Genomic DNA, 125,292 nt, shown 5'->3' with positions numbered 1-125,292 from the left:
GGTGGGAGAGGGGAGGGCCGCTTCAAGGCCCCGCCCGCCCGGCCTCCTAGTCAGAGGAAGACGCGCCCAGGATGCGCGCTTCCGGCCTTGCGTGGAGGGGGGTGGGGCCATGCGTAGGGCGGGGCAGGGCGGGGCCTTGAGTAGGGCAGGCCCATTGCTCCTTGCGCTGACGGTGCGCGCGCACCTCTTTCCTTCTATTTGTGAGTCCTGCGTTGCGCTGCGTCCCAGCGCTGATACCCAGGCTAGGCGCGAGGCGACCGCGGGAGGTCGGCGGTGGCCGGTTCGGTGTCCACACTGCCGACACCTGGGGCCGAATTCCGCGCGCAGAGAGCTGACCGGATCCTCGGGGACCGCGAGAGCTAGGCCGGGTTCCCTACACGGTCACCAAGATGCTGACATCGAAGATTTCAAAGCTAAAAAGAAGGAGCTAGAAGAAATTGTTCAGCCAGTTATTAGCGAACTATGGAAATGCAGGCCCTCCCCAAACTGGGGATGAAGAACCAGCAGACAAAGATGAGTTGTAGACATTGCTCTGCTAGTGCTGTCATATTGTAAATAACTGGACTCAGGAACTTTCCTTAGGAGAAAATTGAGAGAAAAGTCTCGAATGTGATTGGAATCTTCACCTTGGAGTGGAGTTGAAAATGCTGTCGCCCAAGTAGCTGTTTACTGCTTTTCATTAGCAGTTGCTCACGTGTCTTGGGGTGGGGGGCGAGGAGGAATTGGCTGTCATCAAAAGTAGGTAAAAAATCTGGGTTAGGATATGTGTTCACCTTGAAAATGTTCTGTTTAACAATTGGGTCATGTGCATCTGGTGTAGGAACTCGTTTTCTACCGTAAGTGATACCAATAAATGTTTGTTATTTACACTGGTCTTAGAAAAAGAAAAGAAAACCCTCCAGTTCTGGGGTTGGGCACCGTCACCGCATGTCCCTATAGCCTGGAAGCCACCTACGCCTCTGTGGGACCCACCACGGTTCCCGGTGCCCGGGACTGACGAGGCACTGTCCTGAGCTAGTCTGTTCCAAGCAAGCCCTGAGTGTTCTCCTGGTTCTGACAGGTGTGCAGACTCCAAATGCTGTTAACCCTCTACTCCTACAGGCTGTGGCTCTGGGATTTGGAGGAAATAAAGGAAGCACCCACACCTCTCCTCTCTGACACTTGTCTGGTCAATCGTGTTGGCCCCACCGTTCCTCAGGGACGTAGGTTCGAGCTCCTCTGCGTTCGTATCATGCTCTGGTCCACAGAACCAAGGGCCACGATGGCCCCCCAGTCCTTGCTTGTACTCATTTTACGAGGCAGTGGGGTGCGGGGGGGGTGGCTTCCGCTTTACAGAAACCTCAATTCCAGTGAGGACTCACCAGCACGTTTAATTTAGTGTCAATTGCAAACGCCTGTCAAGTTTCCTCCACTGGACTGTCTTTTCAGGGAGGGTTGTATTCTCAGTGCCACCGGCCCCTACCCCCAGATGCCAGCAGTGCCTCCCCATCATGACAACTGCATGATGCTGCCCTTCCCCTTCCCCACCCCCGCTCCTCTCTGGAGCAGGTCCTCCCCGCTGAAGAAGAACCCTGTGTTTTGGAGACAGGAGAGGGATGGAGGCACAGGCCTGGGCAGGAAGCAAAGGGAGGCCAAGCACACCACGCTTGCTTGGGGACAGGCTGGCCATCTCCCCCACGTCACTAGGATCACGGGGAATGGCCTGAGTGGCATCCAGAAATAGTGAGGGACCAGCAGCTCTGCGTGGCACTCTGGGGCTCGGGACTGAATTCTGACCCCAGCGTTGCTCGTAGGACAATTCACATACTCTCCTGGGCTGATGGTTTCTTTTCCCTTTCTTCCTTTTTGAAAAATAGCTTCTACTGATTTTTTTTTCTGGTTTCAAAAGTAATATGCTTATTGTAGTAACTTTAAGAAATATAGGTAAACAAAAAGGAAAAGAAAAATCACTATACTGTTAATATTGTTAATATTCTTAATCACCATATTGTTAATATTTGGCCTCTATCTTTCATTTTTCTATGTAATATATAAATTTTTTTGCAGAAAATAAACCATTATACATGTTTTATAACATTTTCTCCCCACCTACAAAATATTTTATGGCTCTTTCTCTCTACCATTTCATATTCTTCCATAGCCCCACGATTCCACGGGTAGCTGCACCATGAAGTACCTGCTTGCCCCGTGTGGCTGGACATGGCTTTATTTTGGCATCCCCCAGTATTGATGGAGCATCTGTGTTGGGTACTGCCCTAGGTCCTGAGGCTCAGAGGGCAGCAAGCGCCCTCCCTTCATGGGCATTTACAATTGGGGGCTGGGTGAAGTATACCTATGTACAAATAAGACTATTTCAGACAAGAAGATGAGGAAAATAAAACAGGGTGATGGTTGCGAGGCAGGGAGGGCCTCTGGGATGGGGGATGAGAAGGATAGTGGTCTGTGGAGAATGGGGTCAGGCTTGGGCCCGGGGTAGGAAGCAGTGGATGGAGAGAATTCATGAGTGAGAGGGAAAGCCAATGATGCAGGGTGAGGGTTCTGGGCATGCTGGTGGCCCTTCAGAGGTTGTGACCAGTCTCCAGGTGGTCACAGCCTGGGAGGCATGCACACCCTACAGGTGGTTAGCATTTCACCAGAAGGACTGCCTAGGGGTGGGATGTGAGGGTAGGTTGTCTTGGTCCTTGGTGCTGACCAGACCCTGACTCTTTGCTAGAATGACGCAGAAAACAGTTTTCTGGTTTTCATCTGCATTGCTTCGATTGCCAGCGAGGGTGATATATCCCTTCTTAGGTTTACTGTGCCCTCAGTTTACCATTTTCTAATTGACAGAGAACGTCTAATGCCCTGGCTCTTTCCTGATTCCAAAATCCCAGGCCAAGGCAAGAATGTTAAGAAATAATTCAGCAGTTGTACCCTCGTCCATATGATTGCCTGCAAGGACAAAGAGTTTCCAACACCTCCCTCCTCGTCCCCCCTCTTGGCCTCACAGGGAGCCTGTTGCTGCACTGGGTGCCTGTTCTTTCCCGATGTAGGTGTTCTCAGGAGTAGCTCTCTCTTCCAGGGAACTTATTCAACCCTCACATTTCCTGAGAATGACTAATTTATTACCCCCTTTTACTCCTTAATCCCCACTTAGTCAAGTGAACCTTGCAGAGGCCACTTTGCCTGGAGCCCTGTCTTTGCCCTGCCCATGTGGGCCTAGGCTGTTGAATGCTTGTCCTCTGCTCTTTGCTCTATTAGCTTCCCTAGCACAGACTGGGCCACAGATGACCCGAGGACCTGTAGACAGGGCCAAAGTAGCTCTGCACTAGATGCTTCACCCTGTGCTATGGGCTGGACTGTATCCCCTCCACTTTCATATTTTGGAGCCCTGACCTCAGTCCTTCAGAGTAGGACCTTATTTGGAAATAGGGTTATTGCAGATGTAATTAGGTAGGTTAGGATGAGGTCCTGCTGGAGTGGGGTGGGCCCTAACCCAACAAATCTGGTGTCGCTATAAAAAGGGGAAATTTCGACACAGAAACAGATACACACAAAGGAACAAAATGGCCATGTGAAGACTGGACTGATGCTACCACAAGCCAAGAAGCTACCAGAAGCTGGAGAGAAGCCTGGAGCAGACCCTTCCTGGGGCCTTCAGAGGGGGCATGGCCTTGCTGGCACCTTCATCTTAGACTTCTGGCCTCTGGAACCCTGAGATGACACATTTCTGTGGTCCTAAGTCACCCAGTGTGGTACCTTGACATGGCAGCCGCAGGAAGCTGATACGCTCTGCGTGCTGCCGTCCTGTTAAGTGCAGACTGTACTCTGCCCAGGGGTCTCTGAAACCATGGGGGGTGGGCACCACCACCCCAGACCCTTAGCTGGGTGTGACTTAGCTCTGGCTGCATGTGTTTCTTTTTTCTTGACACCCAGAACAGTGACTGGAAATGGCCCAGGCAGACCTGAATGTGAACGGTTCTACCTGGAATGAACCTGCCTGGTAGCAAGAACTATGGCCCTGCCTCTCAGACAGATGGAGGCTGATTTCAGGCTGAGGGTCTCGTCCTCACTTGGTATCAACCCAGCGACCATGTTGGGTCCTATACACGTGCTCCCAAACTCATGCATCTGGGAAGAAAGATCTTAGGTCTTCCCTGCTTAGAGAGATCCCTGGATCTCCATCGGTCCTTTTGTCCACCTGTTGGTCATCTGGGCCCACTGGGGCTGGCGTTGTGCTTGTTGCTGAGGACTCAGCCATGAGCAGAATAGAGACCTCTCTGTGCTGTGTCACGTCACCTGAGTGGACAGTCATGTGGAAATGCAACGAGAAAAAATAAACCCATGTGAAAATGCAACAGCAATGATAATATGCTCTATGAAGGAAAATGCAGAGGAAAAGAGGAACTTACTATGGTGGAGGAAGGTGTCAGGGAATCCTCTGATGAATGACCTGGAAGCCAGGTGGGAATTACCCAGGCAGAGTTTGAGCTGCATCAGGGTGGGTACCCTGGTTGGCCTTAGCCTGCTGTGTCTGGCAGGCACTGGCACCCATAGCAGACCTAGCCAGACCACATCGCGCCACACCCCCTCGTGGCATTTGTGCATGTCCATCCCTGCAGACCTGAGTGACCCCAGTGTGGGCTATAGGAGGGCCACCCTGGTCCCAGTTGGACCAGAATAGCCTTGTTTGCCTCTGTTCTGGTGTTTTATTAATAGCACCCTTTTGGATAATAAATTATATGGCCATCCAGCTGAGTGAGTTTGGTCTACAAACTCACTGCTTCCAAACATCACAGGACCATCCTAGAGATGGACAACAAGAAGGGCACACTTTCGTACCCATCAGAAAAACCCAGAAGGCTTTCAAAGTTCCTGTGGCTTACTGTTCATTTCAACTGGTTCTGCTTCTGATCACCATGGTCCAAGTAGCCCAAGAAGCTCTTGGAATTTTCTTTGCATTCATCAGATGGATTCATCTGATACAAAAGCACACATCCAACCTTGAATTCGTATGTCCTTTCTGACATCTCCCCGCAAGACAGTTATTAGTTTTCTGTCTCCTGCTCTGGCATATGAGCTCCTTGGAGGTAGGAATGGTGTATGCCTTGTTCACTACTATAACATCTGCAGTAGTTGTGTGCCAACACATTGGATAACTAGATTAAATGAACAAATTCTTGGAAACATACAACTTACCAAAACTGAATCATGAAGATATAGAACATCTCAATAGATCTATAACTATTTAGAAGATTGAATCAATAATCAAAAACCAAGAAAAGCCCAGGACCAGATAGCTGCACTGAATTCTACCACACATTTAAAGAAAAATTAACACCAATCCTTCTTAAACTCTTCCCAAAAACTGAAGAGGAGGGAATACTTCCTAATCCTTTCTATGAAGCCAGCATTACCCTGACAAAAGCCAGACAAAGATTCTACAAGAACAGAAAACTACAAAACAATATCCCTTATAAACATTGACGCAAAATCCTCAACAAAATACTAGGAAACCAAATTCAACAGCATATTAAAAGGATCATACACCCTAACCAAATGGGATTTATTTCTGGGATGCGAGGATAGTTCAACATCCTTAAAATCAAGAAAAAAAAAACAATCAATGTAATACAGACCACATTAACAGAATAAAGGGGAAAAATAATCATCTCAATTGATGCAGAAAAAGCATTTGACAAAATTCAACACTCTTTCATGATAAACAAACAAACAAAAAACTCTACAAACTAGGATAGAAAGAAACTTCTTCAGTGTAGTAAAGGCCATATATGAAAAGCCCAAACCAAACATCATATTCAATGGTGAAAGACTAAAAAAAGCTTTCCCCTTAAGATCAGGAACAAGAGAAAGATGCCCATTTCACCACTTCTATTCAGCGTGCTATTGGATGCTCTAGCCAGAGTAATTGGGCAAGAAAAATAAATTTAAAAAGCATTCAAATTAGAAAGGAAGAAGTAAAATTATTTCTGTTCATAGATAACATGATCTTATGTCATGTAAAATCATCAAGATTTGGGAACTCTAAAGATTCTACAAATAACTGTTAGAACTAAAAAACAAATTCAGCAAACGTGCAAGATACTGAATCAACATACAAAAATCAGTTTTGTTTCCATACACTAAGAGTGAACAATCCAAAAAGGAAATTAGGAACATAATTCCACATACAATAGCATCAAACAAACAAAATACCTAAGAATAAACTTAGCCAAGGAGACAAAATATCTGTACACTGAAAACTTATATAAAACATTGCTGAAAGCTATTAAAGAAGATACAAATAAATAGGAAGACATCCCATGTTAATGGATCAGAAGGCTTACTGTTGTTAAGATATCAATATTACCCAAAGTGATCTACGGATTCAACACAATCCTTGTCAAAATTCCAATAGCTCTTTGTGCAGAAACGGAGAGGCCAATCCTCAGATTAACATGGAATTGTAAGGGGCCCAGAAGAGCAAAAACAATCTTGGAAAAGAAGAGCCAAGTTGGAGGTCTCACACTTCCTAATTTCAAAACTTACCACAAAGCTACAGTAATCAAAATAGCGTGGTGCTGGCATAAAGATACACAAACAAACCAATGAAATACAATAGAGACCCCAGAAATAAACCCTTGGCCCATATGGTCAAATGATTTCTGACAAGGGTGCAATGACCATTCAGTGGGGAAAGGAGTGTCCTTTCAACAAATGGTGCTGGGAAAACTAGATAACCACCTACAAAAGAATTAATTTGGACCCTTACTTCACACCCTATACAAAAATTAATTGAAAATGGATCAAAGTCTTAAACTTAAGAACTAAAACTACAAAACTCTTAAATGAAAACATACAGTGGAAAGCTTCATGACACTGGATTTAGCAATGGTTTCTTAGATATGACATCAAATACACAGGCAACAAAAGGAAAAAACAGATGAATTGGGCTTTACCAACTCAAATAAAAAATGAGGAAAAGATGCAAAGACATTTCTCCAAAGAAGGTATATAAATAACCAATAAGCACGTAAAAAGATGCTCAACATCACTAATCATTAGGGAAATGCAAATCAAGACCACAATGATCATGGAGTTTCAGTAGAACCAAATTGTTGCCATTAAAAACTATTATATTGGGCTTTCCTGGTGGCGCAGTGGTTGAGAGTCTGCCTGCCGATGCAGGGGATACGGGTTCGTGCCCCGGTCCGGGAAGATCCCACATGCCGTGAAGCGGCTGGGCCCGTGAGCCATGGCCGCTGAGCCTGCGCGTCCGGAGCCTGTGCTCCGCAACGGGAGAGGCCACAACAGTGAGGCCCGCGTACCGCAAAAAACAAAACAAAAAACTATTATATTGCACTATACATTGAGAAATCAATCAAAATAAAAATATTTACTTCAAAAAAACCCCACAATGAGATACCACTTCCCACACATTAGGATGGCTTTAAAAAAAATTAAAAAAAAACAAACAAAAAACAAATCCCAAACCAGAAAACAACGTGTTGATGAAGATGTGGAGAAATTAGGACTCTTGTGCACTGTTGTTGGAAATGTAAAATGCTGTAGCTACTGTGGAAAACAGTATGGTGGTTCCTCAAAAAGTTAAAAATAGGATTACCATATGATTCAGCAATTTCACTTCTGGGTATACACACAAAAGAAGTGAAAGCAGGGACTTGAACAGACATTTGTATACCCATACTCATGGCCAAATGGTGGGGACAACCCAAGTGTCCATCAACAGTAAGCAGATAAACCAAATGTGGCATAGCCATATAATGAAGTATCATTCGTTCTTAAAAAGGAAGGAAATTCTGACACATACTATACCATGGATGAACCTTGAGGACATTCTGCTAAGTGAAATAAGCATCACAAAAGGACAAATACTGTATGATGCCACTTATGTGAGGTCTCTAGAGTAGTCAAATTCATAAAGACAAAAAGTAGAATGGTGGTTACCAGGAGCTGGAGGTAAGGGGTAATGGGGAGTTAGGGTCAGAATTTCGGTTTGGAAAGATGAAAATAGTTGTAGAGATGGATGATGGTGATGGCTGCACAATATTGTAAATGTACTTAATGCTACAGAGCTGTACACCGAATAACGGTTAAAATGGTAAATTTTATGCTGTGTATGTTACCACAATTTAAAAAAAAACCCAAAAGCCCTGTACCTGCAATTCAGTACACTTTGTTGAGTAGTAGGTGAGTGAATAAATACATACTGGAAGATGCTGCTTTTCCACTGGGTAATAAGGTGAATAAAACACGTCTTGTCCTCAGATGCTCACTGCAGGGTATGCGGCACTGCAGTCATACTTCACCAGAGTGCCAGGGCGGAGGGGCAGCACATGGCCTTGTAGTTTGGAAGCCCAACCACCTTACCCCTACAGCATGCCAGGCTTCTTGGGGTGGGTGGTGAGGTCCTGATGCTGGCACAGACACATGGGTGCTGTGCCCTGGAGAATGAGGCAAACTTGGGGGACGGATGCTGAGGTAATGGGCAGACCACATGGAGGGGCCACTGAGCTTAGCGTGGCAGAGTGCTAAGGCCACCCCTATTCCTTTCTGGGTCCTTGCAAGTAATTTCCCTTCGCTCTCCTTCCTCAACTCACCCCTTCCAGGCCTCTGCTTCCAGGTCACCTCAGGAGCTCTCCGCCTCTGCCCAGCCCCCAACCTGTGCCAGTTTCCCCAGGGCACTGTGGTACCCAGCCCACTATATGTGTTGCTGTCTCCCTTTACTGCCATATGAGCTCCACAACACTTGGGGCTGCTGAGTGCTCCATGGCTACAACACTGCTCAGCACACAGCAGATGTTCAATATATGTTGACGTAAATGAATGAGAAAGAGGGAGGACATAGAGATAAGGCAGGCTTTCTGATGGGGGATAAGAGGGAACTCATTGGGAGAAACCAAAGAGAGGAAGAGTCTGGGACCCATACTGAGTCTTATTTTAGTCTGTAGCTGGCAGGCAGCCTTGGAAGAGCTTTGAGTAACAGGAAAGTATTTCAGTGGACACTTCCAGATGCAAGTGGACACAGCTGTAGACAGGGGAGTCCTGGAGGGCAAGGAGTAGAGGTGGGTGGTGCAGGGTGACCAGAGCCATCCCAGAGGTCAGCAGTGAAGGACTTGGGGGTCAAGGATGGGCTCCCATGCCTAGTGTATGTGCTCAGGGTGCCCTGGGAGGTGAAAGAGGGGCGGCAGTGCAGGCTTAGGCCCTGGAGAAGTCTGGGTTCCTGGCTTGCTCCTTCCTCTCACTAGCCAGCTGACCTCCTCCATGAGGCAGTCAACTGCTTTGGGCCTCAGTTTTCACTTCTGAAAAATGGCACCAGTACTATACCTCTCTCTGATACCTGTTTATATACCTATCTCTAAAGTGGCAGCAGTAACACCTAAGGTGTCAATGTGAGTGCTGCGTATGTAATAATCACTACCCAGGGGGTATGCTGAGTGCTTTATAAGCAGCTGGGTGAGTTCTGGTCCATGTCTGAAGAACTAAGCACAGTGCACTGTACCTGGTAAACATTTGACAAATGCTGGGTACCTACTATCATTATTTGTAAACTAGGAAATGGAAGTGGCAGAGATGAGGACTGCCCACAGTCAAGTTGGTCTCCAGAAGTTTCTGGCTTCGATGGATGATAAGTGGGGGGATGTGGACACTGCTAGTTTAAGTGCTTCTGTACTGCCATGGGGGAAGGTAACTCAGCAGTGCCCAGGCCAGGCTCTTCGGGGCCTCCTTGCAGACTTTGATCTACAGGCTGAGTACTGTTTATCCGCACCAATTCACATTAGGGTGTTAATTGTGGACAATGCTTAATAGTCACTCCCTAAGACTCTGGAGGGGAGCATGGCGGCTAGAATTCAGGTTGGAAGACCTTGTGCTCCAGATCCTGGGCAGCTCACCAATGTGTGAGAGGGTGAGGGAGGGAGATCATCCCTTTCTCCCCATTTCCCCCTTCAAAATCTTCTTTTTCCCACTCTCACATTGTCCCTGAAGCTGAACCACTGAAGCTGCGGTTGAGGGGTCACCTGTAGAGGGAAGGTGGCTGACAATGTGAAGGCAGATTTTGACTCAACAGGAGGGAGAGCTGCCTACAAGTGGAGCAAGTTGCCCTTAGCAGCTGTAGGTCTCGGCTGGGTACCTGTCAGGGATGCTTCTGTGAGGTGAGCTGGGCCAGGTTTCCTGCCCCAAGCCTGGAATTCTGTGCTTGTGGTGGCCAGCATCTCCTAGCACCATGCATATTTTGCTTAGGGAGGGTGGGGAAGACCGACAGAGTGAGGGAGCACAGACAGGTTCCTTACTCTGAATTAGGAGCCAGCTCTATTCTAGCATCCTGAAATGATCACAGATGCCCAAAGGATGCAGCAGCTGGGTAGGGGGCAGGGGAGAGCCTGCTACAGAATGCCTTGGGAAAAGATCCCTCAGAGCCAGGCCCCCTCCCCATCTCACACTCAACAAAGAGCCTGACCACCACAGGTGAGGAGGGAGGACCACTTTAGGGCAAAGGATGCTGGGCCCAGAGCAACAATGCAGCACCTCTCGGTTCCCCCCTCCTCCTATATCCTTGTTGCCACCAGCAGAACTCAGCAATTTGGGACACAGACAGGAGGCCTGGGACCTGCTGTCCTCCCTGCACCTTAGGTCTCCCAGGCCTGGGGGCTCCCTCCAGGGCTCCTGGGCAGCTCAAATTCCAGGTAACTCCTTTCTCTTTACAGAGCTGACCCGTCCCAGCATGCTCCCGGGTCCCCTGAATTCTGTCCTCCACTGAGGACTGAGCATCAAGGGAAGTCCATAGATCGTGTGAGGGAGGGTGGGCTGTCTCCAGCCAGGAGTAAGGGCGAAAGGGAAGTTGTATTCCAGCCAGAAACTCAGTCGGTAAGGTAGGAAGGAGGAGGGAACAGGAGGAACCCCCCACCCCTGGCTGCCCCCTGCTCCGCTGCTTATCAGATGAAACTTAGAGCCAAGTAGTTGCTCCTCGGCCTTCTTAACCAGGAAGGACGTCGTCCTCCTCCTCGGGGTCCCACCTCACACCCAGAGGGTCTCTCAGACCTGCCTTCCCCCTGTACCCCCAGTCCACATTCTCCCCGGGGAATCCCCCTACCCACCTTCTTCCAGGTGACAGTCTCCTAGCCCACCTTCTCCCCTGGAGGGGTGTCCCAGTCCACCTTCTCTCCCTGCAGGTCCCCCGACCCACCTTCTCCTGGCAGGTCCCCCGGTCCCTCTTCTCCCTCAGCAGTGTTCCCCCGGCCCACCGTCTCCCCCGGCGGTGTACCCCGGCCCGCCTTCCCCGCGGTCCCCGGCCCGCCTTCCCGCGGCGGGAGCGGCGGCCCAGGCTGGCGGGCGGAGGCGGCGCCACCCGGGGCGCTGACGTAGAGGCCGCTCGGCGGCCGGGGGTCCCTTCGGTGGGGCCGCGGCTCTCCGCCCGCCGCCCCCGCGCGTCCATTCCCTTTTGTGTCCCGCGCGCGGCCCGTCCCCCGCGCACACTCGCGCCCTGCGCCCCGCGGGCCGGCGGGCGGCTCCCGGCGCGGCCCTGCACCGCGCGCCCCGCTTTGTGTGGACGCGCCAGCCGGGTGCGCGCGGGCTGTAGTGCGCCCCCGGCCCCGGCCCCGGCCCCGGCCCCGGCCCCGGCCCCCGCCCGGCCCGGCCCGCCCGGCCCGACCCGGGAGCGCAGCGCGGGCCGAGGGGCGGGCGGGCGGCGCGGCGAACATGGCGACGGTGCCCGTGTACTGCGTCTGCCGGCTCCCCTACGATGTTACCCGCTTCATGATCGAGTGCGACGCCTGCAAGGACTGGTTCCACGGCAGGTGAGCGCGCAGCCGCCCGGCCCCGGCCCCGGCCCCCGGCCCCCGGCCCCGGCCCGGCCCGGTGAGCGCCCCGCAGGCCCCCGCCCGCCGCCTCCCGCCGGCCGCGCGCCCTTTTGTGCCCGGGGCGGGGGCCGGGGCTGGGCGGGCGCCCCTCGCCGCCGCCGCTCACAAAGCGGGCCCGCGGGGGGCCGCGGGTGGGGGCCGGGCCGGGAAGTTGGGGCGCCCGGCCGGCCGGGCCGCCTGACAGCGGGGCCGCGGAGGCCGGGCTCCCGAGGCCCAGGCCCCGCGCCCGCCGCCTCCCCCGCGAAGTTGCAGGAACTTTCCCCGCGCGGGCCCCGGTGAGGCGCGAGTGGCGGGTTCGGACGCCGGCGGGGCTGGGACGGACGTGGGGCCCGGCCAGGTGGCGGCCGACGCGCCCACCCTCCGCCGCGGCCCGGAGCTCCGGCACCTCGTCCGGGCGGGCGGGACCCCTGCCCGGCCCCAGCAGGGCTCCTGGACCCGGCCGGCCTGCATGTCCCCGGGCGGGAGTGCGGGTGACAGAATGGTGTCTCTGTGTGGGTGGGGGTGTTGTGACTTTGCCGCCTCCTCCTTGGCCATCACATTTCCCCATTCCCCTCCTCTCTGTTTTCAGACACAGGCCCACCCTGGTTTTCACTTGACCTTATGCTCTCAGAGGAAGATGGGGTGGGGGGAGGTAAAGCTTGGCCTTTGCCTGTGACCATGACCTGGCCCTGTGCCGAGTTTTCAAAAGCCCGAGGCCCCTTCCCACCCGAGGCCCCTTCCCACCCAGAAGTAAGTGGAGGAGGAGGAAGAGGAGGTGATACTGGTGCCCAAACTGCTCCAACAGGTTCTCATGTGTTTGGGCCTCAGCGGGACCGCCAGAGGCTGGCCGGGGTAGTGTACTCTCCTATGCTCCAGTCTTAAACCCAGCAGGAGCAGGGCTGGGGGCAGGAGATGGGTGTGTGGTGGTAGGTGGTCCCTCAACCCCCAGAGAGGAGAGCCTCCCCCTGGCTTTAACTGTGGATGGGCCGGTGGCCCTTAAACATGGACTGTGGTGTCTAGTCCTGCCAGTTTACATGTGGGGAGCCAGGCAGCCAGATGTGACAGGGCTCGCTCAGGCTGATCAGCACAGGCCTGATTCCCAGCTCAGCGCCTGTGACGGTGACCCCAGTGAGGATGGGTGGGACTCCATGGGACAGGGACTCCCACTGAAATCTCCTGGGCTTCCTGGGCTGCCTTCCCGTGGATGTCCAGGGTTGCAGAGACCCCACAGAGCAGAGGAGCCCAGAACACTGCTACTATGCACACCCACCAGTTGGCATCCTCTCAGAGTTCGTGGCTGGATCAAGGGTGAGAGCTGCCATGTGATCCTTCATGGCTCCTCAATTCCAGAGATACTGAGAAGCGGGCCCTGAGTGCCCTGAAAGTGGTAGGGCCTCTCCCTCCTCCCCACCCCCACTGGGGGCCTGCAGAACTCCCTAGGTGCCCAGGCTGGGGGAGTGTGAGCGCCTGGGAGGACCCTTGTCTGGCTGCCCAGGGGCCCTTTCCTCTGGGTGGGGAAGGCAAGACCAGTTCTGAGCTAGACTTCGAGAAGGGAGGTAGTGGGTGGGAGGAGTGGAGGAGGTAGGGAGAGACCCAAGAATGCGGGGCAGGCAGGGGAAGGGGGCTGAGGGCTGGCCTGAGGGGCTGGTGGCATTTGCTCGATTGGCTTAGGCAGAGGCAGGGAGAAGGATGCGTGCTGACACCTTAAAGGGGATGTTTTTGGGAGGTCTTATTTCTTATTTTTCATGTGAGGTCTTTGATTTGATCTGATATACGCACAGATCATTTTGATCAGCACAGATTCATTTCCACTTATGTGGGGTCGCCCTAGGGTCTGAAGGGGGCTGTGCTTTCCCCCTGCCGTGGGGCACATCTTCTCTGCATCTAATCAAGGGTCCCTTAAGGAAGTGAGTGAGCCCTGAGGCCAGAACACCTCCTGTAGTCCTTAGTCCCCTGGGTGGCTCAGGGGAGGTGCTGTGATGCGGGAACACAGGGTCAGGGGTTGGGACCTTTGTGGGCAAGGCTGCATGCGGCCCTCACAGCCCTGGGCAAACCCCCCACCTCTCTTGGTGTGGCCCTTCTCCACTGTGACAGGAAGGTGTGTGACAGGACCCACATGTTTCCAAATCTGATATTCTGGATGGATGGCCCTCCACTCTTTCCAGATCCGTGTATCATTTGTACTGTTGTTTACTTCATATTCAACAGCTCAACTCACTTTTTAAAAGTTTGAATACTTTGTAACTTCTTATTTTGAGAGAATTTTAGACCTAAAGAAGAGTTAACAAAAAAGGTACAGTTTCCTTCTATCCCACACCCTGCCTCCCCTGAAGTTAACATCTTATCAGATTATGCTGGAAGCATGGAAACTATGCTGAGGCAGAAACACTAGGACAGTACTGCTAACCAAACTCCAGGCCTCGGGCAGATTTATTTAGTTCTAGGACCCCATTTCAGTCTTGTGTCTCCTTACTCTCCTGAATCTTTCTTTTCCAAGGAAACTTCATATCATTCCCTGAAATAGAACATTAGTATAACTTGCCATAGACAGTACTTGTAAAAATAAACATAACTGTGAAAGTAACAGGCTCCCTCTTGTTCCGCCTGTGACCCCTCACATCCCTACAATGCACCCCATTTTGGATGGATTGGAAGGGGGTCTCTGAGGTTACTTTCACTCACAGTGGCCAACTCTTTGCTGCTAGGACTCTAGCAGCATCTCTGGCTGAGATCATGGTCGGGACAGTCCCCTTCTAGGGGAAGAACCTGCTCCCAGGATGTGTCCACCTCGGCAGGAATCTTTGAGCAGCCTGACCACCCCTCCTGGCATTCTTTGGGGAGGTCTCTCCGCTGGACTGTGCTGGTACTCATTCAGCCAGGAAGTCAGGAGCTCGTGTTCCACCCCATCTTGACCATGGCTAGTCACTCCTGGGGCTGGGATACCCTGTCAGCCTAGTCTGCCTTCACTGGCACCTGCTGTAGTATCGCCTGGGAATCGGCTTTGACTGGGAGGGGATGGATTTTGCGGCTGGTTGTCTTCAAAGCTGTCTTATCTGTGTGTTTGATAGGGAAGCACAGCACTACTCAGGCATTGGGACACTTCTTCCCCAATTAAGGTGCCACAAAGCCACTTAGGGACAAGAACTGGGGGGCTTCTCATGACTGTGTCTTCTGTCAGACCCCGTGTGTCCTTCCACCCCTGCCTTCGGCAAGGCATCTGACCACGGACCAGTCACTCTAGGGAGTGACCTGGGCCTCTCACCTTGTCACCATCTTGATGTGAAGAGTCTCTGTCTGTGGGAAATAGGAATGATTCTGTTAAAGTATCAGATATCCTGAAGCTTCCTGGCCCTCTTTAAGTTCCTGTTGTATTAAACTTGAAGGGTTTTTGGAAGCATAATCAGTAAAGTTGATTTTAAAGAGTTTGAAAGCTGAAGGTGCTGTACAAGTCCTTCAGTGGCAGAAGTTTCATTTATCCCTCAGTAAGTACTATGGGGTGCATGTTCTGTGTGGGGTGCAGTGCTGGCCCTGTGGGTTCCTGGGGTAACAAGGCAGCTCCCTTGCCTCTTACAGGGTGTTTTCTATGGGAGTCAGACTTGTGGATCAGGAGTTCCATGCCAGCCTGGGGAGCTGTTTCAGAGCCCTGAGGAAGCACTGTTTGGGGCAAGGAAGCTGCATCAGGGACGGCCTGCAGGTGTGGCTAGGAGGCAGGAGCCACAGTGGGGGCTCTGAGCAGAGCAGCAGTGGGAGGGGACTGAGGATTTGACAGGGTCCTTCTGGCTGCTGTGGGCACAGTTGGGGAAGAGGGTAGGGAGGGACAGGAGCCTTTGTCCAGGTGAGAGGTGACAGGCAGGACCTGGGGGTGGGGACTGGGGTGTGCAGAAGGGGTCGAATTCTGCAAGTACTCAGAAAGGTGGGCTGACTAGACTTGCCTCGTGCAGATCCCCTCTGATTCCTGTGTGTTTGTCCTTCCACCTGGGGTCTGCCTGCCCTCCTCTCCAGGGCCCTATCTCTGTGCCCGTCATCCCCAGGACTGGTTGGCCTTTGTGGGCTCTCGCTGTGTCTTTCACTCCACCCAGCCTTAAGCTTCCTGGGGCAAAGCCTCTTCCTGAGTCCTCAGCCCTCATGGCTGCTCAGTACCACAGAGTGAGACTGTTGGCTGGCCCTGTTGGCCAGCAAAGTGTGCGCACTTGGAGGGAAAGGAGGGCCTGCCAGGGGGTCAGGCCTCAACGTCGCAGTCTAGGTGATCAGAGCTGACAATTCAGCCTTCCAACCTGAGATCCCTTAATACTGGGGGAAGTACCGTTCACATGGCAATGGAGTTGTGACGTGTTTGACGTGGTTAGGAATAACGGTTCATCATTTTTAAATGAGGAATTCTCACTGTGTGAGTTTAAGAAGTTCCAGAGGAGGTTGGGGGAATGTTCTGCCAACTTACAGAGGGCAGAGCAGATGTCCCCTGTCCATTGATCCTTTCCAAATGAGATGAATCTCAAAGGAAGCGACTTGGAGCTCGTGGTAATCACCAGAATGTTTGCTTTTATTGAAAATATTGGCCCAGAAACATGCTTGGTGTGAGCCTCTGTACTGCAGCCCACATTTGTTTGGGGCTGCTTTGGCTCAGGTGCGGCTGCAGTTGGCCTGAGATCGGGCAAAGATTTGAGGTACTTCATGTGGACCCTGCCACTGCTGGGTACCCAATCCTCTGGGGCCATCGCCTCGCCTCTGTGCTCGTGGCACCTGGCCATGTGGCAGGGCCTTTTTCAAAAAGAATGAGCAGATTTGCTGTTGGGAGGGAGCATTGGCCAGAAAATAATGTTCCATGACAAAGTGTGCTAGAAGAATCTAACTCCTAAGATTCCGGTGTGGGTAAGGCAGAGCCGTCAATTGACTTCTAAATGACTGATGTGACTAATAGCGCTGCGGGGCTCACACTCAGGCTGGCCTTTATGGCATCAGGATTAGTTCACAGTTATCCTCTTTATTGGTTCTCACAGCTACCTGGGTGGTGGGCCAGGTGGGCCACCTTGTCCTCCCACTTCAAGCAGATGAGGGGGGCGTCTCGTCTCCTCACCTGCAGCAGGTGTACGTACCTCTGCCAGGTGCAGGGACAGAAGTGGCGTTTGGCATATTCTTGGCGGAGGGTGCTGAAAACCCCATTACTGTCCACGGTTTTGAAATGCTATGTGGATGGAAACATCTTCTCAGCAGGAAGGCCACATCCGGTGCCAAGTAGGGAAGCTGGGCCCTCTGCAGCACCCTCTGTGTCTCAGGTGTGCCCAGTGTCCCGCTGGCTTCCCATTGAGAGTTGTGCCTCCATCCCTGCACCTCTCCTTCTCTGTCTCACTCCATTTCCATTCCCCTACTGCTGCCTGTCTTGGTTCTCAACTTTTTGGTTTGGTGGGAAGTGAGCCTAACCGTGCTCTTTGGAATGGGGCTTGGCCCTCTGCTTCAGGGTGCAGGGTCTCTTCACTTCCACCCAAAGTGCTGGGTCATCCGTGGAAAAACATCTGTGGAAAAACATAGTTAGAATTCCAGCCAGTGACTGGCTTTGACCTCAGAGCATAAGAACTGAAGGTCTTGTGGTTTGTCCAGCAAATGGTGAAACCCACCTTTCATCCTTTTTTAAAAATTTAGGGTGAAATTCATATACCATGAAATTAACCATTTTAAAGTGCACAGTTAATAGCATTTAGTGCATTCAGAATGACTTGCAGCCATTATCTCTATCTAGTTCCTAAACATTTTGGTCACCTCAAAAGAAAACCCATTAAACAACTTCCCTGTCCCTCCCCCTCTCAGCCCTGGACAACCACCCATCTGTTGTCTGTCCCTGTGGATTTATCTATTCTGGACATTTCATATAAATGGAATCAAACTATATGTAACAGTTTGTGTCTGTCTTCTTTCACTTAGCATAATGTTTTTTAGGATCAACCATGTTGTGGCATGTATCAGAACTTCACTGATTTTTTTATGGCTGAATAATACTCCATTGTAAGGATATATCACAGTTTGTATATACATTCCTTTGTTTATGGATACTTGGGCTTTTTCCACCTATAGTTATTGTCAGTAGTGATGCTGTGAACATTTGTGTAAAATATTTGTTTGAAGACCTGTTTTCAATTGTTTACGGAATTGCTGGGTCATATAATTATTCTATGTTTAACTTTTTGAGTAACCAACAAACTTTTCCACAGCAGCTGCACCGTTTTACATTCTTACTACCAATGCAGGAGCAATCCGATTTCTCCTCATCCTTATCAACACTTGTTGTTTTCTATTTTAAAAATTATGGGCATCCTAGTGGGTGAGAGGTGGTATCTCATTATGATTTTGTTTTGCATCTCTGTAATGGCTGATGATGTTGAGTATGTTTCCATGTGCTTGTTGTCCATTTGCATATCTTCTTTGGAGAAACGTCTGTTGCAACAGTTTGCCCATTTTAAAATGGGGTTCTTTTTTTTATTTTTGAATTTTAAGAGTTCTTTATATATTCTGGACACTAGACCCTTATCAGATACAAAATTTGCACGTATTTTTCCATTTTGTGGGTTGTCTTTTCACTTCTGTGGTCATGCCCATTGATGCACAAACATTTTAATTTTGATGAAGTCCAATTTGTCTTTTTCTACTGTTGCTTATGCTTTTGGTGTTATATCTAAGAATCCATTGCCAAATCTGAGGTCATGAAGATTTACCCCTTTGGTTTCTTCTAAGAGTTTTATAGTTTTAGCTCTTGTATTTAGTTTTTGACTCATTTTCAGTTAATTTTTATATAAGATTTGAAGTAGGGATCCAACTTCATTTGTTTGCATGTGGGTATCCAGTTGTTCCAGAACCATTTGTTGAAAAGACTATTCTTTCCCTATCGAAAGTCTTGGTAGCCTTGTTGAAAAATATTTGACCATATACATGAGGATTTAATTCTGGACACTATTCCATTCCATTGGTCTGTATGTCTTTTCTTATGCCAGTACCATACTGTTTTGATTACTGTAGCTTTGTAGTAAGTTTTTTTTTTTTTAATTTTTTTATTGCGGTACGCGGGCCTCTCACTGTTGTGGTCTCTCCCGTTGCGGAGCACAGGCTCCGGACGCGCAGGCTCGGCAGCCATGGCTCACGGGCCCAGCCGCTCCACGGCATGTGGGATCTTCTTGGACCGGGGCACGAACCCGTGTCCCCTGCATCGACAGGCAGACTCTCAACCACTGCGCCACCAGGGAAGCCCTGTAGTAAGTTTTGAAATCAGGAAGTATGAGACTTCCAACCTTGTTCTTTTAAAAAAATTATGTTGACTTTTTGGGGCTCCTCGCAATTCCATATGAATTTGAGGATTGGCTTCTCCATTTCTGCAAAAAGAGCTGTTGGAATTTCGACAGGGATTGCATTGAATCTGTAGATCGCTTTGGGTAGTATTGACATCTTAGTATTACGTCTTCTGATTCATGAGCATGAGATGTCTTTCCATTTATTTAGATTTAGGTATCCCCTGATTTCTTTCAGCAATGTTTTGTAGTTTTCAGTGTACAAGTTTTAAATTCTTGATTTAGTTTATTCCTAGGTACTTAATTCCCTTGGATGCAATTGTAAGTGGGATTGTTTTTGTAATTTCCTTTTTGTATTGTTCACTGCCGGTGCTTTTACCCTTTTTATTAAAAAAAATCACCCTTTAACATGTGGCAGCTGACTTTCCAGAACCAGACATGTGTGGGGTGTGGGTGTTCATGCATGTGCTGGGGTGTGCACACACTCAGCTGGGTGCCTGTGGATGTCCTGTGTCCAGAGTGTGTCTGCATGCCCTGGGGGGGGGTGCTGCTTTCCTTTTTAATCTTAAGTGTTTGTTGAGCCTTGCCTATGTCACATCCTGGGCTAGGCATTTTTCATACACAAGTGTTGGGGGGCTCCTTCTTGTATTGTGTGGGGGTCGCCATGCAGGTCTTTATCTCCTTTACCCTGACTGTTGAGGAAGCTGCCACTGAGTAGATCAGGGCCCACTGCTGGGCATGTACTGCACATGGCCTTGCTGAACTTCCCACTGCCCCTGAGGGCTTGGTGGTGGTGGGCTGCTCTGATTGGGAGGCAAGCAAACTGAGGCTGGAGAGATCAGCTCCCTGAGGTTAACACTACAACATGATAGGCTGGGACAGCAGCAGTGTGTGTGTCCTGGAGCTCCCCCTGCCAGCGCCCCTTCATTGATGTTAATGACAGGGGACAGTGCCCAGGACCCCAGAAGGCAGGAGGTCCCAGTGAATGCAGACCTGTAGCATGGGTCGGCACTGCTCCTTGGGTTGAGCACGACATGAGGGCAGTGAACAAGCCCCTGGGATGGTAGCCCAAGCTGCTGACTAAACCGTGAGCCTTATGCTGGGGTGGGCCAAGTGCCTAGGAAGCTTTGGGCACAGTCTCTGGCCTGGGTCCTTCAAGTGTGGTGCCGTTTTCTGCTTCACACAGAAGTGCAGAGTGGAACTCATTTCTTCTTGTGCCCTACACACCGTGGACTGGGCACAGGTCCCATGGTGCCGGTTAAGTGTGAATGGCTGGATGGGCTTTGGAGAGTGCCCTGGGGCCAGGTCTGAGCTCACAGATACCTACCCTTGGGACAGCCAGACTTGGGCTGGCAATCCCAGACTGATGTACAACCAGCCCAGCTACACGAACTCTGATACTTGAAAATCATCTTGTAACTTTGTGAATTTGCCTCTCATTTTATCCATCCCCTTAGAACTACCTCCCGAGTCAGAGTCTGAATGTGAATTTCAGGGAAGTTGGGCTAAGTGGGAAGGGCAGTGAGAAAGTGCTTCTTGGGGACATGAGCGTGTCCCAGTGAGGCACAGGACCCTTCCCTGCCCAGACCCCATCTCACCACCCTCCTGGGTTGACTTGCCATCAGCTGGAGAGATGACACAGATTTAGGGGTTCAGCTCCCATTTCCTGCAGAGGAGACTGAGGCCTGGTGCAGCATGACTTTTGGCACCCTGGAATAATCAAGAAACTGCAGCCTGATCCAGTGTGCCTCCCAGATGAACAACGCCCAGGGAGGTGTGCAGCGAGCTCCCCAGGAGAGCTCCCCAAACCCTGAGGGGAGGGGGATCCCTCAGCACTGCATGAGGCAACACAGTGGGTGTGCATCAGAGCTCGGGGTGGGTTCTCACTAAACATCCTTCTGCTGACATTTGCAAAACTCCAGGATTATTTGCCATTGGTGCTTGTAGAGTTTCTTTCCTGGAAAGTCTGACATAACTATGGCTAATCTCCCAGCTGTTTTGGAGCTATAGCTCGTAAAAAAAGGGGCACCTGGGACGGTGAGGGGTGTTTCTTGCCTCTTGTTTGCTCCCAGCAACAGATACTTTCTGTCAACACCTTGTCCTTTCAGCAGCTCCCCAAGGGCACTAGACTTGGGTCTGCTTAGGAGACTCTGGCTCGGAGAGGGCCAGCAGCCAGCCTGGGTCACTGGCTGATAAGTGGCACATGCGGCTTTGCCACTCTGACTTCCCCTTGGCAAGTTCGAAGTCTGCCAGGCACTGCTCTTTCCCCATACTTCACCCATGCTGTTGGAAGGTGGAAGTCTTAGCTGCTGTTCAGCCTCCTGGTTCTCATGGTACTGTGTTGTTATGGTGACCTTTCGATCCCAGTCTGGGTGCTTGTGTAGCCGGCCCCCATCTGATCCTGGTACTGCCCCTGGGACTCTCCAGCATCCCCCTCAGCAACCTGGACCCCTGGCTGCCAAGGCGCCTGCCACCTGCCCACTGTACAAGCATCAGGCATTTGCATTTCAGCCCTTGGCTCCAGATGTGGAGGTGGACAGGTAAACCTGGGGGTGGCTCACTAAGTGAGGGTGGGGCATCTTTGTGAGTCTAGGGGCCGGTCATATCAGCCCCCCGTTCACTGAGCCACAGCTAGGTGTGGGACTAGGGCTCTGAGGACCTTTTACCTGGGTTCTGCCCCAAAAGACAGGTACAAATGCTTTTCCCGTGTTCTCAGCCCAGTTCTGCCCAATGTGTGCTGTGTGGCCCTCTCCTGGCCTTGAGATGTCCCCTCCCAAGTCCCACAGCCACTCCCCCCACCCCGACTCTCTAAAATCCCTATGGGGCCCGAAGGTAATGCTGGGCAGAAGTGAGGGAGAGACCCTGGAGCAGGGAGCCATGAAGCCACTTTCCCAGGCCCCCCATGCCGTGTCCCAGTCCTGCCCATCCCATGCCCTTCTCCAGCTCCACAGGGCACGTGGTTCCTTTCCTTTCATCCACAGATGATGTGACCCTCTGGTATAGAAGGTGGGTGTTGGTGGGACCAGAGAGCACCACATGGCTCTGCTCATCCTTGCGCTCAGCGGCTGAGCTCCGGAGGTGCAGCCCTGCGTGATCCTTCCTTCTGCAGAGCAGCCGTCCCAGCCTCGGGACTGTGAAAAAACCAAGTGCTGGATTGAAGCTTGGAGAATGAGGCAGGCAGATTTGCATTCAATTTGAGAAACAACTTTTTAATAATTGAAACTGACCCCAGACTGGACACGTCTGGGGAAATAGTGTGTACGTTAGAGTAGGGTTTCTCAGCCTGGGCTCTGTGGACATTGGACCCAGAAAATTCTTTGCTGTACAGGATGTGGAGCAGCATCCCTGGCCTCTGCCTACTAATCCAGTAGCACCCGCCCCCCCAGCTGTGACAGCAAAAGTGCCTCCAGGCATGGCCGATGTCCCTTGAGGGACACAGTTGCCGCCAGTTGAGGGCAAGGGGCGACTGAACTTCTGCAGAAACATATTCACCTTTATTGGGTAGAAAATGGAGCTTCTGACCCCTTTTCTTTTCTTATGTTTATTGTGATAAGGAATAACTGCATTTATTCACTTCAAAATAGTTAATTGAAAAATTTGCAAACGGAACACTAGGACATGGGTTTTTAAAAAGGAGTATGAAAGAATATGTAGTGAAAAGCTGTCTTCTCACCAGAACCAACTCGATGGCAGCCCCTTAGGAAAAACCGCAGAGAGATTTCTGTCTAGACAACGTTTGTGTCAGGCAACCACCCCCCTCTCTCTTTTCTCAGGCACATAGGCACACAGACACACGTTGCGGGCATGGCTCTGCCTGGGACATGGTTCTCAGACAGGGCTCTGTTGTGTGGGCTGCGCTCAGGGATGCGTTTTCCCTGTCTCCTCTGGCCTGGTTGGCGTTAAGCTTGTTTCTCATCTGGAGCAACTGCAGTTTTGCCCAGGGAGCATCCTGGTACATACGGTTACGTGTGCATATGGGCAAATTTATCTGTTGGATAAATTCCATGACATAAAGGTGCTGAGTTGAAGGGAAGCGTTTCAGGTTTTAAAATCGCCAGATAGGTTGTAGAGATTTCTCTACGCACTGGCAGCACATTTTCTGAACTTTTTGATCTTTTGTCAGTTCAGTCTGGAAGGTGAAAAATTGTATCTCACTATGGTTTTGTTGTGCAGTTTTTATATTATATATTATTATATTATCATTTCAGTTTGTAGTTGTCTAATTATTAAGCTCACTCACTTTTAAATCCTTTTCTCCCTACAATTGTAGGATTTTGTAAGTGGCCCAGATGCTTTCTAATAAAGACAAAAAGAGCAGGTTGAATCTGAGAAGTGAAATGAGAGGCAGCCTTCCTCTGGTGGGTCTGGGCAGCGGGGGGCACTCCCGTCCTCTCCCTCCTCCTGCTGCAGCAGTGCTCTGAGCCCCTGCGAACCTCCGGGGCTGGCAGAGGGTGAAAGCTCACTTGTTTGCCAAATATCCCCTCTCCCTTCCTTTTGAGTCTTACTGTGAAGTCAGCCTCATTTGCTTTTATTTTCTTCATAAACTTTTATTTTAGACTTGTTTTAGGTTTATAGAAAAGTGGCAGCCATGGTAGAGTTTGTGCATGCCCCGGCTCAGTTTACCTGATTGTTAGCATTTCACATCACTTGGGTACCCTGGTCACAGCCCTGGAGTCCATGTCGCTCCATTGCCATGCACTTCCTACCCCTAGTCCTCCCCACAGAGCCAGGTTTACTGGAGGCCTTGCACACCCATCTGCTCCAGTTGTGGTGGCTTCTTGGACCCCTTTGTCCTCTGATCCTGACCCTGAAGATCCTTCAACGTTTGTGTACCTTTGAGGAGCCATGTCTCCAGCTCGTGAGGCCTCCCCCCAGGCGCCTTCACACATCCCTGAACCTAGGACCCCAGCCCCAGTGAGGGCACCCTGACAGCTCGCGGGGCTACCTGTGACCCCGTGAGGGAGCTGAGTGTCACCCAGCAGCCCTGCGGTGGTCCCTGCAACACGGACATGGGGCGCTCTCCACGTGGTCCTGATCACAAGGGCTACCATTTAGGACCATGGTGCTGGTCCCCTTTCACAGTTTCTTCTAGATCTCAGACTTGTATTGTTTTATTAGATTTCAAACTACTCTTTGGAAAAGAAAGATGTAATTAGAGTGCTTTTTGCACTGCCTCTCTGAAAAGCTAAGAGAGCAGTTCCCCGCCCCCACCCCCCGCCCCCACTCTTACGCTCTGCCTTAGGGGCCAACATTACCACCATCCACTTGAATGGCTCCCGCCCTCCAGACACACTACTGGAATAGCATGTGCAAGTTGGGCCTCCCAGGGAGGACTTGGTCCAAGCCCCTCTTTCACAAACGAGAAACAGAGGCTGCCCAGCAGTCTGTGTCCTTTCTCAGCCTGGTGCTCTTTCCAGACCCTGGGGTGTTCCCCACAGATGGGCTGGAACCCTCTTGGTTGGTTCTGCCCTTGGGGAAGCCCCCCTGCCCCCAGTCCTGAGCAGCACACGTTTGAGTGCGGGAAGCCCTGTGCCTCTGTGATTCGGTGAGTGACGACTGTCGGCCCCCATTCCAGAACACCTCGCTGTGTGGCTGGGCTGCCTGTCTGCAGTGGGAGGCTGTGACCAGCTGGCCTTGAGGTTCTGGGGTCAGGAGGAGGTGGCCTGATGTCTGTCCTGGTAGAGGCCTGCCCCGCTCTGGGGTCATCCTGCTGGGGCCCCCCTTCCCTGCCTGCCCATTTGCCTTTTCCGCAGGACCTCTGTGTCACCCGGGCGGCCTGGCCAGCTCTCCAAGGTCCCTTGTTGGAACCAAGGATCAGGATCCAGCCCATCTTCAGCCGCCCTCAGAGCTGGCCACTGGAGACCTGAGGGGTGGCAGAGCTGGGCCTGGTTGTCTCCTTGCCATTTCCCTCCCAACACTCCGGGGTTCCAGGATTCAGATTCATTTTAAACTCTTGGGGGAATCCCTGCGCAGACGGTCCCTGTGATGAGGCCGCTGGTCTGGATGACGGCACGTGGTCACAGAGCCTTGTTGTACCAGCGTGTCCCCTCTGGGAGCGCGCAGTCACCTCCCGGCACCGGCCTGTTCACCGTGATCTGCACACACTGTCAGTTAGTGAAGGAAAAGGCTTTTGGCGAGGTCACCCAGCAACACTTGGCAGCCTGCCATTCTTACCCGTCGCTTGGCAAGAGAATCCTTCAAGGCCTTCCCGGAAGTGTCCTGTCTGTCGGGGGGAACTATGGACAAGGCCTAATGCTGTGCTTGCGGGTATCTGTCAGTGTGAGTGTCCCTGGGATGGACGGAGGGCTCTGGTGCCCTCTGCACAGTGAGGTCCAAGGTATGTGTGTGCCTCATCTTGTCCTCAGGACCCGCTCCATGAGCCAGGCGAGGTCCCTGATTTAGGGATGGCAACATTGATGCTCAGTGTTCCCAACACACCCCTAGGTTGGAGGTGATCAAGCACAGCCAGTGTCCTTTCACCACACTCCCTGCCCACTGGTCATGCTGGCTGCTGTTGAAGTGTGCCTTGAGGCCCAGCTTGTACCAAACTAACCTCATGGCCCCCGTCTCCTCTGGGATAGGGTCCATCAAAAGGCCCTCACCTCAGGGGGCCACAGTACATGTCTGCTCCAGGCCCTACACCTTGCATTTGTGCCTCCTGGGAGTCTGGGGCAAGGGCCCGCTGGAGCCCATCCAGGTTTCAATATCCTGATCTTTGCTTTTCTTGTCCTTTATGGTTAAAAAAGGAAAAAAAGATAAAGAACAGATATTAGAATGTTCCAGCAGGATAGGACCTTGGAGCACACCAGTTGCTCCTCCCTCCAGATATAGCAGCAATCGGGACCACAGCCTTCCCTTCATTCTGGGTTGCCCCCTGTAGGGTCACAGCACAGTTTGTTCCCAGGCCCCACCTCTAAACACCCTCCAAGTTGTTGCCCTCAGGGGTGTGGTAGGGGCTGAGGACAGGGGCCTCACCTCTCTTAGTCTAGAGTGGTATTTCTGTTAACATGACCTTGGATTGCATTTGCTCTCAGGTGAAATTTGTCTTCCCAGCCACCTTGTGAGTCTCTGAGGGTTTTATCCAGATGGAAGGCTGTAATTCCCAGAGCTTCCTGACAGAGGTATTTGCTCTATAGCTGCATACAGTTGGTTTCCCTAGAAACTGCTGGAATAAATACTCCAAAACCTGCTTCTGATTTTTAAAGAGACCATGCCATTTATCTGGAATATCTATTAAAAATCCAGTGGAACAGGTTCAAAAATACATGAAGAGATATTTTGAATATTCATTTAATATATCAAGGATTCTAGACTCTTAGATGATAGAATTGAGGGGAGGATTAAGTAAATTATAATGTACTCACAATAGGACATTATTCCGTCATCAACAGTGATGTTTACGACAAGATTTCAATGATACGGGAAAATGTTTATGCTATAATGTTAAATGGGAAAAACCCCCAAGATTCTACGTTGTCTATATAGGATGTTAGTTGGTTTGAATCAGTTAGAAGACATGCTGGAAGCAAATGTTAGAGGGTTGAGACTGGTTTTTTTCCTGTTGCTTTCATACTTATCTCCACTTTCCAACTTGTTTTCCAGGAGCATAATATCACTTTTATAATCAGAAATAAAATAAGCATGAAAATGAGATTTCAGAGTACAGAGGTCATCCTGCCCTGCCTCTCATTTCACAGGTTTAGTGGACTACAGGTTTTATAGACACTTGGGCTTGAGTGTCTCCCACTGCACAGCCGCCTGGAGGCAAGGGTGAGGGATGCTTTCTTTAGGACCCTTGACTCTAAAGGCCCTTCTGGCAACCCCTCTTCAGATGTCACCCCCCCACCCCAATAATGCACGCTAGCCTAGCCTGTGGCCTGTCTGCTGAGGACGGGCTCCGTCAGCCACCCAACAGCCCCATCTGCCCCAAGCATCTTTCTGCAAGTGGAGCTTTAAGTCCCATAGGACCCTGTCCAGTCAGAGGCCCCCTTTGGGGTCATCCCAGGGATGAGGCCTCAGGCTAATGGGTTGAGGTTGGGCCCCCCCACCACTACCACCTAACTAGGAGCAGTGACTGAGGCCCCATGACCACTTCCCAGAGCAGCAGGACCATCCTGTTACCAGCTACACTCACGCCGGAGTGTCCCACCCTAGGTGGGGACCAAAGCATATGGCCAGCTTTGGAGGACAGAGCCTGTAAGCCAAGCTCCTTCAGGTCTGTCCTCACATTTCTCTCCTGCAGACTGGCAGCTAAGCCCCTAGTTACTGCATTCCACATGAGAGAAGAAAAGTGAGGCCTCAGTGCCACAAAATGTGTGGTTTGCAAGGCTGATGGGGGTGTGACACAAGAGGGGGCCCTTGGGGAGATCCCAGCAGACACCAGCCTTACAAGACATGCTGAAGGCACAGGCCAGCATAGATTAGTTCCAGTCTGAGAAGCTAAACACTGCTCTATGAACGGGGAGTCCTCCTTCACAGAGCTTTAAACCATTACTTACAGATACTAAATGATTACTCAAATACACTTGGATACTTACAGATACTAAATTATTATTTACAGATGCTCCTCCTAAAGATAAAGAGTAGAGTAACCTAAGGCCAAAAATATGGGGAGCCACTTCCAATCGGATCTTCTTTAGGAATGACAGCAAAGAATTCTGAAAATACAATGTAAGCCTTGAGAGATTTAGGATTTGATGTTACAGAAAATATTTCCTGGCCACATTCATTGTGTGACCATTCATTTTCAAAATGCTCATTCTGGTGACGCTGGGTCAGAGGATGGAGAGAACTATTAAGAACACTGTAATTTCTTCTTGAGTCAGACCTGCCATGTGGCTGACAGGGTTTTGGTGCTCCGGGCGGGTGTCAGGCCTGAGCCTCTGAGGTGGGAGAGCCAAGTTCAGGACATTGGTCCACCAGAGACCTCTCGGCCCCACGTAATATCAAACAGCGAAAGCTCTCCCAGGGATCTCCATCTCAACGCTAAGACAGAGCTCCACTCAATGACCAGCAAGCTACAGTGCTGAACACCCCATGCCAAACAACTAGCAAGACAGCAATACAACCACACCCATTAGCAGAGAGGCTGACTGAAATCATAATAAGTTCACAAATACCCCAAAACATACCACCAGACGCGGTCCTGCCCACCAGAGAGACAAGATCCAGCCTCATCCACCAGAACACAGGCACCAGTCCCCTCCACCAGGAAGCCTGCACAACCCAGTGAACCAACCTTAGCCACTGGGGACAGACACCAAAAACAGTGAGAACTACAAACCGGCAGCCTGCGAAAAGGAGACCCCAAACACAGTAAGTTAAGCAAAATGAGAAGACAGAGAAACACACAGCAGATGAAGGAGCAAGATAAAAACGCACCAGACCTAACAAATGAAGAGGAAATAGGCAGTCTACCTGAAAAAGAATTCAGAATAATGATAGTAAAGATGATCCAAAATCTTGGAAATAGAATGGAGAATATACAGGAAACGTTTAACAAGGATCTAGAAGAACTAAAGAGCAAACCAACAGTAATGACCAACACAAGAAATGAAATTAAAAATTCTCTAGAAGGAATCAATAGCAGAATAACTGAGGCAGAAGAACGGATAAATGACCTGGAAGATAAAATAGTGGAAATAACTACCGCAGAGCAGAATAAAGAAAAAAGAATGGAGGACAGTTTCAGAGACCTCTGGGACAACATTAAATATACCAACATTTGAATTATAGGGGTACCAGAAGAAGAGGAGAAAAAGAACAGGTCTGAGAATATATTTGAAGAGATTATAGTTGAAAACTCCCCTAATATGGGAAAGGAAATAGTCAATCAAGTCCAGGAAGCGGAAAGAGTCCCATACAGGATAAATCCAAGGAGAAACATGCCTAGACACATATTAATCAAACTATCAAAAATTAAATACAAAGAAAAAATATTAAAAGCAGCAAGGGAAAAGCAACAAATAACATTACAAGTGAATCCCTGTAAAGTTAACAGCTGATCTTTCAGCAGAAACTCTGCAAGCCAGAAGGGAGTGGCAGGACATATTTAAAGTGATGAAAGGGAAGAACCTACAACCAAGACTACTCTGCCCAGCAAGGATCTCATTCAGATTTGATGGAGAAATTAAAACCTTTACAGACAAGCAAAAGCTAAGAGAATTCAGCACCACCAAACCAGCTTTACAACAAATGCTAAAGGAACTTCTCTAGGCAGGAAACACAAGAGAAGGAAAAGACCTACAATAAAAAACCCCAAACAATTAAGAAAATGGTAATAGGAACATACATATCGAGAATTACCTTAAATGTAAATGGATTAAATGCTCCAACCAAAAGACATAGACTGACAGAATGGGCACAAAAACAAGACCCGTATATATGCTGTCTACAAGAGACCCACTTCAGACCTAGGGACACATACAAACTGAAAGTGAGGGGATGGAAAAAGATATTCCATGCAAATGGAAATCAAAAGAAAGCTGGAGTAGGAATTCTCATATCAGAAAAAATAGACTTTAAAATAAAGACTATTACAAGAGACAAAGAAGGACACTACATAATGATCAAGGGATCAATCCAAGAAGAAGATATAACAATTGTAAATATTTATGCACCCAAGATAGGAGCACCTCAATACATAAGGCAAATGCTAACAGCCATAAAAGGGCAAATCGACAGTAACACAATCATAGTAGGGGACTTTAACACCCCACTTTCACCAATGGACAGATGATCCAAAATGAAAATAAATAAGCAAACATAAGCTTTAAATGATACATTAAACAAGATGGACTTAATTGATATTTATAGGACATTCCATCCAAAACCAAAAGAATACACTTCCTTCTCAAATGCTCATGGAACAGTCTCCAGGATAAATCATATCTTGGGTCACAAATCAAGCCTTGGTAAATTTAAGGAAATTGAAATGTTATCAAGTATCTTTTCCAACCACAGTGCTATAAGATTAGATATCAGTTACAGGGAAAAAAATGTAAAAAATCCAAACACATGGAGTCTAAACAATATGCTACTAAATAACCAAGACATCACTGAAGAAATCAAAGAGGAAATCAAAAACTACCTAGAAACAAATGACAATGAATACACAACGACCCAAAACCTATGGGATGCAGCAAAAGCAGTTCTAAGAGGGAAGCTTATAACAATACAATCCTACCTCAAGAAACAAGAAACATCTCAAATAAACAACCTAACCTTACACCTAAAGCAATTAGAGAAAGAAGAACAAAAAAACCCAAAAGTTAGCAGAAGGAAAGAAATCAAAAAGATCAAGATAAGAAATAAATGAAAAAAAATGAAGGAAACAATAGCCAGGATCAATAAAACTTTAAGCTTGTTCTTTGAGAAGGTAAACAAAATTGATAAACAATTAGCCAGACTCTTCAAGAAAACAAGGGCGAAGACTGAAATCAACAGAGTTAGAAATGAAAAAGGAGAAATAACTGATACTGCAGAAATACAAAGGATCATGAGAGATTACTACAAGCAACTCTATGCCAATAAAATGGACAACTTGGAAGAAATGGGCAAATTCTTAGAAAAGCACAACCTTCCAAGACTGAACCAGGAAGAAATAGAAAATATAAACAGACCAAGCACAAGCACTGAAATTGAGACTGTGATTAAAACTCTTCCAACAAGCAAAAGCCCAGGACCAGATGGCTTCACAGGCGAATTCTATCAAACACTTAGAGAAGAGCTAACACCTATCCTTCTCAAACTCTTTCAAAATATAGCAGAGGGAGGAACACTCCCAAACTCATTTACAAGGCCACCATCACCCTGATACCAAAACTAGACAAAGATGTCACACACAAAAAAAAACTACAGGGACTTCCCTGGTGGCACAGTGGTTGAGAGTCCGCCTGCCGATGCAGGGGACATGGGTTCGTGCTCCTGTCTGGGAAGATCCCACATACCGTGGAACGGCTAGACCTGTGAGCCATGGCTGCTGGGCCTGTGTGTTTGGAGCCTGTGCTACGCAACGGGAGAGGCCACAATAATGAAAGGCCCGCGTACCACAAACAAAAAAAAAAGAAAGAAAACTACAGGCCAACATCACTGATGAACATAGAAGCGAAAATCCTCAACAAAATAGTAGCAAACAGAATCCACCAGCACATTAAAAGGATCATATACCATGATCAAGTGGGGTTTAGCCCAGCAATGCAAGGATTCTTCAATAGGCGCAAATCAATCAGTGTCGTACACCATATTAACAAATTGAAGGATAAAAACCATATGATAATCTCAATAGATGCAGAAAAAGCTTTTGACAAAATTCAACACCCATTTGTGATAAAAACTCTCCAGAAAGTAGGCATAGTAGACATAGGAACCTATCTCAACATAATAGAGGCCATATATGACAAACCCACAGCCAACATCATTCTCAATGGTGAAAAACTGAAAGCATTTCCTCTAAGATGAGGAACAAGACAAGGATGTCCACTCTCGCCACTTTTATTCAATATAGTTTTGGAAGTTTTAGCCACAGCAGTTGGAGACGAAAAGGAAATAAAAGGAATCTAAATTGGAAAAGACGGAGTAAAACTGTCACTGTTTGCAGATGACATGATACTATACATAGAGAATCCCAAAGATGCTACAAGAAAACTACTAGAGCTAATCAATGAATTTGGTAAAGTAGCAGGATACAAAATTAATGCACAGAAATCTCTTGCATTCCTATACACTAATGATGAAAAATCTGAAAGAGAAATTAAGGAAACGCTCCCATTTACCACTGCAACAGAAAGAATAAAATACCTAGAAATAAACCTATCTAAGGAGACAAAAGACCTGTATGCAGAAAACTATAAGGCACTGATGAAAGAAATTAAAGATGATAAAACAAATGGAGAGATATACCACGGTCTTGGATTGGAAGAATCAATATTGTGAAAATGACTCTACTACCCAAAGCAATCTACAGATTCAATGCAATCCCTATCAAACTACCAGTGGCATTTTTCAAAGAAGTAGAACAAAAAATTTCACAAGTTGTATGGAAACACAAAAGACCCTGAATAGCCAAAGCAATCTTGAGAAAGAAAAATGGAGCTGGAGGAATCAGGCTCCTGGACTTTAGACTATGTTACAAAGCTACAGTATTCTAGACAGTATGGGACTGGCACAAAAGCAGAAATGTAGATCAGTGGAACAGAATAGATAGCCCAGAGATAAACCTGTACACATATGGTCACCTTATCTTTGATAAAGGAGGCAAGAATATACAATGGAGAAAAGGCAGCCTCTTCAATAAGTGGTGCTGGGAAAATTGGACAGCTACATGTAAAATAATGAAATTAGAACACTCCCTCACACCATACACAAAAATAAACTCAAAATAGATTAAAGACCTAAATGTGAGGCCAGACATTATAAAACTCTTAGAGGAAAACGTAGGCAGAACACTCTATGACATAAATCACAGCAAGATCTTTTTAACCCACCTCTTAGAGAAATGGAAGTAAAAACAAAAATAAACAAATGGGACCTAATGAAACTTAAAAGCTTTTGCACAGCAAAGGAAACCATAAACAAGATAAAAAGACAACCCTCAGAATGGGAGAAAATATTTGCAAACGAAGCAAGTGACAAAGGATTAATCTCCAAAATATATAAGCAGCTTATGCAGCTCAATATCAAAAACCAAACAACCCAATCCAAAAATGGGCAGAAGACCTAAACAGACATTTCTCCAAGGAAGATATACAGATTGCCAATAAACACATGAAAGGATGCTCAACGTCACTAATCATTAGAGAAATGCAAATCAAAACTACAATGAGGTATCACCTCACAGTGGTCAGAATGGCCATCATCAACAAATCTGCAAACAATAAATGCTGGAGAGGGTGTGGAGAAAAGTGAACCCTCTTGTACTGTTGGTGGGAATGTAAATTGATACAGCCACTGTGGAGAACAGTATGGAGGTTCCTTAAAAAGCTAAAAGTAGAACTACCATATGACCCAGCAATCCCACTACTGGGCATATACCCTGAGAAAACCATAATTCAAAAAGTGTCATGTGGGCTTCCTTGGTGGTGCAGTGGTTGGGAGTCTGCCTGCCGATGCGGGGGACGTGGGTTCATGCCCCGGTCCGGGAGGATCCCGCGTGCCGTGGAGCGGCTGGGCCTGTGAGCTGTGGCTGCTGGGCCTGCACGTCCGGAGCCTGTGCTCCGCAACGGGAGAGGCCGCAACAGTGAGAGGCCAGTGTACCACAAAAAAAAAAAAAAAAAAAGCGCAAAAACCAAAACCAAAAACAAAAGAGTCATGTACCACAATGTTCACTGCTGCTGTATTTACAATAGCCAGGACATGGAAGCATCCTAAGTGTCCATTGACAGATGAACGGATAAAGAAGATGTGGCACATATATACAATGGAATATTACTCAGCCATAGAAAAAAATGAAATTGAGTTATTTGTAGTGAGGTGTGTGGACCCAGAGACTGTCATACAGAATGAAGTAAGTCATAAAGAGAAAAACAAATACCATATGCTAACACATATATATGGAAACTAAAAAAAAAAAGAAAACCGTTCTTAAGAACCTAATGGCAGGACGGTAATAAAGACGCAGACATAGAGAATGGACTTGAGGACACGGGCAGGGGGAAGGTAAGCTGGGACGAAGTGAGAGAGTGGCATGGACATATATACACTACTAAATGTAAAATAGATAGCTAGTGGGAAGCAGCCGCTAAGCACAGGGAGACCAGCTCGGTCCTTTGTGTCCACCTAGAGGGGTGGGATAAGAGGGTGGGAGGGAGACGCAAGAGGGAGGGGATATCGGGATATATGTATACATATAGCTGATTCACTTCGTTATACAGCAGCAACTAACACAATATTGTAAAGCAATTATACTCTAGTAAAGATGTTAAAAAATAAATATATAAATATAAAACTTTTATAAAAGTAAAAAAAAAGAAAAGCCTATTCAGAAATGCCCTGAGAACACGTGTATCTGTATGCCGGTGCACACACCCTTTCTGAGTGTGCTAGGTGCACTTTGCAATGCACGAGGATGAGCATTCCTACAGACGCACCCACTGGACACACGTCGTTTACAAATATGTGTGTCCACATGGCTGGTGTGCACCAAATATGTGCATATTCAAAGATGCCCTATTCTTTTTTTCTTATACATTTTACAAAATTCAGTTTTATTCTTTCCAGCTTTATTGAGTTGTAATTGACAAAATTGTAATATATTTAAAGTGCACAATGTGATGATTTAATATATGTATACATTGTGGAAAGATTCCTGCAATTGAGTCAATTAACACATCCATCATCTCACATAGTTTTCTTTTTCTTTTGGTTAGAACACTAAAGTTTTACTCTGTTGGCAAATTTCAATTATATAATACAGTGTTATGAACTCTAGTCACTGTGTTATACATTAGATCCTCAGACCTTATTAATCTTACTGCTGAGAGTTTGTGCCCTTTTACCAGCCTCTCCCCACCCCCCGCTCCCCCAAAGATGCCTTCCTTGTTCTTGGAGGGATGGTAGACCTGGAATTCCTAAGACGATTGCATCAAACAGAAAGTCAATATCCCTAAGTTGACCACTTCCTTTACTTCACCAAGCTTCTTATTATTGTTAGTTTTGCTCCTGTACTGTGTCAGATTTGGTAACTGGTTTCTGTTTGAATTGTTGTGTCCACGGCAGCCAGCAGGAGTGGACATTTTCCCAGCTCCTCATTTACCGACCATCCATCCTCTTGGGTGAGCTGCCCCCAGCCGTTCCTGACTTTTCTTTTGAGCCGGGCTCCCTCCTGTCCTGTTTTCTGGTTGTGGGATCTGTGCTGAGACATCTACAGGGTGCTTGAAGCAGAAGAGGCAGAACCAGGTTGAATGGGTGGCTGTCCTGGGGGGTAACTTTGAACAACCGTGGGCGAGGAGAAGCCAAGGAGGTTTGCTTGTTTCTGTCAGGACCCAGTGCCAAGAGCGGGAGGGAGGGAAGCTCCAGGTAGTGCTGGGACAGCAACCCAAAGGGGTCTGGAGGTGCCCCCTGAGAACCAGGGCAGAGACTATTCTATAGAGACTGGTAGCCTTGTTGGGCCACGACTTCTTCACTTAGCTCAACCCAGTTCTGCACCTGGCAGGTTCTGGGCCTCTGGGAATGATGAGCAGTGTGGGCTCACGGGCTGCCAGGTGTGTCCGAGACCTCTGTAGGAGGAGACAGGTGATGTCAAGTACTTTCCCAGCCCTAAAATCCCACACTTCTTGAATCTGATTGTTTTCTGTGGTGGGTTGGGTCTATCCTGGTGAGAGTGAGGGCTCCTGGTGGTCCCAGCCGGCCCCACAGCTTTGAGGAGATGGCAGGCAGGGCAGACGGGTGGGGTTGTTCTCCCTTCCTGGGGCTTCCCTCCCAGGATGATGCTGATACAGACAACTGAAGGTGTGTCCCTGGGCAGAGTTAGGGAAATCATGCCTGAGAGTCTCAGAATTTCTGCCACGTCTTAAAAAAATAAAAAGTACCTGGCTTTGAGGTTCTGGAAGACGTGCAACAGGAGTGACAGGCGTTCTGGGACTTTCGTCCTGGTTCCTCTTGGTTCCCGGACCCCCGCCTGCTGGCTGTGGGAAAAGCAGAGACAGAGCCCTGGAGGGAGGAGCTGTGAAGGGGCGGGGGAAGGAGAGCAGAGGCTGCCAAACCTCAGTTTCCCTACCTGCAGAGCTGGAAGCAGCTGTTTGCTGGGTGCACGGGGCTGGTGGACGTGCAGTGCCCATGGAGGGGTGTGGCTTTAACAGCCCTGCCTATGCTGGGATGCAGGAGATCTGCTGGGGAAGGGCCCCTGTTGTCTCTAGGAGGAGCCTGGCACATGCTCTCAGGGGGGCTGGGACCTATCCTGTAGGTGACATTTCAGTCCCCCTGCTGCTGAAGCCCTTTCATTCATCTCCTGCATTTGTGGGTTCTTTCAGCCTCCCTTTCTATACAGTGTGGGAAATACCCATACAGCCACGAGTAGGGGGTTTTAAAGAACTCCTCTCTTCTTGGCTCTCTGCTTCTCTGATTTTCCACCCCCTTCCCTCCCCAGGACAGCACCTCGGCCTGGCATCCTCCTCCTCTAGGCACCCAGAAGGGGGGTGTGCTAATGTGTGCAGTGGTCCTCAGGAGCACCCTCTCCCAAATTCAGCACTTCCTGTAGCTCAGCTGTTAGGCCTCTGCACTTCGTCTTTCCAGAGGGCTCGCTGGTCTGCCCCTGCAGCCTGCGGCTGCTCAGCCTTGGGGGGAGGCCTGCTGCATGTCTGATGACCACCAAACCGGGGTGGGGAGGCGCAAGAGTCCAGATGCCCCTAAGAGAAGACAGGAAAGCCTGGCCCGTTCAGGCACGCAGCCCACCGTGAACCCTGATTATTCTGACAGGTGAGAACCAGGCTGACTGACTGATAACGGTGGCACCAACTCCCTATGAATGTGGCTGTGCTTTGTGGGAGCCTTGCCGACTTCCTCATTGCCAGAACTTTGAGACTTGGCTCCTATCCCACCAGAAAGGCCATGGAGAGGGACACTGGGATGGGCAAGGGATGGGCAGCCATCAGGGTCCCTGTGGGCTGGATCAAACTTCCACAAGTGATGATGATGAGCAGGGAAAGCCACCAATCTCCATCAGAAGCGCCGTGCCCATGCTGGTCCTGGCCCTTGCAGCTGTCGCCTCTGGAGGAGGGCGTAGCCCCGCATCCTGGTACCTCCTGGGAGGCCCCACTCACCTTTCATGCTGTGAGAAGGCCCAACAGGGGCCGGGTCCCCTTTGCTGGGAAGATGGACAGAAGAGGAGCTTCCATAGGCCTTCCGGGCCAGGCTGGCTCCACAGCTGGAAGTTTCGGCTGCCATGTGCTCAGTTCTCATCATTGTTTCATGTCCCCAAGAATGGCATCCTTAATGCTGGCCCATGTGGGCCTGGGTCTCTCTGTCCCAGGACTGGCTGTGGTTGGTCCAGGGAAGAGCCTAGTAGGGTGTCCTATTGGCCCTGAGCCCCAGAAAGTACAGTTGTCCTCCAGAGGATTCTGCCACAGGCATGTGCGGTGAGTGTGTTTTGGTGGACCAGCTACCTCTGACCCCACGAGAGGGTCCAGCACAGAGGTCCCCGTGCAGGGGACTTATGAGCACCTCCAGGAGGGCATTTCCCTAAGAAGCTGCATCCCGTGCCATCCTGTTGGCCTCACTCTGTCCCCACACTGCTGGGGGTCCAACATGAGCCCCCACCTTTCCACATGTTTGCTTCTTGCCTGCACCCTCAGAAACTGTTTTTATTGTGCATGTTCTTCATAAGTGATTTCATTTGTACCAGTTGTTCTTTAGCCCCTTCTTCCCTTCAATGCAGGCCTCAGTGAGCCAACCCAGTTGGATACCCTCAGCTGTTCCAGAGCCCCCAGGGTCTGCTGACCATGCCCCTCACGGAGGTGGAGCAGCTCAGACACCTGTCCCTATGGACCCTGCAGAGGCTCCCGATGGCAGTTTCGGAGTGGCTTGTGGGGCTGGGGCTATTCTCAGGGTTAGTTTTTATGTCCAGCACATTCACTTCCCTATGGCAGTGACAGGCAGAGATCAGGCGCCACTGGCATGGCCTGAAAGCATACACGTACCCGCCGGAGCAGGCTCACGGCACACAGTGACGCTGCTGCCCTTCCGTGACCTCCGGGTCAGCCTTTCTGTTCTGTAAGTCCAAGAAGTGAATTTTTAGAGGGATCAAGGAGGGGGTTTCAGACAAATTCCAAGTGAGTTATGGTCAAGGTCGTGCAAGGAGGTGGGGTTGGAAAACCAAGTAAAGGAGCGTGCTGCATACATCATTTGAATGCCAGTGTTTCAAAATGAGATCCCGTGCCAGTAAACAGCTCATGGGGGAGCTAGTCTACCACCTGGAGTGTTTGATGATCACCCCTGCATTTCACCTTTCCTGGTCTGCACTAAAGCACGAAATGTCTCAGCTGGGACAGACAGGGTCCAACTCTCATTTCGCACATTGTGGGATTCAGAGTCGGAACTTAGAAATGCAGGTAGGGGTACCAGATAAAAACTCGTTTGAATTTCTTTTTATTGGAAATTCATATTTGACTGGGTGTCGTGTATTTTTATTTGCTAACTCTGGCTACCCTAGGTGTAGCCCAGCCCTGTATCTTTGTCAGTGAGGATGTTGCAGCCAGGAAGGGTAGGACTTCCTCCATCCCAGCACTTCTCAGGGAGGGAATCTGGCTATTGGGATGCCTTGTGCCCCCCCAGCTTGGTCCAGCCTGCTTTACCAGTGAGAGGAGAACCCTGCAGTGGGGTGTGTGTGTGTGTGGGGGGGGGGGGTACATGTGGGGTGTGTCGTGTGCGTGTGTAGAGTGTGTGTATGTGTGTAGTGTGTGACATGTGGGGTATGTGCGTATGTGTTGTGCATGTGTGTGGTGTGTCTGTGAGCATGTGTTTGCATGTATGTGTGTATGGTGTGTGTGTGTGTTATGTGTGGTGTGTGGGGGGGTTATATGTGTGTGTATGTTTGTGTGGCAGCCACAGGGCGGTGGAGTAGGATATGGCTGCCTGTGTTCAGCACCCTGAGAATTTGGGGGGAGGCCCTCATAAACCCTCAAGGCCATGGATTCCGCACATGCTTTCTCTTGAAGGGAAAGCAGATGCACTAGGAGGAGAGTCTAGGAATTTTCCAGAGCATCGCCTGTGTGAATCTCTTAGTCTGAAATCTGTCCTCACTGTGGGAGCCGGGGCCACTGCTCCACTGATGTGAGGCTGCCTGGCCTTCCTACAGTGTGGGATGGCTTTGCAACCTCAGATCTGTGCGGCCACCTTCAGCACATGGCCTGAGTGAGCACCTCACCTGGTACAGTTTCTCACCTGTAAAGTGAAAGTGACAGGGCCACTTTGCATGTTGTCATGCAGATTGAGTCCCAGGCCAACAGCCACTCTTTGATCACATCCTGAGGCCTGTCAAACTCAGCAGGCCAGTGTGGATGGCGTCTCAGCCCCACAGCCTGGAGGCACTTGGCCGGAGCCCCATTGGCTCAGCACGGGAAGTTCTAAGTAGCATCACGTCATAAAAGAGTTAAGTTTTGCTCAAGCCTGAGAGAGGGAAAGACTATCATGAAACCACAGTCAGGCTCTGACTGGTGGAAAACACACAAAGGGTGTCTAATCCTTTTTTCTATGTGTTTATTTGGTAAAGAATAGAGGATAAATTGGGCAACTATGGACTTTAAAATTCGGTGTTTTGGATTACTTGGCATTTCAGGAGGGGTAATTGTGTGCTAGCAGGAGGATTGGCACCCCGACCCCGTGCACTGTTGCCAGGAGGGTCTCTGTGGACCTAGGAGGACCTAGGAGGTAGATCAGTGCCCAGTGAGAACCCCAGTGCCTAATGGGCACACCAGAAAGGCTCTCAGGAGGGTGGGAGCAAAGCCCAAACGTTGTTTCTGGGGGATGAGGGGACTGTTTTTTCCAGGACACTCCAGGTGGCGAAGCAGCTGCTGTCCCCACTCCCCCACACCTCCCCGCCCCAAACCTGATGGCAGTGATGGGAAGAGATTCTTGGAGAAGGGGAAGCAGGGCCCTGACTAATGCAAGTGGCAGCAAGGTGGACGTTATGCTTCTCCAACTACTTACAGTCCATCCTGCCATGGCTTTGCTTCCTAGAGCTGAGCTAAGCCTTTCTTCAATTCCATACAGCCCTCAGCCTCCATCTCTTGGCCTCTCTTCCATTCTCTCCTCACCTCCTGAAGCTGTTTTTTCTTGTGTTGGGCCTTCTCATTCTCTTTCATGACCCTTTACTTTGCTTTCACATTTTCCCATATCTTTTTCTTTCTGTGTTTCATTCTTGGTGACTCCAGTTCACCAATTCTCTGAATTCCATGGGCACATTAAACAAATGTGTCTAATTTGTTGCTTACACTGTTCATGGAGTTTTAAATTTTAATATCATTTTTCATTTCTAGAAGTTCTAGTTTTTCAGATTTGTCTGATCATTTTATTTTTCCAGCATGTGTGAGTGTGCGTTTAATGCTTTTGAATCTTTTTTTTCCTACGATCATTTAAAATTGTTTTATATCTTCTATTAGATGACTCTGTTATTGTATAATGTACTTGGGGGTTTAGTCCTACTTTCCCTCAGGGTAGGTCATCTCCTTGTGTTTGGAAATCTGTCCTCCTGAGGCCCCAGGGAACTGCTGTCCTCCCCCAGGTCTGTGGGGCACAGCCGGCACCTGCCCCACGGTGTGGTTTCTAGGGGGTGTTGGAGCATCTGAGATGGCCCCCTAAAGTGTGCCCCCTCTTCTCTGCTCCGTGGGCTCTGGAAACCCCACCCCTGTGCAGAGGCTTTCAGCCAGCTTCTGTCTGATATCCTGTGGGCCTGGGCTGGTCTTGCGTTGATTTGCCTCTCTGACAAGGCCTTTCAGGGATTGGTGCCATGACTGAGCAGTGCAGAACTGTGAGAAGAGTTATTGGTCAGTAAAAACACCTGCAGTGTCATGAGGAGAAATGAGGCCCGGCAGCAGACCCACCCATAGTCTACCATGGACTGCAGCCCTGCTTCTGTTCCCCTGTTTCCACACGGCTGGAGACACATCCTGATGTTGTAAACGTTTTCCTGTGTTTTTCCACGGCCTCAGATTTCTCAGGGTGTGGCTCACTGTGAGTCCCTTGGTTAGTGGCATCCCTGCGTCAGGCCTTCCTCTGTGGAGCACCCGGAACATCAAAAACATCCTCTTACGTTCTTTGGAATCACATCTTTGGGGCACAGTCCCAGCAGTGAATTTATTTGGTCAAAGGACCTGAGGCTGGTTGTATAGCTCATTTGTTGCGATATTGCCCCTTAGGGCACTCAGGGGTGGCTCTAGTGCTGTGACAGACCTTCTAATTCTTCCAGAGCCTGGGGCTGGGGGCCCTGCCTAGGAGTCTTTCCAGCAGGGAAGGGTGATGGACCCCTCCCTAAGAGGGAGGACCCCTGAGTCTCCTGGACCAGTGGAGGCACAGATGTGGGAAGGAAGCTGAGAAATGAAGATGGACTCCCAGGTCTGTGGCTTCCCTTCCCAGGGACCCAAGGCTGCAGAGGCAGCTAGCCCAGATGATGGCACTGGTGCTGGGAACCTCATATTGGTGCCCTGGGCCACAGTGCACGGGCAGGACAAGGCCCAATCTAGATACTGGGTCCCCTCCCCTAGGGCCCTGTCACCACTTGGTGGGAGCGGCCAGGTCGGGAAAGGGATGGGTGGCTCCTGGCTGGGCCTGGTGTTTCCAGCACAGAGCACAGGGCGTTCACAGGCCTTGGATACAGTTTGCCCTTTGGTTGACTTTGAGGTGCCGTGGACCCCCCCAAAGTACTACTGGTGCTGGACTCCCCCTGCCCACACAGCTGGGGTCACAGCCCCTCCCCCTTCCCCAGGCTAGCCCTCACCTCAGGGCCTTTACAGATGGTTTCTGTCTGCAGCCTCTTCGTTCAAGCCCGGCTATACCTGCTGCCTGAACATTCTCTCCACTAGGGTCGACCACATGGAAACCTGGACGCCCCCATTGTCTGCAGATTCAAATGGCAATCCGCAGCCTGGGTCGGGACATGCTGGGTGCACCCTGAGTCCCTGCCAGCTTGTCTTGAGCCAGGATCACACAGGCTCCTCGGTGTACACTGCACCTTTGCCCAGCGGCACCCCTTACTGCAAACCTGCTTGTGGAAGGAAGCCTTATTCTCCCTTCAGGATGGCTTGTTCCAGATGCTGCCGGAACTCCTATCTGATGGCATCCGCATGGGGTTGTGTGGCCTGGCACAGTGCACTTACCTTCAGTGCTCACCTTGTTATTGCCCCATTAGTCAACACCTGGAGGCTACCCAGTGGCTGCTTCTGGATCCCCAGCCCACAGCCAGTTCTGGTCCAGATGGGCTCAGGGTCTGGGGTGGGCCAGTCTGCACCCACTGGACACTGCTAGTGTGTCTGTGGTCGTCTCAGAAGACTGCTGGCCAAGGGGGCATTTCTGCTGTTTGGGGGGACACCCTGACCTTGACTTGTGAGCATATGAGGAAGCACCGAGAGTGTGGAGGAGAAGACCCTGAGATAAGGAGGCCCCTGCAAGATGGGAGAAGACAGATGGTGCTCCAGACATCAGACTAAGAGGCAGATGGTGGGTGGTGGGTGCACTCACCAGGTGGGTGGTGGGTGCACTCACCAGGTGGGGGCTGAGGGTCAGGCACAGTGGAGGCCTCAGCCTGGAGCCCTGAGCTCTGCTCCTGGCATCAGGGAATCAGGGAGAAGAGTGGGCTTAGAGGGGGTGAACAGGAGGCCTAGGCCTTGCTTTTAAATTTAGAGAGATGATTTACATTAGCGTAGGATTCCAAAATTAAATAGCAGCATGTTTCCCCATCTCATTACCCAATAAGTCAGTATTTCTAATATCCTAGTCCTTGTCCGTTTGCTTGCTCATTTTAGGTTATTTTAAGTAATATCTGAGGTAGATATTATTTCTATAGGTTTTTATCAGTATTTCCTTCGTAAGATTTTCACGTAAGGTTTTGGCAGCATTTCTCCAGCATTCTCACCAGATGGCTCCGCATGTCTCTCTAGGATCTTTCAGTTAGTGAGCATGTGGACACACGTGGAACTTTTCCTATCTGATTGGAAAATGACTTTTTTAAAGAGTACTTTTAGATTTACAGAAAGATTGAGTGGAAAGTGCAGGGTCCCCATGTACCCCTTCATACCTGCCCCCAGCCTCCCCTATTATTAACATCTTGCATTAGTGTGACGTATTTGTTATAATTCATGAGCCAATATTGATACATTATTACTAACTAAAGTCCATAGTTTACATTAGGGCTCACTCTTGGTGTTGTACACTCTGTGTTTTTGGACACACGTATAATGACACGTACCTGCCATTATATCAATGTATAATACAGAGTATTTTCACTGCCTTAAAAATCCTCTGTGATCCCTCCCCCTATCCCCCCTGGCAACCACTGATCTTTTTACTGTCTCTGTAGTTATGGGTTTTCCAGAATGTCATATAGTTGGAATCATACGTATGTAGTCTTTTCAGACTGGCTTCTTTCTCTTAGTGATAGGCATTTAAGTTTCCTCCATGTCTTTCATGGCTTGATAGCTCATTTCTTTTTAGTGCTGAATAACATTCATCATCTGGATATGCAGCAGCTTATTTATCTATTCAACTACTGCAGGCATCTTCGATGCTTCTGAGTTTTGGAAATTATGAATAAAGCTGCTATAAACATCCATGTGCAGGTATTTGTGTGGACATAAGTTTTCAGTTCATTTGAGTAAAAACCAAGGAATGCCATTTCTGGATCGAATGGTAAGAGTACACGTAGCTTTGTAAGAAACTGACAAACTGTCTTCCAAAGTGGCTACACCATTTGCATTCCCACCAACAATGAATGAGAGTTCCTGTTGTTCCACATGTTCACCAGCATTTGATGTTGTCAGTGTCTCAGGTTTTGGTCATTCTAATAGGTGTGTAGTTGTATCTCATTGTTTTGTTTTAATTTTACTTATTTTTGGCTGCATTGGGTCTTCGCTGCTGCGTGGGCTTTCTTTAGTTGCGGCGAGTGGGGGCTACTCTTCATTGCGGTGCATGGGCTTCTCATTGCGGTGGCTTCTCTTGTTGCAGAGCACAGGCTCTAGGCGCGTGGGCTTCAGTAGTTGCAGCACGTGGGCTCAGTAGTTGCGGCTCGCGGGCTCTAGAGTGCAGGCTCAGTAGTTGTGGTGCACGGGCTCAGTTACTCTGTGGCATGTGGGATCTTCCCGGACCAGGGATTAAACCCCTGTCCCCCACACTGGCAGGCGGGCTCATAACCACTGCACCACCAGGGAAGTCCCGATACCATGCTATCTTGATTACTGTAGCTTTATAGTAAGTCTTGAAGTTGGATAGTGTTAGTCCTCCAACTTCTTTCTTCTTCTTCAACGTTGGCTATTCTGTCTCTTTACTTTCCATTTAAACTTTAGAATCAGTTTGTCAATGTCCACAAAATAACTTGCTTTCCTTTTCATTGGGATTGCATTAGATCTATAGATCAAGTTGTGAAGAACTGACATCTTGACAGTATTGATTCTTCCTATCCATGAATATGGAGTATTTCTCCACTTATTTAGTTCTTTGATTACATTCATCAAAGTTTTATAGTTTTCCTTATATGGATCTTGTACATATTTTGTTAGATTGATACCTCAGTATTTCATTTTTGGGGGTGCTAATGTAAATTGTATTGCATTTTTAATTTCAATTTATAATTGTTCATTGTGGTATGTAAGAAAGCAATTTACCTTTGTATATTAACATTGGTATCCCACAACCTTGCCCTAATCACTTACAGTTCCAGAAGGTTTTTGTTGATTGCTTAGGACTTTTTATGTAGACAATCATGTCATCTTCAAACAAAGACAGTTTTATTTCTTCCTTCCCAATCTGTATATTTTTTATTTCCTTTTCTTGTCTTATTTTATTAGCTAGGACTTCCAGTACCATGCCGAATAAGAGTGGTGGTATTGAATATCCTTGCCTGGTTCCTGATCTTAGGGGAAAAACATCTAGTTTTTCATATTACATATGATGTTAGCTGTAGTTTTGTGTGTGTGTGTTTGTTTATTGTTTTTTTAGAACTTTGTAACCAAGTAGAGGAAATTCCCCTCTATTCCTAGTTTCTTGTGAATTTTTACACAAAGGAGTGTTGGACTTTGTCAAATACTTTTCCCCCATCTATTGGTAGTGATTATATAATTTTTCTTCTTTAGCCTGTTTATGTGGTGGACTATGTTAATTGATTTTCTTTCTTAAAAATTATTTATTTATTTATTTTTGGCTGTGTTGGGTCCTTGTTGCTGCACACAGGCTTTCTCTAGTTGTGGCGAGTGGGGGCTACTCTTCGTTGTGGTGCACAGGCTTCTCATTGTGGTGGCTTTTCTTGTTGTGGAGCACGGGCTCTAGCCGCGGGGGCTTCAGTAGTTGCAGCACGTGGGCTCAGTAGTTCTGGCGCGTGGGCCCAGTAGTTGTGGCTTGCAGGCTCTAGAGCGCAGGCTCAGTAGTTGTGGTGCACGGGCTTAGTTGCTCCGTGGCATGTGGGATCTTCCTGGACCAGGGATCGAACCCATGTCCCCTGCATTGGCAGGCGGATTCTTAACCATTGCACCATCAGGGAAGTCCCAATTGATTTTCAAATACCGAAGCAACCTTGCTTAGGTGAAATAAATCCCTCTTGGTCTTTTTAACATATTGTTGAATTTGACTTGCTAATGTTTTGTAGAAGATTTTTGCATCTGTGTTCATGAAAGATATTGGTCTATAGTTTTCCTTTCTTGTCTTTGTATGGTTTTCCTTTCTTTGTCCTTGTCTGGTTTTGGTATTAAGATAATGCTGGCCTCATAGAAAGAGATAGGAAGTATTTCCTCTGCTTCTAATTTCTGGAAGAGATTGTAGAGAATTGGTATAATATTGTCCTTAAATGTTTGCTAGAATTAATCAGAGAACCCATCTGGGCCTGGTGCTTTCTATTTTGGAAGGTTTTTAAATATTGATTCAATTTCTTTAATAGATACAGTCATAAGCAGATTATTTCTCCTTGTGTGAGTTTTGGTAGATTGAACCTTTCAAAGAATTGGTTTATTTAATCTAGGTTATCAAATTTGTGGGCTTAGAGTTGTTCATAATATTCCTTCATTAACCGTTCAATGTCCATGGGATCTGTAGTGATGGCCCCTCTTTCATTTCTGACATTAGTAATTTGTGTCTTCTCTCTCTCTTTTTCTTTGTTAACTTGGCTAGAGGCTGATTAATTGATTGATCTTTTCAAAGAACCATATTTTGCTTTCTTTGATTTTTTTTCTATTTGCTGTTTTCATTTTCATTAATTTCTGCTCTAATTTTTTTTTAATTTATTTCCTTCTGCTTACTTTGGAGTTAGTTTTCTTTTCTTTTTCTAGTTTCCTCAGGTAGAAGCAGAGATAACTGATTTTAGATCTTCTTTTGTAATGTTTGCATTCAATGCTGTAAATTTCCCTTTAAGCACTACTTTCACTGCATCCCATACATTTTCTTAAGTTGTGTTTCATTTTCATTTAGTTAGAAATATTTTTAAATTTCTCCTTAGACTTTGTCTAGGTGTTATTTAGAAGTGAGTTATTTAATCTCCTAGTATTTGGGGGGTTTTCTAGATATCTTTTTGTTATTGGTTTCTAGTGTAATTCCATTGTGGTATGTGAGCATCCTTTGTATGACTTCTAGTCTTTTAAATTTGTTAGCATGTGTTTTATTGCCCAGAATGTGATCTCTCTTGGTGAATGTCCTGTGTGAGCTTGAGAGGAATGTTTATTCTGCCTTTGTTGGTTGATGTATTCTATAAATGTCAATTAGATCAAGTTGGTTGGTGGTGTTGTTCAGTTCAACTATATCCTTACTGAGTTTTTGGTCTGTTGGATATGTCAATTATTAATAGAGGGTGTGGAAATCTCTAATATAATAATGGATTTGTCTATTTCTCCTTGAAGCCTATCAGTTTTTGCCTCTGGTATTTTGATGTGCTGTTATTAGGCACAGACACGTTCAGGATTGTTATATCTTCTTGGAAAATGAAACCATTTATCATTATGTAATGCCCCTCTTTATCCTGATGATTTTTCTTACTCTGAAGTTTACATTAAACTCTGAAATTACTTTAGCTATTCTGGCTTTCTTTTGACTAGCATAAGCAATGATATATCTTTCTTCATCCCTTTACTTTTTCTCCTCCACCTAAATTTTTATTATTTTCTAACAGACTTTTATTTTTTAGAGCAGTTTTAGATTCAAACTGAGCAGAAAGCACAGAGTTCCCATACCCTCCCTGCCCCTACATTGTCCTCTACTTTTTAAAATTAATTAATTTTTGTCTGCGTTGGGTCTTCGTTGCTGCGCACAGGCTTTCTCTAGTTGCAGTGAGCGGGGGCTACTCTTCGTTGCGGTGCACAGGCTTCTCATTGTGGTGGCTTCTCTTGTTGCAGAGCACGGGCTCTAGGCGTGCAGGCTTCAGTAGTTGTGGCACGCGGGCTCAGTAGTTGTGGCTCGTGGGCTCTGGAGCGCAGGATCAGTAGTTGTGGTGCATGGGTTTAGTTGCTCCGCGGCATGTGGGATTTTCCCAGACCAGGGATCAAACCCGTGTCCCCTGAATTGGCAGGCAGATTCTTAACCACTGCACCACCAGGGAAGTCCTGTCCCTTTACTTTTAATCTATCTCTTTATTATTTAAAATGAGTTTCTGATAGAAAACATGTGGTTTTGTTTTTTCCCCCCCCGACTCTTACAGTCTCTGTCTTTTAATTTGTGTATTTAGACCATTGATTTTTAAAGTGATTATTGAAAATGTTGGATTAATATCTATTATATTTGTTTTCATTTTCTATTTGTTGCCCTTGTTGTTTGTTTAGGTTTTTGTCTTCCACTCTTTTTCTGCCTTCTCAGGTTTTAATTGAGCATTTTACATGATTTTATTTTTTCTCCTCTCTTAGTACATGTACTTCTTTTTAAACCTTTTCTTTTAGTGGTGGCTCTTGAGTTTGCAATATATGTATTTATGGCTAAGCCAAGTCCACTTTCAAACAATATACCACTTATGGATAGTGCAAGTTCCTTATAACAGAGTATCCCCTATTCCTCCCTCCCATCTCCTATGACGTGGCCATCATTCATTTCACTTATCCATAAGCTGTAATCAAGTTCATTGTTGCTATTATTATTCTGAACAAATTATCATCTGCTAGATCAATTGAGAATAAGAAAATAAAAGATTTCATGTTCCCTTAATTTATGCCTTTTCTAATGCTCTTCTTTTCTTTATGTAGATCCAAATTTCTGACTTATGTTCTTTTCCTTCTCTCTGAAGATATTCTTTTAACTTTTCTTGCAAGGTGGGTCTACTGGTGACAGATTCCCTCAAATTTTGCTTGTCTGGTAAAGTCTTCATTTCTCTTTCACTTTTGAAGGATAATTTTGCAGGATACAAAATTCTAGGTTGGTGTTTTTTCTTTCAGCATTTTAAATGTTTTACTCTGCTTTCTTCATATTTGAATGATTTCTAAAGAGAAGCCCATATAATTCTTATCCTTGCTCTTCTATGAATAAAATGGTTTACCCCTATGGCTTTTGTTTCAGGGTTTTCTCTTTTTCTTTTTTCTGTTACAGTGTTTTTAATTTCTAGCACTTCCTTTTGTTCCTGTCTTAGGATTTCCATCTCTGTGCTTACATTGCCCATCTGTTGTCACATGTTGTCCACTTTTTCCATTAAAACCCTTAACATAGTAATCATAGTTATTTTATTTCCTTATCTGATAATTCCAACATCTCTGCTGTATCTGAGAAAGCATATCTCATGCTTTCTCTGTTTCTTCAGACTGTGGGTTTTTTTTTTTTGTCTTTTAGTATGCTTATTTTTTGTGCACAAAAGCTATTTTAAAGACAAGAAAACTGTCCCCCATCCAGAGGTGCTCACTTGTTACTGCTGTACACCACAGTCTCCCTCCCATCTCTTTTCTGTGTGGATGTTGGGATGACTCAGTGTGCTGTTTCCTGTACTGCAGCATAAGCGTGTCCCTGTCAGTACAAACCTTTGGGTGCATAACGATCTGTTAGGTGGAAACCGACTTAACAGCTCTCCTGTTGCTGGATACTTTAGTTTGTGAGTTTTTTAGTCTCTCGTGACCTGGGGAGGCTGAAAAGCAGGTTTTCTTGCTGTAGTATATGGACAAGGAGGCTGAGAGAGGCGCCCAGAGGGGCAGCACCCAGGCCAGCCTCCTCCCTCCTGCTTACCCTGATGCTCCTGCAGGCCTGGGCTGGACCAGGACTCCTGGCATTTCAGCATGCTGGCCTCCCAGCATCCTATGACCACATACCAGCTATGCTGTTAGTTCTGCAGGTCAGTGTCCCAGAGCAGCTCCAGGCCTAGCGTCTCCTAGGACAGATGCAGTCCCCTTGCTGCTGGACTGCCTTTCGGTCAGGATGTGTGCAGACCCTGTGTTGGTGGGGGAGGAGGGGTTGCTACCCCAGACATCATCACTGAGGTCTGGCCAAGGAGGGAGCACTGGAAGGCCTCAGAGGCCAGTGGGACCTCTCACTACCCTGGCACCGGGCAGTGGAGGAGGGCCTCAGGTGGGCTCAGCCGCCTAGAGCAAGGGAGTATATTCTGACCTGGTGATGGGGGCAGAGGCAGAGGTTGCAAACTGCCTGCTGGGCCACAGGTGTGTGCTGGGCCCATGATGTTGGTCAACACAGGGTTTTCAAAAACAGTTCCATTAGCTGCAACATATTAAAATCAAGAAATTTCACATAAAGATGTGCATTCCCACATTTTCTTGAAAAATCGGGAGATTTGACAGAGCTCTGTGCACATCCACAAGGTGCCCCCATGGGCCTGCTTGGCATTGGGCTGTGGTGTTCCCGTCTCTGCTGCTCACTGAGCTGAGTGGGGGTTGCACCTCTGCCCCCTCACACCTGCCCGCTCCTACCTGTGGGCATGCAGCATCCCCTGTGCACAGTCAGGGCCCATTTGATGGGTTGTTCTAGATGACCTTCAGATCCCTGCCATGTAGAAATGTGATGGGTCTCGGAGACCCGTGAGTGCTAGGGCTTCTGTCCTTTCCTTAGAGCTGTGTCAGGGAAGGCTGTCCCTGTGCATTGGGCTGACTGCTTCCTGCCATGTCCCAGAACAACATTAAACTGATTTGTTGAAGGAATTAGAGCAGGGTGGGTAGGCCCACTGCCTACGCTTGGCCTTAGTGTCCTCGTCTCACAAATGAGAGTGCTGGGAAGGATGGATTTTTGCTGAGAGTCCCTTCATTTTTTTTTTTTTTTTTTTTTTTTTGTGGTACGTGGGCCTCTCACTGTTGTGGCCTCTCCCGTTGCGGAGCACAGGCTCCGGATGTGCAGGCTCAGCGGCCATGGCTCACGGGCCCAGCCGCTCCGCGGCATGTGAGATCCTCCCAGACCGGGGCACGAACCCGCGTCCCCTGCATTGGCAGGCGGACTCTCAACCACTGCGCCGCCAGGGAAGCCCTCCCTTCACTTTTGATGCTGCAAGAGCCTTTGATTCTTACCTGCTTGAACCTGCTCTCAGAAAGTTTTGAGTACGTACCATAAGCACACGCCAGCACTTGCTTATGACCTACATTCTATGCAGATATATTTTCGAGAGTCAGAAGAGTATATCTTTAAAAGTCTATTTTCATCCTTTAAAAAATTCAAATAGCTCTAATATGAATCTAATCAGTTTATTGAGATTACAGTTGTTCTTTATAATGTTTAAAGGGAGATAGCAATATGCACACACAGGAAAAAATTCAACAGTCAGGAATTTGTCTTCGGTGGCAGCTCTGTCTCCTCCCTGCTAACCACCAGTCTTCTCCAAAGGTGGCCACTTGGGTTAGGTTTCTGAGTCTTTGCAGAACATTCTGATTACAGAGGAGCATGTGTATGCATTTCTTTCAATGCCCCACAAAAAATGGGTGTATGCCCTGGCCCCTTCTGTAACTTGTGCTCTTTGCTGCACAATAAATCCTGGAGATTGTTCCAGATAGAAAGTGTAGAGTTTGTACTTCTTGGCATTCCAGACATTTACCTAAGTCTCCCCTGGATGGGCACCTGGTTGTTGCTGCACTAAACACCCTGTACACCCCTGCGCCAGTGTACCTGTGCATTCCTGGAAGAGGGCCACAGACAAGGGTACACGCGTTCTCAGTATCAGCAGCTCCCATCCTAGAGGCTGTGCCAATGTGTGTTTCTGCTGAGGACATAGAATGCTTGTCTGTCTGCAGCATTGACACACCAGGCGCTCTCCAGTCTCTTAGGGCTGTGCCAGCCGATAGGTGGAAAACCTTGCAGTTTTAGTTTGCGTGTCTTACTGAAAGTGCTGTTGTATCTCTTTCCATACGTTGAAAAACCACTATGTCCTTTTCTGTAAATTGTTTACTAAAAGCCACGATTTCAATCACTGGTCAGGCAGTTTCACTATGTTTTTTTCTCCTACAAAAAGTCTTTTTACTGTTTGCTCCATTCTTGACATGTGATCCAGACCTAAACTGAGGTCTCGCAGAGGCACGTAAGACTCCATGGAAAGCAATCATTGATTTGGGTACTTGGTATTTTTCACTCCTGGTGCTGCTGTTCATTGTTTGGAATTGTTTGGGTTTAGTGTCCCTGAGGCCAGCAGCAGGGCACCCTGGCAGGGCTATGGGGAGGGGTCCCCCTCAGCTGTGTCTCTGTGAGGTGTGGGAAAGGCCAGGTTTCCCTCCCTGACATGGCCTTGGTTAATTAGTGCCATGAGCCTCTGTGTCCTGCTTACTTCTCTCCAGCAAACACTTACCTACACTAAACCTGCAGATGTGGTTTGTACTTTTAAATGCTTCAGGAGTAAGATTTTAAGAAGGCACCCCTTAGGAGGGTTGTTTCAGCTAAGTCCACAGGAGCGTCGTGGACCCTTGAGTGCTGACCTCCCTCTGGTTCCATCCTGTTCTTGTTTGCTTATGGGTGGCGGTGGGGGGTGGGGGTGGCGGCGTCTGCTCAGTTGTGATCTCTACTGGAGTCTCCATGCCGACTGGAAATCAAGGACTTCCCTGCTTCCTCTGGGACGGAGCTGCCTATGGATTTCTAGGTCATGGAGCTTTAGTGTTCTTGGGACTTTGAAGATGCGCCGGCAAAGAAGTTTCCTTAGGGCCGAGTAACAGGACTCGTGGAGGAAAAGTGACTTCTGTCCCAGGGGACTGTGCTGCATCTGTGGTTTCCACCAGTCACTCCTGGGGTTTTCCGTCAGCAAATATAGTCCAGAAATGAGGTTGAGCAGTGAATTCCTAGGCAAAGCTGGCACCTGGGCACAGACTGTGGCTGAGGGCCAAGGTTGCTAATCAGGAGCGAGCCTGGGACTCATGCTGTGCATGTGGGCTGCTTTTCTGGAAGGGGTTGTGTGTCCCCCTAAGAAGGAAGTTATAGCCCCTATGGCTCATGGAAACCCCAGGTGAGAGCTGAGAGGAGCATAGGTCCGGCCCCACCTGGCTTCCTAAAATAGGCACTGTTGTAGCAGCTCCCAGACCCCAGCTTGTCTTTGGAAATGGGCCTAATCCAATAAGTTAGGTGGGGCTTGGGGTCCAGATCTTCAGAACCTTCCCAAAGGCTCTACCATCTTGTCTGGACATATTGCCAAGACAATATAATTGCTAGGACATATTGGTAAGTGGAAACCCCAGGGCAATGACTGGATCAGCCCTGGACGCTGAGGCCGCAGGTCCGACGTTGTGGGGACAACAGAGTGACCCCTCACAAAGTCGCTTCTTCATCACCTGATAGTGGACTTGCCCTGGCCAAGAGACTCCAGGGTGCATGCCCATGGGGGCACAGCCTGACCCGAGTCTGTGACCTGCACCAGCACCACCCATGGGGCACTCGTGTCAGGTGTGCTTGGGCAGGAACACCAGATAGTCCAGAACTCAGTGTCTGTAGGAGATCACTGGCTTGGAGCTTGCAAAAGGCGATAGCGCCAAAGACAAATAGCATCCCTCACCCCCATTTAAGGAGCCCAGAGGCTGGGCAGCTGGTGCCATGTGTGATTCTGGGTCAAATATACAAACAGCTGTGAGGAATGTTGTCAAGACAACCGGGAAAATGTGACTATGTAGACATGTGCATTAGGATACATCTTACGGTGTTAACTTTGATGTTGTGGTTATGGTGGCGACAGCTTGGTTCTTAGGAGACTGCAGGCTGATGAATTAGGGGGCCGGTCCTCATGTCTATAACATATTTTCAAGTGTTTCAGAAAAAAACTACAGAGATATAAAGCAAATAAGGGGGAATTGTTAACCATTGGAGAACCTGAGTGAAGGGAACATGGGCATCCATTGTAATTTTTCTATAGGGTTTAAAATTTCAAAATGGGAAGTGGGTCGGGAGAGCCCTCTCAGGTGATGGTGACATTGAGCAGGCAGAGACCTGTCACCTACCTCCTCTGCCTGAGTCCCTCACCTGTGCCAGGGGAGGGCCTGGGTCCTGTCCATCTCATAGTGGCACCTGTTTGTAGACTCCCCAGGGCTGTACTCCGCCCAGCTTGGGACCCTTCCCGGGGCCTCGTGCTTGCTACCCGCTGCCCTGCTCCTCTCTATCCTGTCAATCCTCTCACCGCCCCTCATACTGCCTTTGGTGCCTTTACCAGGTGAAGGAGACTAGGGACGTGAGTCACTTGCTCCAAGGTGGCTGGCAAGAGAGGTGTGTGGACATTGGAGACCTTGACCTCCACCTGCACCCACTGGAGTGGGTTTTATAAACATCAGTTTATAGGGTCATGACTCACCTTGTTTAAACCTTTGAACTAAGAGAGAGGAGAAACCCCACATGTCCTACAAGGTACATCTATGAATGTTTGCTTCCACTGTAAGTATGGACGCAAGTGTTTCTTTTAGAGATTGTGATAAATTGGGAAGTTAAAGAAGTGAAGGCTCTTTGGGCTCTGCTTTCCTCCCCTGCAGTGGTGCTTCCTCCAGATTCCTGTGAGTGGTGCTCTCTGGGTTGGCCTGGAGGATGACGGAGACTCCTCTCCAGTGTGTCTGCCTGTGGCTTCCATCCCCCCATGGCTTTCCTCCCCTCCGTGGCTTTGTCCCCCCGATGGCTGCTGTTCCCCCATGGCTTCCAACCCCCCATATCTTCCATCCCCCGGAGGCTCCTGTTTCCCCTGGGTGCCCCATCCTGCTGAGGAAAGTGTGGAGAAGCACAAACAAAGGTATTACGGCCAGGAAGGAAAAACTTTGGGCAAGATGGGGTGGGGCTCAGCTGGTCAGAGGCCACTGGCCCCTTATTCTCTCCTTGGAGATAGGGAGGGGCTGGGCTGGAGTCCATTCACCTCAGAGTCCTGGAGGAGTGGATGTGACACATCTGGGAAGAAGAATAGATGTTGACATTCTTTCCATATGGATTCTGTGTTTCCCTCTGGAGTTCTGCTCTCAGCCACTTGCTGACAGATATGAGAGCATGTGTCATGATCCATCAGACCAGCAGGAGAAAATGCTGCTGCTGATGATAATGATGATGATGATGGTGATGGTGATGGTAGTGATGATACTGGTGATGATGGTGATGACTGTACTGATGATGATGGTGATGGTGACGATGACTACAACGAGCAGTAAACTGTCTGCAGGCTCCTGCTTGTGCCAGGCATGGCGCTGGGCACTGTACATACGATCCTTTTTGAGCTTACCTGCCCCACTGGCAGGGGCTGGGAGGACAATTGTTCTTCACATTCTGGAACCTGTTTTCATTTCTTCTGAGTACGCAGTCCCTCCCCATAGTCCTGGTTATCTGTGGCTGTGTAATAGTCACCGCAAAACATAGTGGTTTCTGACAACAACTGTGTGGATTTTCCCCACAAGTCTGCATCTGAGCTCAGCAGACAGACCTACCCCCCCCAAATCTCTGTCATTGCTCTGTGGCTGGGTCCCCACGAGGTCCAGGTGGAAGCCACATGGTCTGTGTGACTCTTGGGGGTCCTGATATACTGATTCCCCGGGCTGACTGCCCTCCAGGGTTGGTAGTGAGACCCTCCTCTGTGGCGCAGTGTCACCTACCGCCCTCCAGGCCATGGCAGACACCCTGTCATCCCGTGCACACAGGCGCCCCTCTCCCTGGGGGCCAGACTTTTCCAGCTGGGTCAGGTCTGGCTGTTTTCTCTTTCCCCTTTCCTGCTCCTCTTTATGAACTTGTCCTATGAGGGCTCAGGTGCCTCAGGGGTCCAGTCCTTACTGCACCCTCCACCTCCTCCTGTGGCAAAGTGTTTGCTACCTACTCCTGCACAGCAGGCCCTTGGCTGACTGGAAACTGTGAAGGCTCTTGAGCCTGGTGTACGAGCTGTGGGGTGCAAACAGACTTGGCTGCCCCCACCTGCTCTTGCCACCTTTTCGCGTGGTCCTGGCAAATGCGGACCTCTCAGAGAGGCCCTTGCACAACATGCCTGAGGCTCTTAGGGTGAAACCACAAAACCCATGGACAGCTGTTGCCTGGGGGCATCCCGAGGTGGGACCCAGACACACTGCCTTGAGCCCATGTGTGGCTCTGAGGGTGTCAGTTCCCTTCTCCCACTGTGATTTCTCCCCTGTCGTGTGGAGAAAGTTGTGTGGCTCCTGGACTAGTGGCTGGGCATTCAGTGATTTAGTGGTGGTTACACGATTAGGGCCTAAAGGACCACCTTAAGTTTGACATGTGGCTGATGACCATCTTGAAGCCGAGTGGTGACCGAGTTGTGGTCCCCATGGCTGCATCGTGTGGAATTGTGTCAGTGACCAGTTTCTGGATATCCTTTGGAGACTGCAGGCTGGAATGGGGGAGGATGAGGGAGGAAGGGGATGGCCGTGAAGTGGGGCTGGCTTGACATAGGATGAAGTCATCATGAGGGGAATCACTGAGCACCCCCATGCCTTCTAGGGCTCCTTGGCCAGCCCAGGCTTCCATGCAGGTGTCCGCCTGCCCTGCCTCTCCCTGTTGTCTCCAACGTGGCATCTCCCCTCCATTGGGCTCCCTGGGGGAGACCCAGGGGCCCTGAGATGGCTGTCCCAGCCTTGCTGCAGGGTAGACAGCTCAGGAGCCCTTCTCAGTGGGGCACCAGGACCCAAGAAATGTGGGAGGAGGTGAGCTGGGAAGGGGCACCGTTCTGACTTTCCAAATAAAGCAGGAATTTTGCTGCTTGTTATAAAAAGAATACACACTCATTTTCAGTGATTTAGGAAAGTACAGAAAAGTGTAAAGAGAAAACAAGCATGCCACTGCCCGGCACCAGTGTGGAGCCCTTCTGTATCACTGTGTGCCAGGGCTGTAGTTTTAGTGTCTGCAGATCTTAAACATGTAAACTCAAAAATAAAACCTGAGTTTTGATGACTGCATAATATTCTGCTGTGTGAGCATAGCATGACCTGGGTATCTGACCTCCTGGCTGGAAAAGTTTACTGCTCCTAATTTTTCGCTGTTTTAAATAATCTTGAGGTGGACCATCTTGCATGTGACTCTTGTATGCATTTCTACTTTCTGCCTTATAACAGGTTTGTAGTTGTGGAATTACTGGCCTGAAGGATAAAATCCTTCTTAAAGCTCTTGGCACACACGACCATATTTGGGGAGACTGCTTCCCATGTTCATTCCTCCATGGGCAGGATGAGTGCCTGGTCCCAGTGGCCCCACCCGCATCATGACCATTATTGACACATCAACCGTGCCACCTCTGAGCTCCGCCGTGCTTTACATTGCAGGGGCTGGCGTGTGAGGCGAGGTTTGCCCGTCCCCCTCCCCTCAGGAATTGACAGGGGCCACTTCCTTTTTTGAGGCTCCTCCCCTGACTTAAAAAAAAGTCAAAACAGTGTTACAGAAGTTTTGGGTTATGTTAAATCAACGTTCTTGACAACACAATAGAAAAAAACCACAATGCAATCTAATTGTGGATTCATGAGAAAATTCCAGCCTTGATTCTCAAAAGCTGAGCAGAGGAGTGTGGTGGGGTGCCCAGGCTGGGCCAGGAGCCTGTGCCCTCGGGAGCTCCTCTGGCAAGGCTCTCACCATGAGGTCATACCCTGCATGCTTGGGGCTGGGATTCTAGAAAGTCCTGCTGGAAGTCGCCCTATTGGATGGCAGAGCAGGGATTACTGTGGGACGACCTCAGAAGAGCCGCTTCCTCTCTCGGTCCCCCTGGCCCTTGGTGTCACAAGGGTCTCACAACCAGAGCATCTCCAAGAGGCAGATTCAGATTTTGCACAAAGAGCAGGGAACCCAGGCTTCCTTGGGAGCAGGACTTCCCAAGGGTGGCTGGCCACTTTGGCAATTCTGACGATTTTGCCACCTTTGCAAGTATCTGAAATCTGCAGCCTCCCACCCCTCAGTTCCCTTTTTCTTGGTCATTTTCTTTGGTGTCTTATCCCCCAGTCACCTCTGCCTTTGAAAATTCTGTTGTCTTTCTACTCACTGGGCTCTGGGTACCAAATTACCTTTAATATTTGTTTGGGGTTGACTTTCTGGCATGCTGGGGTTGCTCGTGGCTCAGATCAAACCAGTTCCCGGCCCCACTGGGTCGTGAGCCCCTGAAAATGCAGCTGCATCTCTCCTTGTTTCTCACCGCCTGCCCGCTCAGTGTCAAGGTGAGTGCGGTGGACTGAATGAGCACATAGACAGGAACACATGGGCCCACACACACACTTGCACACACATGTATGCACATATGTGCAACTTACATATGTATGCACACATACATACAGTGCACATACACTCACGCACACACACACACACACACACACACACACACACATTCACACACCCCATAATTTTGTTCTGGGTTTTCCACCAAGAGAAATTATACCATACACATTCTCCTATTACCTACGATTTTTCAGTTTACAATTACTGTGGATATCTTTCCATGTCAGGATGTAAAAATCTACCTCATTCTTTTTATCTTTAAATTAGTTTAGCAGTATCCTGCCCGCCCAGAGCATTCTGCATTACCGTCTGCGTTTGCTGGGCAGGTGGTTTCCAGGTTCCCTTTATGCTGTGAGGCCTGGGTCCAACCTCCGTCTGTGTCCCAGCCTCTCCCTCAGCTGTCACATGGGCAGAGCCATCCCTGGGCCCCTGGGAGGTCTACAGGTTGGTGGAAACATCACTCATTCATTTGAGTCTTCTCCTAGGCACCTGGAGTCCTGGGTGCCAGTGACCTGGGTTCTCTCCAAGGGAGGGAAAGCGGGGTCAGCAGGATCCGTGTTGATGTCTTAGGTGGCCCTGGCAGCCTGTGCTTCTGCCTGCTGCCCACCCCCTGGGTGGGCCACGGCTTTCCATCCTGGGCACTGGGGCTGGGCAGGCTGGATTTGGCCCCTGAAGCTTCTGTCCTTTAGGAGGCCATGTGGCCTATGGGGTGCTTGGGGGACTGCTGCTCTCACCAGAGTTAAAAAGGACAAACGCCACAATTATCTGGCTGAATGCGTCTTTTCTCCAAGGTGTCAGGGCTGTCGCAGTTGGAGCTCTGTTTCAGAACTGATGTCCTGGGTGATTCTGTCCCCATCTAGCCTTGAGGTTTGTGTAGGGCTCCCCTGCCTTGGCCCCACAACACCTCTCCCAGCTGCTGGTCTTTTCCCCTGTGCCCTGAGTTACCTCCCCCACTCTCTCTCCCTGCCTCTGCCCCTCTCCCTCTTACCCTTATGCCCTCCCCCAGTCACCACAGTGTGCTCACCTGGCCAGCCCAGCCCAAGGCCTGGCTGACCCTCCCAGGCTGCAGCTGGGGCTACCTTGTGCAGTTGTGATGATCTTGGGGACACGGATGCAGCTGGGCCCAGACATGTCCAGGGCCCAGCTTGCAGGTGATGCCCCTCATCCTCCTTTCTCCCTTGGACCATTTGCAGGTAACTTCGAGCCCCTGCTTGGGCCTGGAGTGTATGGCAGGCTCTAGTGCCTGCTTCCCAGGAGAGTGATGCCCACCTTCCACCAAGAAGCTCATTGTATCCTCATAGAGCTTTCGTCTGTTGCAGTCCTACAAGGGGCAGGGGGCAGGGGACAGGTGAGGCTCTTGGGTGCCTTGCTGTAGACACAGGAGGACTAGCAGGCTGGGTGTGCTGAGCCCCCCACGTCCATCAGGGCAGTCCTTGGGTGCCCAGCTCTTGTTGTGAGCCAGCAGTGGTCTCCATGGGGTGGGTGGCCTGTCTGCCCCTCCTAGGTGAGGGGTAGCTCTAAGGTGTTCCCAGCAGAACAGAACCCACCTTCCCTGCTTCTCACTTTCTCTTTCAGTCCCGGGGCCTTCCTGCACAACATAGCAAACAGCCAGACCCATCCTGGCCCAGGTGAGACCTGAGCCCACCAGGTGGTGGTGTTCTAAAGACCCCCAGGGGTGGAGTTGGGGTGTCATGCACAGTGCACATGGTCGTGACTCCCGTGTCTCAGCTTCCACACCTGTCACAGGGGCCCCTGCCGTGGGCTTTCCAGAGCATGATGAGGCTTCAGGGATGTGTGGGACCAGCAGGTGGTGTTTGGGGGAGCCAGTCCCAGTAACTAGGCCTGAGGAACGCCAAGTGGGGTTTTGTATTTTAAGGCACATTGGTTTCCTTCCTTTTGATTGACCTGGAGCCTCCATCAGAGAAGCCCCTTGGACCTTCCAAGGTGCACCTGACTCCCGACCTCCTGCAAGGGCCCTAAGTCTGTGTCATCTGACCTCAGACATCCTGCCCACCTGTAGGGTCAGTGCCGGCACATAGAGGCCTTGCAGCAGAACCTGCTGCAGCCTCCTTGTTTGTCCCTGGGGCCCCTGGGACCTGGGCAGGCAGGGGTTCACACCGGGCCATGGGACAGAGGCAGACCCATCAGGGGAGGTCGGCCATCCTCAGTGTTTGTGAGCTCCAGGGGCTGCCAGTGAGAAGATAGCCTGGAGCCCCTGTCCAGTGTGGACGTGCAGTATGCGCTGTTGACCTAAAATCATAACACAGCCAGCTGTTTTACCAGCAAAATGGGTTTATTCAGGCACCGCAAAGAACTGCAATTTGGGACATGCAATCTCTGGCAAGCCACAGGAAAGTCCAGGGAACAAAGGAGAGTAACATTCTTTTATAGAGGAGAAGGGAGAGTTGGGAGGAGCTGTTGTAAAACAAGAGTCCATTGGAGGAAACTGGGAGTTCGAAATATAGTGGCTTTCATTGGCTAAGTGTGACAGCCTTTGGTTGGCTGGGCTGTTGCCAGGCAAGGAGAAATTCTTCCTCCTTCTGGGTAGTAAAGTAGTAACATTCTTCCTGTTGGAGATACAAAGGTGTAGACTCTTCCTCTGGGTCTATAACTGACACTGAGTGATAGGGTGTAAGAGCTCTCCCTTATGGCCTCCTGACTCCATTTTAAATGAGGGTCTGTTTATTAATTTTCACAGGACTCCAGGTGTGGACGTGGGGTGTAACTTCTGGGTCTAGTCTCTGGACCTGGCCAATCCTGAGCAGTTGCAGGGCTCTGCCTTTGTCTCAGTCCATGGCTCCTGGTGGGTATGGGTGATGGGGGCTCACTGTGTGCCCAGTTCTACAGTTGCTGGGTTTGAGCCATCTTCACCCTGGTGTGATCGCTGGTATCATGAGCCCACTTTATGGATGAGCAAACTGAGGACAGCCAGCTCGGGCCTGCCATGCAGAGGCGACCCAAGGCACAGGACCCTTCTGTAGCCTGACTCTGGAAGGCAGGGGCTTGGAGAAGACTGGTAGGGAAGGAGCAGAGGGTCAGGCCTGGTGGGCTAGCCCTGGGTAGGGGGTGGGGGTTCAGGTGAGCCAGCTCTTCCTCCTCCTGGGTGGAGAGAAGCTGTCCTCTGCTGCCCCAGCCTCCAGGCAGTGCCCCATGCCTGGGGGCTGGGAAGATCTGGCTGTGTTTACTGTCCTCACTGTGCCTTTGCCAATGTGGCATGCTACCAGTTTAATGTGTTCGGTTTTGGTTAATTTGTCAGTTGAAAATGATATGTATTGTGATTTTAGCTTGCCTTTCATGGGTGGTTAGTGAGGTTGGGTATCCTTCTCACACAGCTGTAGCATGTGCCTATTCTGTTCCTGGCTCTGCCCTGTTCTGTTGGGAGATCCCCACAGTATATATAGTTCATGGAGGAAGAGTAGAAAAACTTTGCTATATTTGCTGTACATACTTTTCATAGCACTTTGAAGTTTGTTTTCATGATTTGGAGCACTGTTTCAATCCATCAGTGTCCTCTCCGTTTTCCTTTCCATTTTCTTTTTTGTTTGTTTGTTTAGAAAGTCACTTTGCGTCATGAGAGCAAATGTGCCCTCATGTTCTGATTTTGATGGCTTTGTCTTTTACATCTGACTCTAGATTTCTTTCACTTTATTACCGTTTACGTTCTGAAGTGAAGACCGAACTTTATGTTTTCAAAAAACACTTGCCAAGGTCTTTCTGGGCTTCAGGCTCTGTTCCCAGGGCTGTCGGACTGCGGCAGCTGTGGCAGGCAGTGTCCTGCCCAGGGACCCTGGGGCGTTGGTGGCCTGCAGAGGGTCTTGTCTGCTGAGTGCTCCTCCTGGGCCAGTGGCTGAGGGTGGGGGGAGAACTGTCCCTCTGAACGGTGAGGAGACCTTTGGGTGTGGGCAGACAGCTAACCTCTCGTGCCTCAGTTTCCTCATTGTACAATAGGGCTAATGATAATTATCCCGATTACCGCAAGGTTGTTGCAAAAAAATGAATGTAGAGTTCTTGATGCTACCAGATGCAGAGTCAGCACTCAGCCAGCCTTAGTGATGATGGGTGGTGTCACTCTCACAGGGCCACCAGGTTCTTTTCTCTTTCTTTTTTGAGATAAAATTCACATAACATAAAATTAACCATTTTAAAGCGAACAGTTTGGTGGCATTTAATACATTCACAGTGTTGTGCAACCATCACCTCTATCTAGTTCCAGAACATTTTCACACCAAAAGGAAACTCTGTGTGCACTAAACAGTCACTCCCCATTCCCCTCTGCCCCCACCCTCTGGTGCTGCCAGTCGGCCTCTGTCTCTCTGCATTTACCTATTCTGGGCATGATCATGTAAATGGAATCACAATATGTGGCCTTCTGTGTCTGGTTTCCTTCACTCAGCACAATGCTTTTGAGGCTCATCCTTGTTGTAGTGTGCATCAGCACTTCATTCCTTTTTAAGGCTGAATACTACTCCATTGTATGGCGGCACTGCAATTTGTTCAGCCATTCATCAGTTGACAGACATTTGGGTTGCTTCCATCTTTTGGCTATTGTGACTAATGCTGCTGTTAACATTTGTATACAAGGATTTGTTTGAGAAACTCTTCTTAGTTCTTTGTGGGTCTATACCTTGGAGTGGAATTGCCAGGTCATATTATAATTTTCTGTTTAACTTTTTGAGGAACCACCATACTGTTTTGCATAGAAAATGTACCATTTTATGTTCCCACCATGAACGTGAGAGGGTTCTAATTTCTCCACATCTTCACCAGCACTTGCTAGTTTCCTGTTTGTTTTTTTCTTTTTAAAATTATAGCCATCCGAGTGAGTGTATAGTGGTATCTCATGGTTTTGATTTGCATTTCAGTGGCATCCAGATGACTTAAGGGTGTTGAGCTTCTCTTCATGAGCTTCTTGGCCATTTGTATTTCTTCTTTGGAGAAATGTCTGTTCAGATCCTTTGACCATTTTTAAATTGATTTGTCTTTTTGTTGTTTTGTAAAGTTCTTTATGCATTCTGCATGATAGACCCTTATCAGGTAATATGATTTGCAAATATTTTCTCCCATTCTGCATAGTGCCTTTTCACTTTCTTGATAGTGTCCTTTAATGCAGAAAAGTTTTAAAGTTTGATGATGTCTAATTTATGTCTTTTTCCTTTTGTTTCTTGTGCTTTTGGTGTCATTTCTAGGAATCCATGCCCAAATCCATGGTCATGAAGATTCACTCCTGTGTTTTCTTCTAAGGGTGTTACAGTTTTAGCTCTTATATTTAGATTGTTAATCCATCTTCAGTTAATTTTTTGTATATGGTGTGAGGTAGGGGTTCAACTTCACCGTTTTGATATCCAGTTGTTCCAGCACCATGGTACAGCTCCCTGGGGAAGGTGACTTAAAGCCGTCCCCTTCACGGGGTCTGGAGGGGCCCTGCCTATGGCTGCAAACTGCCTATGGTGAAATGGTGGGGGTGCCCTGGCTCTGAGACACGCCCCCCCACCCCCCACCCCCCGGCCTCAACCTCCCTGGGCTCTGTGGGGACAGGGCAGTAACGGCCCTCATGGAGGCAGGCCCAAAGGATGGCTGGTTCCCTCTGGCTTTCCCAGTCACATATGGTGAGGTCTTCCTTGACCCTCCCTCTCCACTTCGAGTCTCCCATCCCATCCATGTGGGCCACTGTCCCCACACACACTCTGCCCCAGCTGCCGTCATGCTACCCTGCCCTTTCTCTTGAAAAGTGAGTGGGAGGTGCTGCAGATCTTTGCAGGGGAAGCTCTTGAGGAGCCAGCTGACTGCTGTTAATGATGTCTGTTTCTCCTTCGTTTCAGCTGTGTTGGAGTGGAAGAGGAGGAGGCCCCAGACATCGACATATACCACTGCCCAAACTGTGAGAAAACCCATGGGAAGTCCACCCGTAAGTATAGCACCATGCTGCTGCTCCTCGGATCTGACAATGGGAGCAGGGTCTCTGCTTGGCCTTGACCCCAACCCCAACTGGACCCCACCTTGCTGACGTGAACCGCCCTGTGTAGTTGCAGCCAGGGGACTCTGGTATCTAGGAACCACCTCCTGCCTCATTTATTGCCCCTCATGGCCTTGCTGGGCCCACTGTGGCCCCTCCTGGTCATCTCCTGCCTGCACATGCAGCTGGGGCCCCTCACGGCCTTTGCAAAGAGCCCACCAGCCTTCAAAGGCCTGGGCAGGGGTTGCAAAGTCCAGCATTTGCAGTGACCAGGCAACCTGAGATGGGTACATAGGCTGGGAAATGTCCAAGGGACCATCCATCCCAGCCCTGCCCAGCTCTGCCCAGCTGGCCATCTCTCTGCAGGGGTCCAGGAATGTGCATTGTTGCAGATTTGCTCTCCTTCCCTTCTCTAGCACCCCCTGCATGGAATCTTAGGTGTTCACCTTTCTCTCTCTTTTTTTTTTCCAGCAATGAAAAACATTTTATTTCCTGTCAGTTCTACATTATTAATAAGTGAGAGTACAGGGAGGAAAAATAATAGTTGTTTTTTTTTTTTAATTGAAGTATACAGCCAAGGAATTTTGTATTTTTGAAATGCAAAAGAATTCTCTTTCTCAAACTATTTGTGCATTACAAGGACTTTATCCTCCTCCCCTTCCATCTGGCCCTCTGGGGGCGTGGGAGGCCCAGTGGGGGCTCCCCAAGGCACAGGCTCATCCAGGGTGGCCCACATCATGGCTGGGAGGCAAGTTCTAAGGCCGGGTCTGTGTGGGGGAAGTGCCATGACCTTCTGGGGCTGGACCCCTGTAGTCCTTGTGGAGCGAGTCCTGTGGATCCAGTGGGCATAGAGGGAGGACACCAGCACAGGGTGAAAGCCCACCTCCAGCACCCCTGTTCTGTGAGTCGTGGCCAGCCAAGGGAGCCCAGCCCAGCCCCTTAGGAAGCTGGGTGAAGTGGGGTCTCACCTCTCCTTGACTTTTCTTGGGCCTCTCTTTGTGCCTGGCCTGTGCCCCATCATCACTAAGTGACCATGGGAGCTGTATTCATTTCGGCTCTTGTGCTCTGCCCTCCAGCGCATGTGGGCATGAGGTAAATGCATGAGAAGATGAAGAAGAAAAGGCCTGGTGGCTTCTGAACTTCCTAGGCATGAAGATTCTCAAGTTCCTGACTTACCCTCATACCCCTAGAAGTTGGCAGCACTGATGCTCACAACACAACTCCCCTAAACGACCCGATCCTCCTGGTAACTGCTTTGCAGCAGATACAGGAGGATGACTGTCACCCCGTGGCTTAACCTGAATTTCTGGCGCCTCATGAACCTCCAGGAAAGCTCAGGGCCTGGGAGAGACAAACAGGGTGTGGACCCAGGTCCTGCATCTCGTGGCCCTGGGTGTGGGGTGGGGGGCTGATCAGGGCTGGGGCCGGGAGACAACCCCCTACCATATAGAGCTGAGTGCCTGGGTAGGCGCTACCCTGGCAGGTGCTCAGGGAGGGTGGGGGGCAGGGCCACCTCTGTGAGCGCTGTTCTAGATCAGCAGACAGTGTGGGACTTCAGCCTGGCAGGACCTGGCAGCCCCTCCTTGGCTGTGTGTGTGTATGTGTGTCTTGCATGTGTGCACGCGTGTGTGCGTGCATATGTGATTTGTAAATTCTGTGAACCAGACTTCTTGTTGTTATTGAGGCCCGTGTGCCCATCAGGGACGAAGGCACTGATTTTAGCATCTTCCGCCAGTGTGCACTCCTAGATTGCCCATCACCCTTTATTTTACATGTGTGTGCCCTGACCAGAGCCTGTCTGTGACACACTGGTTGGTTTTTTCTGCTTGGATTCCAGTCACACCTTCCACAGTAAGGCCCCTCGATGACCCTGTGCCCCCTGGGGGCCACCTAAGCCCATGAGCCTGCCTCCTTTCCTTGCCCTGGCCTGGGTGAGGTTTGTGACGGGCACAGTGAGGTGGGGATGGCAGGGGGAGGACCAGAACAGGATAGAGTTGGGGAATGGAGCACCGTGATGGGATGGAGGCGGAGTTCCCAGGGTGAGCTGGGCCTGAGGCCATATCCCTCTAGCTTTGCGTGTCTTACCAGATCTCGGGGTTCTCTCCCCACGCTGTTGCCACCTGTCCCTTGGACTGATTTTGGTCTGTGACCCTCAGGCCCACAGGTTTACGCAATTCACAAATTTAGAGTGAGACCCAGGAGTCCCTGTGGGAACTCGGCAAGGTATCCTTACTGACACGAAGGCTCACGGGAAGCGGGTGACATGGCCCTTAAAGGGGTTCTGAATCCTGGTGTTGCCTCTTGTTAGCGCTATGACTGCTTAAGAGGTTACTTACTAATTTCTTACTTTCCTCCTGCCTGAGGCGGGTGTAGCTGTCACATCTTCCTGGTGGGATGAACCACGCTTAGGACGGTGGGCCGGGCTCTGGTGCTGATTGCCTTAGGGACACCTCTTGCCCCCATAACCCGGGGGGCCCACTGAGACCCACCAGCTTCCTGCTGTCTCCTGGGCACCTTGTCAGAGGGTGCCTTGGGCCACCATAGGCAGGAGAAGTCTCAGCCTCTGGGCTTAGGAGGGTCATGGGACCTGGGGAGGGAGGGAGCCCACCAGCCAGGGCTGCAGAGGGGTTCAAGGGTAGCCCCATGGAGCTCAGACCCTGCCTCACAGCTTCATCTTTGGCTGTGGTCCCAGCATACCCGCTCCAGCCACAGTATCAGGTGTATTCCAGCCTCTCCACGAGGTTCTTGGAGCTGCCCAGTCCCGAGTGAGGGCCTGGGAAGCCCAGGTGGCCCAGGACTGCCACTGGCCCCTGGTCAGCATGCACTTCTCAGGCCCAGCTCCTGGCAGGCAGTGGAGATGCTGCTTCTCTCTCCTGCTGCCCACTGCTCCCCTGCATGTCTGCTATCGCTGGGCTGCATGCCCCCTCCAAGACTTGGTTTCCCCACATGGCCTTCTGACACAGGGCACTCCATGCTCACGAGGAGCCTGGGAAGCCAGGACTAGCATTAATGGTGAAGCACAGAGATACCTAGTAACTTGCCTAGGGTCACATGACTACAAGATAGTTGGATCCCTTTGGATCTCCTGTCTGCCTGGTGCTGCCACCAGAAGTTCCAGCTCCAGACCTCTCTTCGTAGGATCTTGACAGATTTCCATAGTATCCACTCACACCTTGGTCTTGGAGACCAAGCATGATGTAAATATCACCTGTTGTAGGAGACAGTCTCAAGGAGCTATGACTTGATGAGACGGGGAAGGGGTGGCAGTTTGGAGAGGTCAGCTCAGCCACCACCCACCTAGCGCTTTCCCCTTCTTGCTTTAGGCAGGTCCTACTCAGGGGCAGTTGTCAGCTCCCTTCATCCCCACAACCACCGGGATGCAGGAGGACTGCAGCCCCCACCCTGTCCCCGTCTGTGAAGGACAGGCACCCTGAGGGCCCCACCAGGTCTCCCTCACCTCCAGTCTCATCACAGCCTGTTTCAAACCCTTCCAGGCAGCCCCCAGGGATGGTCTCCATGCCTGGCCCATCTTCACTCACCGAGTTATCTGTGGCTGCCCTGAATGGGGGCAAGGGTATCAAGGAAATAGCTTCCTTCCCTCTGGGGGCTCCAAGTCCAGTAGGGGCAAACGTTAGTGTGTATGCGTGTGCGCGTTTGTGCTTGCGTGTGTGTGTGTGTATGTGTGTGCTAGTGTGCACGTGCCTGTCCCAGTCCAGTAGGGGCATGTGTGCTTGTGTGTGGGTGCGCATGCATGTGAATGTGTGTGCACACATGTGTCACAGCCCAGTAGGGACAGGTGTGTATGCTCACTTGTAAAAAGTCCAAGGTGGGTGTGTCCAGTGCCCTTGGAGCATGTGTGACAATAGGACAGCCTGAGGGAGTGGGCAGGGGGTGGGGAGGGCAGAGGGCACAGCAGGTGACGCTGGCCTGCCCTGCCTGTGAGTTGTGGTCTGTCATGGCAGCAAAGGTCCCAGCAGGGAAGGACAGGGTTGGTGCTGTTTGAGGGCAAATCTGAGGGGAGGCCAGGTGGGAGGGGTCCTGAATAGTGAGCCTTAGTGGGACCTTCTCAGGAGGTGCCTCTGACGAGTTCTCAGCAGACTGAGTGCTGAGTGACATGGGGTCCCAGGAAGGCCCCAGCTTTCGGGTGCATCGTCTGAGCTGGCAGGTCGGGAGGTGAGGTGGGGGCTGTGACTCAAGGATGTGGAGGGTGGGGGCTCCTGACCATGTGACAACTTGGGGTCCTGAGAGGCAGGGGAGGCGGGGTGGGCCAGGGACAGGGAACCCCAAGTTCTTTGCCTCTGAGGGGTCTGAGTCTTGCGGCATTCACGGTGGCTGCCCTCCCGGCCGGGTCCCTGGAGGCAAGGGGAGGGGGCTGTGGGTGATGACCTGCCTCTTGTTCCCCCACAGTGAAAAAGAAGCGAACCTGGCACAAACATGGCCCGGGGCAGACTCCCGAAGTGAAGCCCGTGCAGAATGGCAGCCAGCTCTTCATCAAGGAGTTGCGGAGTCGGACCTTTCCCAGGTGAGCAGGTGGCAGCCTTTTCCTCTCCAGACTGCCTGCTCCCTCCGAGGTCTGGATACGTACCCCACCACTAGGGCTCCAGGGCCATGGGTTTCCCTCTGGGGGAGCAGCACAGTCCCCGAAATTCCAGGTGCTCCCGGCATGGGGGCTGATCTCTCCCTTCTCAGCACCTCCGAGGACAGTTTATGGGGACCCTCTTCACAGCCCGGGAGGGAAGGGACCTACCTCCCCCACCTGGTATGGGCCTTCCCATGGAACCTTCCTGAGAGAGAGGCTACCGTCCCCATTTTATGGACCAGGAGTGGGGGCTGGCGTCCAGCCTGAGACCATCCTCTGGAGGTGGCAGGTCCTGGTGTCAAATGGCTGTGGGCTTTCCTCTGTGTCCATGGCCTGGTGGGGTGTCCCTAGGTCTTCTTAGAGCACACCCTCCCCCTGCGCAGCCTTGTCCTATATGAGGACCGAGGGCAGAGAGCAGGATCAGGGCCACAGGAAATGGTTTCTGGTGAGGGGGGCACCGTGACTGCATGGACGTGAGGTTGTACAGACAGCTGCTCTGGAACACCCTTGTCCCTTCACAGCTGGAAGACAGTTTCTGTTTGTCTGACAAAGTCTTTACAAAGTCTTTACTTCTTCTTCACTTTTGAAGGATAATTTGATGGACACAGAATTCTAAGTTGGTGGGTTTTTTCTTTTAACACTTTAAATGTCTCATCCCATGCTCGACTTGAGTGCATGGTTTCTGGTGAGAAATTCAGTGTAACTCTTAGCCTTGCTGCTCAGTGGGTAAGGTATTTTTCCTCTCTGGCTTCTTTTTTATTTTCTTTTTTTCCACCTTTATTGAGATATAGTTCATACACCATACAATCCATCCATTTAAAGAGTACAGTACAGTGTATTCACAGCTCTGAACCACCACCAGTCAGTTTTAGAATGTTTCCATCACCTCAAAAAAAAACCTGTAGCTTTATCATCCTCATTCCTCCCCACTTCTCCCCAAAGTCCTATCACTAATCTGCTTTCTGTCACTGTAGCTTTGCCTATTCTGAACATTTCATCAAAATGAAATCGTATAATATGTGGCCTTTGTGACTGGCTTATTTCACTTAGCATAATGTCTTCAAGGTTCATCCAGGGTGTAGCAAGTGTCAGTGCTCCATTCCTTTTTTATGGCCGAATAATATTCCGTTGTATGTATAGACCACATTTTGTTTATCCATTCATCAGCTGATGGACATTTGGGTTATTTCTGATTTTGGGCTACTGTGAAGAATTCTACTATAAATGTTCTTGTAAAATATTTTGTTTGGACATATATTTTCATTTTTTTTAGGAGTAACTCAATATTTAATTGTTTGAGGAACTGCCAGACTGTTTTCTAAAATGGTTGTATCACTTTCCATTCCCACCAGCAGCGTCTGAAGGTTTCAATTCACCAGAACTTGTTATTATCTGACTTTTTTTTTTTTGGCTGCGTTGGGTCTTAGTTGCGGCACGTGGGATCTTTGTTGAGGCATGCAGGATCTTTGTTGAGGCATGTAGGATCTTTCGTTGAGAAGCACGGGCTTCTTTCTAGTTGTGGCATGTGGGCTTCTCTCTAGCGGGCTTTTCTCTAGTTGTGGCATGTGGGTTTTCTCTCTCTCGTTGAGGCGTGCGAGCTCAGTAGTTGTGGTGAGCCAGCTTAGTTGCTCCGCAGCATGTGGGATCTTAGCTCTCTGACCAGGGATCAAACCCCGCGCCCCCTGAGTTGGAAGGCGGATTCTTTACTGGTGGACCACCAGGGAAGTCCCTTATCTGACTTCTTGATTCTACCTATCCTGTAGTTGTGAAGTGGTCTCTCACTGTGGTTTTAATTTGCATTTCCCTGATGACTAGTGATGTTGAGCATCTTTTCATGTTCTTGTTGGCCATTTGTCGTTTGCCCATTAAAAGTTTTTTTTTTGTCTTTTTATTATTGAATTGTAAGAGTCCTTTATGTATTTTAGATACAAGTCCCTTACCAGATATATGATGTGCAAATACTTTCTCCACTTTTGTGGGTTGTCTTTTCACTTTCTTGGTGTCTTTTGAAGCACAAAAGTTTTAAATTTTGATTAAGTCTAATTTATTTATTTTTTCTGTTGTTGCTTGTGCTTTTGTTTTAGACAAAAACAAACCATTGCCAAATTCAAGGTCATGATGATTTATGCCTATGTTTTCTTCTAAAAGTTTTATAGTTTTAGCTCTTATATTTATGTCTTTAACTCATTTTGAGTTAATTTTTGTATATGGTGTGAGGTAAAGGTCCAACTTCATTCCGTTGCATGTGGGTATCCAGTTCTCCCATGCACCATTTATTGAAATGCCTATTCTTTCGCCGTTGAATTATCTTGGTACCCTTGATGAAAAACAATTGACCATAGATGTTTGGGTTTATTTCTGGACCCTCAGTTCTGTTCCATTGATCCTTATGTCTCATATTATGCCAGTACCACACAATCTTGATTACTGTAGCTTTGTAGTGAAGTTTGAAATTGGGAAGTGCCCTCCAACTTTCTTCATTTTAAAGACTGTTTTGGTTATCTGGGTGCCTTGTATTTCATTCAGCATTCCAAGTTCAGCATGTCAGTTTCTGCAAAGTAGTCAGCTGGTATTTTGACAGGGATTGTGTGGAATCTGTAGATCAGTTTTCCATTATTTCTTGAATCCCACTCCTTCCTTCTAGATTTGGTTTCTTCCTTGTTGAATTTTATCCGTTAGTAGTTCTTTCAGAAAAGGCCTATAAAAATATTCTCTGTGTCTGAAAATATTTTGTCTTTATTCTTGCATGATTCTATTTTCTAAAATGGATCTAAAATTCTAGAGTAAAAGTTATTTTCCTTGAACTTTTTGGAAATACTATTTTGTTGTCTTTTGACATTTATTGTTACTGATATCAGTCTAGCCACTGGAGTTTTTGTTTTGTTTCATTTTCATTTTTGGTAAATAATCTGTTTATTTCTCTGAAAACTTTTGAGATTGTTTTCTCATTTTTAATATACTATAGGTATACTGCAGTGCTTCTAATGTGCATTTGTTTTTATTTATCCTGTTCAGGACTCAGTAAGTGCCTTTAATTTGAGGTGTCATATTTTATCGCAATTCTGAAAAATGTCCTGTTTTCTCTTTTAATAACACTTCTTCCCCATTCTGTCTTATTTTTCAGATCTTTTCGTCAAATTCACTGTTTTTTTTCAGCCAGCTACCATTTAATGTATCTACTGAGTTTTAAAAAATTTCAATCATCATATTTTTTTTTCTACAATTTCTATTCCTTTTTAGTGTTGCCTGTTCTTTTCCTCCTTCTCTGTTCTTTGCCTTATCCTCTCATTATCCCTTTGGATGTGTTTAATGTACTTGTCTTAAAATGGCCTTTTCAATTATCCTATTATCCTCAGTTCTTGGGATCTACTCTTCTGGGCAGATGAGGCTGCTGGCTCTCCCTCCTGGGGGTTCACCTCCTTCTGTGAGGTGTGATCTTAAGAGGGCATCATTCCCATGGCAGCCAGTCTGCCCTGGGCTCTGAGGTGTCCCTACAGGATGGTTTCGTGTTTGCCTCTTTTTTTTTTTTTTTGCTGTATGCGGGCCTCTTACCGCTGTGGCCTCTCCCGCTGCGGAGCACAGGCTCCGGACGCGCAGGCTCAGCGGCCATGGCTCACGGGCCCAGCCGCTCCACGGCATGTGGGATCTTCCTGGACTGGGGCGCGAACCTGTGTCCCCTGCATCGGCAGGCGGACTCTCAACCACTGCGCCACCAGGGAAGCCCTCGTGTTTGCCTCTTGCTGGGTCCTCATGGGTTTCACAGTTCCAGACCCAATCCATGGGTGTGAATTTGGAACTCTCACTAGTGAGACAAGAGCTTGGGATTCCAGTTTATCAAGGGCGACCTTCTACCTCTGGCTTGTAGCTTCCACAGCTGACTCTGTGCTGTCCCAGTACTCCCAGAGCTTCTCACAGCAGTTGCCCACCACACTACTTCTTCTTCCTCACCCTCCACTCACTCCTTCTGATTTATCCCTAACACTCTGTCACCATGGTATCAAACCCCAGGATCACTCTTCAGTCCTCACCTTAACTGACCCTTGTCAACATGTAGCAGTGGTGCAGTCCCCTCTCCTTGAGTCCTGTCCTCTGTAGAGACCATGCCACCATGCTCTGCTGGCTGTCCTTCCCTGCCCGGCCTCCTTCCCTGCTGACGACTCTCCCTGAGGGATTCTGGGAACTCTGCTCGATCCCCACCATCTTTTTCCCTGGCCTCATAGATTGTCCCTTGGCCAGCAGCTCCTCAACTTCTTTCTGCAGCCACTAGTCCTTCTGAGCTCTTGACCTGTCTGTCCAACTGGTGCATCCACTGGCCAATCCCAACAAGTGTGTTCCAACTCAGCTCTGGATCTGCCCCCACCCCCATTCCTGCCCCACCTCCAGGCCTCAGTCAGTGGCCCTGGTCCCTTGGTTACTCAGGCCAGTCCCTTGGCCATTCACCTTTGCCTCCCCCTGTTCTCCCACCCCCATCTGATCTCCTGAGTCCACCACCTCCCTCTCACTGTCACCTTCTGGTCCAGGCACTGCATGCTGAGCCTCCTCCTCCGTGGTTGCCCTGCCCCACCCTGGTCCTGCTGCTATCCACTGTACATCCGCACAGCAGCCAGATGAATCTCTGACCGTCACTGCCCTTCTCAAGTTGTCCAGTGGCTCCCCAGTACTCTTGGCATGAGGTGGCCTGGCCCACCACCTCACCGACTTGGGTGCTTGCCCCCCCCCCCGCCCCCAGCCCCCCAGGTCCTTCTTATTCCTCACACTTGCCACATCCTCCTCCCTCCAAGGCCTTTGCTGGTACATTCCTTCTACTCAGAGCCCTGCCCCTCTCACTCCTGCTCCCCCAGGCTTCGACAGGCCCAGTCTGACACTGCTTCCTGCTGTCTCCACCACAGCACTGCTCTCAGCTGTGGGTTAATGGCCTTGCATGCTCATCTGATGAAAGCCCCTCTTCAGCGTCACCACACAGGGGTCTTTCCAACTGGGCCCCACAGGTCTCTGACGCCCAGGGCAGCATCCGACACACAGGGAGGCAGGAGAGCTGCTGACCACAGCATCCCAGCCTAGCCCTGGGTCCTGTGTTTGGCTTGTCCAGGGGGTAGGTTCTCTCTGTAAAGGGGTTTATCTCCATCTGCTGTGTCCTTAGACCTACCCCCATGCAGGGGTCTGATCTCTGAGCACTTGAGAGGAATATTATCGAGTGGAGGGTGAGTGGAGAGCAAGGGAGGTGGGGGAGGGATCTCGCTCACATGTCTGGAGGCTCCCTCTGCCATAGTAAGAGGGATGGGTGCAGTGTGTCCCCATTCTCTACTCACCACGGCCCTGGACAGGTGCCCAGACCTCCTGGACCTCAAGGTTCCTGTCTGTGATGAGTGTGTGGGACCCTGTCATGTCTACCTTGTGGCTGCCCTGTGACCACTGAGTGTGGCACCATGACAGGTCCTCCTTCTGGGGCATGGGTGGTGTGTGCCTGGAGCTCAGGCTCCGTGTCTGCAGCCCTGAGGCCCTGTCCAGGCCTATCATGGAGGCTGGGACCTGGGCTTGATGTGACCCCTGACTTGTATTTCCCTGCAGCGCGGAAGACGTGGTGGCCCGCGTGACGGGCAACCAGCTCACACTGGGCTACATGGAAGAGCATGGCTTCACCGAGCCCATCCTTGTCCCCAAGAAAGATGGGCTGGGCCTGGCGGTCCCAGCCCCCACCTTCTATGTCAGCGACGTCGAGAACTACGTGGGTAAGTGCCCTCTCCTGCAAGTGAGTTATGGGCTCCCTGAGCCAGGAGTCCCTGTATACGCTGCCTAGGCCCTGACTGTGTCTCAGAGCCATGTGAGCCAGTGTGACTCTGGGTCTCCTTGTTCCGTTCTGGGTGCTCTTCTTAGAATGAGACCCCATGCCCCAGCAAATGATGTGGGACCCAGGCCCCTTCCCTTCTCAGTTACTCTGCCCACAAAATGGGGGCTTCGTGGGGACCCCTGGGTTCTGCCAGCTATAGTACTGTTGGGCGCTAATGATAGTCATGCCTGGGAGGGCCCCAGCTGTGTTGTCCACAGTTCCTGATGTTCGTGCCATGTCCTCCTCAGCCTCTGCTGGGGCCAACCTGGGGGCTGACCTCCCTTGTCTGCCCTGGACACGCCGTCCCATGGCCCCAGGACTACCTCCTCTTCTGGATCCCTTTGGGTTCTAGCTGGTGCTATTGGCGCCCTGTCTTGTGTTCCCTGGCAGCTCCCAGTGCTGTGGACACCCTCGGTCAGGACACCTCTGGGTGGATGAAGTGCTTGTATGTGCTGGGACATCATCTGGCACAGAGAGGCTAGCACGTGCTTGCAGTGACCTTGGCAGGGCTGGTGGCCTCACAGCCGTGGCTCTGAGGCCCTCATGGTTGCTGGGGATTGGGGTGTTCACAGGGATGCCTGGGTGGCCAGTGAGGAGAGGGGAGAGGAAAGACCCTGAAAAGGCAAATGCCCAGGCCAGCTCTGGCCACACACTGGGCAGGAGAGGGCACAGGTGCTGAAACCCTCAGACGAGTTGTTCCATCACTGAGCTCTTGACCCTCTGCATCTCTAAGGCTTATGAATGGGGGGCAGGGGGCAGATGGGTGTGAGGATTAAATGAGATCGTCTGTACAAGCCACACAGGAAGCCAGTGGCATTCCAGAGAACAGGGGGCGGGGTGGGAAACACGCCTTCTCTGGAGCCGAAGCCCACCAGGGGAGGCCCCAAGCCTGGCTGGCTTGTGGCAGGGAGGAAGAAGGGACTCATGTTTTCAGTCTGGGAATGACCACAGTCCAGGACTGTCTCTGCCATGTTGTAGCACCTGTAATAACAGTTAATAACTAGTGAGTGTCTACCAGGTGCCAGGCATTTTTCTAAGCTGTTTCTGCATAGGAGCTAGTGTTGTCCTGCTCACAACTCTGTCATCCAGGCCCCAGGCTCAGCCAGCTGCAAAGGGCAGGGCCAGGTCTGCCGCAGTTCCTGCCTCCCCCCAACCCCCCAACCAGTTGTGCTTACAGGAGTGGGAAGCAGCTTACTGAATAGGGGAGGAGACGGTCCAGAGGTTTCCATTGTAAATGTCTTTCTTTCACCTCTTAATTTTTTTATTATGCAACTTTTCATACACACACAAAATGAGAGAAATAAGCAGTGAACCCTCATGTACCCAGTACTGGTCACAAAACCCATCAGCTTTTGGCTGTGTTCCTGTCTCCCCAACTCCCCCCTCCCCCAAGTATTTGAAGGCAAGTCTCTGGTACATACATCATTTCGCCCATGAAAACTCCAGTACACAGCGCTAACAGACAGTTTAAATAAGTATATAATCACAGTTCCATCTTGCACTTTACGACACTAACAATAATTCCTTAAAATCACCTAAGGCCACCTAAATTCTCCCCAGTTGCCTCAAGAACACCTTTTTATATTTGGATGTTTGACTCTGAATCTAAACAAGACCACACACTACATTTGGGTTTGATGTCCCTTCAGTCTCTTCTGTAACAGCCCCCATCCCCTTTCCATTCCCTTGGTTTGTTGGAGAAATGGGGTTGTTAGTCCTGGAGAATCTTGCTTTTTTTTTCTTTTTTGAATTTTATTTTATTTATTTTTTTATACAGCAGGTTCTTACTAGTTATCTATTTAATACATATTAGTGTATATATGTCAATCCCAATCTCCCAATTCATACCACCACACACCCCAACGCCCTGCAACTTTCCCCCCTTGGTGTCCATATGTTTGTTCTCTACATCTGCGTCTCCATTTCTGCCCTGCAAACCAGTTCATCTATACCATTTTTCTAGGTTCCACATATATGCATTAATATACAATATTTGTTTTTCTCTTTCTGACTTACTTCACTCTGTATGACAGTCTCTAGATCCATCCACGTCTCTACAAATGACCCAATTTCGTTCCTTTTTATGGCTGAGTAATATTCCATTGTTTATATGTACAACATCTTCCTTATCCATTCATATGTCAATGGGCATTTAGGTTGCTTCCATGACCTGACTATTGTAAATAGTGCTGCAGTGAACATTGGGGTGCATGTGTCTTTTTGAATTATGGTTTTCTCTGGGCGTATGCCAAGTAGTGGGATTGCTGGTTCATATGGTAATTCTATTTTTAGTTTCTTAAGGTACCTCCATACTGTTCTCCATAGTGGCTGTATCAATTTACACTCCAACCAGCAGTGCAAGAGGGTTCCCTTTTCTCCATACTCTCTCCAGCATTTTTTGTTTGTAGATTTTCTGATGATGCCCATTCTAACTGGTGTGAGATGATACCTCATTGTAGTTTTGATTTGCATTTCTCTAATAATTAGTGATGTTGAGCATCTTTTCACGTGCTTCTTGGCCATCTGTATGTCTTCTTTGGAGAAATGTCTACTTAGGTCATCTGTCCATTTTTGGTTTGGGTTGTTTGTTTTTTTAATATTGAGCTGCATGAGCTGTTTATATATTTTGGAGATTAATCCTTTGTCCATTGATTCGTTTGCAAATATTTTCTCCCATTCTGAGGTTTGTCTTTTCATCTTGTTTGTAGTTTCCTTTGCTTTGCAAAAGCTTTTAAGTTTAATTAGGTCCCATTTGTTTATTTTTGTTTTTATTTCCATCACTCTAGGAGGTGGGTCAAAAATGATCTTGCTGTAATTTTTGTCAAAGAGTGTTCTTCCTATGTTTTCCTCTAAGGGTTTTATAGTGTCCAGTCTTACATTTAGGTCTCTAATGCATTTTGAGTTTATTTTTGTGTATGGTGTTAGGGAGTGTTCTAATTTCATTCTTTTACATGTAGCTGTCCGGTTTTCCCGGCACCACTTATTGAAGAGACTGTCTTTTCTCCATTTTATATCCTTGCCTCCTTTGTCATAGATTAGTTGACCATAGGTGCATGGGTTTATCTCTGGGCTTTCTATCCTATTCCATTGATCTATATTTCTGTTTTTGTGCCAGTACTATATTGTCTTGATTACTGTAGCTTTGTAAGATAATCTGAAGTCAGGGAGTCTGAATCCTCCAGCTCCGTTTTTTCCCCTCAAGACTGCTTTGGCTATTCAGGGTCTTTTGTGTCTCTGTACAAATTTTAAGATTTTTTGTTCAAGTTCTGCAAAAAATGCCATTGGTAATTTGATAGGGATTGCACTGAAGCTGTAGACTGCTTTGGGCAGTATAGTCATTTTCACAATATTGATTCTTCCAATCCAAGAACATGGTATATCTCTCCATCTGTTTGTATCATCTTTAATTTCTTTCATCAGTGTCTTATAGTTTTCTGCATACAGGTCTTTTGTCTCCTTAGGTAGGTTTATTCCTAGGTATTTTATTCTTTTAGTTGCAGTGGTAAATGGGAGTGTTTCCTTAATTTCTCTTTCAGATTTTTCATCATTAGTGTATAGGAATGTGAGCGATTTCTGTGCATTAATTTTGTATCCTGCTACTTTACCAAATTCATTGATTAACTCTAGTAGTTTTCTGGTGGCATCTTTAGGATTCTCTATGTACAGTATCATGTCATCTGCAAACAGTGACAGTTTTACTTCTTCTTTTCCAATTTGTATTCCTTTTATTTCTTTTTCTTTGATTGCCGTGGCTAGGACTTCCAAAACTATGTTGAATAATAGTGGTGAGAATGGACATCCTTGTCTTGTTCTGATCTTAGAGGAAATGCTTTCAGTTTTTCACCATTGAGAATGATGTTTGCTCTGGGTTTGTTGTATATGGCGTTTATTAAGTTGAGGTAGGTTCCCTCTGTGCCCACTTTCTGGAGAATTTTTATCATAAATGGGTATTGAATTTTGTCAAAAGCTTTTTCTGCATCTATTGAGATGATCATATGGTTTTTGTTCTTCAGTTTGTTAATATGGTGTATCACATTGATTGATTTGCATATATTGAAGAATCCTCGCATCCCTGGGATAAACCCCACTTGATCATGGTGTATGATCCTTTTAATGTGTTGTTGGATTCTGTTTGCTGGTATTTTGTTGAGGATTTTTGTATCTATATTCATCAGTGATATTGGTCTGTAATTTTCTTTTTTTTGTAGTATCTTAGTCTGGTTTTGGTATCAGGGTGATGGTGGCCTCATACAGTGAGTTTGGGAGTGTTCCTTCCTCTGCAATTTTTTGGAAGAGTTGGAGAAGGATGGGTGTTAGCTCTTCTCTAAATGTTTGATAGAATTCACCTGTGAAGCCATCTGGTCCTGGACTTTTGTTTGTTGGAAGATTTTTAATCACAGTTTCAATTTCATTAGTTGTGATTGGTCTATTCATATTTTCTATTTCTTCCTGGTTCAGTCTTGGAAGGTTTTACCTTTCTAACAATTTGTCCATTTCTTCCAGGTTGTCCATTTTATTGGCATAGAGTAGCTTGTAGTAGTCTCTTAGGATGCTTTGTATTTCTGCAGTGTCTGTTGTAACTTCTCCTTTTTCATTTCTAATTTTATTGATTTGAGTCCTCTCCCTCTTTTTCTTGATGAGTCTGGCTAATGGTTTATCAATTATGTCTACCTTTGCAAAGAACGAGCTTTTAGTTTTATTTATCTTTTCTATTGTTTTCTTTGTTTCTATTTCATTTATTTCTGCTCTGATCTTTATGATTTCTTTCCTTCTACTAACTTTGGGTTTTGTTTGTTCTTTCTCTGGTTCCTTTAGGTGTAAGGTTAGATTGTTTATTTGAGATTTTCCTTGTTTCTTGAGGTAGGCTTGTATAGCTATAAACTTCCCTCTTAGAACTGCTTTTGCTGCATCCCATACGTTTTGGATCATCGTGTTTTCATTGTCATTTGTTTTGAGGTATTTTTTGATTTCCTCTTTGATTTCTTCAGTGATCTCTTGGTTATTTAGTAACGTATTGTTTAGCCTCCACGTGTTTGTGTTTTTTACTTTTTTTTCCCTGTATTTGATTTCTAATCTCATAGTGTTGTGGTCAGAAAAGATGCTGGATATGATTTCAATTTTCTTAAATTTACTGAGCCTTGATTTGTGACCCAAGATGTGATCTATCCTGGAGAATGTTCCATGTGCACTTGAGAAGAAAGTGTAATTTGCTGTTTTCAGATGGAATGTCGTATAAATATCAATTAAATCTGTCTGGTCTATTGTGTCATTTAAAGCTTGTGTTTCCTTATTAATTTTCTGTTTGGATGATCTGTCCATTGGTGAGGTGGAGTGAGGTGTTAAAATCCCCCACTATTATTGTGTTACTGTCGATTTCCTCTTTTATAGCTGTTAGCAGTTGCTTTATGTATTGAGGTGCTTCTGTGTTGGGTGCATATATATTTACAATTGTTATATCTTCTTCTTGGATTGATCCCTTGATCATTATGTAGTGTCTTTCTTTGTCTCTTGTAACAGTCTTTATTTTAAAGTCCATTTTATCTGACAGGAGTATTGCTACTCCAGCTTTCTTTTGATTTCCATTTGCATGGAATATCTTTTTCCATCCCCTCACTTTCAGTCTGTATGTATCCCTAGGTCTGAAGTGTGTCTCTTGTAGACAGCATATATATGGGTCTTGTTTTTGTATCCATTCAGCATGCCTCTGTCTTTTGGTTGGAGCATTTAATCCATTCACGTTTAAGGTAATTATCAGTATGTATGTTCCTATTACCATTTTCTTAATTGTTATGGGTTTGTTTTTGTAGGTCCTTTTCTTCTTTTGTGTTTCCCACTTAGAAAAGTTCCTTTAGCATTTGTTGTAGAGCTGGTTTGGTGGTGCTGAATTCTCTTAGCTTTTGCTTGTCTGTAAAGCTTTTGATTTCTCCGTCAAATCTGAATGAGATACTTGCTGGGTAGAGTAATCTTGGTTGTAAGTTCTTCCCTTTCATCACTTTAAATATGTCCTGCCACTCTCTTCTGGCTTGTAGAGTTTCTGCTGAGAAATCAGCCGTTAAACTTATGGGAGTTCCCTTGTATGTTATTTGTCATTTTTCCCTTGTTGCTTTCAAAAATTTTTCTTTTTCTTTATTTTTTGTCAATATGATTACTGTGTGTCTCGGCGTGTTTCTCTTTGGGTTTATCCTGCCTGGGACTCTCTGTGCTTCCTGGACTTGAGTGGCTATTTCCTTTCCCATGTTAGGGAAGTTTTCGACTATAATCGCTTCAAACATTTTCTCAGGTCCTTTCTCCTTCTCTTCCCCTTCTGGGACCGCTATAATGCGAATGTTGTTGAGTTTAATGTTGTCCCAGAGGTCTGTTAGGCTGTCTTCATTTCTTTTCATTCTTTTTTCTTTATTTTGTTCCATGGCAGTGAATTCCACCATTCTGTCTTCCAGGTCACTTATCTGTTCTTCTGCCTCAGTTGTTCTGCTATTGATTCCTTCTAGTATATTTTTCATTCAGTTATTATATTGTTCATCTCTGTTTGTTTGTTCTTTAATTCTTCTAGGTCTTTGTTAAACATTTCTTACATCTTCTCAATCTTTGCCTCCTTTCTTTTTCCAAGGTCCTGGATCATCTTCACTATCATTATTCTGAATTCTTTTTCTGGAAGGTTGCCTATCTCCACTTCATTTAGTTGGTTTTCTGGGGTTTTATCTTGTTTCTTCATCTGGTACATTGCCCTCTGCCTTTTCATCTTGTCTATCTTTCTGTGACTGTGGTTTTTGTTCCACAGGCTGCAGGATTGTAGTTCTTGTTGCTTCTGCTGTCTGCCCTCTGGTGGATGAGTCTGTCTAAGAGGCTTGTGCAAGTTTCTTGATGGGAGGGACTGGTGTTGGGTAGAGCTGGGTGTTGCTCTGGTGGGCAGAGCTCAGTAAAACTTTAATCCACTTGTCTTCTGATGGGTGGGTCTGGGTTCCCTCCCTGTTGGTTGTTTGGCCTGAAGGGACCCAACACTGGAGCCTACCCGACTCTTTGGTGGGGCTATTGGCAGACTCTGGGAGGGCTCACACCAAGGAGTACTTCCCAGAACTCCTGCTGCCAGTGTCCTTGTCCTCATGGTGAGCCACATCCACTCCCCGCCTCTGCAGGAGACCCTCCAACACTAGCAGGTAGGTCTGGTTCAGTCTCCAGTGGGGTCACTGCTCCTTCCCCTGGGTCCCGATGCACACCGTACTTTGTGTGCACCCTCCAAGAGTGGAGTCTCTGTTTCCCCCAGTCCTGTTGAAGTCCTGCAGTCAAATCCTGGTAGCCTTCAAAGTCAAATCCTGGTAGCCTTCAAAGATTCTCTAGGAATTCCTCCTCCTGTTGCCGGACCCCCAGGTTCGAAAGCCTGACGTGGGGCTCAGAACCTTCACTTCAGTGCGTGGACTTCTGTGGTATAAGTGTTCTCCGGTTTGTGAGTCTCCCTCCCAGCAGTTATGGGATTTGATTTTATTGTGATAGCATCCCTCCTACCATCTCATTGTGGCTTCTCCTTTGTCTTTGGATGTGGGGTATCTTTTTTGGTGAGTTCCAGTGGCTTCCTGTCGATGGTTATTCAGCAGTTAGTTGTGATTCCGGTGCCCTTGCAAGAGGGAGTAAGCGCATGTCCTTCTACTCCGCTACCTTGAACCAATCTCTCTGGAGAATCTTTCATATTTGCGATTTGGGAAGATCTTACGTTAGGGATTTGGCTGACAGAGTCCCTGTGGTGTCATCTAACGTGTTCTTCTGACCCTAATAGTTCCTGTAACGGGTGGTTAGAGGTTGCTTAGATTTGTGTTCAAGTTGTTGGCAGGACTCCTTCTTGGGGTAGGGGTGCTGCCACCCACTTCTTTTCAGTGGTCAAGGCAGTGCAGTCTCATCTGTTCACAGAATGCTCTATCAGCCTTTCAGCTCTCTGTCTGAGCAGCCAGTGAGGACTGTTGCAAAGGAAGAGTTTGCTAATTCTGTCCTTCTCTCTCTGTCTATTGTGAGTCTTCTGTAAAGAACTTTCCCTTATTAGTTACTTGGTTATCCAAAACTCTATTTCTGTCATCAACAGTTTTTACCCTGAACTTTTCCCATCAAGTATAGAAAATGTAGGATAAATGTTTTTCCTTTTATTTTCAATTTTCAGAATAATGAGTTGGTGTCCTAGAAATGCAAGAATTTTTTTGATTTAAAAAATTTTTTATGTATAAGTATGTCCATGCATTATTTGGGACATATTTGCACTAAAAACACATCTTCATTGTTTATCTGAAGTGTAAGTTTTTACCTGGCGTCCTATATTTTTACTTGCTTGTCTGGCCACCTTAGCTGAGGCTCATTACTGTGCCACCCCACTGTACCAGGGGGTCTTCATGGCCACCCAAGGGAAGGAGCAGACAGGGCAGGTGGGGGGAGGGTCAGACGTTAGAGCCTAGAGCCTCAGCATTCAGCCCTCTCTGAGTTGTCTTCTGAGGATGAGTGAGCATTTCCTCTGCACATCCTGGACCCCGACCTCACAGAAGGCCACACCATCTTCCCTGGGTGTGCTCACCCTCCCCTGCTGCCTCCCCAGGCCCAGAGCGGAGTGTGGACGTGACAGACGTCACCAAGCAGAAGGACTGCAAGATGAAACTGAAGGAGTTTGTGGACTATTACTACAGCACCAACCGCAAGCGGGTCCTTAACCTCACCAACCTTGAGTTCTCTGACACAAGGTGAGTGGGGCCAGGGTGGAGGGATGGAGAGGGATAGCAGTTTGGAACATGCTGGAGATTTAAGCCTGTGAGTGAGGCTGTTGAGGTCAGGGTGGCCTGGCTTATGATTTGCGAACGTCTTGTCCGAGCAGGCATGGCCTTGAAGGCAGAGATGTGGCCAAGGCAGCAAGAACACTGAGACCCGGTTCTCAGCTTGGCTGAAGTGTCATTGCACAGGTGCTGCTGAGCTGGATGTTTTTGGTGCAGTATTGTGCATTCTCTCCAGGACAGTGACATTTAATAGAATCAAAGTCTGCCTTTGCCTTTTCTCATCTTCCCTGGAGATCAGTTATCTGGTCTGACATGGCCCAGCGTGGCAAGGAGTTGCAGGCACCCCTGTTGTCTGCTCTGGAGAGAAGTGGCTTTTCCTTAGGCGTTGACAGGAAGTGCCTGGGCTGTGCATGAGCAATGATATTTACTCTCAGGGCTCCATCGTGCCCAGCGACACTAGAATGAGCCCACCTGACAAGTCTCTTTCCAGTTCTCCAGGAAGGAAGTTGTTTCTGGGGTAGATAGTTCTCAGGCCTTCTCCACGCCTGTCCTTGGGTGAGAGCTCAGTGTTGGGTGCCTGCCGCAGCCACACCCAGCAGCTGGGCTCATTCTGCCCTCTGTGAACCTCAGTTTGCTCATCTGTAGAATGGGAGCAATGCCATGTAGCCCGAGGTGGAGAAATAGGCATGGGACACACATCTCAGAGCACCTTGCCCATCCTGCCCAGTGGGCAAAACAACTGTGCTGACGGGTCCCATCACTGCTGACTGTTCCTGTCCGTGCCCCCAGAATGTCCAGCTTTGTGGAGCCTCCTGACATCGTAAAGAAACTGTCCTGGGTAGAAAACTACTGGCCTGACGATGCACTGTTGGCCAAGCCCAAGGTGACCAAGTACTGCCTGATCTGTGTGAAGGACAGCTACACTGACTTTCACATCGACTCCGGGGGTGCCTCTGCATGGTACCACGTGCTCAAGGTGAGCGCTGGCCTCTGCTCCCCATGTGGGCCCTACGGGGGCCTCAGGGGCAAGACCTGCTCTTGACCAGGCCACTGTCCCCCTGCAGGACTGTTTGTAGTCCCCACAGGCCCTAACAGTGGCCAGCATCAGGTGGGATGAGGGACAAGATGTTTCTCCACAGAAGGGACACAGACGTTGGGCCCTTGGGAGGCATGGGGGTTGGGGGGAGCACCTCAGGACCAGAGCAGCACATGTGTGTTGCCTTTTCTAAAGATTGAGGCTCATGAAGCAATTGGAGGAGGCCCACTGCAGTGGTGACCAAGGGCTCATGTCCAGGGAAGGGAGAGCTGTGCTGGGAAGACTTCCTGGCAGAAGGGATGAGGGAACATGCCCCACTGGGAGGATGAGGGGGTGGGCTGGGGGCTGGGGAGCAAGGCTGCAGTGGCATCTGAGTGGCAGAGAGAGCTAGGGGACTTCTGGCTGGGGACAGGTAGGGAAGCTAGGGGAAAAGGGAGATGTGAAAAACAACAAAAAAGGAGAACCTAAGCCTTGGGCTCACCACCTTGCCTCGGGTCTCCCCAGACCCGCTAGAGCCCAGGCTAGGGTAGGCAGCTCAGCTTCTGATCCTAGCCCTTCGAGGCCCTGAGCAAGTCCTGCCCCCGCCCCCCGTTCATCCCCACCCTCAGCCTGTGTGCCTCGTGAGTGAGGACCTCTCTAGTCTATATCTCCCTAGTCCAAGTGCAGGGCTGGACTGGTGCTGGTGCTGGCAGCAGGGCCGTCCTTCCATCTCCATCTGGGACCCAAGCCACTCTCAAGAGCAGAGCTTTCTTGTAACTTGTCAGACAGCAGGTCACAACGTTGTTCCCCTTGGTAGATAGCCATCCATAGCGCTGCAGAGATATGGTGTGTGGAGTGGTAGGGGTTGCCCTGAACATGCCGGAGGCGCCAGTGCCTAGAGTCTTCCTAACACGCAGACATCTGAACTGCAAAGCACATGTGGTCCCAGTGTTTCAGGGGAGGAATGATGGGCCTGGGCAGGATGCTGTTGAAGCTAGGACCCATCCCCAGGACACGGTGGGCTCCATCCCCTCTCAGCATCCCCAGGACATGATGGGCACTGCCCACCCCCAGCATCCCCAGCATATGACAGGCTCCGCCAATGGCCTCTTGTTGGCAGGGGGAGAAGATCTTCTATCTCATCAAGCCAGCTTCGGCCAACATCTCCCTGTATGAGCGCTGGCAGTCGGCCTCAAACCACAGTGAGATGTTCTTTGCTGACCAGGTGGACAAATGCTACAAGTGCACCCTCAAGCAGGGCCAGACGCTCTTCATCCCCTCGGGTGAGTGCCCTGTCCTCATGTTGTGTCTCCCACCTCTGACGTCTGCCAGGGGAGGTCATGCCCTGGCTGTTCCCTGCCTTGCCTTGGGGTCAGTCCTGCTCTGTGGTCACCTCTGGGGCCACCTTGGGGCCATGAGGCCCTACAGCTTCCAGCCTGGCTGTGCTCACAGAGGCCAGGCACGTGGGATTGCATGGGGCCCCAAGAGCCCAGCCCAGAGAGCGCAGCCACACTGTCAGAGATGGTGTTCGCTGATCTCAACATCTCAAACATGCAGAAGGAGGAAAAATGACATGAGCAGATAAATGCCCTTTACAGATGTCATGTTGCTTCACCCATAAATATTTCACCGTATCTGTAAGGTTTCCTTTTAAAGGTAACATAATTACAATACTGTCATCACACTTTAAAAAGGAACAGTTAACAGTTCCTTAGTATCACCAAATAGCCAGTCAGTGTTCAGATTTTCTAATTGTCGTATATGGAGGCCCTCACATTTCCACTGATTTATGTGCCTCTGAGTGCCTCCTGATCTAGTCCCTACCCCTGTTTCCTATAATCACAGTTATTTCCCGAAGTCTGTAGGGACAAACCCAGCTCTCCCGGGGGGTGTGGCAACTCTGCCTGTCTCTTTCCACCCCTGTATGTGGAGATGAGGGATGCCAGGCAGCCTGACCCTGGGGTGGGTCTGAGCAAGTCCCCTTGGCTCCTGGGCCTCAGTTTCCCTGTCTGTACCATACAGGGCTGGATAGAATAGACTGTGAGCTCGGACACAGTCTGTCCTTCTGGGAGGGCTCACCCACTCATTACACGGAAGCCAGGGCCAGAGCACCTTCCAGGGGGCCTGGGTGGATGGGGGCACAGAGGAAGGGCTGGCAGGAGTCAGGCCCGGTGGCTGCCAAGAGCCTGGCACGAGAGCACTGTTAAGAGATAGCCCCACCCCTGTCTCCCCAGGCTGGATATATGCCACACTTACACCCGTGGACTGCCTGGCCTTCGCGGGACATTTTCTGCACAGCCTGAGCGTGGAGATGCAGATGAGGTAGGGCCACACCTGACTCCCAGGATCTGCTGGGCGGGGTCCCCACCATCGGTATGATGGTACCTCTCCTGAGTCCTGGCTGGGCCTCTGGGTGGTGGGAGGGAAGGAGGAGGGGGGCCATGATCTTACCAGGGCCCCTGAGGTGCCTGGTCGCTGGACAGCCTCGGGACTGTAGTGGGTTTGGGGTGAGCTGAAAGGCCGAGCTGCCTTCTCCTTGCGCACTGACCCAGAGCTCTAGAAGCCACGGCCCACGGGGCTTGCCCTTAACGCAAAGTGCTCATCCTGATGTGGTCCTCTGGTCCACCTTGCCACGTAGTGCCCAGAAGGGAGGCCTGAGGGGTCATGGCCTAGGTGTGGCCTCTGGTCGTAGTGTGGATTCACCTTCCTTTATCATTGCCTGCTCAGGACTTAATGCACTGAATAGTTCTTTGCTATGGCTTCCAGAGCATACGAAGTGGAAAGAAGGTTGAAACTGGGCAGCCTGACTCAGTTTCCCAACTTCGAAACTGCCTGCTGGTACATGGGGAAGCACCTGCTGGAGGCGTTCAAAAGTACGTCCCCTGGTCAGCGTCTCAGCCTGCGGCTCTGGACAGTTCGTTTGCGTGCGGAGCTCAGGGACGCCGGGGAGTGGTAACAGTTCTGCCATCATGCAGCAGGACGGCTGGGCCCTGGGGAACAGGCTGAGCGATGCCTTCATGGGCCCTGAGCAAGTCTCCTTAGCTCACGGGCCTTGCTTTTCCTGTCTGTGTGCTGTGGGGCTGGACTGGACTCCTGCCTGCAGGGTCATCTGGTGTTGCAAAAAGAGCACTGGCCGCATGTTCCCAGACCTGGTGTGTGTTCTGCTCGGTTCCTGTGGCCTTGTGTGGTTACTGACAGGGCTCAGTTGGGATATTGAGAGGCCTGCAGGGACCCCTGCAGCATCCCTGCTGTACTGTGGGTGGGTGGGTGTGCATGCCAGAGTCCCCCGTGGAAGGCCTGTGAGAAGGGGTGGGCTCCACCGGGTCCATGCCCTCTGTGGGCATGGCCCTCCATCCTAGGCCCTGCCAGGCCATGCCTTCGGGATCAGCGTTTGGCTCCTGGTGGCCAACCCCTGCTCAGGTCTCCAGACTTCCTGCAGCCGGGTGAAGGACCCAGGAGGAGCATTTACTTTCACGGAGAGCTTCCTTTTTCAGCAGCACCCACCCTTCCAGGAAGCTGCTGTTTTGTGTTCCGATAAGAGCTGAGTGGAGACCACCACCTTTGCACTTTGGCTCTAATTTGAGATGAGAAAGCTGAAAATGGTTCTTAACCTGGGCTGGCCAAGTTTCAGTGAAATTCTTCCATCGCTCTCTGAATTCAAGCCCTGTGCTCCACCCTGGCAGAGCAAGTGCCCTGCCCTAGGGGCCTCTTGCCAGGGAGACGGAATGGGGGTCGTGTGGGTGGAGTCACACTTGGGGACATTGGGACAGCCTGACCAGGGTGACCGCTGACTAGCTGGGCCTCTCTGAGCTGCCCCTGCCTCTCTGCCTCAGGCCTTCCTCTGTGAAGGGGCTGGCAGCTCAGCAGCCCCAGAGCTGAGAGGACCCAGGGATTTGCCACAGGCCAGACAAATGGTCACCCGGTGGTGTCGGAGCTCGGGGCTGCTCTGCCTCCACGCTGAGCTCTCTGCCTGAAGGGGGAATGCCCTGTCCGTTTTGTTTGGGGCTGGCTCCAGCTCCCAGGGGTGTGTTTGCGGTGGTGCTTGCCCTGAGCCACCCCAGTGGGAACTGGACCCACTGCCCAGCATCCTTCAGCTATGCAGGGGGCAGTGTGAGGGTGGGAATCAGAAAGCATCTAGGGATGCTTGGTTTGGGGCATGACTCTGGCCCCTCACTGATGCAGGCTGGGGACCAGGTGGAGGGAGGAGCTGGGCCACCTGCATAAGGGGCCTGGTGTGTAGACAATGGGAAGGCCAATCCTGCCCCTCGCAGGGCATCGTAGGTGGGCATCCCCGAGGTTCCAAGAGGAACCGTTGGCAGTTGGGCAGGTGGCAGTGGGCAGAGGCCTCTGAAAGGTCTGGCCCTGAGCGTCCCCCACCACGGGGGCTTTGAGTCACCTGCAGGCAGCAGGTGAGAGTGGGCACCCTTCTGAGCAAACCCGTCTGTCTTCCCCCAGGTTCTCACAAGTCTGGGAAGCAGCTGCCCCCTCATTTAGTCCAAGGAGCTAAAATTCTCAATGGTGCTTTCAGATCATGGACGAAAAAGCAGGTAGGGATGTGTACTAGGCGTGATCCAGGGCAGAAGGGAGGGTGGCAGGCGAGGAGTCATTCCCAGGGCTTGTCCTTCCTTTGGTGGGAACTAGCATGTGAAAAGCAGGTGGGTGCCACCTGGCCAGGTCAGACACCTGTTGGTGGGGGCAGGTGCAGGACAGAGCCCTCCATCTAGGGACCTGGCCTGAGGGGTGGGGGCTGGGCGGCAGGGAGATTCAGTGGGTGGAAATCAGGTGGTGGAGACAGCACTGTGCGAACCCAAAAGCACAGGGAGCAGGGAGGACTCGAGTCGGTGACTGGTTGGATGTTCAGGGCTCTGAAGAGGAGAGTGGAGATGTCCTCTTTGTCCTACTGGCTGTCCCAGGCATCAACTCAGAAGCTGGCTTTGCTCTGTGACTAGGACAGTCCCTTTGCCCCATGCCCCTCCATCACCCCCCACCACCACCACCACAGTAGCACTGCCCTTTGCCCCTCATGGCTCTCTTGAAGCAGCATGTCTGGGCCCCACCTCATGCCCCCACTGTAAAGCGTTAGCACCCTCACTAGCATCCATGCAGCAGCTACTTCTAATGGAGCGTCCAGAGAAGCAGCTTCCAACTTCCTTTGGCATCTTGCCTGGATTGTTGGGACAGAGGGAGTGGAGAGGCCTGGTCAGCCTTGGGACTCCCTGTCCGCTGCCAAGGGACTCTCTCCCAATCAGGGGTGCCAGCATAGTCTGAGCAGATCCCATCAGGCCTGCAGGAGGCCTTGTGGGGGTGGGGAGTCCAGGAGGTGGGGCAGCAGGTACCCTCCTAGAGCCCCCTTTCAGCTACATCTTCTCTTGCCTCAAGGCCTGGAGTAATGCAGGGTGTCCCTCCTACCTCACGTCAGCTGTATGGCCAGGCGGAGTGGCCTCGTGCCCAGGAAGAAGGGATGGCCCACATTCACTTCACAACTGGTGGGGGACTCAGGCACCCCCTCCTCTCGGGGACTTGTTTGTCCACCTGTAGGGTGGAGTCACGGCAGGGCCTCCTCGTTGGGGCAGTGTCTGGCCGGAGTGGGCTAACTCCCTTAGGACCCCATGCAGCCAGTCCACACCTGTAGGGTGGAGTCACGGCAGGGCCTCCTCGTTGGGGCAGCGTCTGGCCAGAGTGGGCTAACTCCCTTAGGACCCCATGCAGCCAGTCCACACCTGTAGGGTGGAGTCACGGCAGGGCCTCCTCGTTGGGGCAGCGTCTGGCCAGAGTGGGCTAACTCCCTTAGGACCCCATGCAGCCAGTCCACACCTGTAGGGTGGAGTCACGGCAGGCCCTCCTCGTTGGGGCAGCGTCTGGCCAGAGTGGGCTAACTCCCTTAGGACCCCATGCAGCCAGTCCACACCTGTAGGGTGGAGTCACGGCAGGGCCTCCTCGGTGGGGCAGTGTCTGGCCAGAGTGGGCTAACTCCCTTAGGACCCCATGCAGCCAGTCCACACCTTTGGCAGCACCTGCCCTTGTGCCTGTCGGGACGGCAGGGGCCCAGAGGTCCTGGGTGGGTAGATGGGGGGACAGCCTGGAGGGACAGAGGGCCTGAGTCAGGAACCACAGAAGCTGAGGCTGCTTGGGGCCCCTGTGGGTGGAGGGTGGGTGGGCATCGGTGCCCAGACTCGGTGGCTGACCCGCTGACCCTGTGCGTGGCTGTCCTGCAGGCTTTGGCGGAGCATGAAGATGAGCTACCAGAGCACTTCAAACCATCGCAGCTCATCAAAGACCTTGCCAAAGAGATCCGGCTCAGTGAGGTAGGGCTGACCTCGGGGGCCCGCTGACCCTGGTTGAGGGAGGCCTCTGCCTGTCTTCCCTGGGTATCCCTCCAGAGATGGCCATGTGTGAGGCAGCCCCTCCTTTAGCCCTCTGGGGCGGGGTCACCTGCATGATGGCTCTGGACTCCTAGGTCCCGGTGGTAGACTTGCAGTCTTCTGGTGGGAGCCCTGGGAATCAGTGTGGGGTCTCCCTCCAGCTCCCTGTGGGGGTGGGGAAGGACTCTGCAGGGGGGACTTCAGCCCCTTGAGACCCTGCTTGTGTGAGCCTGTCTAGTCCCCACCAAGGAGGTAAAGGGGTCAAGTGGTTGGTGATGTAGATGGATGGCACCCTGCCTCACGGATGGTGTGGGACAGATGTGAATATGTCACACAGATGGTGTAGATGGATGTGAGCCTGTCACACAGATGGTGTAGGATGAATGTGAGCGTGTCACTGATGATGTAGACAGATGCTCCTTTTCCGCTCGAGTGTCTCCCATGGCCTGGGGCTGTGAGACCCTCCTGGCAGGGTGTGGTTGGTCACCTCTCCCTGTCCTTTTCCCAGAATGCCTCCAAGGCCTCCCGACCTGAAGTAACTGCGGCCGTCTCCTCGGACGAGGTCTGTTTTGGGGACCGAGAAAAGGAGGAGCCCCCATCCCCCATTGAGGCCAGCCCTCCTCGGTCCTTCCTGGAGAAAGTGTCCAAAAAAAAGACTCCCAAAACCGTGAAGATGCCCAAGCCGTCCAAAGTTCCCAAGCCCCCAAAGCCCCCCAAGCCTCCCAAATCCCTGAAGCTCAAGGACGGGGGCAAGAAGAAGGGGAAGAAGTGCAGGGGCTCGGCTTCACCCACCATCCCCAACCTGGACCTGCTGGAGGCCCACACCAAGGAGGCACTGACCAAGATTGAGCCTCCTAAGAAGGGCAAGGTGGGTGGCCTCACCCTCCCCACCTCTAGTCAGCAGGCCTGCAGACACCTCCGAGGACCAGGCCTGCGGGATGGTGCTGGGGCTGCCATGTTCTTATGCTAGAGACCCAGGGCAGCTGGGCTCTGCCCCAACAAGCTTGGTGTAGTGGGCAGCTGGGGAGAGACCCTCATGATGAAGGCAGCAGAGTCTCTGCTGGGTCAGGGTGGCACCACTGAGGGTCATCTGGGGGGACAAGCCGGCTGAGTCTTCCCTGGGGCCCAGACATTGGCTGAGACCTGAAGGTGGGTGAGGCACCAGTGGAGGGCAGTGGGGAGGCAGGGGTGGAGCCAGTGATGGGGGCAGGTCCTTGGGGGGCCTGAGCCCCTGTGGCAGTGAGAGAGGCAGGCCTGGCCCTGAGGACCCACCAATGTGAGTAGAGGGTCTTAGGTGTGGGCTTTGGGGACCATGAGTCCCTGAGACCAGGCCACATTGAGTGATTTCCTGCTGGTGGGCGGTCATTGCTCACTTCCCAGGGGTTTGGTGGCCACTGGAGCTAGTGTTGCAGGGCTTAAGTGGGGCACATTGATCTTCCCTTCCTCAAGGCGAAGAGGGTAGATGAATGTATGAATGAATGAATGGATGGAACGAAGGAAGGAGAGAGGAAGGAAGGGAGGGAGGGAGGAGTAAGAGTAGATGAATGAATGTGTGGGTGAATGGTTTGATGGATGGATTGGTGGATAGATGGATGGTTGGTGAATGTATGAGTGGATGGGTGGGTGGATGGGTGGTTGGGTGGATGGATGGGTAGATAGATGGGTGGTGGGTGGATGGGTGGGTAGATAGGTAGATGGTGGATAAATGGATGGGTGGGTGGATGGATGGATGGTTAGTTGGATGGGTGGTTGGGTAGATTGATTGACGGATTAGCTGATGCATGTAGGCCAGCAGGAGGCAGGAACTCACTTTGTACTGTAGCCTGATGGAGGCCTGCTGCCCACCCATGTCCGCTACCAGATAATGGCTAGTATTTTCTAGGCCACAAAGAATGTCCTGAGTGTGCCCAACAAGGAGGTTATCAGCACGCAGAACGACGTGGAGAGGTTGGAAATCCGAGAGCAGACTAAGACCAAGTCGGAGGCCAAGTGGAAGTACAAGGTAAGATGTGTGTGTACAGGTATGCTGGTGAGTGAATCTACCCTCAGGGAGGTGCTATGTTAGTGAAAGAAGGTGGTGTGTGGGGCAAGTGTGGGCTTGGTGGTGTGTGTGTGTGTGTGTGTGTGTGTGCCTGTGGGGGATGTCAGGTGTGTGTCTGCCTGTCTGCAGGTGGGCAGTGCCGTGAAGGTCCTTGAGGGTCTGGGTGTGCACGTGGCTTCCATGGAGCTACCTTCTGAGGGGCTGGCCTGGGCACATCTCGACCTAAGAGCATGGACGGCGTTGCCCTTTGTGGCCTGCCCTGGTTCAAGCTCACACTCCCTGGAGCTGGGCAGCATCCGAGGGCAGGTCCTGTGGGCAGGTCCTGTGGGGCTGCAGTGGGTCCCCAGGTGACATGTCAGAGGGAGGAGGCTGCCCAGTCCAGCTGCCTCTGCCCACTGGGCTCCTGTGTGGGGCTCAGGGATGGTCCTGGGTTTGCTTTTCAGAACAGCAAACCCGACTCCCTACTGAAGATGGAGGAAGAGCAGAAGTTGGAGAAGTCTCCTCTGTCAGGGAACAAGGACAACAAGTTCTCATTTTCCTTCTCCAACAAGAAACTGCTAGGGTACGTGCGTGCTCGTGCCAGGAGGGGTTGGTTGCACGTGTGTCACGTGCCACACACACACCCTGAACACCGCCCCCCCACATCACACACACACATCCCCTGCTTGTGCACACACGACACACACATACACCCTCCTGGAGGGCTCCGCGGTGAGCCCCCCTTCGGAGCTGGCTGCACCCAAGCCACAGCCAGGGCTGTGTTGCTCAGCACACCCCTCATGAGCGCCTCCAGGCAGACTCCCTTCCTGCCTCCTAAGCCAAAAGGCTTGGGTAGGTGGGGAGGGGCAGTGGTGTGCGCCAGCAAGGAGTAGGAGAGTGTGACTGGGCAGATGTTAGCCGAGTGGCTGTCCTGGGCTGGCACAGAGGACGTGGTGGGGGTCAGGATCTTGACCTTGGAGTCTAGAGGCCAGTGGGGAGAGACTGGTATGAATCCAACACTCTCAAATCCATCTAAAATTATGGCCGTGATGGGGGCCATGGAAGAAGGATTTGTGGGGCCTGGGGTGCTGTGGAGGCCTTGTGTGTCCAAGGGAGTTGGTGGGAGGGCTTCCTGGAGGAGACGGCACTGAGCTGAGAGATGGGGGCACCTCGCCTGGGAGGGTATGTGTGTGTGAGCTGGTGTGTCCGGGTTCTGGACTGTATAAGGGGTCTCCATCTGCTGACCAGTGTGGTGGGCTGGCCAGATGGGAGGTTGGTGGGCCAGACACCCTGTGCCCACCAAGAAGCCCCTCGGTGGCTTCGGTCCCACACCCAGTTGTATGCTGAATCCAAAGTCCAGGGTGGGTGCCCAGCAATCAGGAAGCAGACACGTCCCAGTGGGAATGGGGCCACTTTTCTGCTGTAGGCCTGAGTTTTCTCATCTGCAAGATGGGGGGAGAAGGCCATTTTTAGGTGGTGGGGGAACAGAGCCTGTCAGCATCTTGTGCTCTTGAAGAGCCTGGCACAAGTGGGCCTGTTATTCCCAAGAGCTCGCGGCAATGTGCCAAGGCTGCTTGGTGAGCAGGTGGATTGGGTCTGATCTGCAGGGGCCCGGTTGCCCTGACTTCATGGCCCTGAGCACGGCCTTGATGTATCTGAAGCTCAGCTGCTGGGTCCCGGGGAGCTTCTGCACAGCATTAACTCTATGACTGACCGACTGCGCTACAGAGTTTAGAAATGGAAGGGAGAAAGGGAGACATGATTCTATAACTATGGCACACCTGTGTGTATGTACATGGGTGTGTGTGTACGTGAGTGTTGTGTTACGTAGCTCATGACTACACCCAGCAGGGCTCACTGCCAGCCGTCCTGTGTGTTTCCGTTGTTGGGAATCAGAGCTGTACCTGTTGAGAATCGCAGATGCCTGTGCCCTGCCTGCTGTCCCCACTGCTGAGTGTGCGCTTGTGCCCTCAGCTCACAGGGAGACAGCGGCTGGAGCGCTGGACTCTCCTCGTTTGCAGTAGCCCTATCTTGCCCCAGGAGAGAGATGAGTTGTGTGAAACCTTTTAGACTATTGTGTCTACACCTCGGCCCTGAAATTATTTTTCTAGAATAGCTCTGTAGAAAACCCAGGCCAGTTGGCACCGGCTCCATCTGACACTGGGCCTATATCAGGCCCCAGGGCAGCCTGAAAGAAGGCGTGCTCATCCGTTGGCTAGGGTGAGGGGGCAGTGGGGGGCACAACCTTAAATAGCCCGAGAAAGGGCCAGGCATACACCCTGTGGGTTGTGCGCTGTCTTCACTGGGGTCACGACATTGGAGAGGAGGCTGTGGGGTTGGGAAGGCTCCAGCCTGGCTGTTGGTCCTCCAAGGCCTGTGGGGGGTGGTGCTGGAGGCACTAGCCAGGCTGTGTGAATGTCCACTGACCGGCCTACTTCTGCCGCCCCAGCTCCAAGGCCCTCAAGCCACAGCCAGGCCCAGGGGTGTTTGGAGCCTTGCAGAACTTCAAGGAGGACAAGCCCCAGCCAGTGCGGGATGAGTATGAGTACGTGTCGGATGATGGGGAGCTCAAGATTGACGAATTTCCTATTAGGAGGAAGAAAAATGCTCCGAAGAGGGACTTGTCCTGTGAGTTGGGGGGACATGGGGAGGGGGCAGGCCCAGCCCCGTATAGGCCATCTCAGGCATGTGGAGTGGGCATCGGGTGTGGCTGGACCAGGGTCCCCCTCTGCTCCTCCAAAACTGCTGCTGACTCCCATATGCTCTGCTTTCAGTCCTACTGGACAAGAAGGAGCCGCTGCCCACGCCCATTACGAAGCCAAAGCTGGACTCGGCTCTCTACAAGGTAAGCGAGTGCCTTCTGGGTGACTGAGCTTTCTGCGTGGAGAGCAGAGGGGGACGTTCTCCTGGGGAGGCTGGCTGGGCTCCAGATGTGGAGCTCTGAGCCCCGGGACCCTGCACAAAGGGACAAAAGCAGATGTGGGACTTGTGGAAGGTCTGCAGGTCTCTGTGAGTGGTGGGGCCTTGGGAGCTGCCCTCCGTAGTCAGATCCACTGTGAAGATAGTGCATCTCCTTGATGCCGGAGGACTGGGGTACAGGGAGTAGCAGGCCAGACCTGCTGGGGCTTGGGTCTTGCACCAAACGTGTGGGGGTTAAGTTAGATGTCCTCCAAGGCCATGCATGTCCAACCCAGGATGCAGTGGCCGTCTCCAAGAAAGCCAGGTTCCCTGTTGGGGTCATACCCTGCCTGCAGAGCCCAAGGTGTCCCTGCAGAGCCACTTGCCAGGGGCTATTAACCGGTGTCCCTCAGGTGCAGGCACACTGCCTGTTCCCAGTCCAGCCACGCCGACTCCTCTTGTATCTATGTTCAATATTGGAGTCTCACGTAAGGTCCTGTGAACCAAGGTTCACCTGGGGAAATGGTGCAGGCGGGGCTCCAAGATCCCAGCGCAGAGCTCTGGCACCTGTGCCCTGCTCTGTGTCTGGTCAGCCAGCCCCATGGTGCTCATTACAAGGACAGGCTCTTTAAAAACCTCTTTTTCTCACTGAAGGGAAACAGTAGTCCCTACCCCTACCCCCAAGTCCTTTTCCGACCAGCTACTCTGTCCCCACAGCAGAGTGATGACTCCTCTGATGAGGGTTCGCTGCACATAGACACGGACACTAAGCCCGCCCGCAATGCCAAAGTGAAGAAGGATGGCGGGGGTTCGGCTGCGGGCATCTTGGACCTGCTGCAGGCCAGCGAGGAGGTCGGCGCGCTCGAGTACAACCCCAACAGGTAGGCCCGGTGCCCACGGGGATCTTGGGGAAGTGGGTGCTTCCACAGAGGTGGGCCAGGCAGGGCTCCGTCAGCCCACGTCCCAGAGGCCAGGCGGCCAGAGCAGGACCCCTGCCTGGCAGAGATGGTGCCAGGTGGCCAGAGAGGTGAGAGGGGGCTGGCTGTGCCGGTCCTGTGTGTTGCAGAGCTCCTGAGCAAGGGCACAGAGCTCTGAGGACGGATGATTCTAGATGCTAGATGGGGAGTCAGGTGAGAAGTCGTTCCGCGTTGGGGCCATGGAGGGAGGAGTCTGTGGGGCCACCATACCTCTAGGTGCCTGTGGGGAAGCAGGGCCAGGCTGGGCACCTGGAGGGTGTCAGGGTTGTTCCAGGCCAGGACGCCCAGCTGTCTCTGTCTCATCACTTCCTGAATGCCATAAAAATAACATAAGAAAAATTCCACAGTGTGTGCCCAGTGTCGGGCTCAAGGGCATTTAATGGGCCTCTCTGGGACCCCAAGCTGGCTTCCCTGCAGAGCCCTTACCTGCGGCAAGGGAGATGATGGCTTCAGAGCTCGGGGACGTGAGAGCCCACTCCCTGAGGAGGGGCTGGGTCGGCCAGGGGTCCCAGATTCCCACACCAGCTGGGGGGTGTGTGGGAACCAAACCACGCTGTCCTCGAGACCTGTGTGCATCCAGATCTGCGGCCTCAGGAGCCCACTGGCTGCTGGTGTATATGCTGTTCTTTCCCGGAGGCCCTGAGATTCTGGGCGGTCGGGCAGGCCAGGACACGTGTCTGCTCAGCTCAGGCGGTCTTCTCTACCTAGGCCTGCCCAATTGCAGTCCTTTGCTTTGAGAGAAATGGATTCATCCTCTTTGGGTTTTGCATTGGTGGAAGGCCACTGGGCTTGTTTTTCTCATGGTGGTCCCAGTTAAATTCTCTTTTGATCCCAATTAACTTTTGTTTTTATGCATCATGGCCATTTTTTTTTTTTTCCACATGTACCACAGACAGACAACCAAGGGATCAGGGCCCACGCCCCCTGTAGCCTCCCCATTCTGGGGACCTCAGCCACCATGGTGGGGGGTGGCTCCCCTCCTAGTCCTCGAGCCAGCAGGAGAGTCCTGCTGCACTGATGGGGAAACTGAGGCTCAGAGAGCTTCGGTGACTTGCTCAAGGCCGCACCGCCAGGAAGTGGCAGAGGCAGGGCCAGAATCTCCATCTGCTGATAATGGAACCCAAGCGTGGGGGTCTTGGAATGTTAACCATGCTGGGCGGTGACATCCAGCCAGAAGGGACTTGGCTTGAGGAAGTCAGGGCTCATGTGACCTGCTCGGGGTTCGCTTGGTCCTCCAGATCTGCGCTCCACCCATCCCCCTCTGCCTCTCAGTCTGTGCTTCCAGAATCGAGGTCCAGGGGCTACATGAGCCCGTGGAGGCAGCACGTCAGCCCCGTCTTAGACAGTGGGACTCCGGGAGGCGGATTAGGGCTTGATTGAAAAGCGTTCTTGCTAAATCAAATGGTTGTATTTTCTTTCATAAATTACCATTATTTGTGCAGTGTTATGCTCACAGACAGCCATAGGCGCCTTCTCTCATGGGAGTGGAGTGTATGGCTGGAGGCTTCTACAGAGCTGTGGGGTGCAGATTTCCTGTTCAGCATTAAGTGGTTTCTGTAGATGAGCAAACCTAAGCCCCTCACTGCAGAGATGCCCTGTGGCCTTTGCAGTGGTGGGAGGGACCCAGACCTGAGGCCCTTTGCCAGGAGGAGAAGCCTGGCTGTGAACCCCCTTTTCCTGGAAGGTGCTGGTGCCCGGGCTGGCCCCTCACCTCTTTGGAGGTGCCTTTCTTCTGGGAAGGCTATGGCTAGCTGGGACCTCAGTGACCGGTTGATGCTCAGACCCTGGAGAAGTGCCCTACACACCCTGGGTCCCCCATGAGTCCCAGGGAGAGGCACCCCTGGGATGAGGGCAGATGGGGCTGGTGCCAGAACTCTGCATGGAGCTGGGACACGGGTGCTGCAGCTTGGGCTCCTGACTGAACCTGGATGCAGCCTGCCGGGAGGAGGGCAGCCAGTTTGAGGATGCGCTGTGAACTGCTCCGTAGGCACACACGTATGTGCTCACACACGCCTGCACACGTGCATGTGTGCCTGCTGGGGCTGGGTCTCCTCGGCCGCCGCAGGCAGTTCCTTTCCCAGGTCTCTCATTTGGAGTGTAGGTCAGTGTTTGATGGTCCATTTGCTCTGTTTTAAGTATTTGCTGTTTGGAAAAAGGCAGCTGAAGAAAATGGAGGAAAATATGTTAATTTCTTGTGGATGGTTTCCTTAGTGTTTACTGACTGGGGGCGAGGGAAAGAGAGGATTTTGGTATGATAATTGGAGGATTAAGGTATTATTTTCCATGCGCACTAGTTAGACTTTGCTCCTTGATTCGCCGGCCCACGTGGACAGCCTGCAGCCCTGGGCTCCAAGGCCCCTCCCTCTCAGGTTGCAGCCGAGCTGGGCTGGGACCATGAGGTCCAGACTGCACAGGCAGGCGGCTGGCTTCCATGTTGGCTCCCGGAGGACCCTCGTGGTGAGTGTCCCGGCCCCCACCCTCCCATCCCTGCAGGAAGCCAGGTGTTTGTCTGGGCCATGAGGCTGGGTGAGGGTGCCTGAGACCTTCAGGGTGAGCCTGGAAGGGCCTCATTCGTAGAGCACTGGCGAGCCTGGCAGAGGATGGGGGCCAGCTATCAGCTCTTGCTGGCTCTAGTGCTGGGTCGGGGACCTGTCCGGGCTCAGAAAGCATCAGCGATGATGGTACAACAATGATATTACCGCTACCAAATGCCGTGTTCTCTTGGCTGGGTCTGGGTAGCCCTTTGCCGTCATGGCGCGGGACAGTGGGGGTCGGGGGTATGCTGGGGCAGGTGGAGAGTCTGCTGGAAGGCTCCCGACTCTCCACAGCGGTCTGACCATACTTGATTTTTCCCATTGTTTGGGCCTTTGGAGCCGTAATCCATTTGCTTCCAGCAAAACCCCAAAACGCTGTGGTCCAGTGTGTCTCGGGCAGGGCTTGGGGAAGTGGTATTCGTGCAGCGCTGCCCAGAGAGGCGCCTGCCCGTCGCCTCCTCCTGGCTTGGGGCAGAGTCCTTGGCCTGGAGCCCAGCAGTACCCCTCACAGGATGGCTTTTGTCCAAGCTTGCCTCGGTGGGCCCCCAGGCCCACAGGGGACCACCCTCTGTGTCTGTGCTTCCTGGGGCCAGCTCCATCTCCCTGCACCCTCCAGCCTCAATCTTGGGAACCTTATTTCTGAGCAGGGACTCCTTCTTGTTCTAATGTCTTACTAAACATGCTTCCAATACTTCTCGGAAGTGGAGGAGGGAGCAGGGACCATGCAGAACCACCAGGGGCCCATGTGGACTGGCACTTTTGGGGGCTGCTTCTGGGTCTGGCAGCCCTGCAGGTGGGTCCATCCCCTGGGGGCACATGGGGCAGGCAGGAGGGAGCCTGGATGTCAGACACACAGGGCGGGCCCGCTGCTGGGGCTCCTGGGCCTCCTGGGTCTGCGACCAGGGAGGAGGGCTAAGCAGTGCCCCACTCCAGGTCCTGCTTCCTAGGGTCCCAGGGAGCAATGAGAGGTATGGCCAGGCTCCCCAGAGGCTGGGGTGGGCCATCCTGACCCAGGTGGACAAAAGCCTGGGGTGATGGGCAAGGGTGAGGGTCTGGGTGCTGGTGCAGGTGCAGTCATGAAAAGATGGTGTGAGTCACCTGGGGAGATCGAGTGCCATGGGAGGGAGAGGGCTGTGCTGCCCCATCTCAGGTACCAGATGGGAGGATGCCCTTGAAGACATGGGGGAGGGAGCGCTTGGGGCTGGGGCTGAGCGCAGGAGTCCACGGTGGGTGGAGGCATGCACAAAACCAGCTGGAGTGGAAGAGGGAGGGAGGAGCGTGGCCTGGGTCCCTGGGGGAATCTGCTTGTTGACCTTTTGGTAGGAGAGATCAGGAGTTATGGCACCTTTGTCTACCACCTTCTATCCCTCTGCCCCTCTTCATCCCCTCCCTCTCTTCTCTCTTTATGCCCCTCTCTGTCCCAAGGCCTCCAGCCCTCCTTTGGTGTTGGGGGGTGGGAACGGAGGGTAGGGGACGGGGATAGCTGGCTCTTTCCATGGGGGAGTTATCAGCTACCACTATCCTCCACCCCACACCCTCTGCTGGCTGCTGAGTGGGAGGATGTGTGGGCCATGGGCTGAGTGCCTGTCTCTCTGTGCCTCCAGCCAGCCCCCCGCCTCCCCCAGCACACAGGAAGCCATTCAGGGAATGCTGTCCATGGCCAACCTGCAGGCCTCCGACTCCTGCCTGCAGACCACATGGGGTGCTGGCCAGGCCAAGGGCAGCTCGCTGGCGGCCCATGGCACCCGGAAGAACGGGGCTGGCAGTAAGAGCGCAGGCAAGCGGCTGCTGAAGAGGGCGGCCAAGAACAGTGTGGACCTGGATGATTACGAGGAGGAGCAGGACCACCTGGACGCCTGCTTCAAGGACTCGGACTACGGTGAGCGCCGCTGTGCGGGGAGGGGCGCTAGACCTGGGGGTTGGGAGCCGGGCCCTCTTATGGATATGATTCACAGACCTTAAAAGTCACCCTTTAAAAGCATGTAACTCAGGGGTGCTTAGTGTATTTGGAGGGATGTGCATGCCACCATCATCATACCCAATTTGAGAACGTTTCGTCATCCAGAAAGGAAACCCTGCGCTGTACCTGTTAAGAGTCAGTACGTCTCCTCTGGCCCCTGGCAGCCACTGATTTATGCTGCCTTGCAGATATTCCTAATCAGGGTGTGTCACGTGAACAGAATTGCACAGTGCTTGGCCTTTGGTGCCTGTCTTCTTTCATTAGCATACTCTTCAGGCTTCATCCACGATGTAGCACATGTCAGCTCTTTGTTCCTTTTGATGGCTGAATACTATTCCACCACGTGGACACACCACGTTTGTTTATCCCTTTATCCATCCACAGGCACTTGGATGGCTTCCACCTTTTGGCAGTTGTGAACAGTGCTGCTGTGAATGTTGGTGTGCAGGGAGTTTTGTATGGCCTGTGTCTATGGTGCTCCTGTGGTGTATACCTGGGTCGCTGCCTGTTTCACCTTCTGAGAACCTGCCCAACTGTTCTCCACGTGGCTATACCATTTCAGACACATTGAGACCGTGTCCATCCTATGTCTGTGTAGACAGAGAAACTGAGGCCCAGAGTGGCTTTGTGGCCCTGAGTCTGAGGTGGGCAGTGAGTTGGTGGCTGGGCCATAGCTGTGGCCTCTGCCCAGGGGCATGGCCCCTCGCCTCCCACTGCAGCCCTTCCTTCCAGGCCTGGCACTTTGGGTTCCAACGGGCTCTGAAGGAGCTGCTGTTGGCCGCCTGGGAGGGGACTTGGAGTGAAGACCTGCCTCCATGCCTCAGCCCATTGCCCATAGATGTCCCAGCCCCCGCAGGGTGCGCTGTGCTCCTCAGGGTCAGGGCCGTGCTGGCCCCCATGGTGCAGGGCCTGTTTTCAGTTCAGTCCTGATGGTCTGAGGGCAGTGTATTTGTCCTGGAGACCCTGTCCCTGGAGAGCCCTCCCGTGGTGAGGCTGGAGCTGCCATATCTGGTGGACACTTTCAGGCCTCACTGAGGGGCCTGCCGTGGTCTGACAGATCAACAGCGGAGTGAACTCCATTTTCTGGGCACCATTTTCTGAGTTCGGGTGTCACAAGCCTTGGAGGTTGAACCTGTAATGGGAGGAGGTACCCAGTGAGTCACCCAGGGCTGCCGTGTGGGTCTCCCTCCTCCAGAGACTTGCTGAGGTTAGCCTGGGGTCCTTCAGAGCCACTCAGTTCCGTGGACATCAGATGTTTTCTTCTCTGATAGCAGCAGAGGAGACGTTTTGAGAATTGGGCATTCAAGTGGGTGCGGTGGCCAGGCTGGGGTAGGAACAGCTGGTCATGGGGGCTGGATGGAGCCCCTTGTCTGGCCCTCTCTGGACCTCAAGGGGGCCTGGGCTTGACAATTTCAGAGGCCACCTGTGCCTATGCGTGTGGCAGCCACACCAGGAGGGCTGGTGCTCTGCAGCCTGGGGACAGCCTGGGGGATGCCGGTCATAAGCTCTGCCAGTAGCCTGCAGCAGCCACCCTCCTGTGGCCACACCAGCAGCCCAGCCCTTCTCCCCTTTGCCGCTCTAGTTTACCCCTCCCTGGAGTCGGATGAGGACAGTCCTGTTTTCAAGTCCCGTTCCAAGAAGAGGAAAGGCTCAGATGATGCTCCCTACAGCCCGACAGGTAGTGCTGGGGGCTGGAAGGGGAGCTCCATCCACACACGAAGGCCAGCAGCCGTGTTCCACACCCACTAGCTCTGTGCGGGGGCTCAGACAGGGTGTCACTTGCCTGCGGGAGCCTGACTGGGGTTCCACTTCTTTCTCCCGGGACCTCAGCCCAGGTGCTTTTGCAAGCTCGCCCAAAGGCATCCCAGCTCCTGCCAATAGGGCAGTGCGATGTCCCTGTCTTGAGGTGGCCCTCTGCCTAGTTTCTCCTCAATGAACAGCCCTGGGAGGGTCACGATTGCACCTGGCCCCCGATCATGGCAGCCAGCGGGGTGGGGGTCTGGCTCACCTAGCACGTGACTTCCCTCCTGACCTCTCCTGTCTTGCTGGTGTAGGGAAACCAGCCCCACACCAGGTTGGGGCCCATGCTGACACTCCCCGAGTTGTCTTGTCCCTGGGATTTGGGGACAAACTGGGGCAGGGCTGGGGGATCCCAGGAGGGCGCACAGGCAGTGGGTGGCTGCTCGAGGCAGGCTGACCTTCTCTCCCGCAGCGAGGGTCGGCCCGTCGGTGCCAAGGCAGGACAGGCCTGTGCGTGAGGGGACCAGAGTGGCCTCCATTGAGACCGGGCTGGCAGCTGCTGCAGCCAAACTGTCCCAGCAGGTGAGGAGGGGGCCCCCTCCTGGGCTCAGGCTCCCCAGATGCCTCTGCTCCCCCCACCTTCATGTACGGAGACCACCCAGTCTGGGGCTGTCACAGCCTTGGGGACATTTGAGTATTGCCGACCCCGGTTCCTCTAGGCTCCCAAGTCCCTGCTAGTGGGAAGCAGAGAAGCTGGGAACTGGTGGCAGGAGTCTCATGGCAGCTCGGAGTGGGGTGGTGGGGAATGGAGGGGGTTAGGGTGATGGGGGCGGGGGCCCATACTACGTGTCCACCGATAGGTAAACTCAGATTGAGGCTGTCCACTACAGCTGAGTGCTGGTGCCACATCCCGCACGTCCCTGTGTCCGGGACGGCCCACCTCACAGAGGGGGGCCTGGTGGTCTCTCCACAGGCCCCAGTACTGCTCTGCAGAGCTCGTGGTGGCTGGCGGTGGGGCTCGGGTGTGATCCAGCCCTTTCTGCTCCTGCAGTGCTGGCTCGCTCAGCTCCATGGGAGAAGCCTTGTGCACAGCAGACCAGGCTGCTCCCAGGCTGCAGGCTGCTTCCCAGTGTCCGAAGCCTGGCCAGCCCTGTGGGGTGACACACCTGCATGTTTTGTTCAAAGGAGGAGCAGAAAAGCAAAAAGAAAAAGAACACCAAAAGGAAGCTGGCTCCCAACACCACCTCCCCTTCCGCCTCTGCCTCTGCCGGCACCACCTCGGCCTCCACCACCTCGGCCTCCACCACCTTGGCCTCCACCACCTCGGCCTCTACCACCTCGGCCTCTACCACCCCGGCCTCCACCACCCCGGCCTCCACCAGCACGGCCAGCAGCCAGGCCTCACAGGAGGGCAGCTCACCTGAGCCCCCACCAGAGTCCCACAGCAGCAGCCTGGTTGACCACGAGTACACGGCAGCCGGCGCCTTTGCTGGGGCCCAAGCCGGCCGTGCCTCTCAGCCCATGGCCCCTGGGGTCTTCCTCACCACGAGGAGGCCCTCCTCGTCATCCCCCAACAACACCGCTGCCAAAGGTACCTTGCCCGCCGACCCTGAGTCACCTAGACTTGCAGACTGTCCCTGTGGATGACCACAGGTCTCCTTTGTCCCTGCAGCCAGGGGTGTGTATGTCCAGGCACTCCGTCAGTATGTGAAACAAATGGTCCCTTTCAAGACCAAGAGCTCTGGTTACTCACCAGGGGGGTTCTGGTTACCTTGGAGTTAGGTCTGGCCCTTCAGACTCCCAGGGCCTCGGCTTTGGGGCCTGGCTTGAAGTCAGAGTGTGGTTGGTGGTTTGCCGAGGATTCACTGGGAGGAGCCTAAGGTGACCCAGGCTCCTCTGTGTGAATTAGGGGTGGGACGGCTGGCCGGGTCTCGTGGCATTCCCCACTGTCATCCCCCAGATCCCTTGCACCATGGGCGTGAGGCCCAGCCGGCCATGGACATGGGGAGTGTGGCTCTAGGTGGCCCTAATGCCATCCCTGGCCTGTCCCTACCCTACTCACCACGGCCCAACCCCTTGTCGACATAGCCTCTGAGTGGGGTGCTTTGTTGACAATTGGTGGTTTTGGAGGGATGCAGAACTCCCTGGACCTGGGAATTGCAGGCCCATTTTACAGACAGGGTGGGGGCTCAGGAGGGTTACAGACCCCCATCCCACATGCTGCTCCTGTCACTCATCTGTCCTTTTTGTGTCTCTGCCTCCCCCAGGAAAGCGTACAAAAAAGGGCATGGCCACTGCCAAACAGAGGCTTGGGAAAATTTTGAAAATTCATCGGAATGGAAAACTGCTCCTTTAAAGTTTGGAAAGCCAGGATCCTTCTGCTCCGCTCAGGACCCTTGGAGCCCTGCTAAAACATCAGCCCCCAGGAGGGTGGCCTTGCTGCCTCACCCCAGGGAGGGCCTGGCCTCTTCCCGGCAACCATCCCCCTCACATGAGCATCTGTTGCTTCAGCGGGCGGAGCTCGCCAATACGGACAGACGTCCTTTCTCAAGTTGCTTAGAGTGACCAGTTCCCGAAACGTGGCCCTGCCAGTTTGAGGACCATTCCAGTTTCAGGACAGCCTCCAGGCATCCCCGAGCATGGGTGTGATTGCAGGGCCTTTGCAGCTCTACTGGGAGCATGAGTCCTTCAAGGAAGGAGGAGTGAGCCAATGCTCACCAGGCCCAGAGTCTGAGCTGGCCACAGGCTGGTAGCCTCCAGAGGCTTTAAAAAAGGCAAAGAACACTAGAGAGGAAGAGGAGGAGAGATCGGGGTGTGTATGTGCCCCCCTTCTCTTCCCAAGTGATTCTCAGACAAGTCCAGAGACTGTTGGGCCCAGCCAGGAGAGGAGCCTCTGTGCTCCCCGGCTGGTGGGTGGTGGGCCGGATGGTGGGTGTTGCACCCTGAATGCCTGGGGCATTTCTCAGGGCTGGCTGGGGCCATCAGCAGGGTCAGTGTGTCAGTGTTGGGGGGGAAGCCCTCATGGGGTCCCCAGGGAAGGGTTCAGGCCCAGACACAGTGTGGGGCCCAGGGGGCCCAGGCTAAGCCACATGGGTGGTCCCCGTCCAGCCTGACCATCTATACTCCGAGAAGCACTTCCCAGCCAAGGCACCCCGCCATACGCCTGGTGGGGCAGATGGTGGCCGGGTGGCCCGAGGACTTGGGGGCCAGGCACTTCTGTCTTGTCACCTGTTAACGTTTGGTGTCGAGTGCATGGGTGGCTCCTGGACCACGTGTCTGCCCATCGACACGGAGGGGCTGGATTTGTTTCTCAGGCAATCCTGTATTTTAATTTTAGATGTATTTCCTGAAGCATATTTTTCATAGAATGTAGCGTGTAAATAGCTTTTTAAATAACTTCTTTTTTATAAGAGTAAAAGTATCTTTAGGAATTTCTTTCTATAGAGTCCTTCATTAACATTTATACGAGTTTTTTGCCGAGTATGATGAACAGTTGGGTTTCCGATGCTTTTCCTTTTCCTTCTTTCTTTGTATTATTATGGTTATTATTATTATTTTTTCTTTTAGGAACTAAGGTATTGCCTGAAAAACAAGTGATGTCTTTGCAGCCTTATATCTGTCTTTACAGAAGCAAACAGTACACAAAAGATCTATTTCAGACACATTTGAAGAGGAATCTTCAACTTGAATACCAGCTCTTTCTTTCCTTCTTGTTGATGAAGGGGGTGGGGGTACAGTTATTTTACTAGCACCTTGTGAAGTGTTTCTGTGTTTTGTGATGCTGTAATTTATTAATGTTTGTAGCTTTTTATATTTGTACATTTCTTATGAGCTTTGTTTATATGCCCATCCCTGGGTGTTCTGTCCATGAGGAGAGGCAGCTTTGCGTGGGCCTTGCCACCCTTGCTCATCCTGTTTGGGGGATGCAGCCCCGGGACCCAGAGGCTGGGAGGGGTGAGCCTTGTGGGGCCCTGACTATTCCGACCCGGCGTTTTGAAGGTTTCCTTTCCTGTCCTTGTTGAACATTTATATAATCTAACCTGGCCATCAAGCTGTTCTCTCTCTTCCTCTCTCTCTCTCTTTTATTTTTTTAATTTTATTATTATTATTTTGGCAACATGTACATTTCTAACAAAGTTTATTGTGGCTATTAAAGTGTTTTATTTCCCAATTCATATTACTCTTGTATCGAGTCCATGAGGTCTAAGGTAACTTAGATCAAAGTTTTAAAAGAGTAAAAATATTTCAGGTTTTGTACAGAACCATGTCTGTGTCATTTCTGCCTTGTTCACTGTCATCCACTCTGGTGGTGAGGACGGTGGGGATCCTCGACGTTGGGGAGAGGAGTGGGCCAGTGAGTGGTCTGGGTGTGAGGGTGGGCAGTCAGGCCAGGCCCCCTACCCAGGCCCAGCCCTGGCTGCCAACTTTCCCCTTGGAAAGCCTTTGGATTGCCCACAGGGCATATGTACTGCCCTGTACCCCAAAGCTGCAGCACCCTGAGCCAGCCTGCAGGAGTAGGCAGAAGAGACCCTTGGTCAGAGTGGGCAGCCTTTGAGACCCTGACAGTACCAGCCCCAGCCCCTAGCATCCTCAGGAGCCTCTGGTACCTTCTCAGTGTTCACAGGTGTGAAGTTTAGTTGAGTCCAGTGAGAGGCACCCGAGAACATGTACAGAATTTCAGTCTAAAGCTGATGTTAGGGACTTCCGTGATGGCGCAGTGGTTAAGAATCCAGCTGCCAATGCAGGGGACATGGTTTCGATCCCTGGTCCGGGAAGATCCCACATGCCGTGGAGCAACTAAGCCCGTGCGCCCCAACTACTGAGTCTGTGCTCTAGAGCCCACGAGCCACAACTACTGAGCCTGCGTGCCACAGCTACTGAAGCCTGCATGCCCTAGAGCCCATACGCTGCAACTACTGAAGCCCAAACGCCTAGAGCCCGTGCTCCACAACAAGAGAAACCACCCAATGAGAAACCCACGATCCGCAACGAAGAGTAGACCCCGCTCGCCACAACTAGAGAAAGCCCACACGCAGCAACGAAGACCCAATGCAGCCCCCCAAAAAAAGCTGATGTTACTCACAACAAATGAACAAAAGCAGACCCCTCCCCACCCCCCACACATACACAGATGAACAGTGTAGGGCACAGGGAGGATCGAGGATTAGGGAGAAAGAATGGCCAACTGTGGGCATTCACCCTTCCTGGCAGCTGTCCTGTCCCTGCCCGGATCCAGCCAGATCCTGCCCTGCGGCTTCCCCAGGGGTCCCCGCCCCCTCACCCCACAGCCGCTGGGGGACCGTGCCAAGCCCTGGGCTGTTCTGTACAGCCCACCCTCCCGAGGCCTGGCTCTGGCTGCCCAGCCTCTGAGCTGGAGTCCTTGAGGCTGAGCTATCTGGGTGCTCCTTGGGTCTTCCCACCCCAGCATGGCTGTAGGGACTGGGTCTTCAGAGGGCCATCTGGGACCTGGGGCCCTAGGCTTGGGAAAGACCTCCCAGAAGGTACCCAGAGCCTCTTCCCTGTCCCTAGGCCCTATCCTGCGCTGCACACACACCATCCTGGTGCAGCATGGCCTGGGCGTGCCCTGGGCCGTCGCTGTGGCCCCAGCGGCCCTTGTGTTCGGGAATGTCTGTAGGTGGACTAGAGGCATGCATTTCTGGGTGTGCCTGCAGCATGGGCAGCAAGGGGCCTGTGTCGCTCTGTGCTTGGTGCTGACTGTGGCCCTTCCAGGGTCTTCTCCCCATCTCCATGCAGGGCCAACAGCCCTGCGACAGTGAACTGGGAGGGGAGGGGCTGAGCAAGCTCCCTGCGCGGCCCCACGGACCCAGCCCCTCATTTGACAGGTAGATAAACTGAGGCCCACACTGAAGCCCTCCATGGATGAGACTTGAGTGCTCCAGGATTGTCCCCTGCTCACCGTAATTTCTCAGCCTCCTGGCAACAGGTGTAAGTGGAACACCACCATCGTGTTGAGGCAGCTCCTGGGGGCCGCAGGATGCCAGCAGCAGGGTCCTGGAGAGCCACCTGACCAGCAACAAACTTCGCAAGAGGAAACATGAAGGGTTGCACGTTAGGCCTCTGAGAGGTTGGGAGCTGTTTTTTTACTGCAGGCTGCCTAGCTCTGTCTGAGACTCACCTGCGGCTGTGTCCTGTGTACCGAACATGGCATAAATAAACAAATTGCCCCTTAAGTCGGCTTCCAAATTTCAGCTGAATTTTAGTCATTTCCCGAGCACCTACTGTGTTCCAGGCTCGGTGCTGAGAACCTTCCAGAGGCTTCATCGGGGCCTATTTTGCCAAGTAGGACTCCAAGCTCAGAGGGGCCACCTGTTCCCCTGCTCCTCTTGGGAAGCCTGGGCTTTGCCTGGGACCCACACTGCCACCTGCTCACTTGTACAGAAGGACAGGCTGTGATGAGACACACCCATGGTGTCGTGTTACACTCCAGGTGAATGAAGGGGGTCTGGAAGCTTCCCTCGAGCAGCCCATGAGATGAAAATGTCTTCAGCAACACAAGCAAAGGCCCCAGGGCAAGTGACCAGACCTCAGGGTGGTCAGATGGTGGGAGATAGGGCTGGAGCTGGCTCAGAGCAGGTGGAGGGTGTCCACACAGTGGGGAATGTGGCAGGCCCTGGGGAGCCCCTGCAGGTTAGCAAGCAGGTGCAGTGGACTCTCCGGGAGAGCAGCCTCTGCAGGGTAGGCTGAGGGCAAGGGGTTTACTCTCCCCCTGGCTCACATTCCCCTAGGATCCCCCTCCTCCTAGGGCTCCCTCTCCCCTCAAAGGCTCCCCCTCCCCCAGGTCTCGCCCTCTACCCCTTGTGCCCATCAGGCACGTGTTCCCATCGTCTCTGTGCAGGTGCTTAGCCCCGCCGGCAGCCCAGTCTGCTTTGCATGGTCCTGCCTGGGTGCTCAGAGCCTTGGACGGACCCAGAGCCAGTCCCCAAACCTGCAGGAAAGAGTCCCACTTGGTGCCTTGGGGCAATACTGAGAGTGACCACCAGGGGGCAGGGGAGGGCCATGAACGAACAGTCCTTCAATCGAATAGCAGTTCATTTAGCACATGTTGTCCTGTGGGCAAGACCCTGGGGCTAACTGCCGAAGGGACAGCAATGGGCAAAGAGAAATAAAGTTAACAGCCTACTGTGAGCGTTGGGAAGGAGATGATAATAATCAGATCAGCTTGGTCCTGAACTGTTTAAGGGCTGAGTGTGCCGGGACCCGTTTAAGTATCTGGCCTGTATTAGTGCATTCACGCCTCACAACTGCCCTCTGAGGAAGGTCCTACAACTGTCTCTATCCTATCAAGGAGGAAACTGAGGCACAGAGTCTCACAGTTAGTGGAGCTGGCAGGACAGTTACAGAGCCCTTGAGCTTATGAGAGACACCATCCTGCAGACAGCAGCCAGGAGGGCAGCTCCCCAAGGTCCAGGAGGAAGAGCTGTGCCAGCATAGAGAGAAATTGCACAGTTGCTACTGTTCAAAGGCCCTGAGATGGGGACAAAGTGAGGTGCCGTCTTTGAGGATGGCTGGAGCGAGGGGCTGAGCACAGGGGACGGGGTGGAATGTTGGGCAGGGCAGCAGGCTGGGCCATCCCCTTGCCCGACTCTCCCTTCCATCATGGGGCTCTCCCTCTTTCGCAGGCTGCACAGAGACCTTCAACCCCCACTTTCCCCCAACCACACTTTCCCCTCTGGACCCAGCCCACCCTGCCTCTGTGCACAGCCCTGAACCGGGAACCCTCTTTGCAGATGAGGACACTGAGGCAGGTCTTGTGTTGGACACATGGCTGCCGGGGTCTCTGCCCTCCTTGTCCACAGTACTGAGCGCTGGATGGTGTGTGGGAGGAAGAGTGAAGAGGGCTCACTGTCCAAGGGCTAAAGAAAAAGATGCTGGGCTTCCCTGGTGGCGCATTGGTTAAGAGCCTGCCTACCAACGCAGGGCACACGGGTTCAAGCCCTGGTCTGGGAAGATCCCACATGCTGAGGAGCAGCTAAGCCCGTGCGCCGCAGCTACTGGGCCTGCATTCTAGAGCCCGTGAGCCACAACTACTGATCCCATGTGCCACAACTACTGAAGCCCGCGCGCCTAGACCCCATGCTCCGCAACAAGAGAAGCCACCACAATGAGAGGCCCGCGCACCACAACGAAGAGTGACCCCTGCTTGCTGCAGCTAGAGAGCGCCTGTGCACAGCAACAGAGACCCAATGCAACCAAATATAAATAATAAATAAATAAATTTTTTAAAAAAAGAAAAAGATGCTGCTGATGTAAAACTTCAGGCTGTGTTCCCAGCCCTGTGAAAGCAATTCTCCATAACAATAATGATAATGGTGCATAAGCTTCATATCAAAGACATTAGAGTCTGGTGCTGAGTTCCATAGGTTTCATGTAGTGATTGTGCTGCCAGTGTGGTCCCATTTCCTGAGTGCCTACAGTGTGCTGGGCAGGGTGCCATGAGCTTTCCCAAGGCTAATCACTTACCACTGCCCCTACACCTCAGGCTCGGGTCCTGGGACCGGGAGGCCTCTCTGAGGAGGTGACCTTTGAGCAGAGCCCAGAGACCATGGAGGAAGAGTGTTGCGACCAAGGGAACAGTAGAACAAAGGCCCTGGGACAGGATCCAGCTTCGTGAGGAACAGTGGGGGCAGTGTGGGTGGAGAAGTTGGCAGGGCCAGGGTTCCAGCAAGGCTTTGTCTGCCTCAGGCCTTGGTCCAGGCTGCGCCCCCTGACGTGAGTGGCTATACTCTTCACTGTTGTGGCGTCTCCCGTTGCGGAGCGCAGGCTCCGGACGCGCAGGCTCAGCGGCCATGACTCACGGGCCCAGCCGCTCCGCGGCATGTGGGATCTTCCCGGACCAGGGCATGAACCTGTGTCCCCTGCATCGGCAGGCGGACTCTCAACCACTGCGCCACCAGGGAAGCCCTGAGTGGCTATACTCTTGGCCCAAGGAGTCCATGGCAGGCCCAGCCCAGCCTGACTGTGGAACCCTGGGGCTGGCCTCACCTTCCTCATCTGCAGAGTGGCTGATAGCGTGACCCCACACAGAGGTGCTTCAGGGCTGACTTCTCCCCAGAGGCCCGCCATTCCCACCTGGCCCTCTGCTGGGGCATGCCCCACTCTACCTGCCTGCCCTGACAGCCTGTTTGCTATGTGATCTCAGGCAGGACTTCCCCTCTCTGGGCCTCTTCTTCCATCAGCCTCCCTGATGATGAGGAGGGGGATGGAGTAGGGATCTGGAGCTGAGGGGACAGCATGTTCCCACCTGGTCTGCCCTACATCTTCTCTGCTATGGCCTGCAGAGGACTGCCCACACAGGAGGCAAGTCGCAGCAGGACACAGGACACAGCCCGGCCTTAGGTGGCCAGGCCTGGCCTGAGAGATCTGTCAACAGACATGCCATGTGCACCCCGACTTGCAGAGGTGTGAGGTGTGGAGCAGAGGCTGCACCCTGGGCTGGGTGTGTACCCAGGTGGTTGTGTCGATGATCAATTAAATGTTTATTCACATCCAGTTTGCAGTCTCCTTCCCATATTTTGGAGTGGATCCTTACTTTTCACGACTCACGGTTTTGTGTCCCCAGAGCCCGGTGGACGGAGGGACACCAGGTGGGGCTGCAGGGTTGAGGAGGGGTGCTGGTGTGAGGGGAGCACTGCGGACTGTCGGGCAGCCTGACAAATGACCTCCCTCCTCAGCCGCCAGCCCGCCTTTCCCAGGCCGAGTCCCATCGGCCGCCTCATCCAAACATCCCAGGGGATGCCACCTCGGCAGAAAAATGATGCTGTTCCATTAACATCTGACACGGATTTGCAGGCCCCAAACAGACGAGCATGCATGTAAACACCCGGCCTAGCTGGGCCCTCGCCCGGCTCAAAGCGGGATCCTCGTAATTAATTGTCCGCCTGCCGGCCTGCCGGCCTGAACCCACACTCCAGCCCGTGTTATTTCAAGATCGCAATCCGTCCTGTCCCCCCGCCCCACCCAACTGCATTTACCAAACAGCGGATGTGCTGGAGCTTGTAGGAAGGAGCAGAGAGATGGTCCTGGCTCTGCAGTCCTCAACTTCCTCCCTGTAAAATGGAGCCATCGCCCTGGCCTCCCTGATGGTCGGCAGAACAGGACCCATGTGCCTGGCTTGAGTTGGGCCGGAGCATCTGCACACTCACGAGCATGCTGTCTCGGGCTGCCCAGCCCGAATGGGTCGGTTGTTGAGAGAGTGCAGCCCCGACGGGCCACCAGGGTCTCCACACCCCGGATGTGGGCTCAGCTCGGCTGACACTGCTGTTTACCTTTTCTACTCATTTGGGCTGATTTAGTAAGTGCGTAAAGCCACATGTGTTACAATATGTGCCTTTTTACCTTGAAGAGGGACGATTTTTTGTAGAATGCTGTTCTAGAATGTTGTCTAGAGTCAGTGATACCTTGTGCATATGTGTACACCAATAATACCTCTTCTGCTTATCAAAGAGAAATCTCATATAAATGGGCCACAATTCTGAGTAAGCTTTGGTCTGCCACATTTATATTTCCTCCCTTCCCTCCTTTTTGGGTTAATTTATTTTAGAGTTTAGGAAAACTGCATGACTTTGCCTGCGATGGGCCATCAAGGGTCCCCCTGCTCTGCACCTGCAGCTGGTGGAGATGCCACCTCTATGAGCTGTGACTTGGGGACAATGATCTTACCTCCTATGGGGTCATAGGGATAAACCAAAGCCAGGCTCACAGATGGGTCCCTACAATGTGTTCTGGGATCAGTATCTTTGTTTAAATGCTTAAATCTGGGGGAAAAACCCAGTCCTACTTTCTTATTCTTTTCTTTTTAAACGATCTAACTATGACCACCTGGGATGAACTGTAGTTAATGGCCAAGAGCAGGGATCCCAAGTTTATCCTCCATCAACATCCAGGTATTTGTGGCCCATATCACACAGACATTTGTTGGTGGGTTTCTCTTGGTGGCTGTGGATTAAGCTCTGGCAAAGTTTATTGGTGTCTGTACTCTGCTCTTCCCAGGGAGTTACCAGGAGCAGTGCCAGGGTTAGGGGTTAGGGGGTGGTTCCACGAGAAGGAGGCATCTGGGGGCTTGTGGCAGATGTAAATAAGGATACTTTCTGGGGAATTCTTTCATTTTTTGTTTCTGTTTATTCTGTTCTAGACTCAGACCATATAGTTTTTGTGACTGTGGTTTTAGGATATATTTCCAATCTATCAAACGCTCCATGTGCTTCTTGAATTGCTGTGCTGCAATCTGTGAAGCAGCTCTGAAGGTGGGGGAAAGGGGGCTCATGTTCCAGCTATGGTCTCCACTCAGGGAGGAGGGGTGCCTTCTCCATCTGTTCAAAACCTCCCTCCTCCTCTCCCCTGATGTGGGTATTCTCTGGGTTCAGCTCTCCTGCCCTCACCCTGCAGTCCTCTGGAGGGGACCCCTCAGCTGTGCCCACTCAGCTGCTCCAAACCTTCACTCCTCAGTGACTTTGGCCTCAGGGGCCCTTCTTATCTGTCATTCCACCAACACGCTTAGATGGGTTGATTCTGGCTTCTTCAGGTCTCATGTACCTGCCTGCCCCAACTTAGCCTTCCCCAGGATGCCTTATACCAGCCCTGTCCTGACTCTGTTTCCCTGATTCCCTCCTTCATGGTCCCCAAATTCAGTCCCAGACACCACCTCCTGTGGTCATTCTTCAGCTCAGCCACCTTCTGTGGCTCCCCATTAACTGCCTACAGGATCCCCACAATCCAGGCCTTCCATTCTTTCATGCCTCAGTGCCCACAGCCCCAGCAGGGCATCCTCTGTGTGGTCAAATGGACACCCTCCCGGCCCATTTCACCCCAGAGGATAGTCTCTGTCCTCAACGTGGGCCTTGGAGCAATGGGGAGCCCCTGGTTCGGGGTAGACAAGGGCACCAGTGGCTGGTGGATAGTGGGAAAGCAAGGTGGATTGAAGGACCAGGGACCCCAGAGGAAGGAGGGAACAGGAAGGTGGGATAGGGCAAAGGGGGACTTTGAGAAGAGGGATGTTTCAGTGGAGAGAGGGTGTTTGTAAGGAAGAAGCCTCCAGGCAGAGGGACTAATGGCATGTGTGGAGCAGGGGCTGTTAATTCCTGCCCTGCAGGGGTGGATTAGGACAGACAAGCATCCAGGGTGGCCCTTCTGAAGCCTGGAGTTATCACTGCTTCCTCTTGTGGGGCTGCTGGTGATTCATGGTCTGAGGGCTGAAGAGCAGGAAGTCAGGGGCATGGCTAAGCCAGCAGGGAGGGGCTGTGGCCACTCACATTGTGGTGGGCTGGGCTGACCTGTGCAGGCAGGCACAGGCTCCTGGGAGCCCAGTAGGCAGAGGGCAAGATCCCCAGCCACAGCCTAGGAGCCCATTCAGACAAGTGCTGTCTGGCCTTCAACCCCACACCCCTAATACCTCTGATGGGGCGCTCACATCCTCCTGGATACTCTGTCTCACTCTCAACTTGGCTGGACTCAAAGATCTGGAACCTGCCTTCCTAGGCTGGCTCTGGAGGGCCTGGAGAGGAGGTTCCCTGGGGCTTGGCTCTGGGGCTTAGGCCATAAACCAAATCCAAGAGAAGGGGCCATGCAGCTCTGGGGCTGGTGGCATTTTTTCCTGGTAGTCCGGTGGGTGGCTGAGGCCAAGTGATGTAAGTGACATGATTGTTCTTGGTGGCCCATTTAAAAGCGGGGGCTGCTCCTAGCAACCATGGCTCAGGCCTATGGGGGAAACAGATCATGCTCTGCTGGGAAGTCATGTGGGAGCCCAGGTAATGGGAGCACTGCAATTTGTGAAGGGTGGTGCAGGGGCAGATCACTGTGTTGGAAGCTCCCTCTGGAAGCAAAAGTGGAGAACAGACCGTTGGGACTGAGAGGAGGCAAAGGGACCAGGAAGAAAGGAGGTGGCCACAAGGCCTGAGCTGGGACCAAGGCCAGGGTCAAGAGGACAGGATGGTTTCAAGACCCACCTGGCTCTCCCATGACCCCTAAGAAACTTAGAGAAAATGCCTAGCTAGGGGAGATGGGACTAATTGAGAAACAGACCTCCTTCCCTCCAGAACAGGCCTTACCAATAAACTATTTGGAATGATGAAAATGTTCATATAGTGTAGCTGAGCACTTGAAATGTGGCTAGTGTGACTGAGTTTTGAATTCTTAATTTTATTTACTTTTAATTGCTTTTAGTTTAAATTTAAATGGCTGTGTGAAACAATCAATGAAATAGAAAATAGAAGAATAATAGAGAAAACCAATGAACTCCCAATTTGGTTCTTTGAATAACACTGATAAATCTCTAGCTGGACAGATAAGAAAAAATGGAGAAGATACACATTTCCAATATAAGAGTGAAAGAGTGGTCATTACTGCTGATCTTACAGACATTAAAAAAACAACAAAGAATATTATGATCAACTTTATGTGAATGTTTGACAACTGACAAAATATGGACAAATTCCTTGAAAGACACAAATAACCAAAATTGGTGCAAGAAGAAAGAGAATATCTTGTTAGCCTTCTGTGTATAAAAATTTTTGAATTAATAATTAAAAAGCCTCCCTGCCCCCCCTCACAAAATTCTAGGCCCAGATTGCCTTACTGGTGAATTCTAGCTAACTTTTCATAATGATATAATATATAAACTCTTTCAAAAAATACTGGATGAAGCAACACTTCTTATTTCATTTTATGAGGCCAGAATTACACTGATGTCAAAGCTAGAGATATAACCAAAAAATACAAAGAAACCTATAAACTTATATCCCTTATGAATACAAACATAAGATTCTCCATAAAATATTAGCAATCAAATCCAGCAATATAAAAAAAGGATCATATATTTAAGTGGGGTTTATCTCAGGAAGGTGAGGTTGGTTTAACATTCTCAAATAAGTCAATGTAATTCACCAAATTAAGAGAATAAAGAATAAAACCATATGATCATTTCAAAAAACAAAAACAAACAAACATAAAACAAACCACTTGATAAAATTAGGCACCCATTCAAGACAAATCTTTCATGAAAATATATAATAAATAGAAGGGAATATCTTCAACTTGATAAAAGTCTAGATACTTCCTCCCAAAAACAGAATTGAGGTAAGGAAATCCATTCTACCACTTCTATTCAATAGTATACTTAGCCAAAGCAATAAGTCAAGAAAGAAGTAAAAGACCTATATATTAGATGACATTCCAGATGCTATTATTGTGTACATAGGAATTCCTAAGGAATATGCAAAAGAGCTACTGGAGCAAAGACCTGGAGCATAAATCAGTTTTATGTATAATGAACAAAGAAAGAGAGAAAGAGGAAAAAGTATTAAGACTGGAGAGACTGGCAAAGGCCAGTTCAAGGCCACAGAATACAGGATCAGAATTTAAAAATCAATTGTATTTCTATACGCTAGCAATGAACAACTGGAAAAATGAAACTATAAAATGATACTTTTCACAATAGCATAAAAACATAAAATGCTTAGGGATAAATTTAACAAAAATATTTCCAAGACCCATACACTAAAAATTACAAAAACTGCCGGAAGAAATTAAAGACTTAAAAAATGAAGAGATAAATTGTATTCATTGTTAAGAAGAATCAATATTTTTGAGATGTTAGTTTCCCCCAAATCATTCTATACATCTATTGCAATTCCAATCTTAGCAAGCTTTTTTGTAGAAATTGACATAGAAATGCAAAGGACCTAATACATCTAAACCAAACAATTTTAAAAGAACAACATTGGACTTACACTGGTTGGTTCCAAGACTTGACATAAAGTTATAAAGACTTGTTATTAAGCTAAACAAAGTAGATATAGAAAAATAAAACTGGATGGCATGTTCAGAAATTATCCAAGAATGTCTATATGTATATAGTCTATCGATTTCCAGCAAAGGTACCAAGGCAGTTCACTACAAAAAGAAAATTCTTTTCAACAAATGGTACTTGAAAAACTAGATATCTACCAGGAAAAAAAATAGAGCTTTGGCCCTTACCTCATTCATACACAAAAATTAATGTCAAAAGGATCAGAGACCTTAAAAAGCTAAAACTATACATCTTCAAGAAAACATAGGAGAAAATCTTCAAGAACTTGTATAGGCAAAGATTTCTTAGAATGGACAAAAAAGAACAAAAAGTAAGTTTAAAATTGGCAAATTAAACTTCATCAAAATAAAAATATTTTGCTTTTTGTAAGTTTCCATTAAAAAATAAAAACCAAGCCACATGAAAGACATAAACCTCCAGATTCAAGAAGCTGAGTGTTTCCAAACAAGATAAATCGAAAGAAATCTACACCAACCATGACACATCAGAGTTAAATTTGTGAAAAGTAAAGACAAAGAAAAAATATTTTTAAAATTCAGAAAGAAATGGCACATCACATACAAAGAAGCACCAATTCAAGTGACAGTAGATTCCTCATTTGAAACTGCGAAGTTCAGAAGGAAGTAACACAATGATTTTCAAATGAGAAAGAAAAGAACTGTCAACCTAACATCCTATCTTCAGTGAAACTATCCTTCATTAGTGAAGGGGAAATAAAGATACACTCTCAGATGATCAAACAATAAGAGAATTTGTTGCTAGCACACCTACTCTTAAAAAATAGCTAAAGAAATCTCTCCAACATAAAGGAAGTGATAACAGAAGAAGACTGGGAACTTCAGAAAGGAAAGACAACAGAATAGGTAAAAATAGAAGAAGGAATAGATAAAAATATAAGCAAACACAATAGGTAGAAAGAGAAGTAAAATAGAAGTAATCTCTTTACCTCAAGAATTTCTTTAATCATATTTTGTTGTTGAAACAAAAGTAATATCACCCTTGTGTTGTGATGCTCAAAATATGTAAAAGAAATAATTAGGAAAATTATATTTTAAAAGTTGGCAGGGTAAAGACAGTCTAGATGGAAGAAAGGTTTTCACACATCACTCAAAGTGGTAAAACACTTACACCACTAGGCTGTGACAAAGTAGTGTCTATATGTGGTAATACCTAGAGCAACCACTAACGAAACTATACTTATCAATAGATTTAAAATTATTCAAAATTATTATAAATAAATCTAAAAAAGGAATCTCAGAACTGTTCAAATAACCCACAGGAAGGCAAGAAAAAATAAACAGAGGAATAGATACAAAAGGAACAAACAGAAAATAACAATAAAATGGCAGATTTAAGCCCTAACATGTCAATAATTGCTTTAAATGTAAATGATATAAATACATCAGTTAAAAGACAGAGATTGGTAAAATGATAAAAAAATGTTCCAATTATAGGCTGTCATCAAGAAATTCACTTCAAGCATAATGGCATAGATAGGTTGAAAGTGGAAGAATGGAAAAAGATAAATGCATTCAAAGCATTAATTTTAAAAAGGATAAGTGGCTATGTTAATATCATGTAAAGTAGAATTTAGAGCAAAGAAATTCCTAGGGACAAAGAGGAACATTACATAATGATAGAAACAACAATCCACCAAGAAGGTATAGCAATCCTAAATATCATGCACTAACAGCTCTTTCAAGTACATGAAGCAAAAATTGATAGAGCTGAAAAGAGAAATAGACAAAGCCATAATTATGTTTGGGAATTCAACACCTCACTCTCAGCAACTGAGAAAACACAGAACACATCACCCAGCAACAGCAGAATACATATTCTTTTCAAACAGCCATGGGATGTTTACCAAGATAAGCCATAAAGCAAACTGCAACATATTTAAAAGAATTGAAATCATACTGAGAAATCAATAAGGTAAAGACAAAAGGTACATCTCTAAACACTTGGGAAGTAATCATCAACATATTTCTAAATAATCCATTGGACAAAAAGAGAGTTTCAAAGAAAATACAATAATAAATAGAACTGGGTAAAAATAAAAACATAGCATATCAAAAATTGTGGAATGCAGCAAAAGCCATGCTGAGAGGAAAATTTATAGCACTAAATGCTTATATTAGGATTTAGAGAAGTTCTCAAAACAATAATATATGGTCATACCTCAAGAAATTAGAAAAAGAAGAGCAAAATATATCCAAAGCAATCTGAAGGAAGGAACTAATAAAGAACAGAAATTTATGACACTGAAAAGAGGAAAACAATACAGGAAATTAATGAAAAATATCATCAAAATTGATAATCTTTTAGCAAGACTAAGATAAATAGAGAGAAGACCCAAATCACCAATATCAAGAATGAAAGAGAGGGTATTACCAGAGGTTGCAGCCATTTAAAATGTAGTAAGGGAATACTGCAATAAACTCTATGAGAATAAATTTGACAATTTAGAAGAAATCAGTTGACCAATTCCTCAAACACTAAAAACAACAAAAACTCAATCAAGATGAATGAGACAAATTGAATAGTAATATAACCATAAAATAAATTGGATTGGTAATTTTAAAACTGCTGGAAAAGAAATCTGCCGGCCAAAATGATTTTTCAACAGGAACTTCTAGAAAACATTTAAAGAAGAATTAGCACCATTTCTGCAAAATCTATCTCAGAAAGTACAAAAAGAGGGAATACTTGCCAGACTTATTTTATGAGACCAATGTTACCCTGATACCAAAACCAGAGAAAGGGGAGAGGCAGAGAGAGAAAGACAGAATGAAAGACTAATATCTTTCATGAACCTAGAAGCAAAAATTTTCAACAAAATATGAACAAATCAAATCCAGGAATGTAAAGCAAAAAACTGTACACTCATAGTGGGATTTATTTCAGGAATCAAATCTGGTTTAATATTTTAAAATCAATCAATACCATCAGCATCAACTGGTCAAAGATGAAAAATATGACTATAACCATGGATGCAGAAAAAGAATTTGACAAATCCAATACCCATTTATTATTATTATTTTAATTTATTTATTTTGGCTGTGTTGGGTCTTTGTTGCTGCATGCGGGCTTTCTCTAGTTGTGGAGAGCGGGGGCTACTCTTTGTTCCGGTGTGTGAGCTTCTCATTGTGGTGGCTTCTCTTGCTGTGGAGCATAGGCTCTAGGCGCGCGGGCTCCAGTAGTTGCGGCACACGGGCTCAGTAGTTGTGGCTCATGGGCTCTAGAGCACAGGCTCAGTAGTTGTGGTGCACGGGCTTAGTTGCTCTGGGGCATGTGGGATCTTCCCATACCAGGGTTCGAACCCATGTCCCCTACATTGGCAGGTGGATTCTCAACCACTGTGCCACCAGGGAAGCCCCTATTTATTATTTTAAAAAGCCTCAACAAACTAGGAATAGAGAGGTAAACTCCCTTAACTTGCTAAAAAGCATCTACCAAAAAACCTATAGCTAACATCATACTTAATGATGAAGGACTAAATGCTTTCTTTCTGAGTTCGGCAACAAGGGAGAGATGTTTGCTCCCACCACTGTTATTTCACATAGTACTAGAAGTTCTAGCCACTGTGACAAGGAAAAGAAAAAAGCACACAGGTTGTAAAGGAAGAAATTAAACTGTCCCTATTTGCAGATGAAATGATAGTATATGTAGAAAATCCAAAGGAATCTGCAAAATATATGAACAGACTCTTAGAGGAAATACGTTAAGTCAGCAAGGTTGAAAGATAAAGGATCAAAATACAAAAGTCTATTTTATTTCTATATACTAACAATGAACATTTGAAAATTGACATTAAAAACATAATACCATTTATACTCACTCCACAGAAAATAAAACACTTAGGTGCAAGTGTAACGAAACATGTATAGGATCAGAAAATCTGACAATTACAAAATGTTGATGAAAGAAGTCAAAGAATACCTAAATAAATGGAAAACCATACCATCTTCATGAATTGGAAGACTTAACATGGTAAACAAGTCAGTTCTCCCCTAGTCAATCTATAGGTTTAATGTAATTCTTGTCAAAACTCCAAAAAGCTTTTGAGTAGACATAGACAAATTCTTTCTAAAATTTATATTAAAAAGCAAGGCTTTAAAGTAGTGTAATGTGTTGAATTGTGTTCCCCAAGATTCATATATTGACAACCTAATCCCCATACTTCAGAATGTGACCTTATTTGGAGATAGAGCCTTTTTTTAAATTTAAAAGATATAATTGGCTTTATTGAACAACTCATGAATCAGGCAGTTTCCCATCTAGCAAGTCAAGAGGAGCTGTACTTATGATATCACTTATATGTGGAATCTAAAGTACAACACAAATGAACATATCTATGAAAAAGAAACAGACTCACAGACATAGAGAACAGACTGGTGGTTGCCAAGGGGGAGGTGGGGTGGGGAAGGGAAAGATTGGGAGTTTGGGATTAGCAGGTGCAAATTAGTATACATAGGATGGATAAGCAACAAAGACCTACAGTATAGCACAGGGAAATATATTCTATATCCTGTGATAAACCATAATGAAAAAGAACATGAAAAAGTATACATATAATATGTATAACTGAGTCACTTTGCTATACAGCAGAAATTAACACGTAAATCAACTATATTTCAATAAAATTTTACAAAAAGAACTATGAAAAAAAAAAAGAGGAGCTGTACTGGGGAGTACTTCATAGCTACGGTCTGCAAGACACAAACCAATCAAAATCAAATAAGTCTAAGAAAAACCCCATTGAAAGAGTCACCTTTTATGCCAAGTGGCTTGTTTAATGATCTCATGTAACTGAGTCTCAGTGGAGATAGAGTCTTTACAGAAGTAATCAAGTCAAAATGAGGTGATTAGAGTGGGCCGTAATTCGAAGCAATGAACCTCAGTCTAAATGTCACACCTTATACAAATATGAACTCAAAATGGATCATAGATTTAAATGTAAAACTAAATGAATTTTAGAAAAAAATTAGGACAAAATCTTTGGGACCTAGACTAGGCAAAGAGTTCTTAGACTTGATATCAAAAGAATGGTCTATAAAAAGAAAACGAATCAAAAGTAAAAACTTTTGCTCCTCTGTGAAAGACCCTTATTGAGAGGATGAAAAGATAAACTACAGACTGGGAGAAAAATGTTTGCAAGCCACATATATGACAAAATACTAGTGTCTACAATATATAAAGACCTCTCAAAGTCTAACTGTAAGAGACAATTCCATTAGGAAAGGGGCAAAATGCATAAACAGGCATTTTGCCAAAGATAATCCACAGATGGCAAATAAGCTTGTGAAAAGATGCTCATAAGCAGTAATCATTAGGGGAATGTGATATTATTACACGCCTATCAGAACAACTAAAATAAAAAAGTGTGACAACGCCAAATGCTGTGGGGATGCAGGGAAACTGGATCCCTCGTACATTCCTGGTTTGAATGTACGATGGTGTAGCCACTTTGTAAAATACTTGGGTAGTTCCTTTTAAACTTATTAATGAAATTACTTAGAATACCCAGCAATTGTACTCTTGGGCATTTATCCCAGAAAATGAAAATGTATTTTCACACAGAAATTTGGACAGGAATGTTTATTTGTAATAGCTAAAACCTAGAGAGGATCTAGCGGCCTTCAACGAGTGAATGTGGAAACACTGTGGTATATCCATACCATGGAACACACTGCTTGGCAAGAAAAAGGAATGAATATTGACACACACAGAAATATGGAAGAATCTCCAGGGAACTAGGCTGAGTGAAGAAAAGCCAATTTAAAAGGACACATATTGTGGAGTCCTTTTATATAACATTTATTAAATAACATAATTATAGAGATAGAGAACAGATTACTGGTTGTCATGGGGTAGGGATAGGATGCGAGTGGCTATAAGGGGGCAGCATGAGGGAGACTTGTGGAGTGTCTTGATCCTGGGGACAGTTACATTAAGCTACATGTGATAAAATTGCATAGAGCTGCACACACACATGCACACACACACATGCATGAGTGTACCTATAACTGGAGGAATCTAAATAAACTCCATGGACTGTATCAATGTGAATCTCCTAGCTTTAATTATGCACTACAGTTAATGCAATATGTTAAGCTTGAGGGAGGCAGAGTGAAGGGTGTATAGGACTCCTCGAAAATCTTTTGCAACTTGCTTTAAATCTATAATTATTTCAAAATAAAAAGGTAAAAAAGAAAGGCAAGCCAAAATGCAGAAGGGAAAAAAATCTAAGTAGATTTTATGTGTCCAAAACACATAAGGCTTACAACTCAGTGATAAGACACAGCAAAAAAGGACAGAAGAGTTGAAAGACCTTTTTCAGAAGAAGATATTCAGATGGCCAGTAAGCACATGGAATGGTCTCAATATTACTCATCAGGGAAATGCAAATTACAACTGTAATGAGATATCACTCACTAAGTATCCACTAAAATGCTGACATTACTACGACTGACACTATGAAGTGTTGAAGAAAACGTGGAGCATGTTGGAACTTGTATATATTGCGGGTAGCAGTATCAAATGGGCCCCCATGTGTGAAACATCTTGGTCGTTTCTTGTTAAGTTTAGACACATAGTTACCCTAAGACCCAATATCTCAGTAGAGTTGACTTAATAATGCCTTCTATGTTTCCCCTCATTTAAGGCTGAGATCCTGCTCCTTTAACAACCCCCAACAGCCCAGCTTGGCTGAAAGGCTCACCATTTACTTCTGGAATGGAATCTTCTATGTGAAAGCATTTTTCTTCTTGTCTCCTTTAGGTAACTACGTACAAATCACTGACTCTCCTCGGACCAGGTTGGCCTCCTCTCAGGGTGCTCTCCTCTCACGGAGACTTCCTTCACTCCTGGTCTGTCCTCTCCTACTTTATCTTTCCAGTGTCTGGTTCAGGCAGCTCCTCCGTCTGGAAGATTTTCCTGATTCCCCAGGCTGAGTCAGGCCTCCTGTGGATCCCCCAGTGTCCCCATGGTGTCACAGCACTGACTTGCTGCTTTGTGCCCCCTTCCCGGGGATTTCCTCTGGGTTGGGCCCTCCATCCCTGGCTGGCACAGAGTCCTCGCATCCTTGCTGCTGGGCACGCGGGGCCTGCCTCCTGCCCCAGGCTTGTCCTAAAGGACACTGGGGACGTCTACCCTGTGCGGGGGACTGAAACCTGCGTCCAGTCTCCCAAGCGGCCATACCTGTGTTTGGAAATGCAAGTTTGACAGGTGGGTTGGGGCTGGCGCTCGAGTTCAGGGCTGATTCGTTAAAAGGTTTTATGAAAGCATGCTAAATAGACCATGCAATTGCGAGAGTAAGTCCTTCTCTGGTGGAAATTACTCAGCCATTTGGTTTTTATTTTTGTAAAGGCGGTTCGGCCCTTTTGAACACTCACTTGATACGCCTTCGCTGCCAAAGCAACAGGAAGATATGCTTTGAATTCTCTGTAAAACCCCCATGTAAACACCAGGCTTACGGGTAATTGCAACAGAGCACCGGCTCCACTCCGGGAGCCTTCACATGGCCTGCCTTCCCCGACTACTGAGGGTAAACACACATTACCCTTGGGAGTCCCTGCCCACCCCCAAAGCACCCACTCCCCAAAGCTTCAAGGGTTGAAAATGAGCCATTTGGGCCTCCACCCCAGACTGAGAGGCAGGACTTCTGGAAGGGTTCTCTCTGTGGGGAAAGGGGGCTTCCAGCTTCCGGAGGCCTCTGGGTCCCCCATCTCTCGTGGTTAGCTCTGTTCACCCCTCAGCTCCGATCCACAAAGTCTAGTCCTGGGGAGCCTTCCCTGACTTGGCTCAGGTCTGAGCAACTCCTGCCCGGCTTCCCGATGGTGTCCAGCCTCCAGGCTCATTCCTCCAGGCCCATCCTGCAGGCCCACCCACCTGGGCCTGCCCCTTCCAGCCTCAGCTTGGAAGACACTCCAGACACTTCCATGATGTGTGCCACCTTGGCTCACCTTGCCTGGCTCCTGGGGAGGCTCTTACCTGGGACCAGCCATTTGCAATTCTATTCAATACTCATCTCCTGCTATAACTCAGAGCAGCCTTTCCAGAACTCCCAGCTGCATGACTTTCTCTTGCTTCACAGCGTTCCTGAATCTTCTCAGGGTGATGTGTGTGGCCTTCGTCCGTACTGAACTGGATCATATTCGGGCTCTGGGTTGGGCCCTGTGCCTGCCTGGGAAGCCTTGGCCAGGGTGCAGGACTGTTAAATGGAAGTTTCAACCAAAGTCCCCCGATACAGTACATGGGACATTCCAAAGGCAGATTTGAAATTCCTGCAACTCTGACCAGCAAGGTCTAGGGAAAGGGGTCAGTGTCCTGTGGGACCTGCAGGGGGTTGTGTCTGCCGTTGAGAGACCCCTGGCCTGGATGAGCAGAAGGGGTCACCAGGGGCTGCTGGACAAAGCCTTATCTCAAGGCCTGTGATAGCAACTGGTACAGGGACCCCACTTTGTCTCCTGAAACCCAGGCAACTCTCTGGGTAGCCCTGATGGCTGCCCCTGCCTTACACCCTATGGTCAGTGCTG

General features: G+C 49.9%; 1 protein-coding gene across 3 annotated transcripts; it reads left to right on the top strand.

Moving 5' to 3' along the window:
- The first annotated feature begins 11,639 nt into the window (after nucleotides 1–11,639).
- On the top strand, nucleotides 11,640–106,193 carry PHF2 (PHD finger protein 2). Of its 3 annotated transcripts, none has more exons than XM_067744890.1 (22): nucleotides 11,640–11,795; nucleotides 63,145–63,230; nucleotides 67,686–67,800; nucleotides 73,426–73,586; nucleotides 82,254–82,395; nucleotides 83,215–83,401; nucleotides 84,561–84,723; nucleotides 85,675–85,762; nucleotides 86,207–86,313; nucleotides 87,896–87,987; nucleotides 89,656–89,745; nucleotides 90,311–90,670; nucleotides 91,685–91,804; nucleotides 92,287–92,405; nucleotides 94,272–94,450; nucleotides 94,597–94,667; nucleotides 95,441–95,601; nucleotides 99,836–100,110; nucleotides 101,774–101,869; nucleotides 102,404–102,513; nucleotides 103,117–103,522; nucleotides 104,199–106,193. In XM_067744890.1, exons 1-22 carry the CDS (start codon nucleotides 11,698–11,700, stop codon nucleotides 104,285–104,287), a joined length of 3,315 nt encoding a protein of 1,104 aa, XP_067600991.1. In that variant the 5' UTR covers nucleotides 11,640–11,697; the 3' UTR covers nucleotides 104,288–106,193. The 3 variants fall into 3 exon arrangements, with proteins under 3 accessions (XP_067600991.1, XP_067600992.1, XP_067600990.1); XM_067744891.1 differs by having other exon boundaries at nucleotides 95,438–95,601; nucleotides 99,857–100,110; XM_067744889.1 differs by having other exon boundaries at nucleotides 95,438–95,601.
- Nucleotides 106,194–125,292: the final 19,099 nt, after the last annotated feature.

The sequence above is a fragment of the Pseudorca crassidens genome, chromosome 7 (assembly GCF_039906515.1).
Source record: "Pseudorca crassidens isolate mPseCra1 chromosome 7, mPseCra1.hap1, whole genome shotgun sequence".
Lineage (NCBI taxonomy): Eukaryota > Metazoa > Chordata > Mammalia > Artiodactyla > Delphinidae > Pseudorca > Pseudorca crassidens.
The sequence above is the reverse complement of the archived record's forward strand: the minus strand, read 5'-3'. Positions and strand labels throughout refer to the sequence as shown.

Excerpts from the sequence above, each read along its gene's own strand:
- PHF2 (XM_067744889.1), top strand. The coding sequence starts at position 11,698 with ATGGCGACGGTGCCCGTGTACTGCGTCTGCCGGCTCCCCTACGATGTT. Across the intron at positions 90,671-91,684 it reads AGCCTCCTAAGAAGGGCAAG|GCCACAAAGAATGTCCTGAG; the intron begins GTGGGTGGCCTC and ends AGTATTTTCTAG. Across the intron at positions 94,451-94,596 it reads TCCGAAGAGGGACTTGTCCT|TCCTACTGGACAAGAAGGAG; the intron begins GTGAGTTGGGGG and ends CTCTGCTTTCAG.